This window comes from Zootoca vivipara, chromosome 7 (genome assembly GCF_963506605.1).
Source record: "Zootoca vivipara chromosome 7, rZooViv1.1, whole genome shotgun sequence".
Classification (NCBI taxonomy): domain Eukaryota; kingdom Metazoa; phylum Chordata; class Lepidosauria; order Squamata; family Lacertidae; genus Zootoca; species Zootoca vivipara.
The window spans coordinates 93,884,807-94,026,641 of record NC_083282.1 but is presented as its reverse complement, the minus strand read 5'-3'; the positions used below and the strand labels follow the sequence as shown (position 1 = coordinate 94,026,641).

Sequence of the window (141,835 nt, the reverse complement as noted above, 5' to 3'; positions counted from 1 at the left end):
CAGATGCCATCTCCACCTCTGCTCCAGCATCCAGAAACCCCCAATCCGGGACAAGTTCAGCTGTCGCCTTCTCTTTCAAGTTCCAGGTGAGCTGCAGAGACCTTGGGAGTTCTGCTCATGCGACAGGACTTCCTCTCCCTGCCCCACCCTGCCCTGCTCCCTCAAAATCTTCTCCAAGGGGTCCACTGCAGTATTGGGTGGAAAGGAGTCTTACATCAAAGGAGCCAATCTGGGAAGACGAGACGTTGAGGCTGATGCTGTGAAAGGAAAGGAAAGGAAAGCATTGGTTGGGTGCTAGCCTGCACATCTGGCATGGAGAAGCCCTCCACTATCCAGTGGCCTCTAGGCATCTTGGACTACAACTGCTTGGGACTGATGGGAACTGTAGTCCAAGACATGTAAAGGACATCATGTTGGGGGAGGCTGGTCTGCAGAGCTCCCAGAGCACGGCCGAGAAAAGATCAGGAAGAAAGTGGGTTATAAACACAGTGCAGAGTTGGGGATGCTGGGCTACACCTCTGGTCCCTCCCTGCCCCCCTTACCTCTTAGCAACCCCTAGGTAATCCCACTGCCCTCCAGGGGGCAGCATCACCCACTTTGGGAACCACTGGTTTAAAGGGAGACTTTCTCCAAATCAGGGGCGGATTTTGGTAATGTGGCCCCGAGCTGGGACAAAATTTGATGAGCTCCCTTAACATTTCTTTAATGCTGTATTGTTTTAATATTCGACTGGGAGCCGCCCAGAGTGGCTGGGGAGACTCAGCCAGATGAGCGGGGTACAAATAATAAATTACAGTGGTGCCTCGCTAGACGAATCTAGCGAATCCCATAGGAATGCATTGAATTTTTTTCTTTGCCCATAGGAACGCATTAATTGAATTTCAATGCATTCCTATGGGAAACCGCGATTCGCTAGACAAATTTTTCATAAAATGAATTCGTCTAGCGAGGCAAGCTCCGCTCGAAAAATCCTTTCGTTAAGCGGAAATTTCGTTAAGCAGGGCATTTGTTAAGCGAGGCACCACTGTATTATTATTATTATTATTATTATTATTATTATTATTATTATTATTATTATTATTTTCGCAGCAATTCCTTTTGGTACAGTTGCTTTTTAATGGATCTTTTCAATAGGTACCCACATAAATATAGGTTTTATAATTACTACTACTACTACTATTTTGGTGCCCCCACCCCCACCCCCACCCCACCCTTGGCTCAGTGTCCCTGTGTGGAAAAACCACTGGCACCACCTTAAATCCAGTCCTGTCCAAATGTCATTTGTTATTCTGGACCTTAACCTAGGGATCTAGAGCATGGGAAGGCAAACTAAGGCCAGGCAGCTGGATCCGGCCCAATTGCCTTCTAAATCCGGCCCGCGGACGGTCCAGGAATCAGCGTGTTTTAACATGAGTAGAATGTGTGCTTTTATTTAAAATGCATCTCTGGGTTATATATATCTAGAGAGAGAGAAAGAGTCCCCCCCCACACACACACAAGGTCTGAGGGACAGTGGACTGGCCCCCTGCTGAAAAAGTTTGCTGACCCCTGATCTAGAGCATCAAGATCCACTTACTTGTCAAGAGATAAGGAGATGGCCAATTTTGCTCCTGAAATGCGGACAGATCCACTCAAGCCGATTTGCTGTAAATGCAATATCACTGGGTGAGAGACTGGCGCCTTCCCTTTCGCTTTTGCAAAACCTGCTTTGGGTTGAGATCCCTGCATTGCAGGGGGTTGGACTAGATGACTAGAGTTGGGTCCCTTCCAACTCTATGATCCTATGATTCTGCTCTGTTCTGTAGCCATCTTCTATGCCCCACTGAGAGCAGGGAGGGCTCTTTGTCGGAGGAAACAGCGTGTACCCTCCTTCCTTTTGGCTAAAAGAAACTGCCACACCTAGAAAGAGGAACCTGGGTGGTCTTCAAGGACACCTAAGTGCCATGTAAAAAAAGAAATAAATCCCAACACACTGATGATTTGGGGGTGGGGGTGGGATTACTGACACCCAAGCAAAGGTTCTTTGAAAAGAAATATTGAGACAAGAGTGCTATCGATGGCTACCACCTTTGCCACCACGATTAGAAGCAACAATGCGTCTGAATATCAGTTGCTGGGCTGGAAACCACAGGAAGGGAGAGGAGTCTTGCGTTCGAATCCCGCTTGCGGGTTACCCACATGTCAGCCCCTGTGAGAACAGGATGCTGGACTAGATGGGTCACTGGCCTGATCCAGCAGAGCTGTTCTGATGTTCTTACGAATTTTCAGCCGCCTCGGCTAGATAACCCAGGGCAGGCCGGGGGTTGGTGTTTCAAGCCATGCACCATCCATTCCATCCCATTACTTACAGCATTCAACCCAAAGAGAAGCTCAGGGCCGGAGTCAGCGAGGGCGAAAACATCAACGGCAGCAGCGAGGGCCACAGTGAGCTTCCCGTTTTGCAAAGACACTCCCGGAATGTCGCTGATCCGGATCTTGACCACCAGGGGCAGGCTTGTTGGCAGCAGCCGGGACAGCTGTACAAAGAGGGGGCGGGGAGAATGATTTGCACTCAGGGCAGAGGGGCAAATCGCTTCACACACACACACACACACACACCTCAAAAGCAAGATGCCCAGTAGGGCTTCCTTACCTGAGGTAGCACAGATTGAAGTGCGGACGTTGTCAGTGGGACGGCTCCACGGAGCTTGGGGGAAAGCAAGACGGATGCAAAGAAGTTTAAAAGGAGAATGTCTTCTAAATGCCACCCTAATCTTTTGCCCAAGACCCTCAGCCTGACGTGGTGATTTCCTTCATGTTCATCCTCTCAAAACAAAGAAAGATGGGGGGGAGGGGTTGTTCCCAATTTACAGGTACAAAACCGAGCCTGAGAATTAATAGGTGTGTATGTTTGTGTGTCTAAGAACATAATAGTGTTTAGCTTATTTTTCATTGCTATTTATTTAGTACTGTTTGATAGATGGCAAATGGTTTCTTGATTATATATTAATCATATAATATGCCTTACCCTGTAATTGTGATGTTTAGCTTGTTTTTAAGTTGCTGGTTTGAAAATAGTGTTTCATCAATTATAATTGATTTACTTATGATTTACTTATGAACCATCACATGACATGGTGTACGCTGCACTTGTGATGTTCCAGTAGGCTATTGTTATTTATTGTTTGTAAGCCGCTTTGAGATTCATTTGAATGGAAAGCAACGCAGGAAAAACGTGAATCAAATCAGAGGAAATAGGAAATATTGGCTTGGGACCACCGAGGCCACACAGTCTGGCTCACAGCTGAGCTAGGAGAGGGATCCATTATACAAATCAATGGCAATGGTGCCCAAGAAGCTTATACAATGATGGGTGGAACTGGAGAAAATATTTCTTCAGAAGAATGAAGAAATACCAACAGTGGATGAATGGCAGAAGAAGTTGATAGAATATATGGAGCTGTCTGAACTGACCAGGAGACTCCGAGATCGAAGTCAAGCAGAAGTGGAAGAAGATTGGAAGAAATTCAAAATTTACTTAAAGAATAAGCATATAACAGATTAGAATTAGTGAAAGTGAGGGAGATAAAATAGAGGTTGTAGATAATACAATGGAGTAAAATAAGTATTGTTAGAAATTGATGATGAATTAATTAAGAAGAGAGATTTGGATAGAATATAAAAGGTTAAGATGTAAAAGATATAGAACAAGGTAAAATTAAAGCAAGAACTAGAAAGTATATAAGATTTAGAGTTTACTACTGAAGATATGCAAAGAATTGCAGAAGGAGGAGGAATGAGGAAGTCATTAGATTGGTAATAAGGGTTATAAGTTCGAATATTTTTTGTATTGTTGTATTTTTTGTGTTTTGTATGTTTTTTTTTGTTTTGTATTTTTTTAAATGTTTCTTATTTGTTGGAGAAAACCTTAATAAACATATTATAAAAAAAGGAAATATTTCTTCGCCCACCTCTCTCTTAGCACTAAAACTCATGGGAATCTAATGCCGCTGAATGGCCATGCTCTGCCTCCACAATGGGAGACAGCAATGCTTCTGAATGCCTGTTACTCGACAATACAGGAGGGGAGAGCTGCTCTTGTGTTCGAATCCTGCTTGCTGGTGAGAACAGGATGCTGGCCCAGATGGGTTGCTGGCCTGATCCAGCAGGAATCATGTATGTATTATTTCAGTGGGGAAAGCTCTGGAGGAGAAGGGGGTCAAGAAACCATGTCCCCCCCACCCCCCACCCCATGCTGTTTGAGGGTTTGGCCATTTAGCTTCCAGCCTGCCTGCATCCTCTGCAGACTCTTCAAGGACTGTCATTTCCGGCAACTCACCGCTTGGTCAGTGATGTCTGCGTTGAGCTGCCCGTTCTTCACCACCAGCTGCAGCAAGGAGGAAATGAGGTCACCAGAGAGAAGCAACTGGGAGGTGTGGTCGCCAGCTGGAGGCAGAGAGGGCAGCTTGGTTGGGGGAAGCTGGATGGAGTTGCCTCCATTATCAAGCACTAAGACCTGGAAGAAACATTTTAAAAAATCAGAGGTTAAGAGACATTGGGGGGCCCACAGAACTGTACAATTCAGTATAATTCAGGCACAGGCAAACTCGGCCCTCCAGATGTTTTGGGGCTACAACTCCCATCACCCCTAGCTAACAGGACCAGTGGTCAGGGATGATGGGAGTTGTAGTCCCAAAACATATGGAGGGCTGAGTTTGCCTCTGCCTGGAATTGTTTAATTGACACTGAAATGGGGAATGACTTAATATGGAGGCTTTCACATCAGGGTTTCCCCTGGGGCTATATTAAGTTCTCTGAGCTCCTAGGTGGGTCGATAACTAGCTGTTGTTATTCTCTGCTTCTCTCTCAACCTAGCCTACCTCACAGGGTTGTTGTTCTGAGACTCAAATGGGGAGGAGGAGAAGCTGCTTGGAGGAAAAGGTGGGATATAAATGCAATCAACCAATCGATCGATCGATAAAGGTGCCTTACATTCAGATTCAGCACAATTTGTTGTTCATCGCTGAACCACGGCAGGCCAGCCAGGGTGTAATGTAGTTTTCCCAGCGTACCGAATGGGCAGATGCCTGTGTAGGAAAGAAAAAGGAAGCAGAGAGAAAGAGGGCAGATGTAAGCTGTCGCTGGGGCACCTCCTTCCAATATATTGTCCCATGCCTTTCCTCCAGCAATAATATCCAGGGTTCATGAGACATATTCTGTGTACTCAACGTCACAAGCTAGACAAAAAAAAAATCAGTTTTGAATCGGTGGTGAACTGGTGGTGTCGAGGGGGAGAGGGAGAGGAGAAAGTTTGCAGCCTGTTCAGTTTAGAGAAAAGATGGGTAAGGGGCAACAGGGTAAAGAAAAACCTAGAGAAAGTGGACAGAGAAATGTTTTTCTCCTCTCATAACACTGCAACTTGAATGTCAGAAAATTCAGGGCATGTAAAGCAAGGTGGGACTTTACACAACACATAGCTAAGCTTTGAAACTCAGGAGGAAGTGAGCTAGCTAGAGCTTAGTCCAAGGCTTCCATATTGGTATCCTCATCATCATCCCAATTAGCATTTCACTTGTGCTTTTAGACGGTTCAAACCCTTTTGCACACAAGGTCTCAGCCAACAATGCAACAATCCTGTATATCAGGCACGGCCAACAGGTAGACCATGATCTACTGGTAGATCACTGGACGTCTGTGGTAGATCACTGGCTCCCCCCATAGAAGCTCAACAACTTTGGCTCGCCTAAAAAAAGCTCAACATTTTCTCCCTGCACACCTGAACCCCCCAAAAGGGGGTAGATCACTGCCGGTTTTTAACTCTGTGAGTAGATCACAGTCACTTGGGAGTTGGCCACCCCTGCTGTATATTAATGGATCATCATCCTGTTTGGCTTTTGTGCTTCATTTCTAGGCACAGGTCCTCGCTTTAAAGCTCTGTGTCCAAGCATTTGTTTTGTTTTGCCACGGCACTTGCCCTGCGAAAACCTGCTTTATAGCGCTGAATCAGACCAGAGCAAACCCAAATTGCAGAAAACCCCAATTGCCGTTTCAAGTTGTGCAATATTATATACTCTAGTTGACGATCCAAAGGAGATGGGAAAGGGGGAGGTCATGGGAAACTTACTGTTGACCGTGCCAAGAAGGGTGTTCACAATATTCAGCACAAGATCTGCAACTGGACACAGCTGCAACAAAGGGAAAGGCGCAGGAGTGAAGCCACAGAACTGAGCGCTCCGCACATTCTTTGTTATGTTATCTGGAAAATAAATCTCCCTGTGCCGCCTGCCAGCCACCCCAGAGGCAGGCGCCGCCCGAGCTGCCCTCAGGGAAACCATCGCAAGGAAGAAATCTTCATCTGCTTATCCTGCTGGCATCCCAGAGATGCAATGGCAGACAACAAGGACAACAAGGGGTGAAGAGTCGCCATTTACTTGCAGGAGCTATTGGTCATCCTGATTCCCAGAAGGGTAAAACTCTAGCTCTAGGGTAAGGAACCTTTGGCCCTCCAGCTTCTACTGAACTGCAGCTCCCATCAGCCCTAGAAGTATGGGCAATGGTCGAGGATGATGGGAGATGTGGTTCAGCTGGAGAGCCAAAGGTTCCCCATATTGGCATTCTCCGCTTCAAGGGTGGAGCCAGTGAGAGCCAGTAGTGTGGTGTAGTGGTTAGAGTGTCGGACCAGGACCTGAGAGACCAGCGTTCGAATTCCTGCTCAACCATGAAGCTCCCTGGGTGTGATCTTGGGCCAGTCACTGCCTCTCAGCCTAGCCTACCTCACAGGGTTGTTGGGATTAAATGAAGAAGAGGAGAACCCTGTGTACCACCTTGAGCTTCTTGCAGAAGAAGGTGGGGCATAAATGCAATAAATAATAAAGAAATAAAATTCCTAGGGTATCCTTTTGCCTTGTATCAGTATTAACTATGTCTGTTGCTCCATCTCATCCTGTGCAGTCTACTCTGAATAGCAATGCCTCTTCTAAATTCAGCAAAACTATGATGCAAAGAAAGTGATCAACAATCATGCTGAGCTGGCAAATTCTCGGAAGACTCACCACTCCAGGGATGACATTGCTCAGGAGATTAGTCAAGACCCTGTCCAAGTTGAGTGGAAGGAACCTAAGGAAGAAAAGAAATGGGGACCGTGAATCTTTAAGGTGTTTCAGTGGCTAGGAGCCACAGTGGCTAAGTTCCTAAGGACCTCTGGTCACTCACCCAGACAGGATCTGAATGCCACCCAGGTTGGTCCTGCAGTTTTCCACAACTAGGATGGGAGTGCCTGACTTGTCCTGGACCAGACGTGCATTTGCTGTGATGTTCACTTCCACCAGAAGATTCAGCAGCCCACCCAAAAGCCTGGAAGAGATGAAGATGAGATCGACCACTGAACCAACTCCAGTTTCTGCAGGTTCTCAGATTGCAATGGCTTCTTTGTCAGGCATTGCTTGGGGCACAAATATCAAGGATGCCCTGCAGGTCCTACAACACCTATCCTGGGTGTGGTTTTGTTTTCCCCACCAAGTTTTGAAATCTATTATTTTGACAAAGGTGGATAATGGAAGCTATCACCCATTGCACTGCGTAACTGCGGTCTCAGTTCCCCCATGTGTTGGTCTTTAAGTACCTGGAATGGCCATGAATGCTTAGTGAACCCAAGTACACAAATGGTTTAGAGGGAGAAATTCAAATTGAAGCTGGGGGAGACCCAATTAGAAGGAATGACTGTGCTCAGTGGCCATAGAATGATGACTGACAGCTGGGGGGGGGAGGGTTGGGGAACTGAGGGAAGGGGGATGGAGTATCCTAGAAAGGGCATGGCTGGCTGGCTGGCTGGCTAGAACTGCAATATTGTGTTGCAGATCCCTCTTGTACACTATCGGTGAGTCCTGCACAGATGCTACTCTCTGCAGATTTTACTTTTCACGTGTAAAAGGTTGGGCACCCTCTTTCTCCCCCTGTGGAATTCAAGAAGCAACTTCTTGTGATTCCTGCATTGCAGGAGGCAGGACTAGATGACCCTGTGAGTCCCCCCGGACACCACATGTCTATGAGTCTATGACCCTGTGCACATGGGCACTTAAGTAGAATTGAAGTCGCATCCAGAGATATCTGTGTGCATAGACGTGCTCATGGAATCGCTCGTAAATATGGTGATCCACATTCAACGATGGGGACCCAATCCACGAACGGGCAGGTACATTGGCTTGTTCCATAGAAGTGAATGAGGGAGCTGCTTTGAGTGAAGGATCACCACCTGTACATGGAAGCCTATCCTATTCCCCCCACCCCAGAAGCTGCCACCCAAGCAACCCAACCATGTATTTGAAGCAGGAGCTTGTGTCCGCAATCAATCTTCAGGATACTTCAATGCTGTTTAAGTTTTTTTTATCATCATCATCATCATCATCATCAAAGACTCTTTCTTGAACTGGCTAGGATAGGAGATGAAATAAAAAGCCTCATACACTTTTGGAGGATGAATAAGAGGAGAAAATTCTCAGGACTTCTCAACAGGAACATGGAAGGCTGCCTTATGCAGAGTCATGGCCGTTGGTTCATTTACTCAGCTTTGTCTACACTGACTGTGGAAGAGTGCCTCTCCAGGGTTTCTCAGCTCAACCTGGAGATGCTGCTAGAGATTGAACTTGGATTCTTCTGCGTACAAAGCAGGTGTTCTGCCTCTGAGCTATCGCTCTCCCTGCTTGCTATGTCCTATGGAAGTCAACTCACGTATCTCCCTTGAGAGCAACTTTGGTATAGATGTTCAGTCCGACCCCAACGCCTTTCAAGAATTTCAGTGAGACCTTAGGAAGGACGACGTCCACCAACTTCAAGCTGGAGGGTGAAGGAGAGACAGTCAGGAGCAGAAGCTAAATCCACAAAGCATCATCTACATCTTGCCAAAGGGAAATGTTGAGTTCTACCCCCTGTGTTTTTCTCAGTAAAAGAGATAACTCACCCAAGGAGACCTTCACGTCCAAGGACACCACCAAGGAGACCTCCTTTGCCTCCCAGGGCACCGCCGACAATCCCAAGAGGTCCTCCGCCTTGGCCTCCAAGAACTCCTCCAGCCAAGCCTCCTACCAAGCCGAGAGGACCTCCTCCTTGGCCTCCAAGTGCACCTCCAGCCAAGCCTCCTACCAAGCCGAGAGGACCTCCTCCTTGGCCTCCAAGGGCACCACCAGCCAAGCCTCCTACCAAGCCGAGAGGACCTCCTCCCTGGCCTCCAAGTGCACCTCCAGCCAAACCTCCTACCAAGCCGAGAGGACCTCCTCCTTGGCCTCCAAGGGCACCACCAGCCAAGCCTCCTACCAAGCCAAGAGGACCTCCTCCTTGGCCTCCAAGGATGCCTCCTAGAAGGTCTCCACCAAGCACTTGCCCCAAAAGACCCTGGAGCAGGTTGCCTTTGGCCAGCGTCTCTGAGATGCCTGGAAGGAAGACACAGCATTTAGCACAAGGAAATAAAAGTCAGTGTTGACAAATGTCCTCATCAACGGTATACAAGGACACAAAACAAACAGCTATCTCATTAGCATGCTTTTCCACCACAGGTTGGGTGGACTGAACCTGGCTTATTAAGCATGCCTCTTTCCACGTTCCACATTCTTCCAGATGTAGAGTCAGAATCTCCTTTTATGTTGCAACTACCATTCACATACTGTATCAGGAACTGGCAATAGGGAGCCGATTTCTCATTTTAATATTTGTATGGTTTTATGCACTGGTGTTAAACCACCCTGATTTTTTGAATGAATAAAGGTAAAGGGACCCCTGACCATTAGGTCCAGTCGTGACCGACTCTGGGGTTGCGCGCTCATCTCGCATTATTGGCCGAGGGAGCCGGCGTATAGCTTCCAGGTCATGTGGCCAGCATGACAAAGCCGCTTCTGGCAAACCAGAGCAGCACATGGAAACACCATTTACCTTGCCGCTGTAGCGGTCCCTATTTATCTACTTGCATTTTTACGTGCTTTCAAACTGCTAGGTTGGCAGGAGCTGGGACCGAGCAACGGGAGCTCACCCCGTCACAGGGATTCGAACCGCTGACCTTCTGATCAGCAAGCCCTAGGCTCAGTGGTTTAACCACAGCGCCACCTGGGTCCCTCCTTTTTTAATGAATAGTGGTATATAAATATGTTAATTGATAAATAAACAAACTGCTGGGATGGGGCAATGCAATGGTCTGGCTTGAGATGGTACCCCTAATTTTAGAAATGAAGGAGGCGGTATAAACCTGAATGGCAGCCTGGGGAGGGGGAACATCACATCCATTGTGCATGCATTATCCTGTTCACTTTTGATTTCTGCAGAGCAGCGGGGTTGGACTAGATGGCCCTTGGTGTCCCTTCCAGCTCTACAATCCCATGAAACACCTGTGCAGACCTGAGGGTCTGAGGGGCTGTGCTGGCACATCAAGGGATGAAGTCCATAGCAGAGGCACACCTGGGCACACAAGCGCCAAGACCACTGTACCCACTCCTGTTTGAAGAGGAGGCGGCCAATTTTTGCTTCTCTGCAAATGCTCATTCAAGAGTTGGATGGTTCCCTTTGCCATTTCTCTGAATTTTCATATTTTAGAAAAATCAGAAAGATCCAGAGCTCACCAGTCTCCAGGACATCCTTATGCAGTCGGGCCACCGAAAGGACATTGTCAGCGAGAGCTTGGGTGGAGGGCAGGAGGCCGCAAAGGAGGAGGAGAGTCCAAGCCATTAGCATCTTGATCTGGTACCTGAGAAAATATGACTGGTTGTCAGAAGGAAGGAAGGAAGGAAGGAAGGAAGGAAGGAAGGAAGGAAGGAAGGAAGGAAGGAAGGAAGGAAGGAAGGAAGGAAGGAAGGATTGTCCGTGCATTTTTAAGAAAACCATTTTAAGCATTGACTTGCTAAGTGCAGTCGATTATATCTTGAATTTAAAACCCTGACTTGGGGACTGTCTCTGCATAAATTCTTGGTAGCTTCTAGCTGTTGTTATTGTGTACAAACCTGCTTTATGCTGAACTGGACCTTTTGGCCATCAGGGTTGCCTAATTCTGACTCGCAGCACACCTCCATCCCCACCCCCTGAGGTCTGCCCCAGTCCTGATGGCTAAAGACCCCAAGGGTTGAATCCTGCATGCAAAGCAGCCCCAGGTATTCTGCTGCTCAATTACAGCCTCTCGACTGGAGCAGGACTAATGGATCCGGTGTTTTCCCCACCGGAAAAGTTTTCCCCACAAAAGCCAAACTCTGTTTGGTTAACAATTCAACAACGTATTAAGCACAACCTTCATGAAATAAATTTGATGGACCACCTTACATAAATGTCTCCCAGAAAGCGAGTCCCATTGAGTTAAATGAGACCTATTCCATAAGCGCAAGGATTGACAAATCTATCAGTTTAGGAGTCTCTCGGTTTCTCTCTTCTTCTTTTTCAGTCTTAAGTTGGCACATTCCTACATTATTCTGCCATTTTTTTGAAGTCCTCTTGAAAATACTTTCACATTCTAGTGTGCATTCCTCCATGCCATTTTGTCCAAGAGATACATTTTTGCAAGGAATTTTCCTCCACTTAATGCATTTTGTATGTTTTTCTTCACTAATATAGGTATCCTTCTGCACCCTGTTCCCTAATTTTTGCACTGTGTCACAAAAGGTGGGGAAGTGGCCATCTCAAAGACAGCTGTGTTTCAGTACCCATATCATATTGAGATGTGAGAATGGCTTAGGTTCGCATCCAAATATGAACTGAACTGGTCACAGCCTTAGAGCACCAGCGCTCGCAAGATCCCTTCCAAGCTGCGAAATCAAACTCAGCGGTTCCTTTGGGAGACGCAAACCTTGGAGTCTCATCTCTTACCTGACTCAGCTGGAGGCGTCCTAAGATGCTCCTCACTTGTTGCCGTCCTTCAGGGAGGAAGATGCTTCAGAGCCACGGCATGTGGTCCTTATATATCTAATATCTGTGTCAGGAATGAGGAAAACTGGATTGTTTGTGGACAACTCATGATATTTGCTTGGGTGTAAAATAGCAAGTGGTTTGCGATTTATGTCCAATGCAAATATTTCCTTAGAAATCTGAAAAGCTGTGTAAATCGTTGAGCAATGTGTATTGAACATCTAAGGAGGTGTATTTGGTTCAACTTTAATCTGGGATGCCAATTCCCGAGGGGCCACGTCAATCATTCCTGCCATGATTGCGTGTTCCATGCTAGGGGTTGGTGAAGCAAGAGTTAGCATCAGACGCTGACCACAGTACTTAAGGGATTATGGCCTTGTTTGCACCAGGGCTTACGCAGGATGGGGTCAAGCATTGATTTCATGCTTTCTGCGCAACAGCCCTCGGAGATCCATAATGCACCGTGGCCTTAAGCAAAAGGAATTACCAATAGCTGCTAGGCAGGATGGCTATGCCATCTACCAGCTGTGGAGGCCGTTGTCCTTCCAAGCAAGAGTTGCTTGAAACCACAGGAGGGGAGAGCTATCTTGTGCTCAAATCCTGCTTGCAGGATTCTGACAGACATCTGGTTGACCGCTGGGAGAACAGGAGGCTGCACTCTATGGGCTATTGCCCTGATCCAATAATATGTCAAACGACCTTGCTTGTCCAGGAAAAAAGAAATTGAGTGAAGTGAAAAATGACATAGTTACAGGTAGGTAGCCGTGTTGGTCTGAGTCAAAGCAAGGGCTTTCCCCCCGCAGGACCAATTGTAGTCATCAGCAGTCATTAACAGCCATCTACAGGATTACCACTCCCATCAGCCCATCACCCATTCCCACCCCCCACCCCACCCTCTGTATATACATAAGGGTCTGACTCTTCTGTTTCCAGTGTATCTGAAGAAGTGTGCATGCACACGAAAGCTCATACCAAAATAAAAACTTAGTTGGTCTTTAAGGTGCTGCTGAAGGAATTTTTTTATTTTGAAAAATGGCATGTGAAGGAAGAAAGGGGCAACTGGGGGGCACCCTCTATAGTGTCCCCTCTATAGTACAGTGGACAGATTGAAGGAAAAAAATCACCATTTGCATTGTCATTCAAAAATGTGAAAACAAAACATGCCTCTCAATAAATCTGCTTTATTGATCACCTCTTAACTTTTTAAACAGAGCTCTGCTCCTGCACCTTTGAAAGCAACCAGCCATGCAGAAACTAAACAGAAGCTTTTCCTGGCAGGGAGATGAATCTGCAAGGCAGGGAGCAGTTTTGCCTCCTTTTTTCCTGCATTCCAGGAAAAACAGGGCCAGTAAAAGGAGCATGTGGCAATTCCAGAGACAGGTCTGCTGCCATGTGTTAGTGGAAGAAGCTCTGCTTGGCCCAGGACTGGGCTCCTTGACCTTTGAGCTACTGCATTTGTGTCTCCTTGCTTAGCCAAAGAAGGCTCTCAGAGCAACTGACAAAAATAAGTAATAAGGCGATCCCTGCCCTTGGGCAGACAACCTACATTTATGAATTTAGAAAACCAAGAAATGGAGAGAAACCAAAATGGTCATGTTGGCCAACTCCACCTCCTTCTCCTCCTGCCACACAGTTCCTTTCCCTTAGAGCTCTCGCTTTGCTTCCTCCCCTTTTGCCATGCAGCCTCATGCAGAAGGGCTGGGATTGGCTTCTCTTGGGCAGGGCAGAGCCCTCAAGACCCTGGATGGGTGCATCCTCAGACAGAAATTGGGGGGCAGGTGCGTCGGTGCCCTGCTGGAAGTTTTGCATCTGCCAAGCAAACGACACGAACTAGGGAGCTGTTCTTTTCATGCCCTGGGAAGGTTTGAAGATCTGTGGAATGATAGAATTGTAGAGTTGGAAGAGGTCCCCCTGAGGCTCATCTAGTCCAACCCCCTGCCATGCAGGAGTCTTTTGCCCAACATGGGACTCGAACTCACGACGCTGAGATTAAGAGTCTCATGCTCTTCTGACTGGACTATCCTGAGTTCTAATGGGGGGGGGTCCTTTTAAAAGAAGTTATAGATACACACATACTGGGATAGCTCAGTCAGTAGAGCATGAGACTCTTAATCTCAAGGTTGTGGGTTCGAGTTCCATGTTGGGCAAAAGATTCCTGCACCGCAAGGGGTTGGACTAGATGATCCTCATGGCCCCTTCCAACTCTGCAATTCCATGGACATAAATACATGCATAGATGTTTCATGTGTTTACTGGAATGTCAGCAACTGGCATTGCTTTGCATTTTTCATTTTAGAAATGTAATTTTTAGATTGCATTTCTCTGTGGTTCATTGCTCTGCACTCTGATGGGAGGAAGGGCAGTATAGAATCATAGAATCATAGAGTTGGAAGAGACCACCAGGGCCGTCCTGTCCAACCCCCTGCCGAGCAGGAAACACCATCAAAGCACTCTTGACATACGTCTGTCAAGCCTCTGCTTAAAGACCTCCAAAGAAGGAGACTCCACCACACTCCTTGACAGCAAATTCCACTGCCGAACAGCTCTCACTGTCAGGAAGTTCTTTCTAATGTTTAGGTGGAATCTTCTTTCTTGTAGTTTGAATCCATTGCTCCGTGTCCGCTTCTCTGGAGCAGCAGAAAACAACCTTTCACCCTCCTCTATATGACATCCTTTTATATAGGAAAACAACTACCAGACTTTTAGAAGACATCTGAAGGCAGCCCTGTTCAGGGAGGCTTTTAATGTTTAATAGATTATTGTGTTTTATTTTTCTGTTGGAAGCCGCCCAGAGTGGCTGGGGAAACCCAGCCAGATGGGCGGGGTATAAATAATAAATTGTTGTTGTTGTTGTTGTTGTTGTTGTTGTTGTTGTTGTTGTTGTTGTTGTTGTTGTTGTTGTTATATATTTGAACATGGCTAACATATCACCCCTTAACCTTCTCTTCTCCAGGCTAAACATACCCAGCTCCCTAAGCCGTTCCTCATAAGGCATCGTTTCCAGGCCTTTGACCATTTTGGTTGCCCTCCTCTGGACACGTTCCAGCTTGTCAATATCCTTCTTGAACTGTGGTGCCCAGAACTGGACACAGTACTCCAGGTGAGGTCTGACCAGAGCAGAATACAGTGGTACTATTACTTCCCTTGATCTAGATGCTATACTCCATAGAAATGGGATCAACCATTTATTCATTCACTCCTTTCTCCGGCTCCCCTTTAAAGCTACTCTTTTCCAATCCCTCTACCCTGGAGACAGGAGGGCCTTGTTCTGCTTCTGATGGGCAGCAGGGCTGATACGCAAAGTGTTGGCTTGTCCCCAACCCCTTTCAGGCTCAGAGGAACAGCTGATCTTCCGGGCAAACAAGCCTTGCCGCTGCTGCCACGAGGTTCTGCTCAGGTGACAAGGAGCTTATTACAGGCGGCCATTGTCCCAGCTGAGACTTTGCAAGCTCCGTGACTTTCGGTGCCAGAGCAGGAGAGAGAGAGAGAAAGGTGCACAATGGTTTGCTGACAAGGGCTGTATCATGTTATCAAGGCCTTTGATCCTCATTAGGATTGAAGCCAGATCCACGTAACAAGGAGGATGCCACTGCTGCGATAAAGGTCACTGGGTTGCTTACAAGCCGTGGCATGGCGTGTGTGATGATGGAGGTGGTGAAGCTTCGTTGCAAAAGTGGCATGTCGTCCTGTCCCTCCCCGGTGGTGACCTTTCCAGGGTCTTCCTGGGAAGCAGCTCCTGTTTGGAAAAAGCCACTTTGAAGAGCCAGAGGCCTGGGCAAAGGCTTCACAAAGGGGAAACTGTGCAAAGGACCTGGGCTGGAAAAGATCCACAGCACCACGACCATATAACACGGGTCCTAAAGAGACACGGGTGGTGCTGTGATCTAAACCCAGAGCCTAGGGCTTGCCTATCAGAAGGTCGGCAGTTCGAATCCCTGTGACGGGGTGAGCTCCCGTTGCTCGGTTCCAGCTCCTGCCAACCTAGCAGTTCGAAAGCACGTCAAAGTGCCCTGTTTAGGGAAGCTTTTAATCTTTAAGAAATTAGTGTATTTTAATATTTCTGTTGGAAGCCGCCCAGAGTGGCTGGGGAGGCCCAGCCAGATGGGCGGGGTATAAGTTTATTATTATTATTATTATTATTATTATTATTATTATTATTATTATTATTATTATTATGTGCAAGTAGATAAATAGGTACCGCTCCGGCAGGAAGATAAATGGTATTTCCGTGCGTTGCTCTGGTTCACCAGAAGTGGCAGTCATGTTGGCCACATGACCTGGAAGCTGTCTGCGGACAAACGCCGGCTCCCTCGGCCTACAGAGCGAGATGAGCGTGCAACGCCAGGGTCGTCCGTGACTGGACCTAACGGTCAGAGGTCCCTTTACCTTTAAAGGATCTGCATTGGCTCCCAGTACGTTTCCAAGCACAATTCAAAGGGTTGGTGTTGACTTTTAAAACCCTAAATGACCTTGACCCTGTATACCTAAAGGAGCATCTCCACCCCCATCGTTCAGCCCGGACACTCAAGCTCAGCTCCCAGGGTCTTCTGCTGGTTCCCTCACTGCGAGAAGCGATGTTACAGGGAGCCAGGCAGAGGGCCTTCTCGGTGGTGGCACCCACCCTGTGGAATGCCCTCCCGTCAGATATTAAGGAAATTAAGAACTACGCAACTTTAAAAGACACCTGAAGGAAGTTTTTAATGTTTGATGTTTTCTTATGTTTTTATACATGTTGGAAACTGCCCAGAGAGGCTGGGGCAACCCAGCCAGATGGGTGAGGTAGAAATAATAATAAAAATATTGAAACAAAATAAAAAAATTCCTTCCAGCAGCACCTTAAAGACCAACTAAGTTTTTTATTTTGGTATGAGCTTTCGTGTGCATGCACACTTCTTCAGATATCTGGAGGGGGGGTGGATGTAAGGGGGAGGGATTACAGAGGAAACCCCCCCCCATCAGAAGCAGCCCGTCTCCAAGCAGTCATGAGAGCGAGGGGTCTGAAGAGGTGAGTCAGGAAGCGGAGAAGGAGTGCCAGGGCTCTGGCAGCACTGGAGAGCCCCTGCTCCATAGGCAGGAAGAGCGAGAGGTGGAAAGAGTGGACAGGAATAGGGCAGACAGAAGACCCGTACCTCCGACGCCGGAACTGAGAAAGAGAAGGAAAGGGAGGCGCTTCTCAGTTCCGAGGCTTTTATGCTGGTCGAAAACGCGGAAGAGTTTAGTGCAGGAGTCTGACTCGAGCGGGTAGACATGAAATGAGCAATCCGTTACACTGTAAATAATGTGCACCAATAAAAACGTCTGAAAGACAAGCATGTGGATGGTCGTTACTCAAGAGTAGTCACAACAAACCCTGACAGTCACCAACCTGGATGGCTTTAATGATGTTGAGACAAAATTATGGAGGATGAGAGGACTATGGATGGCTCCTAGCCAGGATGGCTCTGCTCTGCCTCCACAGTCAGAGGCAGAAATGCTTTTGAATCCCAGTTGCTGGAAACCACAGGAGGGGAGAGTTGCTCTTGTGTTTGAATCCCATTTACAGGTTCCCCCCACACATCTGGTTCACCGCTGTGAGAAGAGGATGCTGAACTAGATGGACCATTGACCTGATCCAGCAGATGTTATGCTCTTGTTTTTTATGTTCTTCTTTTCAAGACTACCTGATCCCTTATATCCCATCCCAATAACTGAGACATTTGGGGCTGTCTCCGTTTGTGGCACCCATGGCCCAAATGCATGTGTCGTCATGCTGCCATACACCCAGATTGTCCTGGACATTACTGGGATTTCAAAGGTGGAATTGACATCCGGGTGGATTTCCGAAAGGTGGCACTTTATGCTGAATCTTAGGCAAGTCAATCAATTGTGTGTATTTTGGGTGTATCCTAAAAAAAAAAGCTGCAGATGGTGACAGCAGTCACGAAATTAAAAGACGCCTGCTTCTTGGGAGAAAAGCAATGACAAACCTAGACAGCATCTTAAAAAGCAGAGACATCACCTTGCCGACAAAGGTCCGTATAGTTAAGGTATGGTTTTCCCAGTAGTGATGTATGGAAGTGAGAGCTGGAATATAAAGATGGCTGATCGAGAATTGATGCTTTTGAATTATGGTGCTGGAGGAGACTCTTGAGAGTCCCATGGACTGCAAGAAGATCAAACCTATCCATTCTGAAGGAAATCAGCCCTGAGTGCTCACTGGAAGGACAGATCGTGAAGCTGAGGCTCCAATACTTTGGCCACCTCATGAGAAGAGAAGAATCCTTGGAAAAGACCCTGATGTTGGGAAAGATGGAGGGCACAAGGAGAAGGGGATGACAGAGGACGAGGTGGTTGGACAGTGTTCTTGAATCTACGAACATGAGTCTGACCAAACTGCGGGAGGCAGTGCAAGACAGGAGTACCTGGCGTGCTATGGTCCATGGGGTCACGAAGAGTCGGACACGACTAAACAACTAAACAACAACATCTTGTAACTGCTAGAGGCCATCTGTTCAGTGTTGTGGGCCCAAGCCTGTGGATCTGTCTCCCAACTGCGGTTAGACACCCTCCTTGCTGAACTTTGGGCGCATGACTTAAATCTTCTTGTTCCATCAGGCATTTTAAGGTAGTGTTTCAGTATTTGTTGTTGTTTAGTTGTTTTTGTCGTTGTTTAGTCGTGTCAAACTTCATGGACAAAGACAACAGTGTTTTAGTTTATGATATACCGTAGTTTTTTTCATTTCATTTCATGTATGATTTGTTTTTGTGTCCACAGCTTATAAGTGTGAGCGATTAAGCAGTATATGAATGTCTTTTAAAAAATAAATAATGGAGCAGAATCTCACAGGAAGCAGCCGATAGTGAACCGCTGGAAAAGACTGCCTGCTTCTGCTTGCAGAATTGCGTGGACACTGAACCCAACTCACTGAAATGACCTTCATGTTTCTGAACATCCACAGATTTCTGGCAGGCTTTTCGCCCAAGGAAAGAAAAAGGAATGCAGAAGAGGTGGGGTTTTTTTTATTGAAGGAACCCGCAAAATATCATTCCAAGCCTCTGGACAGAGAGTAACAGCCTAGAGGACTGGCAAATGGGGGTGAGGTTTCATCAGGCAGGCGAGGAAGAAGAATTCTCCAATCACTGAACACTCCAGATCAAATTGTAGAGTTGGAAGGGACCCACATCTAGGTGGATGTGCTGCTTTCGTTTTGGATCACGTGGCTGGGATGCTGGTGCACAGAGGAGCCTCTGGCCTCTTTTTTAAACAGCCATTTTTAAGTTTTTAAACTTCTCCAAGTCTATCATGGAATCGTCCTCGACATTGCTGTGGTCCACCTCAAGGATCACATGACCCTGCCAAGGTGGAGGGGGAAAGCCATTAGTTTAAAATTTAATTGCCACATTTAAAAAAACAAGGGCTCTATGTGTCCTTTCTACCAGGGCTGTGCACAACTCTCCACCACCCAATCTGCCCCATGGCCTCAATCTGCCCCTCACCCAAAAAATCAGGCCATCCTAAACATTAGGAAGAACTTCCTGACAGTAAGAGCTGTTCGACAGTGGAATTTGCTGCCAATGAGTGTGGTGGAGTCTCCTTCTTTGGAGGTCTTTAAGCAGAGGCTTGACAGGCATATGTCAAGAATGGTTTGATGGTGTTTCCTGCTTGGCAGGGGCTTGGACAGGATGGCCCTTGTGGTCTCTTCCAAGTCGATGATGATTCTATGATTCTATTCTATGATTCCTCTCTGGATCTTGTTCTCAATCCATTTGGGGGCACGGCTAATATCATACCCTCCAATATTCCTCAAATGGAAATAGGGACATCTCTCACACACCAACTGACCCTCCTTGACCCCCCTTTTTTTTGTGCCCCTCACCTCTGCAGAGTATTTGTATCAGAAAGGGAGCACATGCCACCACCACCACACCAACGGGACACAGCACACGAAGTTCAGGCTGTTTCTATGTGGTTGGAGTACAGGGGTCATGGACTCGTAGGACTGCAGAGTTGGAAGGGCCCCTGAGGGTCATCTAGTCCAACCCCCTGCAATGCCAGGGGTCTCAGCTAAAACTAGAGCTAAAACCAGCCTGCTTGTTCATCAGACAACCACGCAGAAATGAAAAGCCAATGCAAGGTTAGCAAGCGCATTGCCCCACACTGACCTCCATCATCTTGAATTCAGGGTGACCATAGTCAGCCCCCATCAGGTTGGGCATTTTCATCTGGTTCTTTTCCAGGGCATCTGGAAAGGGCAAAGAAGAAAGTCTCGTTGGCTTTAGAGCGAGTGGAAGGAACTGTGCAGGAGGCGTCTCCCTTACGACTGAAGGGTGAAGTCATCCCACTGCCAAGACCCTTCTCCGGAAAACCCAAATTGCTATTTGTTCTGATTCAGAGTTAAAGAGCAGGTTTTTCTAGGGAAAGGGGAGGGGCGAAGAGAACTCAGGCAGGGGAAACGTGGACCTGGGCCTAGAAAGCATGAAGCAAAATGTAGGTACATATGAATGAGCCCTCCCGGGCAGATCGAGAATACTGCTATCGGAAGCAGTGTCTGGGTGGAAATCACAAAAAAAATGTCTGGGGAAATCCCTACATATGGCAACCCATGTCAGCAGTGTAGTTTTGGGTGATTTTCCTTAAAAACAGCAGTTTTGCCCAAACAGCTCAACAACTTTGTGCAACAGTAAAAAACAACAACAAGGTCAACAACTTTTCTGTCCAGATTTTCACTGTTTGAAATATGGCAACCCTGAGCAAATATCCCAAAGGTTCTTACCATTTATCCCTGGGATGCAAGTGGTGATTATGGCATTCTGCAGATATTCCTTTAGTTGGTCTTCCTAAAACAAGAGGAAGAGGAAGTCTTCATTATGGTTGATACAGAAACTGCACATGAAATCAGTGTTGGTCCCCTACACTCAAGTAAGGGAATGACGATGACGACAACAACAACAACAACAACAACAACAACAACAACTCCTCTATCTATCCTGCCCTTTTCTCAAACCAGGAATCAAGATGGCTCAGAGAAATTAAAACAACATGGATAAAATATGAAAGCATAAAAAGGCTCATTGCTGAAAAGTAATTAAACTCTAATAGAATTAAAACAATATTTAAGAAGCCTACTCCATTGAAATACTGTTCTGAGTTTGGGGGGCTTCCATTGCTGACGGAGCCAGGCAAGTTTCTTGGTGAGTTGGTGCCTCCTAAGTATGGATCATTAGTATAAGAGAGGAAGTTGCTTTGTGCCAGAAGACAAATGGATGGGATGCCTCCAGGGCCGGCTCTAGGTAGACCCCCGGTGGTGCAGGGCACCATGGTGCCGGCCCGCCAGGAGGGCGCCACGAGCTGCGCCCGCCCGGTCCGCCGGTTCGACAACCGCGCTGCGCCCGCCCGCCCGCCCACCACGATGGGAAACGGGGCAGGGGGGCGCGGGAGGGATCCGTCGCTCCACGGCGCCAGGGGCGCTTAAGACGGCCCTGGATGCCTCACTCCCGTGGCTGAGATCCACAGCCTGAGATCATTTCTACAGCGGGGATCAAACCTGAGACCTTACACACAGGCAAGGCAGGTGTTTGGATCACTGATCAGACTGGAGCAAAAGTTAGAAGGGGGAAAGTTCCCGGAGCACAATGTGGGAATTCTCTAGAAAGCCTGTTGAGATGATGAGGCACAACCTCCTGGGACCCGCCATCTTGAAGAATTCCTGTTCAGGCTGCATGTGATTGTATACCAGGGAATCTCTCACAGGGCTAAACCCACTACAGTGGTAAATCTACTTACAAATAACTCTACTTATGAATTTTTCTACTTACAAATGGAGCTCCGTCCGCCATCTTGGATGCGGTTTAGATAGGATTTTTTCTAGGGTTTTTAGATAGGGTTGCCTCGACTTACAAATTTTTTCGACTTACAAATGTGTGTTCGGAACGCATTAAATTCGTAAGTAGAGGTACCACTGTATTTCCTGAATAATTTTCATCTCCAGATTCTCAAGGGTGGGGAGAAGAGCAGAGGCAGGGGTGGTCTAGGCGATGTTTCTGAAAGGTCATATTTGGTCCCAGGACCTGAAGTTCCCCACCCTGCCTTAAATCCTTCGAGAGATAAGTCAGCAATTCCGTGTGTGCTCTTGAGGAGCCCAAGACAACCTCACACTTACATTAATGTCGCCGCCTGAGGGAGAAGTCATAGATATTGCTGTGGTCCTGCAAAACAAAAGAAAGGCCGCATGATAGGACATGCCAGTGTCTCCATTGCTTCCTCCATGGCTGCTTTCTTGTGCTTAGTGATATTTCATTATTTGTCATATTGAAGATTTCCACTGCTGCTTTCCTCCTCTCACCTCCCTTCAAATCCTTCCTCAACGCCCCGTACTTCTTCCACAAAAGGGCTGTAGATTCAAGACAGACAAAAGGAAGTCCCTCTCCCCTTCACACGATGCAGAGGAAGGTGTGGAGAGCTTGAGGGAGGAAGGAATTCATTTCATTCCATTTTCGGAGAGGACCAACCTGATCCAACGTTCCCAAACTTGCTTTTGGATTGGACTAGAACCCCCAGTCGGACAGCACAAATTTTGCTAGGGGTTTTTGGTGTACAAGAAGTACATGTGAAAATACATGTACTTCATAAAAGATTCACCCATAAATCGTGTCTTCCTAGTGAACGCATCAAACGGAACTGAAAAGTGTCTATTTGGTGTAAAGAGTATGTACCGTATCTTGTATACAGAAAATGCAAACGACAGGATGCAATGTAACAGATCGCTGATTGGATGCCAGCAAAACTGAAACGGGGTAGAAATACCTGCTCAGCTGATTCTGAGCCTAAATATGGATTGGGAAGGAACACCTTATGGGGGGGGGGAGCCCAGCCTCATGTATGCCACCAAAATGGGGGGGGGGGTGGTGGTCTTCATGGGTGTGGGAGGAAAATGCCATGAACTGTGCCCTCTCTGCTACTGAAGGGAAGCAGGAATTGTGATGCTAATTAGCAGATTGACTAATCAAGGTTTTAAGTCCACAATGATCAGAACTGCCACTGAAATTGGAAGCTGCCCAGAGTGGCTGGGGAAACCCAGCCAGATGGGCAGGGTATATATAATAAATTATTATTATTATTATTATTATTATTATTATTATTATTATTATTATATTTCACATAACAAGGAATGTGATAAAAGAAATGGAATAAAAGAATGTTTAAGGAGAATGTTTAAGGGGTTTGAATGGAGTGTCTCCAAGGGCCGAGAAAAAAAACCCTAGAAAAAAACCAAAGTTTTAAACCTCATGTATAAAAACAGCCATAGACTTGGAGAAGGCCCCTGACCATCTTCTTCAACTGAGGATTTGTTGAAGGACAGGAAGAGTGCTCAGCTCAGTACCTGCCCGTTTCTGGTTGCAAGAAAACTTTCATTGTGTCCTCGACCTGCTCATAGCCAACATCCCATTCGTGCACCTGCAATGGAACAACAGAAGGAAGCCCAAGTGAGCACATTGCCTTCCAAAGTGACACAAGTCTGCAGCGGAGGGAGAAAAAAATGTGGAACTTTTAATTTTGATTTGTAAATTTGAGTTTAAAAGGGGTGTGGGTGCGTGCGAGAGAGAGGGGGCGGAGAGAGGAAGGAAGAAGTGTTCAGCTGTTGGTGTGCGAACTAGCAAGGGACTTGTTTTTAACTTTCTAAAACATGGCACCAGGCATCTGGAAAACCTGGGGTGGAAATACCTGCTCAGTTCATTCAAATCCTGAATATGTTTTGGGGAGGGGCAGGGGGGGGCCTTGTGGGGGGGGAAGCCCAGCAGGGGCGACAGCACAAGTAAAACATGTCAGGAGGGAGACCTAAATTCTGCCTACCATGTCGATGGTGCAGATGGGTTCGTTGTCTGGATCTGTTTTGGCGTCTATGGTCGAATGGACTGCCATGATACTTTTGCCATCTTCGATGCGAACCTTGGGCGTTTCTACAGATCTGATTTCCAACTTTGCATTCTTTGAGGGGTCCATATCTGGAAGCTGCAGGAAGTCAGAATGCAATGAAAACCAGCAGTTGTAAGGAAGCAGAGAACCAAAAGCTCTTGCAGGTACAATATTCTGATTCCAAGTTTAGTCCTCCACCTCCTCCTCCTCCTCTGTTGACTCAGGTATCGTCACCCGTTCAATATTTGCCAAAGGCCTTTTTTTTTTAATAGTGGGGGATATGAAATGTTATTAAAGACCAAAGAAAAACACTTTGGAGAAAAATAAAAAAAATTCCTTCAGTAGCACCTTAAAGACCAACTAAGTTTTTATTTTGGTATGAGCTTTCGTGTGCATGCACACTTCTTAATAAAAACTTAGTTGGTCTTTAAGGTGCTACTGAAGATTTTTTTTTTTTTTGCTTCAACTCAGACCAACACGGCTACCTACCTGTAACTAGAACTTTGGAGAAAATACAGCGTGTTGTGCTGTCAGCCCCGAACAACTTTCAACTGCCCCATTACATTTATATTTAAGATGCTGATCATTCTTCTGTTCTGGCACTTTCTGTTTGGGGGTGGGGGGAAATACTGAGTGCATTCTGAGAACCTGCACCATGTTCGTTTTTGGAAACCTATCATTAAGCTTGCGTTGTCTGAAGATGAAAATGCTTCTCTAAGGCTCTGTGGTACTTTGCTTGGATGCTGTCCCTGACCCCGGTTTCTGCAGAAAAGCCGATTGACGTTATGTTACGACTCCAGGGAGTAGCGGTGGGGCAAGTGGAAGCGTTTTCAGGTTTTCCATGATGGGCATCTGGCCGGCCCCTGTGAGAACAGGATGCTGGACTAGATGGGCCATTGGCCTGATCCAGAAGGTGCTCTTCTTATACCGAGTTCTTCGGATCATTTGTCAATTGGTTGAGAAGATGTGAGGCTTTCACAATGAATCGGCAGCAGAACGTCCCTCAGACCTTGTGGGGGGGGGGCGAACTATATTTGGGGGGGGGTGAACGAATGAACAAATTCCTATGCCCCACAAATAACCCAGAGGTGCATTTTAAATAAAAACACACATTCTACTCATGTAAAAACACACTGATTCCTGGACCATCCGCAGGCTGGATTTAGAAGGCAGTTGGGCCGGATTTAGAGGGCAGTGTTGTGATAAGCAGTGAGGACTCACCCCTGGTATCATTTCTTTCATCTTGCCCACTGTTAGATCAGAAACCTGCCAAAAGAGTGAGGGAAAACCACATTAAATGGGCAGGAGGAGATGAGTGCTTTAAACGCAGCCGTGGCTCCATCCAAAAGTAGCTTGTTTCAAAGGCAGAGCCAAGGGGAGCAACATGAAGAGATGCCACAAAAGCAGGAGATTCTGCTTTCAGAAGTGGTGGAGCCTAGGCTTGGTCAATGGAAACCATTACAGCGGTACCTCTACTTACGAATAACTCTACTTACGAATGTTTCTACTTACGAACGGAGCTCCGTCCGCCATCTTGGATGCAGTTTAGATAGGATTTTTTTCTCCTTACGAATTTTTAGATAGGGTTGCTTCGACTTACGAATTTTTTCTCCCAATGTATTCCTATGGGATTCGACTTACAATTTTTTTCGACTTACGAATGTGCATTCGGAACGCATTAAATTCGTAAGTAGAGGTACCACTGTATTAGCAAATGTAAGTGGGAAAGGTACAAACCCATCATCAAATGGCAAATTCGGGAAAGCTTGCAAGCAGCTAGATGGCTCCAGTAACAAAAAAAGAACCTAAAACCAGCAGTTCTCGTTGTGAACGCTTTCAGATTATCCACTCTTGCTTGCCTCAAAGTGCCACTCAGCAAAATTCCATCCACTTCCTACCTCTTGATATCCCTGATCTCTGGCTGCGTCTGAAGACTGAAGACCAGAAATATGAGAACCTACAAGAAACTGAAATTTACTCCCATCCCTAGGCGGGGCAGTTGCAAAGTCAGAGCCAACAGAGCCAATTCCACTGGTTCATCCATATAGCCTTGACCTCACCACTGGTCTTCTTTGCCCCAGGAGGGCAGGAGGACCTCTGCTCTGACCCACCACAGCAGCCACCGCTCACTTTCTCCAGTCAGAATTAATGGTGCGTCGCCGTTAAAGGAAATTCTGTTACAGACACAGAAGTTGACATGCCAGCAGATTCAAGGAATCCAAATCTGCTCACTCACCGAGTCTCTAGTAGCGTCACAGTCCATGTCTTTCTTGAATAGTTCCAACACAGTGTTCAGGATAGCCGTCGGTATGACGACTTGAGTGATGCCATCACCTCTTGAGTAAGAAACTTCAGAGCCTGGTGCTTCACAGACGTTTGCAATTTCATTTCCATCTCTGTCTCGGACTACGGGCTGAAGGAGAAAGTAAGAATAATGGTTGCATCATTTGAAAAGAACCCAAAAACGTAATCCACATATACATTCGATGGGATGCAAGACCTTGGTCATCTTTTTTTCTTTTGGTCATTTACAAGTATGTGGGCGAATTACATCCTCCTCAACGGGGCCTTCTCTGTGGCAGCCCGAGGTTGTGGCATTCCCTCCCCAAAGAGATGCACCTGGCTCCTTCATTATCTAGTTTCCCTTGTATGCTGAACATGCACCTCTTTGCCCTGGCCTTTGACACTTCAGATACATATTTTCAGGACCCAATCTATTCTTATGACCAGTGCTCTTTTTCTTAAAAAAAATGTTTAGGGGTACTCTCATTTTGACTCAAGAAAACCACCATTTTATAGTTCAAATCAGGGAAAATACAGTAAATGAACAAAAGTACAAAGATTCACAAAATGTTTAGGGGTATGTGTACGCCTGTGTATCCCCAGAAAAAAGCACTGCTTATGACTGCAAATTGCTTTTAATATTGTGTTTTTTAATTGTTATAACCTGCGCTAGAATCTTACGGTGAAGGCTGGGTAAGAAATTTTGGCATCGCATGGGGCACCACTGAAATATTAAAGCCCAAAGTCCACCACTGAGTTATGGTTCTGTTTATCTGTTTTGTTTTGGTTTTGGGTGCTCTTTTTTAATTGCATTTATATTTTATCATGATAAGCCACCCTGGGGGCACTTTTTGGGGCTAAAAGGCGGTATAGAAATGTGTTTGTTTCTTCATTAAGGGAAGTCATAGTCCCACTCTATTCCACCTTCGTCAGACCCCACCTGCAGTCCCGTCTCCTGTTCTGAACGCCACCATTTAAGAAGGATATTGACAAGCTAGAAGGGGGGCAGAGAAGGGCAACCAAGATCATAGGGGTCTGTAAAGTAAGCATGATCAGGAATGGTGGAGAGAGTTAAGAATGTTTAGCCTGGAAAAGGAAAGGAAATCAGCCCTGAGTGCTCACTGGAAGGACAGATCCTGAAGCTGAAACTCCAATACTTTGGCCACCTCATGAGAAGAGAAGACTCCCTGGAAAAGACCTCGATGTTGGGAAAGATTGAGGGCACTAGGAGAAGGGGACGACAGAGGACGAGATGGTTGGACAGTGTTCTTGAAGCTACGAACATGAGTTTGACCAAACTGCGGGAGGCAGTGCAAGACAGGCGTGCCTGGCGTGCTGTGGTCCATGGGGTCACGAAGGGTCAGACACGACTAAACGACTAAACAACAACAACAACAACAAGCCTGGAAAAGAGGAGACCGAGAGGTGATATGAGAGCCATCTTCCAGTATCTCAAGGGTTGTCATATGGAAGATGGAGCAAGCTTGTTTTCTCCTTCTCCGGAGGGTAGGACTCAAACCAATGGTTATAAGTTACAAGAAAGGAGATTCTGACTGAAGTCAGGAAGAACTTTCTGATGCTAAGAGCTGTTTGACAGTGGAACAGTCTCCCACGAGAGGTGGTGGACTCTCCTTCCTTGGAGGCTTTTCAGCGGCGGTTGCATGGCCATCTGTCATGCATTCTTTAGCTGTTATTCCTGCATTGCAGGCGGTTGGACTAGATGACCCTCAGGGTCCCTTCCAATTCTACAATTCTATGACTCCACGATTCCAAATAAAACTGGCTAACGAGATGTTGGACTAGACACGCCTTTGGTGTGATCCAGCAGGGCTTGCCGCATGTTCCTATAACCTTCTGCCTTTGTCAAAGTCATGGGGTGCAGGCTGCAGAATGGGAACACCTATTGGTTAGCTCCTTTAAGAGCCTTCGTTTCATAGAAAGGGGGAAGGCTCTGAAAGATCACGAAAAGTTGTACTAAGTACAAGAAGATATAACTGGCACACAGCAGAGCCATCCACACTTACCTTGAACTTCATGTCCAAGGCGCCTTCATGTACTTTTGGCAGCCCGTTCATTGTATACTGTATTGTTCCCCGATCACCAATAGGGCATTCCTCTGGGGAAATGACATGGGAAATGATTTGCAGCATCTGACAGGGCAAATAACCATGGGTGAAGCAACTACTGCCTTCGCCTGAGGCTTCCTGGAAGCCTGTCCACTCCAGCAAGGCAATTCCTAAGTCCTTAAGCTACTGCCCTGGCAGAATAATGTCTTCCTCCATGAAAAGATCTGACTCAGGGCTTATCTGCACTCACCTTTTGCCCTGCCCTTTCCAGGCACACGTCCGTGCTTGAAAGCTCCAGGTCCAAATCTTTTTTAACATTATTTTTGCCCTGAGCTTTCCCTGCAAAAACCCGCTCTTTAGCGCTCAGTTGGAGCAAACGTCTTTGGGTTTCCCTCAGATTGCTGTTTGCTCCGATTGAGTTTTAAAGAGCAGGTTTTCGTGGGGAAAGCCCAGAGCAAAAACAAGGGTATGTGGATACTGAGCTTTAAACCGCAGGCCGTGCCTGGAAAGAACGGAGGAAAGGTAAGTGTGGTCTCCCTGGGGAGGTGGTGGGCTCTCCTTCCTTGGAGGTTTTTAGGCAGATGTTGGAAGACCACCTGCCATGGATGCTTTAGTTGAGATTCCTTCGTTGCAGGGGGTTGACTGGATGGCTCTTGGGGTCCCTTCCAACTATGATTCCAGCTCTGTCATAGATTCTATGATAAGCCAGAAGAGGTTGCTAAGAAAGAAGGATGTCAGAGGCCAGGCTTTGGTGCCTGAGCTCTGTTCCAAAGCTACGGCTCAGTCACTCTGAGTTTAGTCTGAGAAAAATGAGTGTGTACATTCTCTGCTGAATGCTCAGTTGCAAGATTCCCATTGCAATGCTCAGCATTTCCATGGCAAGTAAGTCAAAGTGGAAAGAACTGTGGACAGGTTGAGGACCACTGGAGGAGCTGTTTGTTTAAATACATATTCAGATAACCACCTGGGTTATATAGCAGAATGAACAGGGTCCTTAATTCATAAAGCTTGTGATCACTGTGGGTCATCTTAGTCCTAGTTGGCCACATACCTGGGGCACTGACCTGAACTGAGCCATCAGTTTTTAAGGGTTAAAAGGAGCAGTGTAGAACAAACAGCCTTGGTCAACCTGGTGCCCCCAGGCCTCTTGGACTTCACTGGCTGGGAGCTGAAGACCAACACTTCCAGAGGGCACACAGGTTGACCAAGGCTGGCGTAGAAGATGCCAGCTAAGCTTACCAAATGCTTTCTTCATTTTCTCCTCCATGTGCAAGAGCACTTTGTCTGTTGCCGGGCACATCTAGAAGAGAGAGAAAAAGCCGAAGGGCATTGAAGCAAACTCAGCTGCTATTAACATGTTTTCATGTGATCTGTGCACCAAGCATATTTCTGCACAACCTCAACAGACAACCCCCCCCCCTGGTAAGTTCTCTTTCAGGTCCATCAGACTCACCATGCCGGGGAGGACTTTCTGGAGGGTAGAATTAAGGAATTTGTTCACAATCTTCGGAAGCATGCTGTGGGGAGGGAAAGGGACTTTGTGAACGCGAGGTGTTGGGAGATCTATCTAAGCTGAGAACAAGAGCAATCACTTCTTTCCTGGTATCAAAACCTATGTATGGGGCTGTTTTTAATAAGAGTTGCCATTTATAAACAGCCATCCTCATAGGTTTTGAAACCAGCCCAGGAATCTTCTGTTCACCAATGAATTGAGGTGTTGTTTTTTTTGGGGGGGGGTGTTAAATGTCCTTTTCCTCCAGAGGGTATTTAACAGCTTGTCCTCACTTCCACTTGTCCTGTGCCAACACCCCGACCCTAGTCTCCAGGGAAGCTGCTTTTATCCTGGCTGGGAAGCAAATACAGTGGTACCTCTACTTACGAATAACTCTACTTACGAATGTTTCTACTTACGAACGGAGTTCCGTCCGCCATCTTGGATGCGGTTTAGATGGGATTTTTTCTACTTACGAATTTTTAGATAGGGTTTCTTCTACTTACGAATTTTTTCTCCCAATGCATTCCTATGGGATTCGACTTACAAATTTTTTTGACTTACAAATGTGCGTTCGGAACGCATTAAATTCGTAAGTAGAGGTACCACTGTACAGATATCTCCTGCAAATCATGACTTGTTCTCTAACCTCTGATTGAAAGCATACTGTCAAAGGCCGTTGCGGCTACTCTAGAGTAACGACTCGGCACCTGCTTGTCTTTAAACAATCTTTATTGGTGCGCTCTATGTACAGTGTAACGGGATGTCAGGAAACAGGTCTCCTCAGTCCGATGCAGAATCCGGGACTGCCCCCCTGCTCCCCCTTTTCCAACATAAAAGGTGCGGCGCGGACAGTCTCCTCCCTTTCCGTCTTTTCCTTAATTCCGGAACCGGGGGCAAAGGTCTGCGCTCCATGTTTTCCCTTTCCCCCCTGCTCTCCTCCCTCCGTCCCTGGCTGTGGGGCTCATGCTCTCCCAGACTCCCTCTTCCCATTCCCTGCCTAGCCTCTGCCGAGTCTGCGCTCTCATGACTACTAGTCGATGAGCTGCTCCTGATTAGAGGAGGGGGTTCCCTGTACTCCCTTCCTCTTACACATACTAAGGAGGTTCACATGGTGTCTTCACTGCACGTCTTTAAACACCCAGCAAAAACATTCCTCTTCTCCCAGGCCTTTAGCTAATGAAACAATCTATGGCAGGGGTCGGCAACCTAAGGCCCATGGGCCACAAGCGGCCCATGGGGGTCGTTTAACCAGCCCATGGACTCCCACCCCCCGCTCGGTCAGCTCCCGTGCGCTGCGCTAAACTGGTGCGGAGCAGAGCAGGGACCTCCTTCCACGACGCTGGCCGGCTTCCCATTGGCTGCAGGAAGCTCCTGCAGCCAGTGGGAAGCGGCGCACGCCTCCTCCATGCTGGAAGGAGCACCGAAAATAGTGTTTGCGCATGCGTGTGTGCACACACACACTCCGGCCCACCGCGGCGTCTGCGGGACCGTGTACCAGCCCAAGCCACAAAAACTTTGCCGACCCCTGATCTATGGCCTTTTACACTGGGGGTGGGGCGTATTGGTTTTTGTTGTTACTACATTTTGTGTTCTATTATTGCAAACTGCCCTGTGATCATTGGATGAAGGGCACCATAGAAATTTAATTCATGATGATGATGATGATGACGACAAACACAATTTTCTTCTCTGCTGTCCCTGTCCTCTCTGCCAGGGGCAGTCTGGGTCCTAAGACATGGCACCGGCAACACAGAGCAGCTTTGCCTGCTTAGGGAATACTGTACCTTGCAGATCAATAGCGACAGGAAACCTTTCGACTGGATGCTGCCTGCTGTCTAAATACGCAGGAAGACAACACCCCTATTCTGCATACTCAGGACTGGACTGCTGGCCAGAGCAGAATTCAAAACTCTTCATTTGAATCAGTTCTTTCTTGCTGGTACTCACCTGCTAGGGAGGTTGGTTTTGCAGCTTATCAGCTCCACAGTGCATTGTTTTACTTTCATCTTGAGTTCTTTATTGGCATCGTATTCAATGCAGCTGATGGTTCTCATTCGTGATTTCACCGTGATCTCCATGGTGCCACCTATGAAGCTGCACAAAATGAAATCTGGTTTCTTAGGGAGAGCAGTTTCTGACATGCCTGGCCCTTCCTCACACTTCACAGTGACCAAGCCGTTGTCTAAATTCCGAATCTACTGCCAGAGGAAAAAGAGACAGAATGCGTCTCCGGGCCTGAATTCGCATGAAAACAAATGGCGCATATCTGATGTTAATCTCACTGGTCTTATCTGTATAGTCAGTGCTTATTTTTTTCTGAGGGGACGCAGGGGTACGCATACCCCTAAACGTTTTGTGAATCTAAGTTTGACGCCTCATTGAGGGGCAGTATTTCAATATGAGTAGGAAAATGAGAGTACCCCTAAACATTTTTGGAAAAAAGAAAGAACGCGCTGTTGATAATTATTTCAAATTGTACTCTGTAAACTGCTTAGGGATTATTGGACAAAAAGTGGTTTGCAAATTGTAAATTGAAAAAGGGGGAAAAGGCACAGGGACATGCAGCCTTCCTACGCGTGCAGAGTCAGACTCCTCTCAGGCTTTTGTGTATTGAGCACCATAGTCTGAAGGGGATCCTGAACTGAATATTCTTAGATACCTCCTCGCAATCAGGAATGCTTCCCAGGTGCATAGAGGCATCTAAACATTTTCGGTGGAAGATTTAAGAACGGCCTCTGCACAGAGAAAGCCACTTGAGTTTAGGAAGCGAACTGTGAGCTTATCTGCTGTTGTTTGGAGAAAAAGAGAAAACGAGACCACCATTCCAATGCAGCCATCCTAGATTGGCGGTCCCTTAATTAGGGATGTCCCAACGTGGGTGGCGCTGTGGGTTAAATCATAGAGCCTAGGGCTTGCCAATCAGAAGGTCGGCGGTTCGAATCCCCGCGACGGGGTGAGTTCCCGTTGCTCGGTCCCAGCTCCTGCCAACCTAGCAGTTCGAAAGCACGTCAAAGTGCAAGTAGATAAATAGGTACCGCTACAGTGGGAAGGTAAACGGCGTTTCCATGTGCTGCTCTGGTTCGCCAGAAGCGGCTTAGTCATGCTGGCCACATGACCCAGAAGCTGTACGCTGGCTCCCTCGGCCAGTAAAACGAGATGAGTGCCGCAACCCCAGAGTTGTCTGTGACTGGACCTAATGGTCAGGGGTCCCTTTACCTTTCTAAGGAACATCATGGGATCAAATCAGAAACTGGGATGGCTTCTGGAAATCTGGGGCTGTCCCTGAAAAATAGGAACACTTTGAGGGTCTGGCTGTGGTCGCCTCCAGATCTCCTGTCAACTTGCCAACTGGAGCTGATGAGAAGTGAGCCCATCAAGATTTGGGGGGCACCATGTTGTCCACCCCTGACCCTAGTGCACCCTTGGGATCGCCTAAAAGAGCTCTCTGGACTGTTGCCCTGTCTTTCTCCGAACCCCCCCCCCCGAGATCTTGCCCTGTCTTTGGACGCAAGGTCTTGCTCACCTTTTCCCAGCAATTGTTATCTGAGATCCCAAGTCCATTTCCATGTCCGCAGGTTCGTGCAATTTCATTTCAAGCTCGGGGGGCTGGATATCTGTAACTTTCAGCCTAGGGGACAAAAGACATGATGCATTGAAGTACAGTAGAGAGAAATGCGCTCTGACAATGGAGAGAGCAGGCATGGAGTCTGAACGGCCATCAGCGTAAAGCTCTGATTCAATGGTAAAAGGCGGGTTTTCCGGGGGGGAAACACTGGGACACAAAAACAAAAACTGGGTGGTGGTGGGGGGGAGGTAATCATTTTGTTTGTTACTACATTATGCATTTTTGTGTTTTTATATTGTTCATCGAATCATAGACTCATAGAGTTGGAAGAGACCACAAGGGCCATCCAGTCCAACCCCCTGCCAAGCAGGAAACACCATCAAAGCATTCTTGACATATGGCTGTCAAGCCTCTGCTTAAAGACCTCCAAAGAAGGAGACTCCACCACACTCCTTGGCAGCAAATTCCACTGCCGAACAGCTCTTACTGTCAGGAAGTTCTTCCTAATGTTTAGGTGGAATCTTGTTAACCACCCTGGGATCCTCGGGCGGACAGTGTTATAGAAATTTAATAAATAAAATAAAATAAAAATGCAACACATTTGGGAATAAATTAGGAGAAATATATCAGCTTCTCTTTATTTCTAGTCTATATTTTCCACATCACTTGTTTGTTCTGTAAAAAGTCCTCACAAAATATCATCAGCACCGTGGGGAAAATTTATCCTAATCTGCACAGGCTTCTATGCACTTTTGCCAAATTGACATATTTTTGGCAAAGCAGTTTTTCCTAATATAATGCATTGTTATATTTACCCATCCCCAATAAAGTATGCATTTTTATAGACCCTGTTACCCCAGTCGATACATTTTTAAATCAAATTCCTTCCCCATACCTCCCCAAATGTTTGTGTGACAGGACAGCGCTTTCCAAATGAGCCCCCCCTGCCCCTTCAGGTCATTGGAAAAGGCTGTCACTTATAGTTTTTGCATACAGGGACAGCATTCCCTGGGCCAAGTTAAAATATGTGTTAGTCTTCTCAACGTCTTCCAGTACACTGGCATTAGTTCGCCTGTCTTCCCAAGTGATATGTATAATTTTTCGGAGACACCGTTGATAGAATACTTTGAAGAATTGGAGATGGCGTTTATAAGTGGTCCGTGTTTCACAAGTATACAGTAAGGTTGGTAGTACAATAGCTTTGTAAACGAGTATTTTGGTTTCCCTGCACTTCAATCGGGAGAAAGCTGCACTTGTAAATATGTATTTTTACATATTTTACATATTTTTTCATATCACTTGGGAAGACAGGCAAACTAATGCCAGTGTACTGGAATAAGCAAAGATCACCAATGCGAAGCGATGATTCTTCAACGTCAACTTCATTGGACTGGTCATATTGTGCGGATGTCTGATGATCGTCTTCCAAAGCAAGTACTCTATTTGAAGGTTACCAGACCTCCCCGTTTCTCTGAGACAGTCCCCGCACAAAATCTATTGAAGTTGAAAAGTGTCCCCGGATTCATTGAAAAAAATCTGGTAACCTTACTCTATTCTGAACTTAAAAATGGAAAGCGTAATGCTGGTGGTCAACAAAAGAGGTTTAAAGACTGTCTCAAGACAAATCTTTAAAATGTAGTATGAACACCGACAACTGGGAAACATTGGCCTGCGAGCGCTCCAGTTGGAAAACAGCCTTTACCAAAGGTGTCATGGGCTTTGAAGACGCTCAAACTCAGGATGCAAGGGAGATATGTGCTAAGAGGAAGGTATGTTTGGCAAACCCACACCGTGATCAACTCCCGCCTGGAAACCAATGTCCCCACTGTGGAGGGACGTGTGGATCCAGAACTGGCCTCCATGGTCACCTACGGACACACCGTTAAAACCATATTCATGGAAGACAATCTTACTCGGCTGCGAGGGATCGCCAGAGAAGAAGGTCTTCTCGACACATTTGTACTAGAGCACTGGCATGCCAGGTCCGCTTCCTGTTGGTACAGGCTGACATAGCCCCCCTCCCCAAAATGCCTCACCCTTTGATGCCTTTGATAGCTTTCGCGCCACCCTGGTTTTTGGTCGCAGACTCTGCCATTTCCTCCAGAATGTGGCTTTCAGTCATGGATTTTTTGGCAGCTGAAAGAGATTTGGCAGCTCGTGAATTAGACCTGCAGAGCCAGGTTGCCATAGCTCACCATGAAACAGCCCACAGGTAAGGCCATTCCTCCATTACTATTAGAATTGTAGAACTGTGCAGTTGGAAGGGACACCAAGGGGCATCTAGTCCAACCCCCTGCAATTCAGGAATCTCAGCTAAAGAATCCTTGGAAGGTCACCATCCAGCCTCCGTTTAGCTTATTAGCAGGACATCCTCTCTCTAAATTCCCCCCCCATTAAACAGTTAAGTCTAATCAGGGTTCTTGTTTAACCAAGATTTTAAACCAGGCTTTGTAAAGCTCGCTTTTAGGGTTTGGGTACATGATGACTTCACCATTTCCCCCCCCCCTAGACATCCCAGTGAGAGTGGTGCTACACCGTGATGGCTCAGTGACAGATTTGCTCTTTTCGGAGGGGAGCCTGATTTCTATGCAGCAGAGGCCGCGTCTGACTGTTATGTTTCCCACCTCAATTCCCTCTGCCGAGGGGGAGAGTTGGTCCCCTTCTGTATCAGCACACAGAGAATCTTGGATTCAAGGAGGAGTCTTTAGACTCATAGGCTAAGCAAATACATTACTTTCACTAAGTGAAACTTAATCAAGCATTACAGAAGAGGAGATCGATGTTAGCAAGGGCATTATGAAATAGCTTATATACATTTTGAAATATAACCTAACACTATAAATCTAGAATACTGATGCAGAACTGAGAAGCCCTTATTAAATCACCAAGGCTGGAACACACACAAAAGGTGATACGAGTCCTCTCGAAAGAAAAAAGGGGCAGATGCTCAAAGGAAAGGATATTTATACTAATTTTTTGCCCCTGAAGGAGCTATATTTCATTGTATATTAATTTCATTTTACACAGGTTGTACAGTGAAAATAAAGGTATTATTATTATTATTATTATTATTATTATTATTATTCTATTCTTCTAAACTTTCTCAATAAAAACAACAATAAAGAAACCAAGGGTTCATTCTGCAAAATATCCATCTACACAAAAGAATCCAATAAATCTTATGTGTTGCAACTTCCGCCATAATACACAGTCTGCTATCATCAAGAAAAATAATTTTAGCAACAATTGCTATAAATAAAAACAATTGCTATTTTAAAAAAGCATATCTGGAGAGGTTACACAGACATATTAACAACACCTAAATTATATGAATATGAGAATGTGTCTGGTTCACATTTGAGGATACTAAATGTTTCGGTGTTAATAAAGGCATTTATTCCCACGTCGGGGCCCCAGTGAAGCCTCCTCCGTCCCACAATGCCGCCACACGCAAAGGGGTGAGTGGGCTTGTCTAACTAACCTGTAACTGTGGATTGATTAATTCAGCTCATTGCAAGCTTTTCCTTTTATAACAGGAGACATGGGGGAATTGTTCGGGATAGGGAATAGAGAGTGCTAATGTGCCTGTCTCGTATGAAAATCTGATCTGTCTCGAAAGGACCACAAAAACAGAAAGATGTGCTTTATTCCCATTTAAATCATTTTAATTGAGTTGAATTGGAGCTGATTTTGGGGAGGTATGTTTCCCGTTCTCTTGAAGCGTGGGGCTAGCAGAGGAAGCGGAAGCCAGAATCTGGTCAAGCCGGTCTAGTCTAGCCAGGCAAGAAGGCTGGCCGAGTCAAGTGCAGGCAAAGGTGAAGGCAGATCTCCCGGAGCAGCTCAGAAGCGCTGAGCTTCAGAAGATGTTGTCTCAGCAAAGAGCTGAGTCTGTTTATCCAGTGGTCGTTGGCCTGCCTCCCTAGGGAGCTAGGTTTTTGCTGAGTTTATGGTGTGCTTCTCTGAGTCTGAGCAAGCTACATCCTCAGTTCCGGAGGAGCCTGGCAAAGGGAATAAGGGTCTTTCTCCCCCACCAAAAGTATAATAATAATAATAATAATAATAATAATAATAATAATAATAATAATAATAAATTTATTATCTATACCCCGCCCATCTGGCTGGGTTTCCGCAGCCACTCTGGGCAGCTTCCAACAGAAAAATGAAATAAAATAATCTATTAAACATTAAAAGCCTCCCTAAACAGGGCTGCCTTCAGATGTCTTCTAAAAATCTGGTAGCTGTTTTTCTCTTTGAAATCTGATGGGAGCGCGTTCCACAGGGTGGGTGCCACTACCGAGAAGGCCCTCTGCCTGGTTCCCTGCAACTTGGCTTCTCGCAATGAGGGTTCCGCCAGAAGGCCCTCGGTAATGGACCTCAGTGTTCGGGCTGAACAATGGGGGTGGAGACGCTCCTTCAGGTATACTGGACCGAGGCCATTTAGGGCTTTAAAGGTTCAACACTTTGAACTGTGCTCGGAAACGTACTGGGAGCCAATGTAGGTCTTTCAAGACCAGTGTTATGTGGTCTCGGCGGCCGCTCCCAGTCACCAGTCTAGCTGCCGCATTCTGGATTATCCCTGTATCCCTTCCTCATCTGCTTCTTTCTCAGGGTAGGGAAAGCGACTGGTTTGGGAGTCATGGCAGATCGACTGCTTCCCAGGAGAGACATACCTGTCCATCCAACAAGTTTAAGTTTATGTCACTTACCGACTAATATTGTTTTTTTATCAATCCTCACCATGGGCTCAATGCATTCGGAGGTTCCGTCAGAAAGGGCTGCCCAGCTGCAGAACAGCAGCAGCAGGCAGACCTGCGTTGCCTTGAGACAGAGACCCATGATGCGTCACCACCACGTACGGAAGAAAAAGGAGAAGACGTGACCCAAGGACCTGCGGTGGAAGGAGTAAAAGTGCCAAAAAAAAGTTATTTGTTTGGGTTATGAATGAATTACGGTGGCTGAGATTTAGAACCCAAAATGAGGGGCTTTGAGGGTGTACAAAAAGCGAGTTCCACGGAAGGAATCATCATTTCTCGAAAGGTGTTGCCAGAATTTATTCATTAAATGCCTTAAGTCACAAGAACATTGAGTCACCATTCCTGTATTTTGAACTTGTCTGCGGGGAGAAGCAAATGGGCTCCTACACAGCTGTAATTACTTTTAAGAAGATCTATGAATCAATTGGCTCCACTCCCCCCCCCCCCATGGAAATTATTTATTTATTTAGAATATGTCTTAACTGCTTTATATTCATAACAATCCTTGAAGTGATTTGCAAAATAAAAATAAAAATCAGATGCAATGGGACAGAATTCTCAAAACGCTATACAGAGTAGAGGTCCAGTCCCTGAAAAAGATAGGAGTGGAATGCTTCAATGCAGTCCTAGATTCCATATCAAGAAGAGCAGCCCTCTCCGTTTGGACTGAAAGACTTATCTACTACTGTTTTCTATTTTCTGCCGTATTTCATTTATTTATTTAGCAAGGTCTATAAATCACTTGATTGTTTTCTGAGTGGTTTTCAAAAATGTAAAATGAAACACTTAAATCTTTCTAACTTAAAGAAAGTTAGAACTAAGTATTTAAAACATTTAAAGAATGGTTATTGCAATGTGGTTTTGATTCATTTTCATCTCTAAACTGTTTGACATGTTTGCATTGAGATACAACTTTGTTTGCCTTAGAGCATATGACATGCAACAGTTTCATAAAAATAAAAAACCAACAGTCAAAAAGAAATTAAAATCAACCATCAGCTAAAAGCACATTAAAGCATCTCCATGCCTCCGTGCCTAGATAGGCTTGCCTCAACAAAAATATTTTAAACAGGGGTAGGAAAGAGTGGAGAAGGCAGTTGCCGGGTGTCAAAAGGCACAAAGTTCTGAAGTGCAATTGCTGCCACACTAAATGAAATCATCAAAGTAAATTCTAATTTATGCAACATTTTAGGGTTTGTCCAAATGACCTGTTTACCATGCATTTGCCATGTTTTGTTTGCCTAAGGCTTACGTGGAGTTTAGACACAGTCCTGTCTTTACTGAGAATTCATTCTGATTCATATGGGGGCCAGTTATGTGAGAATGAGCCTTCTTGATTCGCTTGCACAAAGCTTCTGCTGAGCTCAGACTATGTCTATTCTTTATTGAGCATCTGTTCCGATTTGCTTGTGGCGCGTTTCTCTGCCTTCCTGCAAATGGTTCGCTATTTTCACACTTTTGTGCACATTTCCCACATCACTTTCCTAGCCTCGAAAGGGAGGGTGGGTGCAACAAGCGGGATTTCCAAGCGGGATTCAGTCACATCCTGGCAAATTCAGGGCAACTCAAGCTGATCCGGAGTTCTCGCAAAACAAACCTGCTTCCCCAAAAGATTGGACTCTTTTGCGAGAAGGAAAGTTACAGGGAAACCCACTGCTTGATGCAGCACCATCTAATCTCCCTACAAGCAAATCAGAACGGATGTTCATTTTAAAAAAAGTTGTCTGAAAGTGACTGGTAGCAGAGTGCTTCATACCACGTTAATCTTGCAAACCTAAATTTCTGATATGTGCTTATTTCCCTCCTGCCAATTAACGGCAGTTTGGAGGCTCTCTGAATTAGCTGCAAGCAAATGGTGACAAACGAGCCATTTTGGACTTAGTAGTAATTACAGGCTTGTTTCATAATCACACTTGGTGAAAAGGACTTTTTGTGTAGAGAGAATGCAAAATAAGCAAAGTCTCCAGTCTCAAAGGTCGTCTCCAGAACCTTTCTCTTTCTTGTCGATCTCCTACCATCAGAGGTGTCTTTGGGCAACTGCATCGCTCACTTACCTGTCCAGCTGGACTGGAGATTCCTCAGGAGCAGACAGAGCTTCACCTGCTAATCTCCTCTTTGATAGGGAAGAGCCAGATATTATATACTCACACCAGGAATGAAAGAACCAATTCAGAGCTCCGATAAGCACTGGGATGTGTGAAGTGAGCGCGCAGTGGCATCTTCCAAAGTAAATATTTTTACTGACATGTTGGAAAATTTTGGAGAAGTCACCGAATGCTAGGGATCATATGACTCTCTGGGAGGTGCACAGAGGCAAGGCGCTGGATCAGACCACAGCAGAGCCCAGCAGGTGACGCTAAAAAGAGCAGGGGGAAATGGGCGAAAAATGGGGCTGGCCAGGGAGCAGGAAGACACACACATGCACCGTGCGACATGTGGCTCGCACTTTCACACAAGGGGTTCACCAGCCCTGGCTCCTCTCCCCTGCTGTGGTTTTATTGGCTTACTTATTATGATGGAGGAAGCAGCCAACACTTTCCCCCTTCTCCAGCCTGGTCCTATAAACTGTTCCCCATTAAATCATAGCTGCCAAGTTTTTCCTTTTCTCGCGAGGAAGCCTATTCAGCATGAGGGAAAATCCCTGTAAAAAAGGGATAACTTGGCAGCTATGCATTAAATAGACGCCACCTCCTTAACATTTAACACTGCTGTTTCTCCAAGATCAGAGGCAGTCACGCTTCTGACCCCCGGTTGCTGAAAACAGGAGAAATGGAAAGTGATCTTGTGCGCGGCTTCTACTTGTAGCTTTCCCTTTGGGGTACCTAGTTGCTCACCATGACATAGCTGCCAAGTCTCCCGTATTCCCCGGGAAACCCCCATTTTTCCAGCTGTTCCCAGCCGAAAAAACGGGGTTTTTTTTGTTTTCCCCCGGTTTATTCTGCCGCGGTGGCCATTTTGGAACTGGACGGAGCATGCTCAGAAGTGACTTTTGATGCTGCTCTGCCCAGTTCCAAAATGGCTGCAGCGCGACTTCTGGTGCGGTGGCCATTTTGGAACTGGGCACAGCAGCATCAAAAGTCACTTCTGAGCATGCTCCGCCCAGTTCCAAAATGTGGGCAGCGCTACTTCCGGTCTGCTACTTCCGGTCCGGTCCCTTATTTCTCGGGCTGGAACTTGGCAGGCATGCACCATGAGAGAACACAAAGCTGGACGATTACAGGCCGTTGGCCTGATCCAGCAGACTCTCCTTATGTTCTCAAGGAGTACTATTTCATTGTTTCAACCCTACCAGTGGCAGAGCTTCATGCTCCAGCACCGGGGGGGGGGGGCAGAGAGCAGGTGGGGGCAGGGCTGGTGCATGTTCTGGGGCCATGGCGCTCTGCCCACAGGGGCGTGGCATGCGTCCTGGGGGTGTGGCACCCAGTGTGGGCGGGGGAGCAGCCGCGATGGCACCCCACCGGGAACGCACTGCCGGGGGCGGTGCACTCCCCCCGCACTCCTCTTCCTCAGCCAGTGAACCCTACCTGTCCTTTCTCCAAGGAACCTGGAGCAACTGATGTTATGTTTCCAGTCCCAGGGTCTCCAAGCCAGTTCTGGGCTGGGCAGTTTAACGTTCGTAACAGAACCGCATTGTGTACCTCTAGAAACTGTATTCTCAACATGGATGGTTCTGCGGCCCAGATAAAGGTTACACATTTGTATATATGCCAGCAATTAGGGTGGAATCTACATGCATGTTAAAAACATTGTGAGGGTGGGGGGAATCGTTTTGAAAAATGCATGGAATTTTCTGTAGCTCAGAGCTTCCACCTAGTGTCACAATTGTATATTGCACTTGACAACACAGTCAAAACGTTTTATTTGCAGCTGTATAGCTGCACTCCTGTTCATAGAGTCATAGAAGGGACACCCAGAGGCTCATCTGGTCCAACCCCCTGCAATGCAGGAATCTCAACACACAGCCCCTCATTCAATCTGAAACCATGCCAGCCTCTTTATCTTTGCAAGTGTGCTTGCAGTTTTATTGCTGCACAACTTTATCCTTTGCTCTCCTCTTACTAGCTTGGTTTATTCTTCACTGCACTCCCAACTCATCTTTCTTTCTTTCTTTCTCTTTCTTTCTTTCTTTCTTTCTTTCTTTCTTTCTTTCTTTCTTTCTTTCTTTCTTTCTTTCTTTCTTTCTTTCTTTTCTTTTCTTTTCTTTTCTTTTCTTTTCTCTCTCCCTCTTCCCACTGGTGGAGGAAGAGGGGGTCAGGGGGAGCATTCCACCCCCGGCACCACGATCCCAGTGGGGTGCCATTGCAGCTTCCCCCCCTGCTGGGCGCCACACCCCCGCAGGCGGTGCATTATGCCCCAGGATGCATGCCAGCCATGCCCACGTCTGCTCTCCGCCTCCGGTGCCAGAGCATGAAGCTCCACCACTGCTTCTTCCACCTTCCTTCTGCCTGTCCGTCTGATAAAACAGACACTTTCCTACAAGCTCCCAACACATGATGTACCTGCTAGCCCCAAAGTCACCGCAGCAACTTTTTGCATTCTGCCTCCTCTAAGCATGACATGTGGCTTAAATTGCACCTTAGAAGATTTCTACCTTTATCTGATAGGGCTTTAAGATTTCACAATTAGCAGGGGTTTAAGAGATGATTTTGTGCCATGTAATACAATCACTCCATATCCTTCTGTGAAGACAGGAAGTCCCTGGGCACCTACACTCTGTACAGTAAGGACGTCAAAAATATTTCAGCATGATTTGGTGCCATTGTGAGATCCGCTTTCATCTCTTCCGGTCTCAGCAGATTTTAAAACAACAATGTCACAACAACCTCATTTGAGCTGTAAGTGTAAAAAGCTCTCTTTTTGCCTAATGCGAAGATTACGGAATAACTCCCTTCCCCACCTTCTTGACCAAAAGAGGAGGAAGTGTTATTGGCTATATTTTATTATCCCGCCACCATTGTTCCCCTGGATTTATTCTACGGATGCATTAGATAGGACAGAGAGTGACCGCTTAAATCTGTCAATTAATTCACAGCTTAAAATTAACACTCATGAAAATAGGGCCTTAAATTTTGTTCTGTTGAGCTGTCTCCAGTGGGCCAGTGGGCCAGTGCTAGCCAGAAAAGGATAATAGGGACTGTAATGGTGCTGATTGTTTCATCGCGAGTAAGGCGCTCCACTCTGCAGCTGGTTTTTACAGAGTTTTATTATATACATATAATAATATAATAATATACATATAATATTATTATATGTATATTATATGTATATTATTATATACATATAATATATATATTAGGAACCCAGGTGGCGCTGTGGGCTAAACCACTGAGCCTAGGGCTTGCTGATCAGAAGGTCGGCGGTTCGAATCCCTGTGACGGGGTGAGCTCCCGTTGCTCGGTCCCAGCTCCTGCCAACCTAGCAGTTCGAAAGCACATCAAAATGCAAGTAGATAAATAGGAACCGCTATAGCGGGAAGGTAAACGGTGTTTCCATGTGCTGCTCTGGTTTGCCAGAAGCAGCTTTGTCAGGCTGGCCACATGACCTGGAAGCTATACGCCGGCTCCCTCGGCCAATAATGCGAGATGAGCGCGCAACCCCAGAGTCGGTCACGACTGGACCTAATGGTCAGGGGTCCCTTTACCTTTACCTTTATTATATACATATGTACAATGCAGAGGATCACAAAGCATGACTGCTCTATTCCGAATCAGAATCCGGAAGCTCCGTCTGTCATGACTTTCGCCAACAGAACACCCTTGGCGTCCTGAATCGCCTCCTCTCCTCACGACACTTCCCCCCCTGTGCTGTTGGGGGGCTGGGGCTGGTGGAGCGCTTTCTCCCCTAGAACTGCTGAGCTTGGGAGCCAGTGTTGTCTCCTCTGGAGCCTCCCCTTCTTGAGGGCTCTGGTCTGACCCTTCAAACCTTCCCTCTGGGAACCTCCCCCTCTCAGCATCCCCAAGGCTCTGCCCCGCTTCCTGAGCGTCAGCACCACCTTCCACGGACTGACGGTTCCGCAGTGCTAGCATCCCGGGCTCCGTCTGCATCAAAGAGCCCTGGTCCCAACTTCCTGGATTCTCTGCTGACCCCTGACAGGGACCGTGAGGGTCATCTAGTCCAACCCCCTGCAATACAAGAATCTTTCATCCAGCGTGGGACTCCAATTCCTGACCCTGAGATTAAGAGTCAATTCAGTCCAATTTTCACTTGAAAGGGCAGGTTTTTGCTCCAGGAGAGAGAGGGGGGGAGTGCTCAGAGATGGAATTTTAAATCACAGCCCAGGAAAAGAAAAGTGTGCGTAAGAAGACCTAATCTGTGGAAAACAAGGCTATCAATGCCATTAGCTCTTGAGTACAATGTGTCAAGGTGGTCATCAGGGGTCAGGTAAAAAATGCATTGCGGTTGACTTTAGAAGTTGGCTGCCTTAAATCAACTACTGAGACCTGCAGGTATAGGGCAATGCACAAATTTAGACAATATCAATAATATCCTGCTTTAAATCATTCCGTTTACCACTTGCAATATTTTACAGGTCTCCTGCAAAACCCCTTCCCAGCTCTTCTTGGAACCTGAGACTTTGCATATGCAAACCAGATGTTCTACCAAGAAGCTCCTGAGCTCCTGTGTGTGTCTCCCAACATGAAGCCGAATTATCATAGCCCCTTGCTATGGCCAACACTTTAAGAATCCTTTCAGAACCACTCAGGTGCACATTCCTGCCTTCTTCCCTCACCCCCACAATGCTTCGCTTTACTCCATGGCAGAGGCAGGTCCATGGTCCCGCCAGCATCAAGCAACAGCCACAATCCACAACACGCAATGGCCACAGCCAATCCACAAACGGAGTCACACAGCCCAAGGGCACAGATTCTGCAGCGTCCATCTTTTGCACCCATCACACGCCAGAGGTCTGCGTCTCGTGCTGCCAAGTGCACACGAAGCTTCCACATCTGTGCATGGAAGTGCGTTGCAGTTCCTGTGGCTCATCATCTCCGCGGCCCATGAGTGCAGAGCCCATTGTTTCCGAGGTGCTTTTGAACTTGTGCAATATTGATGATAACATCACAGGCAGCGCATGGTGCAACAGAGGCGATAGCGATCTCTGGTTCTCGGCGTGCTTTGCTTGTGTCATGGAAACTTGGCTGCAGCTGTTGGCTTTGTCTGTGTACTCAGAGAGTAAGAACAGGCAGTATGGTGAGGAAAAAGGATTTGCTCTGTGTAATCTGCAAGAAGCAGGAATATGTAGGCCAGTACTGATGGGAGTTTACCACTGTAGTTCAAAGCAGGAGGGACGTAAAGCAGGAGGTTGTTGGGGGGGGTTCATGGGGGAACAAATTGGAGAAGATTATGTCTAGCACACCTCCAGTCTTGAGAAAGCCAGGAGAGGGAGGCCATGATCTGGTGCAATTCCCCTACATTTTGTTGTTCTGAGAAAAAATGAGAAACTGATCTCTCACCAAGCCACATCTCCCTTTTCTTTTCTTTTCTTTCTTTTCTTTTTTCTTTTGCATTGGTGCAGCAACAATGAGCCAGTTTTGAAAGTGGTTTAAATTTCCTGACATATTCTGTGAGTGGGTCTTTGCCTCTGCTTTGTCAATATCTCGTGCGAGAAGAAAGGGGAGAAGAGAGAAAGGGCAGCAGAAGAAAATGGGAAGGAACTGGAAGAGTAGGGTAGCAAAGTCCAGTTAAGGCCTTGATTGTCTCTAACACATCCAGAAAATCTTGCCTAATGGAGGTCTCAGGAGCGTCCCTCCTGCTTTGAACTACAGTGGTACCTTGGTTTTTGAACGTAATCCATTCCGGAAGACCGGTCGACTTCTGCAACGTTCGAAAACCAAAGCATTCACTTCCGGAAGCATTTACTTATGGAAAACTCAATACGGAAGCCGCGTGGCATGTTCGACTTCTGAAAAGCATTCAAAAACCAAAACGTTTGACTTCCGAGACGTTTGAAAACCAAGGTACCACTGTACAGTGGAACCTTGGTTTATGAACACCTCGGTTTACAAATTTTCGGTTTACAAACGCCGCGGACCCATCTGGAATGGATTAATTCACATTCCATTACTTTCGATGGGAAAGTTCGCTTCAGTTTATGAACGTTTCAGTTTATGAACAGACTTCCGGAACCAATTACACCCATGCTTCGGGTTAAGTACGCTTCAGGTTGAGTACTCCGCGGACCCGTCTGGGACGGATTAATCCACTTTCCATTACTTTCAATGGGCAAGTTCACTTCAGTTTTTGAACGCTTCAGTTTATGAACAGACTTCCAGAACCAATTGTGTTCATAAACCGAGGTACCACTGTATATTAATAAGCCGCCTCAAATGATTAGAGAACCAGAGTAGAAACATCCTAATAAACAAGATTTTGGATGTTGTCCTTGTCAAACTGAAAACCATCCTTATAATTCCAAAACAGTATTGCTGGAAGTCCACCAGCCAAAGGAATACAGTGGTACCTCTACTTACGAATTTAATGCGTTCCGAACGCACATTTGTAAGTCGGAAAAAATTGTAAGTCGAATCCCATAGGAATGCATTGGGAGAAAAAATCGTAAGTCGAAGCAACCCTATCTAAAAATTCGTAAGTAGAAAAAATCCTATCTAAACCGCATCCAAGATGGCGGACAGAGCTCCATTCGTAAGTAGAAACATTCGTAAGTAGAGTTATTCGTAAGTAGAGGTACCACTGTACGACTGAAGCAAATGCTCTGATTAGGTAATGAAGCTCAGTCCAGATAAGACTGAGACACTGTTAGTAGGAGGTTTCCTTGATGGAATGGATGGGAGGCTGCCTGCTCTTGAGGGCGTTACATGCCCTTGGAAGGAGCAGGTATCAGCTTGGACCCATTGCTAGGGCTTGAGGTTGGGGGGGGGCCTCAGTGGTCCTGAGTGCCTTCCATCAGTTTGGGCCGGTGGCCCAGCTATGCCCCTATCCGGATAGTCCAAGTGTCCCGATTTTCCAGGGAAGCCGTCCCAGTTTCTGATTTGATCCTGGCATGTCCCAGTTTTCCTTTTTCCTCCCCTCCATGTCTCGGAGAACAATGAAAAGTCAGGGGTGCAAGAACAGAGTCCTGTTAATACAGAAAATAAAATCCCTGCACCAAATGAAGGACACGGTGAAACTAGCATACAAAGCCCTTCCTCTAATTTTGAAGGAAAAGGTCACCAATCCACGTTAAATTCTTTAATTGCAATGCTTCAGCAGCCAGCCATTTCTGAGGAAACGCAGGGAATGTCGATTCCTTTATTGTAAAGGGAGCCTCGCACTGTCTACTTGGAAGTCAGTCCCACTGTATTCCATGGAGCTTACTCCCAGGTAACTGAGTAAAGATTGGGCAGCCTTACACTGCCATCCTAAGCGTCTGAAGAAGTGTGCATGCACACGAAAGCTTATACCAATGACAAACTTAGTTGATCTCTAAGGTGCTATTGGAAAGAATTCTTTTATTTTGTTTCGACTACGGCAGACCAACGCGGCTACCTACCTGTAACTAATCCTAAGCATGTTTACTCAGAAGTAAGTCCCACTGAGTTCAATAGGATTTACTCTCTGTTCCTGATCATTCTCAAAGATTCCGTTGTTGTGGTTGTTAAGGATAAGAATAAGCGCTGAAATCTTATTTCTTTCCAGAAGTTGTTGCCTACGATCCGAGGTAGGTGAGGTGGCGACAGGTGCAGGTGTGGATATTAGGTCTATGTGTGCAGCAAGATTGAATGTGGGAGAATGTCCCCTTTTTTATCGGAGAAATGTTGGCGGGGATGAGATAGAGATAGCCAAACTTCTGTTGCCTATGCTCTTATACCTCTGAAGGTATAAGATTGCCTCTGGAAGTTCCAGCTAGTGCAGAATTCAGCGGCCAGATTGCTCAGCAGGGCAAGACAGGGTTTTGATCATATTATACTGATCCTGGCCTGATCCTGGTTTTGACCTTTTTTTGAGGGAAGGGCAAAGTTGTTGAACGTTTTTTTTTTTTTTTTGCTAAATCACATAGAATTTTGAGCTATTTTTATGGAAAGTCGGCAAACAACACTGGGTTACTTTGCATCCGGATTTCCCCAGAAATTTTACCAGAAATGGATCTACCAACGGCCTTTTAAACTGGGGGGGGGGAGATTGCTTTCTTTTTTACTTCGCTAGGCATTTTTGTGTTGTATACAGTGGTACCTTGCAAGACGAATGCCCTGCAAGACTAATTTTTCATGTCTTGCAATCTGATGGTGACTCGCAAGATGAATTCGTTTTGTGAAAAATCCGTCTTGCGAATCGCGCTTTCCCATAGGAATGCATTGAAATTTAATTAATGCGTTCCTATGGACAAAAAAAAGAACTTTCAATGCATTCCTATGGGAAAGCGCGATTCGCAAGATGAATTTTTCGCAAAATGAATTGACTCACGGAACGAATTAAATTCATCTTGCGAGGCACCACTGTATTGCAAACCGTCCTGTGATCCTCAAATGAAGGGCAGGACAGAAATTTAATACATAATAATAAACATAGGTACACATTTAGTAGACCCGGCTTCAAAGATTATTGCTGGCATTTGAAGTCCATTCAAAATGAAGTGCATTTTCCATGGCACCAGCTTAATATTTGACTTGAACCTTCAGCCCACTAAGCGACACAATTGAAGGCATTGGAGAACAATGTAAATCACATCACGTTACATATGGCCTGCATCAAGGGACATTTAGATCCCCTGCAAAAGTCTTTACAATGGAGCCAGGAGGAGGTTCCCGGCTGATGTTTATCACTGCATCAGTCCAGTTGTGGCCGCTATATAAAGCTCTCAGAGCAAATTGCTTTCTCCAGCCTGGAAAGGTTGGGAAGTTCAGGTGTGACCAGTAAGGACGAAGGTAAGGAAAGTTGCAGGTGGTAGAGGGTTGAATTGGCCGATGAGTGGGGGAATGGGGCAAAGGGTTGGTTGGAAAGCTACGTGGGCAGGTAAACCACTACTCTAGACATCAGCATTAATTGCAAGATGCTGCGACTACTGTGCGAAGGCTTTGAAGGGGAGTGGGGTGAGAGTGTCGCAGAATAGAACAAAAAGAATCATTTGAGTCCCATGCATGCATTAAACTGCACTGTGTGGTTTAGGCCACTTGTTGGCACATTTCCCCCCAGCTATTCAATGGGACCACAAGCCTGGAGACCCAGAGAGATTTGAGAGGTCTTTTCACTTAAGGTTTTGCTTGCAATGAAGGCTGTCAGTTTTTGGAAGGATCAAACCATTGACATGAATACATGCAGAGAACTTTGCATGCTAATAACCAGGGCGATAGCAATAGAGAAGCAGGCAGGGCCCTTTCCTTGTAGAGTTGTTTCACAGCGGAGTGTGGCCCTCGTATTTCCCCAGAAATGTGCAATTCAAGGTGAATGTGGAAATGGCAGCCTAAACAAAGGATTTGAGGAATGTTGGGGGAAGCTATTCGATCAAGCAGCTGTCAAAAATGACTTTGTGGGACTTTTCTTGCACATGCACACAAAGGAAAGAAATAGAGAGTGCAAAAGAAAATGAGGCTTGTGCAGGAGATCTTCCTGATGAATGATGTTCTTGAACTCCATAAGACATTATGACCTTTACCGTGGACATGTAAAAGGGTAAAAGAGTATTGGGAAATAATCTATAATAAATAAAGAACCAGAGTCCTTTCTGTTGGGGATATTTCAGACCAAAATTCCCAGGTGTCAAAAAAGGTTATTTATGTATGCTACAACTGTGGCCCGTGTTTCGTTAGCCCCAAAATAATAATAATAATAATAAATTTTTATTTATACCCCGCCCTCCCCAGTCAAAAACCGGGCTCAGGGCGGCTGACACCAACAGAATTACAATAAAACATAAAAACAATTAATTAAAATACAGATTAAAATGGAAAACGAGCGAGGTCCCAACTAAAGAAGAATGGCAACTTAAACTGATGGAATATGCACAACTCGCAGACTTAACATATAGAATAAGAGAACAAGAAGAGCATGCATTTAAAGAAGATTGGAAGACATTTATTGAATATTGGCTCCCAGTACGTTTCCGAGCACAATTCAAAGTGTTGGTGTTGACCTTTAAAGCCCTAAACGGCCTCGGTCCGGTATACCTGAAGGAGCGTCTCCACCTCCATCGTTCTGCCCGGACACTGAGGTCCAGCTCCGAGGGCCTTTTGGCGGTTCCCTCACTGTGAGAAGCCAAGTTACAGGGAACCAGGCAGAGGGCCTTCTCGGTAGTGGCACCTACCCTGTGGAATGCCCTCCCACTAGAGGTCAAAGAGAACAACAACTACCAGACCTTTAGAAGGCATCTCAAGGCAGCCCTGTTTAGGGAAGCTTTTAATGTTTAATGGATTTCTGTATTTTAATGTTTGATGGATTTCTGTATTTTAGAATTTCTGTTTTGTTGGAAGCCGCCCAGAGTGGCTGGGGGAACCCGGCCAGATGGGCGGGGTATAAATAATAAATTATTATTATTATTATTATTATTATTATTATTATTATTATTATTATTATTATTATATATGGGAAATAATTGTGTGCAGCTGACAATGCTGGCAGCATTATGATAAATTCAACAGTGTAAATAAGTTTGATGGATGCAATAATGGAGTACTGATCAGTATAGCTTTTGTAAAATATGCAGGGATTTGTGATATGTAAAGTGAACCATGGAAAGAGAAGAAGGGAAATCACTGATATCTTAAGGATGTAAAATGAGAATTTTAAATTGTAAAACAGAAAATTTAATAAAAATTATATATATCTATATATAAAAAAAGATTATGACCTTTACCGACATTTGATCTCTTTCCCCGCTTGAGTAAGTGGCAGGAGGTGTCCTTTTCAGATATTTAAAAGCGCTAAAAAGGATGTAAATGAGAAAAGCATTTTCCAACTTTAACCTACTCATTAGAATATGTATAGAGAATCATCTCTCCGTTGTATCAGGAATTCTGCAAAATCCTGGGGATCTCCCCGCTTACAAATCTGTGTGGCCGATGAGCCCAGTCTTTGCACAAATCAAGTCTCCAGTGACTAGGAGAACGGGATTTGGCCCATTTATCAGCCCCAGTGATCTCTCTCAGGAGCTTTTTTCCGGATTTCTGCTTCCTTGCACAGTAGGGATGATGACCTGACCCAACTTTCCCAGCAGGTCTCCAGTTTCGAAGATGTGGATTTTCTTGGGACTGCTTGTCCTCTGCAGCCTGGTCGGCCCCTTGCAAGGAGGCCCCAAAGGACCTTCACATGGGATCGTGTCCATCATCAGTTCGGGCATGGCTCACAAATGTAAGAATGCTTCGTGACTCTTGTTTGCACTGGTTAGTAAGGAGACAGGCGCGAGTAGCTCCCCTTTCTGCTTGCTCCGAATCACATCCGTTGAAAACTGTACCACCTAAGCTTGTGAAAGAAACTTTTTATTGATTTCCATGGATGTTTTCAGGAAGGGGGTGATTTCCTGCCTGTTGCCGACACCTGCTTATTTCTTTCCTTGGCAAAGAGTTTGACAGAGCGGCAGTCAGAAAGACTTAGGGGTTAAAGCCAAGAGCTCTGTGGGAGCTAGGAAAAGGGGCTTGGGAGAAGAAAAAGAGGCAGGCATGTTCTGGGAAGTTTCATTCAGGGATAAGCGTCAACCACAAGGGTGAATTCACGCAGCAGAGACCTTCAAGGCAGCTAAAGGATGCTTCAGGGAGCTGAGTTTGGTTGAACTGGAGAAAGAAGGGTCCCGGGGGGGGGGAGGATAGCTTGAGTTACAAGAACAGAGGGGTTGGCATGGCAACGTTTTGAAGGTCAAGGTGGAGAAATTTGTGCTGGGTGTGGCAGTGGGCAGGAAAGCAATCTAGGGATGTAAGGAAGACCATCACAGTTGTTTCGAAGAGCAGGTTTGTGAACAGAGAAGACTGAGCTGAGCTGTGATGTTCAGGTGGGGGAGCCCTGAGTTGACCTTGGCTTACAGCCCCGCTTGCATCTTGCTCTCACTACTATTCTTGACTGCTGCCAAAAGAGGCATCTACATGCTTTACGAGTGCAAAAGCCAATTTCGCAAACATTGCAATATAAAGCTCCCTAATTCAAGTACAGTGGTACCTCTACTTATGAATTTAATGTGTTCCGAACTCACATTCGTAAGTTGAAAAAAATTGTAAGTCGAATCCCATAGGAATGCATTGGGAGAAAAAATTCGTAAGTAGAAAAAATCCTATCTAAACAGCATCCAAGATGGCGGACGGAGCTCCATTCGTAAGTAGAAACGTTCGTAAGTCGAGTCATTCGTAAGTAGAGGTACCACTGTAGTATGCAATGAAACAAAACCACTAAAATGTTAAGCGGCAATCATCCCTAATTAAAAAATATGCCCCCAAAAAACCCATCTTTTGAAAAATAACATAGCAAGTAAAAAAAAAAAAGTCAAGAGAGGTGTGTCACCACCTGCCTTTGGGAACCCCAGAATCTTTGGGGTGAAATTAAGCCATGTTAGAATTTCTACATTTTTTTTGCAGCTGCCTTAGCATGTCATCTGCCTAACCAGCTAAGGTTGCAATCCTAGATACATTTATTGTTGAGCAGACATGGAAAGGAATGGGCTGAGAGACTGTGCCCGGTGGACGTGCCCTTCACGTATCTTCTCCTCTGCTCCAAAGTTCACCACCCCAATCCTTCCATCACGTCATCTGCAGAGCCCTGAGCAAGATTTCTTGGACCAGTTTCCAGCATAACATTTCCTGAAAGTCATTGCAATAAGGCTGAATGGCTCGTTGAACATTTACTTTGATTCACCTGAGAGCCCTGCCTTTGTGAGAGAAAACTGGTAGAGAAATATAATATGATATATAATATAATAATATAATATAATATAATATAATATAATAATATAAATGATGTTGTTGTTGTTTAGTCGTTTAGTCATGTCCAACTCTTTGTGACCCCATGGACCATAGCACGCCAGGCACTCCTGTCTTGCACTGCCTCCCGCAGTTTGGTCAAATTCATGTTCGTAGCTTCGAGAACACTGTCCAACCATCTCGTCCTCTGTCGTCCCCTTCTCCTTGTGCCCTCCATCTTTCCCAACATCAGGGTCTTTTCCAGGGAGTCTTCTCTTCTCATGAGGTGGCCAAAGTATTGGAGCCTCAGCTTCACGATCTTTTCCTTCCAGTGAGCACCCAGGGCTGATTTCCTTCAGAATGGATAGGTTTGATCTTCTTGCAGTCCATGGGACTCTCAAGAGTCTCCTCCAGCACCATAATTCAAAAGCATCAATTATTCGGTGATCAGCCTTCTTTATGGTCCAGCTCTCACTTCCATACATCACTACTGGGAAAACCATAGCTTTAACTATATGGACCTTTGTCGGCAAGGTGATGTCTCTGCTTTTTAAGATGCTGTCTAGGTTTGTCATTGCTTTTCTCCCAAGAAGCAGGCGTCTTTTAATTTTGTGGCTGCTGTCACCATCTGCAGTGATAATGGAACCCAAGAAAGTAAAATCTCTCACTGCCTCCATTTCTTCCCCTTCTATTTGCCAGGAGGTGATGGGACCAGTGGCCATGATCTTAGTGGGTTTTTTTATGTTGAGCTATATAATAATATTATATTGTTTTATAATATAATTTAATAATATAATAATAATCAGTGTTCAGTAAACACTGAAAATGTTGTTTTTTAAAGAAAAATAGTTAATGGGGGGGTGAAGCTGCATGGTATGTAATAACAGACAACCCATGCCAAGCAAATCATTTCCCACCCGCAAGATCCTGTGCCGTGAGTCGTTTCCTGTGTGTTTCAGATGTCTCCTCCGTCTTCCTTCGGGAGGAGCTTCTCCAGATCCACCTCTTGGGCATTCAATTCCCAGATGTCTCTCACAAAGATCAGCACCCGGAAAACTGGATTAAGGAGTAAGTAAATGACGAGGCATTTGCAACACCATATTTCATTTTTAAAAAAAAAATATTTTTTTTTAATTTTACAGATTACAAAAAAGATATATATAAGAAAAACGCTTACATAGACAGATTTCCCACTTTCTTTCCACCCCCCTCCCATGGGCCCTCCCCTGCCACAGGAGAATCCCATGCAGGCGGGCAGTTGAAGATGGTCCATTTTATAGTTGAGTTTATGTCCCCCCCCTCCCCCAGAGTCCCCTCCTGCCACCAGAGAGCTCCAGGGGCAGAGAGCAGGGAGACAACCACCCAGCTATCCAGAAAGAAAAAATCTATACTAAAAAAAAGAAAAAAATTCAGAAAAAATAAAAAAAAAGAAAAAAGACAAAAGACAATAATAAAAACAATCTTTTTGAAATTTACATTAATATGCAACGCCATATTTCAGAGTGGAAAGGGAATCAAGGAAAAGAGCCGGACCCAAAGGAGGCCTTGTGCTGGTTCCAAGGGGGCCTTTATCTCATTTTCTGGCACAGCAGGGAACATGCTGTGATTTTTGATATCATTCAATGTAGCTCTTGGCTGGCTTTGCTCTGGGCTCACCAGGAATGCACCTGGATTTCTTTCTTTCTTTTACCAACTGACTGCTTTATCTTCTTGGGCCTTTGTTAGCCCAAACCCAAAGCTAGAAGAGGTGCAAAGAGAACATGTCAGGCAAATAAAAACAAACTTTGATGCCCAAAGGAGCCAAGTCCCCCCCTTCCCCCCCTCCAAAAAAAACCAAGATCAAGGTTGTCAGGGGTCACTTGGCACAATGCAATTGATAGGATAGAATTTATCCCCAAGAGACCTCTCGGCTAAGGGGGCAAAGTTCACACGTCCCTCTTTAAGTTGCATGAATCTTTTGAGAAATGTGAATATTGCAGGTGCTGGGACAACCTGCGCCCACTTGGGACCATGCAGGGCATGGAGAGGGACTTTAAAACTCCCCGCCACTCACTGCTGCCTTGGTTCTTCATTTTCTTCTCTGAAGGATACCAGCGTAATTTTACATTATAGTAAATCCTGTAAGAAAGGTTTAAACGACAAGCATGGAAATTGCAGGCTGATGCGGAAATGTGGTGAAATTAACTTAAGATTCGGGGGGGGGGGGATTTGGGTGAATATAAAGTTGACCAATTCAGGCATCCCTACCCCCTAGTTTTGATGCTATAGGAGATGGATTTTATCATTTTCTGTCTGAAATTTATAAATTTCCCCTTTCCTTTAATCACATGAGTTCAGTATAGTTGCGCCCAAGTGCTGCAAGGCTTGCATGCTCAATGTCAAACCTTTATTGCCATATCAACAAAATCCCAGCCCATGCCACTCAGCGTTTTCAGCTGTTATGTTCACCCTGGACCACTCAGAAGAACGTCATCTGCATCTGGCCAAAGGGGGCCATCCAACCAGATGCCCATTGTGGGGAAACCTACAAGCAGGACCTGAGCACAAGAACAACTCTCCCTTCCTGCGGTTTCCAGCAAGTGGTACTCAGAATCAGTGCTGCCTCCGACTGTGGAAGTCCAATACAATGCAAGCAGCACGCAAGGGCACAAGATTCAATCAAGTTTCAATTGAGTATTATTAGTACAAAAAGAAAACAATAAGAGAACCATATACAAACGCTGACACAGAAGCCAAAACCAAACGTCAAGCAGATTGTTGTTGTTGTTGTTTAGTCGTTTAGTCGTGTCCGACTCTTCGTGACCCCATGGACCAAAGCACGCCAGGCACTCCTGTCTTGCACTGCCTCCCGCAGTTTGGTCAAACTCATGTTCGTAGCTTCGAGAACACGTCAAGCAGATAGCATATACAAATAAATACCGAAAGGCTAACCAGTCTTTATGGTCTTTGAGGCTATGTAGCGGTCAGCAAAGTGGCAGCAGGTCGAACGAAGTGTCAACGATAAACAGGCTGCCGGCGTTTTTCGCCTGTTTTGCCCATACGACGGGCTTCTTCAGTAGTTTCTCCTTCTGCTTTCAGTTATGTTTAATGCATTCAAATTCGTATGAAACCACTTATCTTGGCTTAGGCCACAATGCTCAAGTTCTTATTTCAAAAGGTTCTCTCATGCGGCTTTGATACATTTACATATTCAATTTCTTATATTCAGAGTTTTCTTAGTTTGAGCATGTATTGACTAAGCCAATACATGCTCAAACTAAGAGCAATACATGCTCAAACTGAAAGCAGAAGGAGAAACTACTGAAGAAGCCCGTCATCTGGGCGAAACAGGCGAAAAACGCCAGCAGCCTGTTTATCATTGACACTTCGTTCGAACCTGCTGCCACTTTGCTGACTGCTACATAGCCTCAAAGACCATAAAGACTGGTTTGCCTTTCGGTATTTATTTGTATATGCTATCTGCTTGATGTTTGGTTTTGGCTTCTGTGTCAGCGTTTGTATATGGTTCTCTTTTTGTTTTCTTTTTGTACTAATAATACTTGATTGAATCTTGATTGAATCTTGTGCCCTTGCGTGCTGCTTGTATTTTATTGGCCTCCGACTGTGGAGGCAGAGCTGAGTCATCCTGGTTAGAAGCCATCCCTTGCAGGGGTACAACTACTGCCAGTGCCCTCCGTCAAGAGTTTGGGTGTAATCTTCGACGCCTCCCTTTCTATGGAGGCGCAGGGTGCAGCTATAACAAAGGCGCCATTTTTCCATCTCCGCCAAGCTAAGCAATTGGTCCCTTAACTCTCTCGCCCCAACCTCGCCACTGTGATCCATGTGACAGTCACCTCCAGGCTTGATTGTTGTAACTCACTCTACATGGGGCTGCCCTTGAAACAGACCCAGAAACCTCAGCAGGTGCAGAATGCCGCAGCGAGACTCCTTATGGGGTCTTCGCCGCGGGATCACATTCACCCAGTACTATACCAGCTGCACTGGCTCCCGGTGGAGTACAGGATCAGGTTTAAGGTGCTGGTTTTAACCTTTAAAGCCATAGAAGGCCTAGGACCCTTGTACCTACGGGACCGCCTCTCCTGGTATGCCCCGCGGAGGACCCTACGGTCTGCTAATAACAACACCCTGAAGATCCCAGGCCCCAGGGAGGTGAGACTGGCCTCAACCAGAGCCAGGGCCTTTTCGGCCATGGCCCCTGGCCTGGTGGAACGCTCTCTCACAAGACACCAGGGCCCTGCGAGATTTGACATCTTTCCGCAGGGCCTGCAAGACGGAGCTGTTCCACCAGGCCTTTGGTCTGGGTTCAGTCTGACTCATTTTCTCTTTGTATAAGAACAAGCACAAAGGAGGTTTCCCAGCCCGCTCAAAGGTCCTTATAATGTCAGTGGAAACAGTTGGTCCTGGCCAGTATTAACCGCTTTCCATTTAACCCCTTCATGGATCAATGCCTTGTCGTGGCGAAGGGGCTTGAATAACTCGGAGAAGCTATGAGCTATGCCATGCAGGGCCACCCAAGATGGACAGGTCATAGTGGAGAGTTTTGACTAAACGTGATCCACCTGGAGAAGGAACTGGCAAGCCACTCCAGTATCCCTGCCAAGAAAACTCCATGGACAAAGACAACAGGCATATAAAAGTTATGACGCTGGAAGATGAGCCCCTCAGGTCGGAAGGCGTCCAACATGCTACTGAGGAAGAGCGGAGGACAAGTACAAGTAGATTCAGAGCTGATGAAGCGGCTGGGCCAAAGCTGAAAGGACGCTCAGTTGCGGATATGCCTGGAAGCGAAAGGAAAGTCCGATGCTGTAAAGAAAAATATTGCATAGGAACCTGGAATGTAAGAACCATGGATGGAGGTAAGCTGGATGTGGTCAAAAATGAGATGACAAGAATAAATATCGACATCCTGGGCATCAGTGAACTAAAATGGAAGGGAATGGGCGAATTCCGTTCGGGTGACTATCATATCTACTACTGTGGGCAAGAATCCTGTAGAAGAAATGGAGTGGCCCTCATAGTCAACAAAAGAGTGGCAAAAGCTGTAATGGGATGCAATCTCAAAAATGACAGAATGATCTCGATACGAATCCAAGGCAGACCTTTTAACATCACAGTAATCCAAGTTTATGCACCAACTACCGGTGCTGAAGAAAGTGAAATTGACCAATTCTATGAAGACCTACAACACCTTCTAGAAATGACACCAAAGAAGGATGTTCTTCTCATTACAGGGGATTGGAATGCTAAAGTAGGGAATCAAGAGATAAAAGGAATAACTGGCAAGTTTGGCCTTGGAGTTCAAAATGAAGCAGGGCAAAGGCTAATAGAGTTCTGTCAAGAGAACAAGCTGGTCATCACAAACACTCTCTTCCAACAACACAAGAGACGACTCTACACATGGATATCACCAAATGGGCAGCATCAAAATCAGATTGATTATATTCTCTGCAGCCAAAGATGGAGAAGCTCTATACAGTCAGCAAAAACAAGACCTGGAGCTGACTGTAACTCAGATCATCAGCTTCTTATAGCAAAATTCCAGCTTAAACTGAAGAAAGTAGGAAAAACCACTGGGCCAGTAAGATACAATCTGAATCAAATCCCTTATGAATACACAGTGGAAGTGAGGAACAGGTTTAAGGATTTAGATTTGGTGGACAGAGTGCCTGAAGAACTATGGATGGAGGCTCGTAACATTATACAGGAGGCAGCAACGAAAACCATCCCAAGGAAAAGGAAATGCAAGAAAGCAAAATGGCTGTCCAACGAGGCCTTACAAATAGCGGAGGAGAGGAGGCAAGCAAAATGCAAGGGAGATAGGGAAAGATACAGGAAACTGAATGCAGATTTCCAAAAAGGAGCAAGGAGAGACAAGAGGGTCTTCTTAAATGAGCAATGCAAAGAAAAAGAGGAAAACAATAGAATGGGGAAAACCAGAGATCTGTTCAAGAAAATTGGAGATATGAAAGGAACATTTCGTACAAAGATTACCATAATCAAGGACAAAAGTGGTAAGGACCTAACAGAAGCAGAAGACATCAAGAAGAGGTGGCAAGAATACACAGAGGAATTATACCAGAAAGATATGGAGGTCTCATACACCCCAGGTAGTGTGGTTGCTGACCTTGAGCCAGACATCTTGGAGAGTGAAGTCAAATGGGCCTTAGAAAGCACTGCTAATAACAAGGCCAGTGGAAATGATGATATTCCAGCTGAACTATTTAAAATTTTAAAAGATGATGCTGTTAAGGTGCTACACCCAATATGCCAGCAAGTTTGGAAAACTCAGCAATGGCCAGAGGATTGGAGAAGATCAGTCTACATCCCAATTCCAAAGAAGGGCAGTGCCAAAGAATGCTCCAACTACCGCACAATTGCGCTCATTTCACACGCTAGCAAGGTTATGCTCAAAATTCTACAAGGCAGGCTTAGGCAGTATGTGGACCGAGAACTCCCAGAAGTGCAAGCTGGATTTCGAAAGGGCAGAGGAACCAGAGACCAAATAGCAAACATGCGCTGGATTATGGAGAAAGCTAGAGAGTTCCAGAAAAACGTCTACTTCTGCTTCATTGACTATGCAAAAGCCTTTGACTGTGTCGACCACAGCAAACTATGGCAAGTTCTTAAAGAAATGGGAGTGCCTGATCACCTCATCTGTCTCCTGAGAAATCTCTATGTGGGACAAGAAGCTACAGTTAGAACTGGATATGGAACAACTGATTGGTTCAAAATTGGGAAAGGAGTACAACAAGGTTGTATATTGTCTCCCTGCTTATTTAACTTATATGCAGAATTCATCATGCGAAAGGCTGGACTAGATGAATCCCAAGCCGGAATTAAGATTGCCGGAAGAAATATCAACAACCTCAGATATGCAGATGACACAACCTTGATGGCAGAAAGCGAGGAGGAATTAAAGAACCTTTTAATGAGGGTGAAAGAGGAGAGCGCAAAATATGGTCTGAAGCTCAACATCAAAAAAACCAAGATCATGGCCAATAGAAAGAAGAAATGGCAAATAGAAGGGGAAGAAATGGAGGCAGTGAGAGATTTTACTTTCTTGGGCTCCTTGATCACTGCAGATGGTGACAGCAGTCACGAAATTAAAAGACGCCTGCTTCTTGGGAGAAAAGCAATGACAAACCTAGACAGCATCTTAAAAAGCAGAGACATCACCTTGCCGACAAAGGTCCGTATAGTTAAAGCTATGGTTTTCCCAGTAGTGATGTATGGAAGTGAGAGCTGGACCATAAAGAAGGCTGATCGCCGAAGAATTGATGCTTTTGAATTATGGTGCTGGAGGAGACTCTTGAGAGTCCCATGGACTGCTAGAAGATCAAACCTATCCATTCTTAAGGAAATCAGCCCTGAGTGCTCCCTGGAAGGACAGATCGTGAAGCTGAGGCTCCAATACTTTGGCCACCTCATGAGAAGAGAAGAATCCTTGGAAAAGACCCTGATGTTGGGAAAGATTGAGGGCACTAGGAGAAGGGGACGACAGAGGACAAGATGGTTGGACAGTGTTCTCGAAGCTACGAACATGAGTTTGACCAAGCTGCGGGAGGCAGTGGAAGACAGGAGTGCCTGGCGTGCTATGGTCCATGGGGTCACGAAGAGTCGGACACGACTAAACGACTAAACAACAACAACATTTAACCTGAGGACTGCCATTTGTTCAGTTTAATTTTAATTTATTCGAATTAATTTTGGGGTGCATTTTAATTGATTGATTGATTGTTTTTTAATCTATATTGTGTTATTAATATGGTGTTAGCTGCTCTGAGCCCAGCTCTGGCAAGGGAGGGCAGGATACAAATAAAATATTATCATCATCATCATCATCATAGCTCTCTCCTCCATGACTTTGTCTAACCCTCTTTTTAGTTTTAGTTAAACAAAAACCATCAAAGGACCACCTTCAGTGGGTTGTGGGTTGCCATTAAAAGGCCACTCGTTGTTCCCCCGTGACAAGACATGGACAGACTGCCACGATCTCTGAAGGAGGACTAATCTGACCTCAGAGCTTGGCACTGAGCCTACCCGAAATAAAGGATCTCTTTTACATCTTGTGTACACAGACGCCTCTCCCAATTCCAGGCTCTTGTTGATCTCAGATATCTTAAAGGGCAAGCGAGAGGTTGAAGTGAGCGTGAAAAGAATCCTCTGGAGCTCTCCCCCCTGTTTCTGCCCTTGGGTGTCATGGAGCAATATTGCAATCCATGCCACAGAGAGGGCGTTCGCTCAGATTCGGTTTGCCCTTATGCTTGGTGGTTTCTCAAAGGCGACTGGTTGGTCACAGGGAGAGCACGATGATGGACGGGATGAGCCATGGCCCTGATCCAGCCGATGTTCTTCTTGCGTTCTTAAGTTCAGTTTGTGGGAGGGGGTGAATGGCAAAGCTATCACCATCACTGAATAATAATGATGATAATAATAATAATAATAATAATGGGCTACATTGGCCGAGCCTTTTATGGGAGCTGGATCCTAACACCTGAAGGGCTCCAGGTTCCCCACCTCTGCTCGACCACGAGCCCCCAGCTGTAAAGTGGATTATCTCATGCTCTTGAATTTGAGAGAGCCCCCCCCCCCACATCACCACCACCCCAGCATTAGTACACTCCCCCCCCCCCCGGATATATAACCAGCCATGGCCAACTGAACGCCTGATTTTCAATCTTCAGGTTGCATGTCGTGAGGGTCCTCACTCCGTCTGTCACTCTGGAGCTGCACGAAAAGGGAGATTCCTTGCTGTGCATCAAGGCCAGATTTCATCTCAGTGGTAAATTGTGAGTTGCACCCGCTTTTCCCCTGCCCCCCGTGTGCTTTTCTCCTATTTCATTGCTACTGGGCGCCTTTGTTGGGGGGGGGGAGGTTGCTTCCCAAGTTAAGGCTTGGGAATATCTGTGGATATTCTAGGGAAGGGTCTGGAAGGAAATACTAGCGCAATTGATCACTTGCAGGGTTAAACATTTAGTTCCGTTGTTATTGTTGTTGTTGTTTGTTTGTTTGTTGTTTTAAAGTGTTCTGTCCAAGTGGCACTGCCAGTTCAGGTGGGGGCCCACAAGACTGTGACCCGGTAGCAAGCAGGCACATTATCAGCCATTGAGAAATGTGCCGTCCAGTGGGTACAGAAAGCCAGGCGAGAAGCCCCACTGGTCAGACCAAAGGCCCCTCGACCTTGACACCCTGGTTCCAACAGAGGCCCTTCAGGATGCTCACAAACAGGGCAGGAAAGTGTCAGTGTCACTGTCACAGAGGCCGGATGGGGCTACTTCAGAGTAACGACTCTACACCGCTCTGCATTTTATCTTTTTATTGGTGCTGCGTATTTACAGTGCTAAAGGCAGTGCTATTTACAGAGACACATCTTATCCGCTAGAATCAGAACCTCCGAGTGGCGTTTGGCGCGTTTTTCTCCAACATAATAACTTGGGGAGACCCATCCTCTTCCCCCTACGTTTTCGGCGCAATTCCGGAGTTGGGGGAACAGGTCTGCCCCCCTTGCTTTCCCCTTCCTGTCTCACATGGGGCGCTGGCTCCGCTACCCTGTCTGAGCCTCGGACCCCACTTCCTGCTTCCCCACTTGAGACGGAGCTCTCCCTGCTTTCCCCTGCGCTCGGGGATGGGCTGGAACTCAGGAGGGGAGGGACTTCGCGATATCCCCTGTCCCTCACAGTCACGGTCCGGTTGGCGGGCTGTTGAAGCCCTGGCTGAGGACGTCAGGACCAGAGGCAAGATGGTGGCGTAGAAGCAGGAGCAGGTGCAGGGTCAAGGAGCAAGGCAGAGGCGAAGGTCTGGGAGTCAAGGAGCAAGGCGTCGGCAAGGCAAGGGTCCAAGGGTCGAGGGTCAAGGCGTCGGCAAGGCAAGGGTCCAGGGAGCAAGGAGCAAGAGGCCAGAGGCAACCAGGCAGGGATAGTGTTGCTGTGGCCAAGAGCTGAAGGGAAATGCTGAGCTTTTATCCCTCCCAGCTCCTGCCACCAGGTGCAGTGAGGTATCAAGTGGCCTCACCTGGGTGGCCACTCCTTGCTTCTCCAGCACAAGCTGAGGCAGGTCCCAGTCCTGCAAAGCACTACAGGCCCCAGAGCCTGACTCCTGCCCATACTCCTGACAGTCAGCTCCTTCCTGGTGTTTGTTCGCAGCCACTACTGGCCTCCAGAGATCTGCTACTGCTACTGAACCCATAAGTCTGAGCAAAACTGGTTAACACCACTGGGTGGCAATGACTTGCCGGAGCTTAGCCCTTGGACTACATATGCTGAGGTTCAGCATAAGGCAGCTGCCATCTGATCATTTACAGTAGGAGCATAGGAAAGTGCCTTGTACCGAGTCAGGCCACAGGTCTACAGTATATAGGGCAGCATTGTCCACCATCACCTCTGCCAGCCACTGTGGACAATGCTCTACCTGTGAGCCTTGACCCGTCCCTCAAGCTTTGGACATAAGCCATAGAACCCCAAATACTGATGCTCTCTGCTGGAATAAAAACATAATGCTTTGCCCAGAAACACAGTGGTCTGGGTGGTGGTTAAGGAATGCAGTAGGGGAGGAATCTCACTGGGGTTCTGTTCAATGTCTTTTCGTCTCCTAGCTTTTTCGGCAAACACTTTGAGCGGGTTGACATCATCGTAGACGTGGACTTAAAAGCGGAAGTCAGGCTTGAGGACTATTTTGCGGGCGTCTTCCACATCAGAATGCAAGTGTGCAAAAGTGAATTCATAATCGCAAGGATCACCTGTCCTTCGCAGTAAGTGCTGACGCAATTCGCTCAACGGGCTCATTCCTACAGTTTCGTGTGCATGCCTTTGGCTGAGAGAGCTGCCAAAGTTGGCCCCAGAATCCTTTCAGGAAACCAGGTCCCCTCCCAGCCGCAGCACACACTCGGCTTCACTGCCAAAAGGTGGTGTTGTGGGACCATCGAAGGATGACCCTTTGAAGAAGTTTTGAGACATCCTTTATTTTGTTTCATTGCTTGCTGCTTGTCATCCTGGGCTTCTTTAGGAGGAAGAGTAGGAGAGAAATGTAAAATATAACAACACAACACAACACAACACAATACAATGCAATACAATACTACAATATCAACAACAATACTGAAAGCAAGTTTCCATTCCAAGCAATGCAAAAATCTCATTAGTGGCAAAAGAAGGACATTTGCTTCTCCTGGCAGCATGACTAGAGATTAGGGCTGGGCAATATATTGATATATCATCCCAAATCAGTTTGAAATCCATATTGTGATATCGGTTTCAAAAATTTTGACCTGGCAATATATCATGAATCATGATGTTTGTGTGCTATGCAAAAATCGCAATTGGGGGGGGGGGACCGTGAACCAGCCAATGCTTCTCTCAATTCCTTCAGCCCTTGGTAACTCAACTTGTTCAGGGTTAATTCTGCCTCATGCAGGGAGGCAATAAATCACAAGAGCAGGTGCCAGCAAAAAACACGATGGGGGGGGAAACTGAGAAGACAGCAGTATATCACGGAATTCTTAGAAAAGGAACAGAAACAGCTCATCTGTTGGGATGGAGCTGCTATCCTAGCTTCTTGCTTACCAGTAGAGGAAAGGTGCCCACAAGCATCTGGTTGGCCATTGAGAGAGCCACTAACAGGATCCTGCACTAGGACTTTGGCTAGTGCAACAGGGCTTCCTCTCCCTCTCTTCACCCCCATCCCTACCCCCCTGCTGGAAATTGACGGGGTTGTTGGGAGAACCCCCAGAACTCACATGGGAGCAGGAGAGGGGAGGTGGTTCCATCAGGTGAGCAGAAATGCTTGCACTGAGCAGAGCCCTCTCCTTAGCTCTCCCATATGGCGCCACCAGCATGGTCCATGCTTAGGCATGGCTGGGAGATGCAACCCAACTTCTCCAGTTCTTGGGAGTGTCTTGCGCATCTGTAAGATAAGCTTTGCACTCAGAATGAGCTGATAACAAGCTGCTTCCATCCCGGACTCTTTCCTTCCCTCTTTTCTTACTTGCTTCTTCCTGCAGCTTGTTGGTGAAAAAAGTGAGGCCCATTGTAACAACCATCCTTACAGCATCATTCCACAAGACGGTGAGTTGCAGCTCCGTGGACTCGGCGTGTGTCGGCCATGAAAGAGGGTTAAATAAGTCTTGGGGATACCATAATACATATATCCGCAGATTACCAAGGTAGACATGTTGTTGTTGTTGTTGTTGTTTAGTCGTTTAGTCGTGTCCGACTCTTCGTGACCCCATGGACCATAGCACGCCAGGCACTCCTGTCTTGCACTGCCTCCCGCAGTTTGGTCAAACTCATGTTCGTAGCTTCGAGAACACTGTCCAACCATCTTGTCCTCTGTCGTCCCCTTCTCCTAGTGCCCTCAATCTTTCCCAACATCAGGGTCTTTTCCAAGGATTCTTCTCTTCTCATGAGGTGGCCAAAGTCTTGGAGCCTCAGCTTCAGGATCTGTCCTTCCAGGGAGCACTCAGGGCTGATTTCCTTAAGAATGGATAGGTTTGATCTTCTAGCAGTCCATGGGACTCTCAAGAGTCTCCTCCAGCACCATAATTCAAAAGCATCAATTCTTCGGCGATCAGCCTTCTTTATGGTCCAGCTCTCACTTCCATGCATCACTACTGGGAAAACCATAGCTTTAACTATACGGACCTTTGTCGGCAAGGTGATGTCTCTGCTTTTTAAGATGCTGTCTAGGTTTGTCATTGCTTTTCTCCCAAGAAGCAGGCGTCTTTTAATTTCGTGACTGCTGTCACCATCTGCAGTGATCAAGGAGCCCAAGAAAGTAAAATCTCTCACTGCCTCCATTTCTTCCCCTTCTATTTGCCAGGAGGTGATGGGACCAGTGGCCATGATCTTGGTTTTTTTGATGTTGAGCTTCAGACCATATTTTGCGCTCTCCTCTTTCACCCTCATTAAAAGGTTCTTTAATTCCTCCTCACTTTCTGCCATCAAGGTTGTGTCATCTGCATATCTGAGGTTGTTGATATTTCTTCCGGCAATCTTAATTCCGGCTTGGGATTCATCTAGTCCAGCCTTTCGCATGATGAATTCTGCATATAAGTTAAATAAGCAGGGAGACAATATACAACCTTGTCGTACTCCTTTCCCAATTTTGAACCAATCAGTTGTTCCATATCCAGTTCTAACTGTAGCTTCTTGTCCCACATAGAGATTTCTCAGGAGACAGATGAGGTGATCAGGCACTCCCATTTCTTTAAGAACTTGCCATAGTTTGCTGTGGTCGACACAGTCAAAGGCTTTTGCATAGTCAATGAAGCAGAAGTAGACGTTTTTCTGGAACTCTCTAGCTTTCTCCATAATCCAGCGCATGTTTGCTATTTGGTCTCTGGTTCCTCTGCCCTTTCGAAATCCAGCTTGCACTTCTGGGAGTTCTCGGTCCACATACTGCCTAAGCCTGCCTTGTAGAATTTTAAGCATAACCTTGCTAGCGTGTGAAATGAGCGCAATTGTGCGGTAGTTGGAGCATTCTTTGGCACTGCCCTTCTTTGGAATTGGGATGTAGACTGATCTTCTCCAATCCTCTGGCCATTGCTGAGTTTTCCAAACTTGCTGGCATATTGGGTGTAGCACCTTAACAGCATCATCTTTTAAAATTTTAAACAGTTCAGCTGGAATATCATCACTTCCACTGGCCTTGTTATTAGCAATGCTTTCTAAGGCCCATTTGACTTCACTCTCCAAGATGTCTGGCTCAAGGTCAGCAACCACACTACCTGAGGTGTACGAGACCTCCATATCTTTCTGGTATAATTCCTCTGTGTATTCTTGCCACCTCTTCTTGATGTCTTCTGCTTCTGTTAGGTCCTTACCACTTTTGTCCTTAATTATGGTAATCTTTGTACGAAATGTTCCTTTCATATCTCGAATTTTCTTGAACAGATCTCTGGTTTTCCCCATTCTATTGTTTTCCTCTTTTTCTTTGCATTGCTCATTTAAGAAGACCCTCTTGTCTCTCCTTGCTGTTTTTTGGAAATCTGCATTCAGTTTCCTGTATCTTTCCCTATCTCCCTTGCATTTTGCTTGCCTCCTCTCCTCCGCTATTTGTAAGGCCTCGTTGGACAGCCATTTTGCTTTCTTGCATTTCCTTTTCCTTGGGATGGTTTTCGTTGCTGCCTCCTGTATAATGTTACGAGCCTCCATCCATAGTTCTTCAGGCACTCTGTCCACCAAATCTAAATCCTTAAACCTGTTCCTCACTTCCACTGTGTATTCATAAGGGATTTGATTCAGATTGTATCTTACTGGCCCAGTGGTTTTTCCTACTTTCTTCAGTTTAAGCTGGAATTTTGCTATAAGAAGCTGATGATCTGAGTTACAGTCAGCTCCAGGTCTTGTTTTTGCTGACTGTATGGAGCTTCTCCATCTTTGGCTGCAGAGAATATAATCAATCTGATTTCGATGCTGCCCATTTGGTGATATCCATGTGTAGAGTCGTCTCTTGTGTTGTTGGAATAGAGTGTTTGTGATGACCAGCTTGTTCTCTTGACAGAACTCTATTAGCCTTTGCCCTGCTTCATTTTGAACTCCAAGGCCAAACTTGCCAGTTGTTCCTTTTATCTCTTGATTCCCTACTTTAGCATTCCAGTCCCCTGTAATGAGAAGAACATCCTTCTTTGGTGTCATTTCTAGAAGGTGTTGTAGGTCTTCATAGAATTGGTCAATTTCACTTTCTTCAGCACCGGTAGTTGGTGCATAAACTTGGATTACTGTGATGTTAAAAGGTCTGCCTTGGATTCGTATCGAGATCATTCTGTCATTTTTGAGATTGCATCCCATTACAGCTTTTGCCACTCTTTTGTTGACTATGAGGGCCACTCCATTTCTGCTACAGGATTCTTGCCCACAGTAGTAGATATGATAGTCATCCGAACTGAATTCGCCCATTCCCTTCCATTTTAGTTCACTGATGCCCAGGATGTCGATATTTATTCTTGTCATCTCATTTTTGACCACATGCAGCTTACCTCCACTCATGGTTCTTACATTCCAGGTTCCTATGCAATATTTTTCTTTACAGCATCGGACTTTCCTTTCGCTTCCAGGCATATCCGCAACTGAGCGTCCTTTCGGCTTTGGCCCAGCCGCTTCATCAGCTCTGAATCTACTTGTACTTGTCCTCCGCTCTTCCTCAGTAGCATGTTGGACGCCTTCCGACCTGAGGGGCTCATCTTCCAGCGTCATAACTTTTATATGCCTGTTGTCTTTGTCCATGGAGTTTTCTTGGCAGGGATACTGGAGTGGCTTGCCAGTTCCTTCTCCAGGTGGATCACGTTTAGTCAAAACTCTCCACTATGACCTGTCCATCTTGGGTGGCCCTGCATGGCATAGCTCATAGCTTCTCTGAGTTATTCAAGCCCCTTCGCCACGACAAGGCATTGATCCATGAAGGGGAAGGTAGACATGATGCCCCTATAATCCTGTGAACTGTAGCACAGGTCCAAACTCACCATAAGGCATAAGCGTCAAGCCTAAATTCCAAGTTAAAATGGCCAGAGAGGGAGGACAGAACCATGGACAAAGCAATAGTGGGGTCCAGTGATCAATGCAAAGTGCATAAATTCTTACTCCTGGAGACATTTTGAATATAACCCAGAAGCAAACAAGCTCAAAGGTGAGAGACCAAGGCCTCTCCTTTGTATTAAATCCCTTGCCTTGCATTTCAGCTGTGCAGAGTGGTGGAAATGGTCATCGGCGTGGGAAGGGTCGATTTTCTACACACTGCCAACGGTGAGTTACTTTGACTAGCTGCCAAAACGTCTCTCTCCTTCATTCTCCTTGCCTCCTTCTAGAAGAAAGAGTTTGTGTCTCTTTCTTCTAGAAAAGGAGCCACAAAAGGCTCCTGGGCCCTCTGAGCTTATGGGCAGCATAAACTTTCATTGCCAGCAGCAGCAGTAGCAGTGCTTTATAAATGCATTGGTTAAATGCATACATTCAGCTACAAGGACATGGTAGATAAACAGGCATAGAGGAAACACATATAATTTCACAAACTGCTCCCAGTGGCTCAGTGCCAAGAGGCAACACCAGTTCCTGCCCTGCCCACATATACTGTATTCTTTGCATGAGAGCAGAGAGGTCATTCTTTCACCTTGGTTTATTAATAGGGTGAAAAAGTTTCCCAAGAGCATAAAAACACAGGCTCCTGTTGTTAGTCTTAACCACTGAATATTGGTCCAATAAACAAAATGTTAAGTAGAGTAATATGCAGATCTTGCGGGACCCTGGTTCTTATACTTTGTAAACCACTTAGAAGCCTATTTTGGAATTAAGCAATAAATCATTATTGCCGTTGCTGTGAGTTTAGTTTGTTAAATTTCTCCATCTATTCCCACTAAAGAATCCCCAAAGCATTTTCTTATTGTTAATAATAACCTGTTACAGCCAGCTGGGTCGTCCTGGCTAAACGTGGGCACACAAGGACCTAACAGAGTTTCTCTGTTTTCACTGTTTGTTACGTCCAGTGATTCTTCATTCAACCCTACGGCTCTAACTGGAGGTCAACGAAAAGAGATGTTTTGCTACTCCTTTGGAGTGGTCCAGGTGTCCCCAGATAGAACGCACTGATCCTTTCCTTATCTTCACTCCCTGTGCCATGCACTAAATGCATCCCTTGTGCCAGGCAACCGAAGCGTGGTCTGTATGTGATGCCCGCACTTAGCAGGAAATGGCTCCTCGTGAACAAGATGTAGAGCCAGGTCCCCATTCTTCAGCCTGGCTATCAGCAGCTACTGGTAGGATGCTGTAGACAGCATAGGGTATTGCTGGCTGCAATGTGTGTTTGTGAGACTGTAACGCCATCGCTGTGCTTGATTCCTTGCAGTGTTTTTCTCAGTGGGCACAGTGGCTACCATGCAATATCAGCTCGCCTGCATGCCATTGATAACTTCAAGCTACGCCGTGCTGGAATTCAACGTAAGGGTCTCTCTCTTCCGGCAAGGAAGTAGATCTCCATACAGAACGTAGACAGAGCAGATCTGCCTTCCACTCAGAATTAACCTAGGGAATATTCACGGCCACCGGATGTTGCGCTGGCTGCTTGCAAAAAAAAAAAAAAAGGCTCTTCTTAAAGGATTCACGGTGCCGGTTTGGTTGGTGGCCATTAGCCGTGGCAGCCAACAATGGCCAGTTTCAACCCACTAGCCAGTTTCAATCCCACTAGCCTGCCCTAGGACTTCTGCTAGCCCAAGAGGGCTTCCTCTCCTCACCTGCACCCTTCCCCCACCCCCAATTGATGTGCAGTGTTGGGAGAACCCCCAGAACCCCCAGCGCTTTTAGATTCTTAGACATGTCGAGATATTGCTGGGATCCAACTCCCAGAGACCAAGATTGTGGGCTGGAGAGTGATAAAGGCTACCATTATTTTGAGTAACCGTGCTGTGCTTTTTGCTCTTTCTCCAACTGCTTTCCAGATGATCATCCGAACCGGGGGACGAGTCATTACCCTCCCTGTCGGCACAGGGCCTGTCACCCTCCCTGCCTTGCATCACCATGGTTTCTGCCTAGGGATGTCTCAGGCCAGCTTGGACGCCATTCTCATGGTTCTGCTCCAGATCCGGGTGCAAGAGTTCATTTCCACCCCGGAAGTGGTGAGTGGTGGCGCATCAGGTAGAAGGGAACCGTTGCATGTCGCAAATGTCTCCGCTTGGCTCATCAAAATTTGCAGGTGGAGGCAGAACCGGGCAGCTGCCTCGGGCGGCAGCTGCTGAACAGCAGGGCCTGGACAGAGCTGTGTGGGTCATGTGACCGCAGCGCCCAGCTAGCCTTTTGCCCTTGGGTGCAGAAGAGGGTGCTTTCCTTTCCTTTCTTTTTAAAATCATTTTTATTTGATTTTACAAATACAAAATTATAACAGTCCATAGAGATTACTCTGAATCTCGCAACACCCCCCTCTCTTCCATGGGTCTTATTATCAACATTTACAACTGCATATTATTCCATAATCTATATTCTATGTCAATCCATATTATCCATGGTATTTGTTACATTACAAGTGAGATTAAAATTCTGCTAATGTTCCCATCTGCTTGCAGTGGTCTCTTAAATAACTTATAAATTTTCGCCATTCTTTTTAAAAGTTTTTGTCCTCTTGGTTCCTGAGTTTTCCAGTCAGCTTTGCCATTTCGGCATAGTCCATCAGCTTAACTTGCCATTCCTCTCTGGTAGGGAATTTGCCTTCTTTCCATCTCTAGGCTAGTAGCATCCGAGCGGCTGTTGTCCCATACATAAAAATTGTTTTCTGATCTTTTGGTATGTCGGTACCTAAAATTCCTAATGCTTCTGGTTTTTTTAAACAAAGGTTATTTAAAACATTTTTAGTAGCGGACGCTTATCTATCCTGTTGCCAATGTTTATGCACATTTCAGCTGACAGTGTACCGGTAGTAGCTTTTTTTATAAAGATTTCATTTTTTTATTCACTAAATTCATATCCCTCCCTTCCACCAAAGGAGCCCAGGGATGCAAACAGGCCGATGCTACAACATTATAGTTAAAACATCTCAACACAGTTAAACACTTTCCGCCATCGGGTGGCTGGGTATAAAAGAAAAAGGAGAGGCCTCGTGTCACCCTTCATTGCAGAAAGCAAAATGGATTCAGCGCCGCTGCCTTCTGCTATGTCCTTAGGGAAGGGCATTCTGACACATCAGAACACCCCATGAACTACCTTGCATGCTGGAGGGTCAAACTGAGGGGGTCTTTGCAGTGCAATAATGGCCCACTTAATTTAAATTAAGCTTTTAAAAAGATCTGCCATTTTCAACGCAACGCCATTTTGTGCCAACAGTTCTCCGGTGCCAGCGAGCTGACGACGGTCGTTGCATCTCTTCTATCACATCAAAAGGTGAGCGGATGTTTGCTTTTAAGACGTGCATGCCTTGTTTTATCTTCAAAAGCCACACCTCGGATAAGGATAGCGATAAAAACCACCGAAGGAAAAACAAAAAAAACCTGTATTGGAGCGCAGCAAAGCAAGGCGGCGTCAAATCACCCTTAGCAGGCAAAATTCCAACAAAAAGATTGATTTAGAAAACTGCAGAGGAGTTCATAAAGGGCACGGCCCTGTCGCAAGCAGTAGGGACGGGGGTAGAAAATGTGCAGAAAGCCCCCAGCAAAAAATATCAAAGGCTTGTTGAAGCAGACAAGTCTTTGGCCGGGCATCTAAAAACAAAAGGGAAAGCATTGCTGCAGGCAGCTGTGGTTGGTGCAACTTGGGACTGGCAGGCAGGAGGCCAGGAGGCCAACAGTAGGGGGAGCCAGAGCCAAAGACAAGCAGAGCCAATGCCCCCATCTTCCTTTTCCCAGCTGAGTTCTGCTGAGGCTAAGGAAGAGCAGGAACCTGACCAACAGTTGCATCCCCAAACGCGGGTCTCCAGCTGTTGTTGGACTACAACTCCCATCATCCCTAGCTAGCAGGACCAGTGGTCAGGGATGATGGGAATTGTAGTCCAAAGCTGCTGGAAACCCAAGTTTGGGAAACCCTGCCTTGGAGTGCTTGTAAGTTAAGGAGGCAGGCAAGTGGGGACAGGCTGAGGTTTGTGGGGCCTCCATGAACCAGCCTCCACCGGCTGCAGGTCTGTGGGACCTTGGGGAAAGATCCTTTGATGGGATGCCCCAGTGACTCACCACAAGCCCATGTCCACGTGCAGGCATATTTTATTTTTGTTTGTTTGTCCAATTTGCCCATTGCTTTTTCTTGCCCAGGGCAACGTAAAGCAGCTTACAGCCTAACAAACAGATAATAAGCCCCGCACAGATACATTAAAAGCAGGAGAGAGAAATGCATCGAAAATATCCTTTGTGCCCCACCCGCTTCACAGTGCCCCAAGTGTCCTCTGAAGGCGCCACTGAAAATCACCATCTCTTTGGTCGGAATCCGGAGGATTATCCTGGAGCCCAAGAGAGCCGTCCTTCAGCTTTCCGTCGAGATTGCCTTGTTGGCGAAAGGTCCGTCCGGGTCCCTGGTTGGGCTCTTCGTCCTGAGGGCTGTAAGTGCTGGAATAAAGGGTTTTCTGCATGGCTTGGCTTTCAAGTCCAGTGAATGGCAGGGAGGGAGGACTTTTCCAGTCTCCACACCCCCGCCATCTGAGATGTGTCCCCCCCCCTTGTCTGATTGCAGAACTTAAAACTGAGTGTCCATGCCTCTGTTGTCGGCGGCAGACTGTTCTTCACTACGAAACTGACCAGGTACCTTTGCCTCACTGTTGCATGACCGCTTAGTCTCGGGGAGTCTAAGCAGAGCAGAGGTCGACTTCCTTGCAACTTGGGGGATGTTATTGAGCAGCCTCCCCCAACCTGGTGCCCTCCAGATCTTTTGTGCTATAGCTCCCGTTGGCTGCAGTCGGACCCTGCTGCTGTGCAGTTGAGCTTGGAGTGAAGGAAGCCCAACAGTCTTGTCCAGACTTGGCCTGGAACCAAGAAGCCTTTATAAGGTGCAAGGGCAGAGGCGAAGCAACCTGCTCTGGTACCCTACCTGCCTGCAGACTGTCTCGCCAGAGTGGTGCATGCTCTAGTTATCTCTCGCTTGGACTACTGCAATGCGCTCTACATGGGGCTACCTTTGAAGGTGACTCGGAAACTACAACTAATCCAGAATGCGGCAGCTAGACTGGTGACTGGGAGCGGCCGCCCAGACCATATAACACCGGTCTTGAAAGATCTACATTGGCTCCCAGTACGTTTCCGAGCACAATTCAAAGTGTTGGTGCTGACCTTTAAAGCCCTAAATGGCCTCGGTCCAGTATACCTGAAGGAGTGTCTCCACCTCCATCATTCTGCCCAGACACTGAGGTCCAGCACCGAGGGCCTTCTGGCGGTTCCCTCGTTGCGAGAAGCCAAGTTGCAGGGAACCAGGCAGAGGGCCTTCTCAGTGGTGGCGCCTGCCCTGTGGAACGCCCTCCCAACAGATGTCAAAAAGGAAAACAACTACCAGACTTTTAGAAGACATCTGAAGGCAGCCCTGTTCAGGGAGGCTTTTAATGTTTAATAGATTGTTGTATTTTATTCTTCGGTTGGAAGCCGCCCAGAGTGGCTGGGGAGACCCGGCCAGATGGGCGGGGTATAAATAATAAATTGTTGTTGTTGTTGTTGTTGTTGTTGTTGTTGTTGTTCTTGTTCTTGTTCTTGTTACCCGGAGCAGCGCTTGTCCCAGGGGGCATGGTGTGCACCCCAGGGGGTGTGGCGCGTGTTCCGGGGCGTGGTGCTCGCTCAGGGTGCACCACCGATAGGGGGTCGGCATTTTGTCACACACACACACCCCCTTTGGAATGGCACCCAGGGCGGACCGCCCCCCCCCTCGGAATGCCCCTGCTTAAGGGATGTCACCTGATTCACTCTGGCCTATTGGGATAAAGAGCCTTCCTTGCCTGTGTGGTTCGGCATCCAGCAGTTCCCTTTTTTGCCAGTCTTGGGAGGCAGCATGATGTGAATTGTCAGGTCAGTCCTTTCTTTTAGGATGTAACTGGCTCACTTGGGTCTTACGTGATGTCTCTCTTGACCCTTATGTACAATTGCTTCTTTCCACAGTCTTGAGCTGCTCCTGGTTTCCTCCCAAGTTGGACCTGTTGACGTAAGCTCATTTTCATTTAGTGATTGACTGAATTGATTTGACACCTTGATTGCACCTTCCACAGGGACAAGAAGAGGTTACAGTATTAAAGTAGCAGAAATAGAGACACAGCTAGCTAGACAGAGAGACAGAACGATCTGAGATACTGACAAGCTGGAACGTGTCCAGAAGAGGGCAACCAAAATGGTCAAAGGCCTGGAAACAATGCTTTATGAGGAACGGCTTAGGGAGCTGGGTATGTTTAGCCTGGAGAAGAGAAGGATGTCATATAGAAGAGAGTGAAAGGTTGTTTTCTGCTGCTCCAGAGAAGCGGACACGGAGCAATGGATTCAAACTTCAAGAAAGAAGATTTCACCTAAACATTAGGAAGAACTTCCTGACAGTAAGAGCTGTTCGGCAGTGGAATTTGCTGCCAAGGAGTGTGGTGGAGTCTCCTTCTTTGGAGGTCTTTAAGCAGAGGCTTGACAGGCATATGTCAAGAATGCTTTGATGGTGTTTCCTGCTTGGCAGGGGGTTGGACTGGATGACCCTTGTGGTCTCTTCCAACTCGATGATTCTATGATTCTATTCTATGATTCTATGAGACATGAACATATGCTTAAATAGGGGACCCCCTAGAACAGGGGTCAGCAAACTTTTTCAGCAGGGGGCCAGTCCACTGTCCCTCAGACCTTGTGGGGGGGCGGGCTATATTTTGAAGAGAAAAAAATGAACGAATTCCTATGCCCCACAAATAACCCAGAGATGCATTTTAAATAAAAGGACACATTCTACTCATGTAAAAACATGCTGATTCCCGGACCGTCCGCGGGCCAGATTTAGAAGGCAATTGGGCTGGATCCGGCCCCCGGGCCTTAGTTTGCCTACCCATGCCCTAGAAGCTTCATCTTGGCTATGGGAAGCCAGGCAAAACAGAGAGCTGGAGCAGTCAGTGTTTATGGATGGGGGGGGGGAAATGGGGGCAGGAGTCTGACTCAGGAGAGGGGGCCAGTGATTTGTAGGGAAGTGTACCAGCCAGGAGACAAGAGTCTGAGGCAGGGGAAGCTTCAGAGCCAGAAGGTGGAGCACAGACTGGGTCAGAAGAGGAGGAGGAAGCAAATCAGGCAAGCAAAGGGCCAGGTGCTTCCCCTCCCTCTCCTACACCACAGTATCCCAGAACCAGGAGGGGACTGAAGAGGGAAGAGCAAAGGAAGTTTCCACACAGGCGTAGTCTCTGGCTGGGTGCACACAGCCTGTTGGGGGGAGGTACATAAACTGCTGCAGGGGGAGCGGTCCACTGTTGCTGCAAATGCTCCAGAGAGTGCAAACCTGGGACTAGCTGCCTAAATGCTAAAGTGGTGTGGGTGGGTGGGTGTTCGGAGCCATAGAAGCGACTGCTAAGCGTTTATCTTTGGCAGTAAAGTGTTAACTATCTGCCGTGTGCATGGAGTTCCCTTGACAGTGTCCTTCAACAGCCTGACCTATAGATGCAAATGGAAAGGATCCTGAATGAATTCCAGTGGAGACCCTTTTTTGCTGCCAGGCAATGGACACAATCTTCTCTAGATCATATTTCCTGGAGAGGTGTTGATTTTGGAGGCGTTGCGAACCATCCAAGACTTAAACCCTCCATGGGGATCAATCAACTCATCTCACAAGATGCAGTTGTTGAGGGGGACATTTGCACTGATAGAAAGCAAACTGCCCCAGCTCTCGCACCTCGGTTAAAATGCCCCTCTTGAGCCGGATCCAGTCTGAATCCCCCTTGTGATGGCGCATACATCCTCTGCCAGTTGGATTCCTGGATCACTGCCTCCACTCACTGTTCTGTCTTACAGGTCTCTGTCCTCGTGGAGTTGATCAAGTTGCTTGTACAAGAGACGTTTGTGCCACAAGTCAATGGTAAGGCAGCTCAAGTCCCATCTCTGACACACCCTCTATATATGAAAAGCCCTCTCACACTTCCACTCGTGCTGTGCCTAGAAAGAACGGGTCCAAGTGGCTTTCCCTGTCCTGCTCCTTTTACAGGGAAACCCCACTCCTTAGCTCTAAATCAGAGCAAATGGCAATCTGGAGAAAATTCAAATAGCTGTTTGCTCTGATGGAGCACTAAAGAGCAGTTTTCCTTGGAGAAAGCAGCAGGACAAGACGAAGTACGGATAAGCTCTAATACCGATCTCAACCTTCCCATGTTCATGGAGCCACAACTGCAACACCGAGGCATAAGAGCGTTTAGATTCTCCACTTTTGTTGGTGCGTTTCTTTGTACATGGAGTTAGACGGCGCCTTGTACGCCTCCTTCCGGAAACTCCTGCAGCCCAGCTGGTGCCAAATGCCTTTAGACCACATCTGTGGGGCTGAGAGGGGGGTCTTGTTGCGTGAGCAGCCCAGGACCTCCGGAGACACTGCCCAGGCTTGTGCCCCGGGGAGACCACTTCGGTGTTGCTAATGCAGCGGTTTGACTTGTCTAGGCCAATGAAAGGTTTTGGGAATGCTGGTCTAGACTATGGCTCAGACATGACCAAAAGAAAATGCTCCACTCTGCTCTTCTTTGCTGTTGTGCTTATTCTGGTTGCTTTTTGCAGAGTGCCTGGATGTCGGGATCCCACTGCCTCCAGTGGTACACATTCACTGGAATTATCCGGTGATTCATTGTACGCAGGTAAGTCCGCCGTGGTACCTTCCTTCCAGCCACGCATCCAAACTTGTCTGGGCTCTCTGCTCCATGTTCTCCCCATTAGCAAATCCCACACATAAGATGCTTTTCCATGAATTTCCACATGCTAGGACTCCTGGACCAGCCAGATCATCTGTTTTCCAGGAGCAATAGTCCTTATATGTAACTTTCCCTAATGGACCCTATTCTCTACAGTGTAGCCCTGATTCAGCTCTAGCTGTGGTAAACTATGAGTAAGAACTAGTAGCTCCGGATGGTGATGCATATCCCATAATGACATAAGATTGAGGTTAACAGATTGAGGTTGAATTCTGACAAGACAGAAGTACTGTTTTGGGGGAAAGAGGGGTGGGTGGGGGACTCACTGGTTCCGAATAGGGTAACTGTGCCCCTGAAGGACCAGGTGCGCAGCCTGGGGGTCATTTTGGACTCACAGCTGTCCATGGAGGCACAGGTCAATTCTGTATCCAGGGCAGCTGTCTATCAGCTCCATCTGGTACGCAGGCTGAGACCCTACCTGCTTGCGGACTGTCTTACCAGAGTAGTGCATGCTCTAGTTATCTCCTGCTTGGACTACTGCAATGTGCTCTACGTGGGGCTACATTCGAAGGTGACCCGGAAACTACAACTAATCCAGAATACGGCAGCCAGACTGGTGACTGGAAGTGGCTGCCGAGACCATATAACATTGAAAGACCAACATTGGCTCCCAGTACATTTCCAAGCATAATTCAAGGTGTTGGTGCTGACCTCTAAAGCCCTAAACAGCCTCGGTCCAGTATACCTGAAGGAACATCTCCACCCTCATCGTTCAGCCCAGACGCTGAGGTCCAGCTCTGAGGGCCTTCTGGCGGTTCCCTCACTGTGAGAAGCGAGGTTACAAGGAACCAGGCAGAGGGCTTTCTTGGTGGTGGCGCCCGCCCTGTGGAACACCTTCCCTTCAGATGTCAAGGAAATAAAAAACTGTATGACTTTTAGAAGACATCTGAAGGCGATCCTGTTTAGGGAAGTTTTTAATGTTTGATGTTTTGTCAATTTTTTTTTAAATTATTATTATCACTAATTCTGTTGAGAGCCACCCAGAGTGGCTGGGAAAACCCAGCCAGATGGGCAGGATATAAATAAATTAGTAGTACCGTAGTAGTAGTAGTAGTAGTAGTAGTAGTAGTAGTAGTAGTAGTAGTAAAGGCTGCTGGATCAGGCCAGTGGCCTATCTAGTCCAGCAGCCTGTTCTCACAGCGGCCAACACACCAGCCAGCAGGATCCAAGCACAAGAGCACTCTCCCCTGCTGTGATTCCCAGAAATTCCCAGCAGGAGTACTTTAAATAAAATTACAAACGGATGTGGATAGCTGATTGGAAAAAAAGAAAAATGGAGAGAAATTGAAATGGACAGATTCTTCCATCCCTAGTTTCAATGGGCTGGAATGCAGAGGCAGGAAGACTCCTAGATCTTCTACTCTTCGCTGCTTAGAGCTTCCTCCAGCACTCAGCTTCTTCCTAAATTATGTTGTTGTTGTTTAGTCATTTAGTCATGTCCAACTCTTCGTGACCCCATGGACCAGAGCACGCCAGGCACTCCTGTCTTCCACTGCCTCCTGCAGTTTGGTCAAACTCATGTTCGTAGCTTCGAGAACACTGTCCAACCATCTCGTCCTCTGTCGTCCCCTTCTCCTTGTGCCCTCAATCTTTCCCAACATCAGGGTCTTTTCCAGGGAGTCTTCTCTTCTCTTCTCATGAGGTGGCCAAAGTATTGGAGCCTCAGCTTCAGGATCTGTCCTTCCAGTGAGCACACAGGGTTGATTTCCTTCAGAATGGATAGGTTTGATCTTTTTGCAGTCCATGGGACTCTCAAGAGTCTCCTCCAGCACCATAATTCAAAAGCATCAATTCTTCGGCGATCAGCCTTCTTTATGGTCCAGCTCTCACTTCCATACATCACTACTGGGAAAACCATAGCTTTAACTATACGGACCTTTGTCGGCAAGGGTATGTAGGCCTGTCCTAATACAAGCCTCACCATTTATTTCTGGGGGACTATGAGCTAAACTCTTTGCTTTTCCAATGTCTGCAGGGGATGCTGGTATTGTGTGTGTGAGATGGCCAAGGGGACCTCGCCTCCGAAGACATTCCACCTGGTTTCGGCTGCAGCAGGAAGGCAAGAGGGATGTCTTAGCGAGAAAGAAGAACCTATACCTATCTTATCCTTTATTTTCCTAACTGTGAACCGCCCTGAGACCCCTGGGTATAGGGCAGTATATAAATTCTAATAATAATAATAATAATAATAATAATAATAATAATAATAATAATAATAATTACATTTTGCACTTTGTTTCAAGCCTGGGGTCAAGTTGAGGGTGATTTGCACAAATGCTAGATGCTAGTAGCAGGACACTCTCAAATAGGAGGCAGGATCCTTTCCATACTCTGCAAGTGGTTAGGCCTTGGGTGTTTTCCATTAACGGAAAAGATGGATACAGAAAATAATATGAGAAAGGTAAGAGTGGCCTTGCAAACCCATGCTGAATTTTAGCACGAGTCCGGGTCTGAATGTGCTTCTCTGTGTTAGGCTGCAAAAGGAGCAGAAGCGTAAAACACAGAAGACCAGGTAGCTCAATTACTCCAGACTGCAGGTGAAAGATCTCACATCTTAGAGCTCTCCTATGGAAACAGAGCATCTCCCTAGACATAGAAAGCTAGCAGATTGAAATGAAGAGTTCAGTATAGGCTTCTTCTTGGCATGCTGCATTTCTGTGTGCAGGGTGGGAGGCAAAAAAAAAATGGGGGGGGGCATTCAAACATGCAAGCCTCCACCTGCAGCCTGATGTATGACCTTCACCACTCAACTCTGTGAATCAGAGAAATCTCCCCAGAGGGAGAAAACAATAGTTTGATACGCAGTTTTCAAATGACCTTATTCAAAAGCACCTGTTCAGCTTCATGCCCAAAGGCACACTTCTCCATTGTCTCCTGAGATAGACAGGTGCCAACTAAGGTTTCCTGTCCCACAATGACTGGTACAATTTAGGTGCTTGTTAAGCTTTGAGTGCTGGATTGTGGGTGATATTCTACGCTCATGGTGTCTCTCTCTCTCTCTTCACAATAAAACTTCTTCGCTTTTCTCAACGGCCAGAGAGCGTTTCTGTTTTGTGACACTGCCCATGATCCCTCGTGATTGCTTTGGCTCCTTTGGCAGCGAGCAGAAACAGCAAGCTCCATTCAGTATTTCAGGGCGGAAATCCATAAAATGTCAATGCAACGACCGCTCTGGGCCCCTGCAGAGAGTCGCTCTCCCGGCTATGGGCTCCAGGGGGGTATTAAACCATAAACGCCTTTCACTATTATGTGACTAATATTGTCATTTATACAGCAACTCTTTGCATCACTGTCTGGCACAAGGGCTGCTGTAAGCAAAGATGCTGGGATTAGCGTGGAAGGAGACCCAGGGGAGGAGGCGGTTGTGAGCCCCCTAAAACACCTGGAAAATAAAAATGCCACCATGTGCTTTTTAAAAGTAAGGAGGGAGGAGCATGTGGAGGGAGCTAGCTGCAAAACGGAGTGTGGGGTTCTATAATCCAACTTGTGGATCAGGCATGGCCTAGATCCACTCAAGGGTTCCTCATAAGCACCCCCTGCAAAATTGCAAAGGAGCTAGACGTGGTCCTCTCATATTTTAACTCTGTGCCATAGAATGTCTTGTACATCTCCCCCTGTAGGCCTGTGGGGTAAACTAGGGACTGGGGGAACCCCTAAAATAGATATGGCGGTGCATGGGGAGAAGAGGAGATAGTCCCACTGTGCAGGCGAAAGCTCTTGTGCTGTAACTGGAGAACTTCATTGGCTAAAACCCTACAGAGTATGATGGTGGGCTATTTCGTTCTGAAAATGGCTGGGACACCCCAAGCAATTGAGATCAGAAAGAGTATTTTAATGAGGCAAAATGACACACGATAGACATGATCCAGTTGCATTTCAGCACTTGCAAATCTTACAGGGAAAGTTAAGAATCCATTGTAATCAACACATTTCGCTGTGGCTCGATTGCTGCCCGTAGTATTTATTTTACTCAACATTTACAGGACAAGAATTGAGAAAGCAGAAGACCTAAGGAATGCATGAACCTCTGCATTACTGGGAAGTCAATTTCCTTTAAATTGGCAGGCCATATTTCTGAGTAAATGAGTTCCAGATCACACCCTTGTTCGTCACCTGCCGCCAAACCACCATGTGTTGTTTCCTCCATTTCATGCAGCAAAGAAAGGTAGACTCTCCTTCATTCTTAAGCGAAAGGATTTGCAGGTGCAAAGAGCAGAGATAAATGTGCCTTGCGGAGGAGGACGGACGGGGCGGCCTCTGTGCTCTTCTTTTCAGCTCAGGGCTGGTAGTCAAGGTCGCAGTTGACCTGAGCATAACCCTGTAAGTTAAAAGGCAAGGGACGAGTCAATACATGCTGCCAGAGGGATTTTGGGTAGAGGAATGATATGGAAAGGTGTTCAAATTATCCTACACAGAAGCAGTGTATTTCTGGGGCTCAGGAGAATGGGTGCGAAATGACACTCAGTAAGCCAACGCAGTGCCCCTTCAGGTGGTGGTGCACTCCAAATCCCATCGGCCCAACCAGCATGGCCAAGGGTCAGCATTGCAATCATGGGAGTCATTTGTGGTCCAACAACATTGGGGGGGGCACCAGTTTGGCTGCCCGTACACCTGAGCTGCAGCTTCCAGCCCAAGGGTGAGCTCACCACTAGAAAAACAGAGGAAGCCCAGAGCTTTATTGCTCCCACAGATAAAAGATACCTACGAATAAGGAAGCTGGGTATGTTTGGCCTGGAGAAGATAAGGTTAAGGGGTGATATGATAGCCACCTAAACATTAGAAAGAACTTCCTGACAGTAAGAGCTGTTCGGCAGTGGAATTTGCTACCAAGGAGTGTGGTGGAGTCTCCTTCTTTGGAGGTCTTTAAGCAGAGGCTTGACAGGCATATGTCAAGAATGCTTTGATGGTGTTTCCTGCTCGGCAGGGGGTTGGACTGGGTGGCCCTTGTGGTCTCTTCCAACTCTATGATTCTATGAAAGAAGCACTCTTTGCTAGTCCAGCATCTTCTTCTCACAGTGCCCCCCTTTGCCCCAGTGGGAAGCCCACAAGGAGGGTCTGAGAGCAAGACTAGCCCTCTTCCATGGGTGGTGGGTTGCCATCAAAAGACCACTCAGAGAAGATGTTGTTGCCCCGTGACAAGACTATGGACAGGCTGCCATGTTTTCCAAAGGAGGGTCAATCTGACCTCCATTACGCTCAGAGTTTAAGGAGAAGGCCTTGAGCATTTTCAGCTGGACCACTCAGAAGAGCATCGCTGCACCAGACCAAAGGGCCCAGCATCTAGTCCAGACTCCTGTCCTCACTGTGGCCAACCAGATGCCCATTGTGGGGAAACCTGCAAGCAGGATCCGAGCACAAGAGCAACTCCCCACCCCCACCCCCCCTGCTGTTTCCAGCAAGTGGCACTCAGCAAGGGCGTACCCACCATGCGGCAAGTTAGGGCAGCTGCCCTACTCTAGAAGCAGGGCTGGTGGGCAGAGGCGGAGCACAGCCCGGCGGAGCGCGAGTTCGCCATTCCCGCCGCACCGCGCCGCACCCTCCCTCCAGCTCCCCGGCGCGCCCTCAGGCAAGGCCAAGCGCGGCGGGGAACCAGAGAGCGCGGCGCGGCGGGCAGGAACGCTGAACTCGCGCTCCGCTGCGCTGGGCTCCGCCTCCGCCCACCAGCCCTGCTGCTAGGGAGGGGCACAGCCCGGCGGAGCGCGAGTTCGCTGTTCCCGCCCACTTTGTGGCCCCTCCCCTTCCGTGCCTTGGCCCCTCCCCTTGCCCTCCCCCCTAGTTTTGATCCTGGGTACGCCCATGGCACTCAGAAGCATCGCTGCCTCCGACTGTGGAGAGAGAGCGTCGCCCTCATGGCTGGTGGTGGCAGAGGAGGAACAGAAGCAGCAGGGGATTTGGGAATGTCTTGGCTAAATAAGTGGGCATTGAGGGGGCTGAAGGAAAGGACGGAGGCAGCAGAGCCTAAGGAGTCTCACCTCATGAATCTCGATCTCGGGTTCGATGTACTGGACGTTGTTGAGCTTGGGAAGAGAGATCCCCACTTTCAGAGCAGCTGCAAAGGGGAAATGACAACACGGTCAACACCCCCAACTTGATGGGGCAATGGTGGGGCATGGGTTCATGTTCTTCACAAAGCCCCCTCCCTCTTGTCACCCCGAGAGCCTCCCCACTCCTAGGTGCTGAGCTCCTAGGACCTCAGTGGAGTTGCGGTTGAAGCGATTTGCCTCCATTACCGTTCACGTGAGCCAAGAAAGCTTCCTGGAATTCGGAGAGAACCACACTTCTCAAATGGGAGATCTGCCAGGGGAGAAAAGGCAATGGGTTGGTCCCAGATCTTGACATGAGCAAGCACAAAGAAGCAGAGTCAGACCACTGCTCTTTCTAGCACAGTTTCATCTGCACTGACTGGCAGCAACTAGGGATGGGGGAGAAATCTGATGGACGAAGCACTGAAAGCTGATTCTATCCAATTCACACTTTCCGAAACAAAACACGGGACTAGCCTTTGAAATTCACACTCATCTGAATTTTGCGATGCAGTTCTCCAAGCAACCAATGTTTGCAAAAATGCATGTAGTGAAGTGTGCACAAAAATGAGGATATCAGTGAAAATAAGCGGCAAAAATGCATTGCATATGGGGAAATTGCTTGCAAAAAATGTCTGCTAGTCAAAACTGCATATAAAAATGTGTTTATTAGGCAAGATTTGCACTAAGATGCTAGAGAAGGGCGCTTTATTAAATACCACAAGTTGCTGCAAAATGTGGAGAACTGAATTTAAGAATGGAAGAAAGAGAAACCGTAGCAGCCAAAATGGACAGATTTTTCCATGTCTTGCAGCGACTCCCCAGGGTTGTAGTCTTGGGGCTCCTTCACAGCCCTACTAGCAGATGCTGCCATTCAGTCCGGACACTGAGGTCCAGCTCCGAGGGCCTTCTGGCAGTTCGCTTCCTGCGAGAAGCAAGGTTACAGGGAAGCAGGCAGAGGGTCTTCTCGGTGGAACACCCTCCCTTCAGATGTCAAGGAGATAAACAACTATCTTACTTTTAAAAGACATCTGAAGGCAGCCCTGTTTAGGGAAGTTTTTAATGTTTAATGCTGTATTGCGTTTTTAAAATTTGGTTGGGAGCCGCCCAGAGTGGTTGGGGAAGCCCAGTCAGATGGGCGGGGTATAAATAACAAATTATTGTTATTATCAGTATGATGTTGTAAATAAATGGACTATGAATCTTTCTGGTGTTCATTAATTCTTATCTGTGAACTATCAGAAGGGAGAGGGGAACTTCCGTGTCTAGGTCCTTGATAGGTTCCGAGGACTCGCGAAGCCTCAGAGATGCTGTCCGAGGCCTTGTAGGACCTCAGAGTTTGCGCCAGGGACCCTGCAGTGTGGGTGCTGAGCACCAGCAACAATTTTTTTGTGGGTGTTCAGTTCAGGCCCCCAGAGCCCCCTATAGTCGGCGCCCCTGCATGGGATCGTTCTCTTAGGATACTGCAGAAGACGTTGCCTAAACAGGCTCAAAACAGCTATTGCACCCAACTGGGAGCACAGCATGGATGTAAAATACACAGCCACCCCACCCCACCCCCAAAAGCAAAAATCCTGGCTACACCCATGGAGCACAGTAAGGAAGGCAAACAGCGGACGGCATACCTCTGTTATCTCCACACTGGAAGACTCCACCTCCAGACCAACATCTCTGCAAGACAAAGCAGAAGGACATGAGCTATGACGGCATCAGCGGCACCAGGGAACTGGACACTCGAGTCCAACAGGTCCCTGAGAAAAGGACAGGGCCTGGAGTGTCCCTTTCCTCCTTCACCACCATGAAAGCAGAAAACAGTTGGCCCTCGTCAGGCGGGGGGTGGGGGGGTGAGGAAGGAAGTGAAATGGTAAGGAAACTAAAATGTCTGAGTGAACTCACCCATGGACGGCAACTGTCAGATGGAGACTTGTAATTGTGACATCCAGCTTGACAGCTAAGATCAGGTCCTGCAAACAGAAGACCGGGAGGGGGTCGTTTTCATGGGAGAAAGCTACGAAGGCTCTATCATTTGTTTGTTTGTTTGTTTCCTTGTTTGTTTATAATCCTTTTATGTTATTTGTTTGTTTGTTTCCTTGTTTGTTTATAATCCTTTTATGTTGTGAACCTTCAAATGAAAGGTGGCATTCAAATTTTAATAGTAATAGTAATATACAGTCGTACCTTGGTTTTTGAACAGAATGCGTTCCGGAAGTCTGTTCGACTTCTGAAATCAAGGCACGGCTTCCGATTGGCTTCCAATTGCGCAGGCGCACCGGAAACAAATAGTGGAAGGCACATCGGATGTTCGGCATCCAAAAAAAGTTCAAAAACCGGAACACTCACTTCCGGGTTTTGAAAGTTCAGGAGCGAAAACGCACAAGTACCAAGGCGTTTGACCACCAAGGCACAACCGCAGTAATAATAGGAGCTGCCACTTGTGATGGTGTTGCTTGCCACCACCCCCTACCCTGCTGAACCCACCCCACCCCACTGCCAACTCCCTTTCTTTTACACCTCACCCAACCTGCCCCCCCCCCACCTGTGCAGCTTGCTTCAGCTCTCTGACCCACCCACAGCTCGCCCAACCCATTGCCCATGGAGAGCAGAAATCCTGTATTTTAAAATCCTACATGGGCAGGCACACTCAGTCTCCTGAGTGTCCATGGACAAGTGCAAATATTTATAAACCACTTTACAACTGAAAGCTGCCAAAGAGGCAGATAGTAAGATAAAATACAGATTGCAGGCTGTAAATAAAAATTGCAGACTTGGTAAAGTAAAAGAAATAGCCCCGTTTCTACAAGAGTACAATTAATTTTCCTAAAATGACCAGGTCAGACTTCAAGAGAAGACTTCTTAGATGCATTGCTTGCTTGATTTTCAAGAAGACAATGCATAAAATATCAAGATGCTGCACACTTGTCTTATTTGAGCTGGCGATACATTCCAGAGGGCTGGAGCTGCAACACTAAAAGCCCAGGTTCTAGTACACACTAAGCACATATCTAGGTCGCATGGTGCTCTCAGCAGTGCCCTCATCTGAGGAGCATAGTTGTAGCGCAGGGATATATGAGGTGAGATTATCCCTTAGGAGATCCATATGGATAAACAACCATTGCGGTTCACACACACACAGGTGTGCATTTGCGCTGTGAGGCTCGTCCCAGCTGCATTCAGATGGAGCCCAGCACAACGGCTGGTGCCCAGCAAGAGCTTCGACATCCAGCCTTCGTGCTGAGCGAGACATCATCTCCCTGAGAGCTGCAAGTCGCCAAGACAGGAGAACAAAGAAACAAATGCTTGGTGCTTTTACTCACCACGCCCAGGGTGAAGAGTGTCTGCGACTGTTGGTAAGCTCCGGATTCAGCCACGCCCACCTGGATGGCGGGACTGAGGCGCAGGATCGCTGCGCCCTCATGGAAGCTGATGATGGGGAGCTTGCTGACTACCACGTTGAGCATCAAGGCAACAGCCTGGGGGTAACGCTTTGAGATCTATAGTGGGAATGGAACGGGGGGGAGGTGAGCTGTTATTTGCATTGTTGTGGCCCATCGCACACCTGAAGCTGCTGTATGCAGAATTAGGCCCCTTTACCCCTGGCAGATATGCTCTACCCAATGATGTAGTGGGGGGGGAACACCACAAGGGCCGTTGCTCCAGGTGCAAAATTGTTAGGGGCGCAAAATGTCAACACCTGGTGCTGGGCTCCGTTGAAAATGGCTTCTCCATGCGAACCAGGAAGTGACCTTTCCAGGCCATGGAACAACTCTTCTTTTCTTATCTCTACAGCTACAATCTCCTGGGTGACGCGGATGCCATTAAGCAGTTGCATGCACTTGCGTACCCCGTCCCTGGGCACTGGCAACCCATGGTACACCACTGCCTCTACCTTCTCTCTCAGACTCCCTTAAGAACTTATTCCCTCTTACCATTTGGGCTGCTCTTAAAAACTTCAAAACTCCGCATCTGAGCACTCCCCCCCCCTTTCCTTTGGCAGAGCTTTTCTTGCAAAAAACCTGCTCTTTAAAGCTGAAGCGCAAAAAAAAAAACCCAGCAATTCAGGCTCTCTACAGAAAAGGAGGAAAGGCAAGTGTGGATAAGCCCTAACTGGAGGTGCCGAGGGCACATGTGGTGGGGCTGACTTAGGACTTACGCATAAAAGCAGGGAGAAGGCCAGCCAGGTGTGTGATGGAGAGAGATGGAGAGAGAGAGAGAGAGATGGAGAGAGAGAGAGAGATGGAGAGAGAGAGAGAGAGATGGAGAGAGAGAGAGAGAGAGAGAGAGAGAGAGAGAGAGAGAGAGAGATGGAGAGAGATGGAGAGAGAGAAAGAGAGAGAGAGAGATAGAGAGAGAGAAAGAGAAAGAGAGAAAGTGTTATTGCGTGTGGGTTTGGTCCCACCCACTACTGGAATGTGGCCCCTGACATCTTTCCACCCAGCTAAAATACCTCTCAGATCCAATAAAGGGTTCGCCAGCCCTGCGTGAGTTCCTGGGTATCACTTACCGAGGGGATGGCCGGCTCCAGCATGGCGGTGGTGAGGTGACTCTGAAAAGAAGCAAAGAATTCTCAGTCTCAGGCCCTAGGGACACCTGGGGACTCTCCTGCTCTGAGACTCCATGGCATTCCAGGTGTCATTTCGGGGGAAACAAATACATGTCTGTTTCCAGAAGTCTGCCCCATTTCTGCATTATCTGCAAACACTTTTTTTCTTTTAGATTCTACATGTAATCTTGCATGTATGCATGCATGCATGCATGCATGTATGTATGTATGTATGTATGTATATGTTTAATTCCTTCTTAAATATTGTTTTCCTATGTGTTTCTATTTTATCTGTCCTTGACAGGGGAAAAGGAGGGATATAAATAAACATCATCAACAACAACAACAAAAACAACTGCTTTGATAGATTTTTTTAATCACACAGCAGTAGGCAAATATTTTTTATGAATAAAGGATATTTAAATAATTAAATCATTATTGTGTCTTCTTCTCATTGGAAATTCCATTGTTTTATATTTTCCATAAACCACTTTGAGTGTGTGTGAGTGAGTGTGTGTATTGCAACCAAGCAGGGTGTAAATGTTGGGAAATAATAAACAGTTTTGGGCTCAGCTCAGCTTAGATGGCATTCACTACGCACAAATAACAGGCCCGGAAAGAAGAGTGGTTAGCAGAGCTCCCTCCCTCCCTCTACTGACCGACTGGCCTCCAATTTGGAGGTTCAGGGCTCCCGATTGTTCCAGGCTGGCGAAAAGGCTGGCAAAGAGATGCTCCGAGAGGCCCATGTTCACCATGGAGTCGTCGGAAACCGTCTCCGGGGGCGGCAGAGAGAAAGGGAGCAGAGGGCCGGCAGGTTCGAAGTCGAGGGGCTTGCCCATCAGCGCAATGACAGCCTGCGGAAAGAGACAGAGAGAATTAAGTGCCACCTCCCTTCCTGCGTTTTCCAGCAACTGGTACGCAGAAGCATTTCCCGCCTCCATTTGTATGGCATCGCCACCCCAGCTAATGTAGTGCCTGGCGTGCTGTGGTCCATGGGGTCACGAAGAGTCGGACACGACTAAACGACTAAACAACAACAGCCTTATTCTCCCTCCGGTAGCCTTTTCCGGTCCTCTTTTGAAGCCATCTAGGTGGTTCTACAATGCCCATTAGCAGGAGACTTCCTCACTCCTACCTAGAGATGCTGATTCAGGTTGAACCTGGGACCTTCTGCATGCAGAGCAGCTGTCCTGCCCCTGAGCTACAGTATATGGCACATCAGTGTTCATGCGAGGTCTGGTTCCCAGGCTAAGTGGGAGCCCCGCAAGGCTTGGGGTGGGTGGGGTGCAGGGAACCTACGTTTAAATCCAAATCGATGTAATCTTCGGTGATCTCAGGATCTTCCATCATGGCGTACTGGAGGCTTGACATGGGGTTGATGGAATTCAGGCCTGCAGGGGGCGAAATGGTGGCCCAAAGAGGACATTGGGTTACTCCGAGGGCTCTGCACACAGTTTTAACTGTGCAGTTTCATCATCATTCATAAATCAATCAATCGTCGTAATGAAGTACCTTCCAATTCAAGTACTGTACAAGATGCCCTGCCCTCCTGGTCTGGATCCTGTCCACTACCTGTGCTCCTGGGTCTGATTTGGAGGGTGCTTCAAGAGAAGGCTTAGGGATCCAGCATTGCAGCAGGCTGGACTAGATGACCCTCATGGTCCCCCCAACTCCACAGTCCTATGATTCTGTGAAGACACTAAGAACTGCCACAGGCATCAGCTGCAACTCTTGAGACCACCTGGGTGAATTTGCTTTTTCCTCCTCTCTCACCTTCCTCTTTCCTTGTGTGTTGTGCCTTTTTAGACCGAGAGCTTGATGTCAGGGACCGAGGACTTAGTACTGGTTTTTATAGCCTCGGCCCAGTATACCTGAAGGAGCGTCTCCACCCCCATTGTTCTGCGCCGGACACTGAGGTTCAGCACCAAGGGCCTTCTGGCAGTTCCCTCACTGCGAGAAGCAAAGCTACAGGGAACCAGGCAGAGGGCCTTCTCGGTAGTGGCACCCGCCCTGTGGAATGCCCTCCCACCAGAGGTCAAAGAGAAAAACAACTGCTGTACCTGACATTTAGAAAACATCTGAAGGCAGCCCTGTTTAGGGAAGTTTTTAATGTGTGATATTTTAATGTATTTTAATCTTTGTTGGAAGCCGCCCAGAGTGGCTGGGGAAACCCAGCCGGATGGGCGGGGTATAAATAATAAATTATTATTATTATTATTATTATTATTATTATTAGCCACTCTGAGGGCCTTTTTCTTTTACTGCAGAGCAGGGTATAAATGTTGTGAATAAGCAGAGTAAGATTTAAAAGTACACCACTATGGAGAAATGACGCTTTAGACTGAAGTCTATCCTGTGGGTGTGAGCTTAATCTGTTATAGAAAAGATTTCCAAGTTTGTTTTGATGCCGTATGGATGGCTACATACAAGACGTAACATCTGTACATTCATTTGTCTTGGGAGACAACATTTTGTGTTTGGCAATTGTTTTTACAATTTTCAATAAAGTTTGTTTTTTTTAAAAAAAATGGTGTGTGTGGGGGGGGGAGGGAATCCCTGCCTACAGGCTTCCAATCCCTAATTAGGGAAATAAGAAAAGGTGCAAAATAATTTGTTATTGAACTATAATCATACAATCAGTTATTCCATATCCAGTTCTAACTGTAGCTTCTTGTCCCACATAGAAATTTCTATGGGAAAGGAGTATGACAAGGTTGTATATTGTCTCCCTGCTTATTTAACTTATATGCAGAATTCATCATGCGAAAGGCTGGACTAGATGAATCCCAAACTGGAATTAAGATTGCCGGAAGAAATATCAACAACCTCAGATATGCAGATGACACAACCTTGATGGCAGAAAGTGAGGAGGAATTAAAGAACCTTTTAATGAGGGTGAAAGAGGAGAGCGCAAAATATGGCCTGAAGCTCAACATCAAAAAAACCAAGATCATGGCCACTGGTCCCATCACCTCCTGGCAAATAGAAGGGGAAGAAATGGAGGCAGTGAAAGATTTTACTTTCTTGGGCTCCTTGATCACTGCAGATGGTGACAGCAGTCACGAAATTAAAAGACGCCTGCTTCTTGGGACAAAAGCAATGACAAACCTAGACAGCATCTTAAAAAGCAGAGACATCACCTTGCCTACAAAGGTCCGTATAGTTAAAGCTATGGTTTTCCCAGTAGTGATTTATGGAAGTGAGAGCTGGACCATAAAGAAGGCTGATCGCCAAAGAATTGATGCTTTTGAATTATGGTGCTGGAGGAGACTCTTGAGAGTCCCATGGACTGCAAGAAGATCAAACCTATCCATTCTGAAGGAAATCAGCCCTGAGTGCTCACTGGAAGGACAGATACTGAAGCTGAGGCTCCAATACTTTGGCCACCTCATGAAAAGAGAAGGCTCCGTGGAAAAGACCCTGATGTTGGGAAAGATGTAGGGCACAAGGAGAAGGGGACGACAGAGGACGAGATGGTTGGACAGTGTTCTCGAAGCTACGAACATGAGTTTGACCAAACTGTGGGAGGCAGTGGAAGACAGGAGTGCCTGGCGTGCTCTGGTCCATGGGGTCACGAAGAGTCGGACATGACTAAATGACTAAACAACAACAAATCATACAGCCACCAGATGGATCAATTGGCTGACTCTGCACACTGAAGCATCATATTTTTTGTGTTGATAACAAATTAGGTTCTACTCTTCCTTACAGTGGCTCATTGCGGTCTTTGCTATATCAGCAGCCTCAGATGCGAGGACTGAACCTTCTGTAGGGGATGCATGAGATTTACTCAGTGGGGCTATGTGGGTATCCTGAACATGGAGAAGCTCTGCCCCTTAACCAGATCTGTTGGCTTGCTGTTGAAACTGCCTCTGAGAACCCACGCAAAACCACACAGCCCCGAGATCTCATAAGAGAACCAGTATGAACCTGCTCAAAGCCAGTAGGCCAACAGAGAGCCAATCTGGGAATGAACCTTGCAGCTGTTTTCTCAGCAAAATATATCTGATACACTCATAAGAAAAGGAACCCTCAAGGCTCCCTAACATTTGAAAACAGTCACCAGGAACACACATAAACGCACACGCCACTGCAATTCTCCGAAATATATTCCCAGCTGGCTCAGCTCCAGGACCTTGTTGCAGGAAGGTGGCTGTTGTAATCTTCTGTTGACTGAGCAGATGCTGGTCAATATTGACCTCCCTCCTTACACGGCCCTTAAAGCATATTTAATTTTCCCATTAAGAGGGATCAAAAAAGGACAGAGGGATGCAGGAGAAACTGACACTGGGCTCTGGAGTGGAGCAAAGAGGAAGTTCCTCCTCCGACAAGAAAACTGAGCCGTACCTTGCATCAACAAGGTCCCCACACCTATTGGGTGGGTTGGTTTTCTGCCCAATCCCTTTGCAAGCAAGTTATGTAAAAGACTCAAGCTATTCCCCCTTTCTTCACCTTTCCTCTCATCATCCTGCCTAGTAGCTATTGATAGCCCTCTCCTCCTCCTCCATGCATTTGCCCAATCCTCATTTAAAGCCATCTAGGCTGGTGGCCCTTACTGCCTCCTGTGGAAGGGAGTTCCATAGTTTAACTATGTGCTGCAGGAAGAAGTCCTTTCTCTAGTGCATTTTGTAATGGGCCTTGCATTCACACCTGTCAATTTAAATGCATTGCATGGCTGTTTCACCATCAGGAGGTGGCGCACTTCTTCATTTATTATGATTATTATTATTATTATTATTATTGATGCTGCTGTTGTTATTGATAATAATAGAATTTTTTTTCCTCTGCATTTCCACAATGTGCAGTGCACAGACAGCCCTCGGTTCTGCTATGAGTTATGGGATGGGCGGGCAGAGGAACCCAGAGGCTCCTGCCTTCCCCACCCTTCGTGCGGCAACTTACCAACCATAGTGCCCAGCCTGGCATTCAATCCCAGGACCACGCTGGAGAGGCTCAGGCACATCTGTGTGAAAGGGAAAGTGAGGGGTGGGGAAGGAGGGTCAGTGAGTCAGCTGCAAGGGCTTTCCTCTTTGTCGTGTCATGTGAGAGTTTCATCAACAGACCGCTGTGCGGCTATCAGGTGGGCAGCCCTACCTTGTGGCAACGTGTTTGAAGGTGGTTCTAATATCTCCTCTCAGTCTCCTCTTTTCCAGGCTAAACATACCCAACTCCCTCCGCCATTTCTCATCAGGCTTGGTTTCCAGATTCTTGCTCACCTTTTCTGCACACCCTCCGGCTTGGCTTGTCAAAATCCAGGGCCGTCTTAAGCCCATCCAGCGCCCTGGTGCTAGGTCCCTCCAGCGCCCCCCCCTCCAGAGCCTCTCCAAGGGCCCAGGAGTGCCAAGCGGACCACAGCAGCAGGGCCGGCTGTAGGTAGAGTCCCGGTGGCGTGGGGTGGCAGGGCGCCGGGCTGGTAGGCGAGGCGCCGCGCGGCAAAGCCATGCTGCGCCCTGCGAGGGCGGGGGCGCCGGAGCGATCTCCGCCCCTCAGCGCCAGGGCGCGCGACCTGCTTGAGACTGCCCTGAGCGGGAGGCCACCTCCGAGGACTCTGCGCTGCGCCTCCTTCTCGTTTCCCCAGCGCTGGGTTCCGCTCAGTCAAGCTTCGCCACCAGCGTGCGCACCGCGGGACCAGCAAGAGCTGCTTGGGCGCTGTGCGCACGCTGGTGGCGAAGCTCGACTGAGTGGAACCCAGCGCTGGGGAAATGAGAAGGAGGCGCAGCGCGGAGTCCTCGGAGAAGGAGCGCAGTCCTGGCCAGATCGCCGGAACCCTGCGCTCACTTGGCGCCCTTCCAGCGCCCTCCAGCTCCCGGCGCCGTGGTTCTCCGTGCCACTAGCCTCTATGGCTAGGACGGGCCTGTCAAAATCCTTCTTATATTGTGGGAGCTAGAGGGGGGTCATAGAGCCACTGACTAGCTTTCCCCCAACCCTTCTACATCTCTGATTGCTTTACCCTTCCATCCATGTCTTATTGCCTTAGGGAGAGGGAGGGGAGGGGAGGGAGGAGAAGAGGCAAGTCAAAGGCACCCTGCCTCTCACATCCCAACACACATTGTCGACAGCAACCCTGCAGAACCCAAGACACTCAGTTGCCTGAGATGACTGCCTCACATTGCCTCGTGGTCAGGTCTGGAGCAAAGACCTTTCTCGTGTGTGTGCTAAAATGGACAGGCATGAGCAAAACATTTTACCTTGTCAACCAAGACAGCACGGATGTGGTTCTGAAGGGGTTTCATGAAGCCCAGCAAACTGGAAAGCGGGACACAGAGAAGAAGCATCAGAAAGAGCAGGTGTTCAAACACTTTCAGTTTTTCTCTTGCATACAACTTTCATATGCATATTTATTCCATTAGAAGAGACCTATGGGCTGATCATCCACAATCCACAATAGAGGGGGACAAAATACCATCCCCACAAATGACCTTTAAGGAGACAGAATCCTAGGCAGGGGGGTCACCTTTTCACCACCCCACCCTTTCCTAGGGACCTAGAGGTCTTTTTTCCCCACCACCCTCACCCCCTCTGCAAATCTATGGGCAGAGATTTCTCCCCCAGGGAGAAGAGTTTGTATCCCCAAAAATGGTGGGGTGGGGTGGAGGGAGACTGCATAGGACCCATCTGCTTGCCACCTTGAGTTCCATGATGGAAGACAAGTAGGACATAGCGGGGTGTGTGTGTGTGGAATAGATAAAAATGTTCTTCAGATGTTTGCATACATAGGTGATGAGAGTTCGCTAGCAGATGAATCTAGCAATGTTCTTCAGGCTGCTCAACAAAACTCTCTTTTTCAAGGTAGGAATATGAAATCCAGCTGAGGTGAAACATCATCCACCTTGCAAGAAAGCGCAAGTCAAGCCCAACCTGCGCACAGATATCTGCTACTCACTTGCTACCTCCCAGGATGATGTCCACGTCTCCCAGAAGGGACTTGCAGGCCGTGACGCTCAGGATGGGGAATCCATGAGGGCTTCTCGTGACACGGACATCGAGCAGGATGGAGGATCCCACCCTCAGCTCCACCGGAGCAATCAAGCTGCACCAAGGGGCAAGAGGGAAAGGCAGTTGAGGGTGCTGGGTGCCCGGGGAGCTCACACCTCTCATTTCGCCCCAAGACTAAGGAGCGTATACCTTGCTGCCCTCATTGGAGCTGACTTGAATTTGCTCCTTCGAAACCTCCTACACAATTTAAATTTTCAGCCTCTTATTAAATGTCAAGTTGGCGTACATGGAGCTTTCGTACATAGATTCTATCAGCAAAGTTTACTCTTGCACCTAAAACTCGGAGGAGGAGGAGGAGGAGGAGGAGGAGGAGGAGGAGGAGGAGGAGGAGGAGGAGAAAAATCAAGAAAGTAATAGGAGAGAGAAGGAGAGAGAGAGAACCCCCATCGTTCGGCACGGACACTGAAGGCCAGCTCCGAGGACCTTCTGGCGGTTCCCTCCCTGAGAGAAGTGAAGCTACAGGGAACCAGGCAGAGGGCCTTCTCAGTAGTGGCACCTGCCCTGTGGAACGCCCTCCCATCAGATGTCAAGGAAATAAACAACTATCTGACTTTTAGAAGACATCTGAAGGCAGCCCTGTTCAGGGAAGTTTTTAATGTTTGATCTTTTATCCTGTTTTTACAATTCTGTTGGGAGCCGCCCAGAGCAGCTGGGGAAACCCAGCCAGATGGGTGGGGTATAAACAATATAGTATTAGTATTAGTATTATTAGTATTAAATAGTGGGAGAGAGCAGATCTCCCAGAGAATGTCTATGCTATAATTTGCAGCCATATTCTGATGGGCTGAAGCTTACAAACTGCATGCGGTCTTCTTAATACTGTACTTTTAAAAAAGTATTTAAAGGCCCCCTCACCCACCTGGAGATTCAGGCCTTCCCAATTACCTTGCTCATGGCCCTGTGGTACCTGCCCTGACCCCTGCGTCTGATAGCAACTGCTAGTATCCTAAGTTAACCACCCCGTAGAACTCCGAACCGGAAGCAGGTCACTCACATGCTGCCCCGGATGTGGAGCTGGGCACTGAGGGACAGCTGGACGCCAGTCCTTGGGATCAGCTTCACGGAGAGATGAGGGAGTTGAGCGTTCAAAACTCGGATTCTGCAAAAGTAGTGGGAGGGGAGGGGGGGGAATAACAATCAAACCTCGAATGCAGTGGTTCCCAAACTTTTTCAGGCCACCACCTCCTTGGGTTCCAGAAACTCCTCCCTAGGAAACGGTCCGCTCACCCAACCCCTGCGAGAGACATCACTCACCCCACAACTTTCAGAAGTGATCCGATAATGGTTCGTGGGCTCATGAAATTCGGAATCTGTATGACCATGAGACCTCGCAGCAAGGATGGCTTCCCTTGCTGGCAGACTGTGGAGATATTCAGAGAAGGGGCAGTTTTTTATATAATTCTTATTAGATTTTCTGTTTTGCAATTTTAAATACTCATCTAAACATCCTTACAATATCAATAACTTCTTCTCTTTCCATGGTTCCTTTTTCATATCCTAAATCCCTGCATATTTTACATGAACTAAACCATTCAGTATTCCATTATTACCTCCATCGAAACTTATTTACACTGTTGAGTTTATCTTAATGCTGCCAATGTTTTCAAGTGTACACAATTCCCCCCCATCTATTCAATAAACATTTTCCAATCTTCTTTAAACGCATGTTCTTCTTGTTCTCGTATTCTATATATTAGGTCTGCAAGCTGCGCATATTCCATCAGTCTAAGTTGCCATTCTTCTTTGGTTGGGACCTCGCTCGTTTTCCATTTGGGGGCTAACAAAACATGGGCCGCAGCAGTGGCATACATAAATAACATAGCTGCCAAGTTTTCCCTTTTGTCGCGAGGAAGCCTATTCAGCATAATGGAAAATCCCTGGAAAAAAGGGATAACTTGGCAGCTATGATAAATAACCTTTTTTGATACCTGGGAATTTCGGTCTGAATTATCCCCAACAAAAAGGACTCTGGTTTTTTGGAGGGAAGGTACGTTTAAACTTTTTTTTTCAATTCATTATGGATCATTTCCCAATACTCTTTTACCCTTTTACATGTCCGCCACATATGAAGGAAAGTTCCCTCCACCTCTTTGCATCTGCAGGACTTATCTGATTCTGTCTTGCACATCTTAGCAAGCCTCCTGTGAAACATTTCCAGTTGGTTCTCCTTCAAAGAATAACAAGCTGTGAACTTCAAATCGCTTTTCCAAAGTTCCCCCCGGAGGTTAAAGGGATGGGGCATTCTTTTCCTGCGCCATCATGAACCAGCCACAGTCTCAGCAAAGGGTTATGTTGTGTAATCCGGGAGCTACAAATCAGGAAACGACTCCACCCAAATCTTGCTTTTGCCAGGAAACTCATCGGGTGGCATTAAGAACGTAAGGAGAGCACCTGCTGGATTAGGCCAGTGGCCCATCTAGTCCAGCATCCTGTTTTCACAATGGCCAACCAGATGCTCTTAAAATGTATCTTGAAAGCTGGACCGTGGACTTCAAAGCAGGATAAAAGCTGCTGTGGGGAAAAACATGCACAATGCATTGATCTGCATTTCCTTGGAAGGAATGGCTTTGACTGAAGCTGGCAAAGCTTCATCTGAATGATTCGGGGTCCCCTTCTCGCCCACATCGCCCATCTCCCTCTTCACTTGCTCCCACCATGGAGATGGGAAGGGACCTTCCACCAGTGCTAGACACCTATATATTTTTATTTTTAAATGTGGGTTTCCACCATCCGATTGAATGGCCCTGAAGGCACGGGCGTAGCAAGGGAGGGGCCTAGGGGGCGCTCCGCCCCGGGCAGCGCGCGATCCCGAGGGTGCCACGGTGGCTCCCCCCCCATGCTGGGCGCCCCGCCCCCAGAACACGCGCTAGCCCTGCCCCCGCCTGCTCTCCGCCCCTGGTGCCGGAGAATGAAGCTACGCCAGTGCCTGAAGGCGAGTGAAGGCATGGGCAGTGAGGGCAAATAAAAAATATATATGGCGCCAAAGAGCAGCAGTTGCTGCCAAGGAAATGAAGGTCCATCTCCAATGTTTCCTCTACTCAGAGTAGACCAAGTGAAATTAGGGCTGCCATACCTCCGGAATTTCCCAGACATATCCGGGATTCGTCCGCCCAAAAATGTGTCCTGTCACAATTTTTCAAAACCGGTTGAAAAATGTCTGGGGAAATCCAGGTATACAGCATTTGGAAGTGGCAGAATTTCTCAAAAAAAAGAGAGCTCAACAACTTTTGTGTCCGGATTTTCACTTTTTTAAATACGGCAACCCTAATTAATGGGCACACGCAACTTAGGTCCAAAATGATGGTGATTATTGCATTTCTATCTCACCTTTTCCTCCAGGGAGCTCAAAGTGGCAGACCTGGTTCTCTTCCCCCTCCTCATTTAATCCTCACAACAACCTTGTGATGTAGGCTAGGCTGAGAGGCAGGGCCAAGTGGGGATTTGAAGCCTGGTCCCTCCCAGGCAGGTGTGCCAACTCCTTGGGTGTGGAGAAGTCTTTGCCCCCCTCCATATCTGCTGGCAGGGGGTGGAAGAGGCCGAGTGCAGAGCAGTTCATTGGCTGGCGCCTCCTGAGCATGAGAGAGGAAGCTGTGCCACAATGGGCTCTGGGCTTGGCCTCCTCCCACCAATGTGATGTGATGTGCGTTGTGCGCATGATATCCCACATGTGATGCATCTTGCACACATGACATCACATGTGCCCCATGCTCCAACCCCCCCCTCCCCAATCTTGGGTGCAAGACAGCGCCTCTGCTCCCAGGACCTAGTCCAACCACTGCACTACACGGGCTTTCACACAATGCTTTCAACAGGTCTACTCTGAATAGATTCTGAATAGACTGCACAGCATAGCACCACAGAGCACTGAGAGACCTACAAACGTCTAGGAGCGTGACTCGGCTGGGCTGTGTCATTCATGCTAATTCTTGTATGAACACAAAAATTCACTAATGTTGAGTCCAGGTCTTCAAGAGATGCAAGGTCTCGTGGAGAGGGCACTCACCATACTCGAGGGCTTCTTGGTTGACCCTCACTACAGTCCCTGGGGTGGACCCTTGCGAGGAGACAAGGAGGCAAAGGAGGGTGCTCAGCACACAAAGCTTGAACATCTTCTGTGTTGTGGTGCAGCCGTTGCGCAACCTAGGGGGAAAGGAAGGGGCACGAGAGAAAGGGCATTGGTCAAAATCCACAGGATCATGCAGCTTCTGTACACCAGCAACAGAAGTTCCACAGGAAGTTCCAAGTGCCTTCAACCTGCTACAACCTGAAATTCCTACTCACCCACAAGGTAAAAAGGTAAAGGACCCCTGGACAGTTAAGTCCAGTCAAAGGTGACTTTGGGGTTGCAGAGCTCATCTCGCTTTCAGGCCGAGGGAGCCAGCGTTTGTCCACAGACAGCTTTCCAGGTCAAGTGACCAGCATGACTAAACCGCTTCTGGCGCAACGGGACACCGTGGCAGAAACCAGAGCGCATGGAAGCACCATTTACCTTCCCGCCACAGCAATACCTACTTATCTACTTGCACTGGTGTGCTTTCGAACTGCTAGGCTGGCAGGAGTGTGGAGGATTCGAACTGCCGTCCTTCCAATCGGCAAGCCCAAGAGGCCCTGTGGTTTAGACCACAGCAGGACTAGTAACATTCTGTGCATGCCCACCTGTCATGGATGCTTTAGTTGAGATTCTTGCATTGCAGGGGGTTGGGCTAGAGGACCCTTGGGGGTCCCTCCCAACTCTATGATTCTACCCAATACCAACTCCCACCCTACACAGCAGAGGGTGTGTAGAGCAGAGGCTAGAGAGCCATCGGTCATGGATGCTGTAGTTACAACCTGCATTGAACCACAAGATTCCCTTCCAGTTCTCTGATGCTGTGACTTTTTTGCTTTTAAGGTGCAATGGAAAAGGTGGTGCAGCTTTGGCTGCAGGTGGCAGACTCTCCTTCCTTGCAGGTTTCTAAAGAGAGGTTGGGTGGTCCTCTTTCAGGGGTACTTGAGCTCACCAGCCCACCCAGAGACTCAGAAAGCACAAATCTTACCTTACTGGTTTGGGGAGGTGGTCGATCCCAGAGACGCTGGCTGGACACCTTCTGCTGCCACCCTTGCTTCTGTGGGCGAAGGAGACTTGGCTTTTATTTGGCTACCAGGTGTGGGCAAAAAGCTGAAGGTCAGGAGACATGTCGAGTTTAGGTTTGTCCAGGGCGTGAAATGTTTACTTGTGGCTCTGAATGCAGTGGGAAAATGGGGATCCTGCTTTCTGCACACAGCCCACAATGTATATTTGGGATGCAACCAATCCATCCATCCATCCATCACTCTCAAAGAAGCACCGTGCCTGGTCAAACGGGGAGAGGATTAGCAGGTCTCATCTCAGAGCTTCTGAGATGACAAGACATCTGGGATTCAGGCCCCACCAAGTCAAACTTTAGGATCCAGCAGGAACTGCTGGCCATTTATGACACAATTCTTTTCATTTGCAAAGGGCTAAAGCCATTTCGTTTGTATTGTTTGTCTGAGGGGGTCTATCTGGACAAATTCTTGGGGTCCTGTACCCGGTGTGAGTTAAAATCTAATGGAGGATTCTACTGCTGAACAAGTTCCTTTGTAAGGCAATGACTCCGCTGTCCACTCAAGGGTCCTGAATCATAGAGTTGGAAGAGACCACAAGGGCCATCCAGTCCAACCCCCTGCCGAGCAGGAAACACCATCAAAGCATTCTTGACATATGCCTGTCAAGCCTCTGCTTAAAGACCTCCAAAGAAGGAGCCTCCACCACACTCCTTGGGAGCAAATTCCACTGCCGAACAGCTCTTACTGTCAGGAAGTTCTGATCCAAAGTCCTGATCCAAAGAAGCTCTGTTGCAGGAGCTGCAAGGAAGGGATGGGGCCCTCCGGGCTCATGGGTGGGCCTTTCCTCCTCCCCCCCTCCCACCTCACCTGGCTGCTAGGTAGGAGAAGGACAGCCACAGTTTTGGGCTGTGAGTTGATCTGGAGAAACAGAGATCGGCTTGCTCTGTGCTGGAACCAAAGGTGTGACCAATGGAGAAGAAAGATCTCCTGGGGTGTTGATGCTGTGAGCCCCCCCACCCCGCCCCCGCCCATCCAATGCTCAAGTTATATAAATGTGCAAATTAAACCATAAATGCTAAAAATGTGGTCTCCACTGACCTTCATCCCCAGGAAACCAAACTCTGGGTAAGGACCTGACATTCCTTAGGTAGCCGTGTTGGTCTGAGTCGAAGCAAAATAAAAAATAAAAAATAAAAATACACTTTCAAGTGTATCTGAAGAAGTGTGCATGCACACGAAAGCTCATACCAAAATAAAAACTTAGTTGGTCTTTAAGGTGCTACTGAAGGAATTCTTTTATTTTGTATTATCTCAGTAATCCTCACAACATTTTATTGACTCCTGTCCTAGCCTGGCTTTCCTCCAAGGAGCTCAAGGGGGCATGCATAGTCCTCCCCCACCACCCCAATTTTATTCTAGCAACAGCCTTTGGAGGTAGGTTAGTCTGTGGATTTGAACCTGGGCCTCTCCAGTCCAGCACTCTAACCACTACGCAACCTAGTCTCTCCCTCCCTTGTGAGGTAGGCCAGTGTTAGCAAAGCCGTCGTGCAAATGGAGGACTGAGGCAGAAATATAAGGGTTTGCACTGAGGGAGTCCAAGAAAGGCACTTCTGGGTTCATAACTCAGTCTCTCAACCATTCCACGGCAACCATAGGCTACAGGGTTGCCTTCTAGCTAATCTTCTAAGCTGTTTCCGAAAATTCAGTTCGTTGCCCAAAGAACTTTTGCAAAGGAGAGGAGGTCTGTCTGCATCGCTTACGACATGCCTGGATATGTGATTTAATCTCCTGGCTCTCTTGTTTGTTGAGACAGCACCAGAAGTGGGCCGGGGGGGGGGGGAATTAATGGCTCTTTTTGAAACGCCCCAGTGAAAGTTGCAAGAGGAGGGCATCTCTGAGTAAACACTCTTTCTCCCGAGTTCCTAAGCCATTTAGGCATCCCTTTGTTATGAACTAGCAGGTTTATTTGCTTTCAGAGTCCTTTCCCATCTTTCAGCATCCTGCTCCTGGACTTGCCAAAGAGATCTTGAAGTTGCAAAAGGGCTGCCTTCTCTGCCACTTATGAGCAAACCACAAGGAGACTTTTGGGTTCACCTGCCCATCACGCTGGAGAGCAGCACTCAAGTCAGGAATAACCAGCTGCACAATTATAAGATGGGAGACACCTGGCTTGCCAGTAGCAAACCACAAGTTTAACAAAAAAGTGAATGGAAGTCCAGGCTGCATAAGAAGAAGAAGAAGAAGAAGAAGAAGAAGAAGAAGAAGAAGAAGAAGAAGAAGAAGAAGAAGAAGAAGAAGAAGAAGAAGAAGAAGAAGAAGAAGAAGAGGAAGAGGAAGAGGAAGAGGAAGAAGAAGAAGAAGAAGAAGAAGAAGAAGAAGAAGAAGAAGAAGAAGAAGAAGAAGAAGAAGAAGAAGAAGAAGAAGAAGAAGTGAAGAGTTTGGATTTGATATCCCTCTTTATCACTCCCCGAAGGAGTCTCAAAGCGGATAACATTCTCCTTTCCCTTCCTCCCCCACAACAAACACTCTGTGAGGTGAGTGAGGCTGAGAGACTTCAGAGAAGTGTGACTAGCCCAAGGTCACCCAGCAGCTGCATGGGGAGGAGCGGAGATGCGAACCCGGTTCCCCAGATTACGAGTCTACCGCTCTTAACCATTACACCACGCTGGCTCTAGTGTTTCAGTCAAAGTCTAGTGTTTCAATCAAATGAAATAATAATAGTCCTACTCCATACTGCCTTGGTCAGACACCACCTGGAGTCCTGTGTCCAGTTCTGGTACCACATTTTAATAAGGATGTTGACAAGATGGAAGGTGTGCAGAGGAGGGCCACCAAGATGACCAAGGGTCTGCAAACCAAGCTTTAGGAGGACAGTTGAGGGAATTGGGTATGTTTAGCCTGGATAACAGGAGATTGAGAGGAAATATGATAGCTATCTTCATGGTTGTCATGTGGAAGGTGGAGCAAACTTCTTTTCTTCTGCTCTGGAAGGCAGGACCAGAACCAATGGCTTCAAGTTCCAAGAAAGAAGATTCCCACTAAACATCAGGAAGAACTTTCCGAAGTTTCTATGATGTTTCTGATGTTTCTGATGTTTCATATGACTTTCTATGATTCTAAGAACAGTATCTGCTGGATCAGACCAGCATCCTGTTGTCGCAGTTGCCAGCCAGATGCCTGCAGGAACCCAGCAAGCAGGACCTGAGGTTGACATACGAGCAACTGCAGTCCAACCTATCGGTCTTACCACTGACTTGCTGGTACTGGAAGTGAGTGTGGCAAAGAGGCAAGAGGTGGATCATGTCTTACACATTGCTATAATTCTGCCACACCAATTTGGCTGCGTCGATGGAACCCTCGGAAGAACCTCCCCCTTGTGTTCTCCTTCTGCAATTCAAAACTAACGTCGAGGACCTGGCGAGATGGGATGGGCAAGTCCTCCCACGCTTTATCAAGCATAAAGCTCTTAGAAAACCACAGCGACTTAGGAAGAGGGCGTGAGCATGGCAGAAAGGGCACGGGCTCCTCAAAGTTCAACAAAAAGTGTTTACCCAAAAGCTAAGCCAGGGCTTTGCTCTCTTTCCTCTCCATTGGCAATCCTTGGCTGACGTGTCCTTAGCGCTGGAGGTGAAGTTCTAAGTCAGAGGCAGCAACGCTTCTGAATGCCGGTTGCTGGAAACAGCAGGAGAGGAGAGCTGCTCTTGCACTCAAATCCTGCTTGCCGGTTTCCCATTATGGACATCTGGTTGGCCTCTGCGAGAACAGGAGGCTGGACTAGATGGCCCATTGGCCTCATCCAGCAGGTGCTGGATCTTATGAAGTGTTCTCGGCAGCAGGAGGGAAATAAAATGATGTGGTGTTGTGCTGTGGAATCTGTTGTTCCACAAAGTGGCGAGTGTGTCCCACAGACTTGAAAGGGGAAGATCCTGATCTGTTTTGACCAGACTGAAGTTCTCACACTGTGGTCTGTGAACTACATGAACTGAATTTTCCAGTGGGGGCTCCATGATAAGATTGCAGAACAATCAAGGATATCTGTACCTTATTATTATTATTATTATTATTATTATTATTATTATTATTATTATTATTGAATTTATATACCACCCTGTACCTGGAGGTCTCAAAACATCTGGAGGGCCAAGTTTGGGGGTGCCTGACATAAATCTTCAGAAGTTTTCTCTCTCTCTCTTTAAAAAAAAAACCCATAATTTTTCAACAATACATTTATTCACACGTTATTAATAACAATACATTAAACGTCGACTTCCCTTCCATGGTTTCCTCCAAATAACAATTACTGCAGCATATTATAATCCAACTATACATCATTTTTCTCATCTTATTCTCAGTACAACCTTTGCAGCTGAATTTACTCTAAACCTGCAAACGATTTCACCTGCTTGCAACAGTTCTTCATATGGTCTGCAGATATTTTTCCAGTTCTCCTTAAATGCTGTTACATCTTGATCCTCTTTTTTTTTCTCCCCTTGGCCTGGCTGACTGGCAGATTGATTTATGTCCGGTGGTTCTAAGTTGGCTATTTACTCAGCGCTCCCTCTGATCCCTTGGAAAAAACCTGCCAGACCAGATCTTGACGTCTCTCTTTTTGCTCCTCTCGTCTTCTCTCCTCCCAGCTTTTCAATTTGACAAAATGGCTTGGCTGAGGGGGTGGCTGGCTATCACTAAAGGAAATGATCTGCAAGGGAATTAAATAGGAACTGGCAGGGCGGGAGGGGGGGAGGGTTTCATGGAATGGGGATTTCAGGCACACAAAGTCAAAATGCAGGCGGGGGGTCCTACAAGAGGTTGAACTTGCTCAAACTCAAGACAAAGAAACAGACACTTAAAAGTGGCTGCAGGGTCCCACTAACTGTGCCACTGATGAGATGTATTTTCTAAGGCAATTGCATGATGAGCTGCTAACATCTTTGCATAAGGAAATATGTTCCCTCAGTGCTGCAGCTAGAACAAAAATAATAATACAGTCGTACCTCGGGTTACGAACTCGATCCGTTCTGGGTCGCAGTTCGTAACCTGAAAAGGTTGCAAACCGAGCGCCATTTTTGCGCATGCGCAAAGCGCCCTGCTTCTGCGCATGCGCCGGAAACACTTCCAGGTTTGCGGAGTTCGTAACCCGAACTGTTCTCAACCCGAGGTACGACTGTAGTTACAGGTAGGTAGCCGTGTTGGTCTGAGTCGAAGCAAAATAAAAAAATTCCTTCAGTAGCACCTTAAAGACCAACTAAGTTTTTATTTTGGTATGAGCTTTCGTGTGCATGCATACTTCTTCAGATACACTTGAAACAGAAGAGTCAGACCCTTATATATATACAGAGGGTGGTGGGGGTGGGTGGGAATGGGTGATGGGCTGATAGGAGTGGTAAACCTGTTGATGGCAGTCATCAGCAGTCGTTAACAGCCATCTGTTTTATAATAATATTATAATAATCGGTGCTTTTTTCTGGGGGTACGCATACCCCTAAACATTTTGTGAATCTGAGTTTGGCCTTATTGAGGGGCAGTATTTCAATATGAGTAGGAAAATGAGAGTACCCCTAAACATTTTTTTAAGAAAAAAAGTACTGATAATTATAATTTATTACTTATACCCCACCCATCTGGCTGGGTCTCCCCAGCCACTCTGAGCAGCTTCTGACACAATAATAAAAACACGATAAAACATCAAACATTAAAAACTTCCCTAAACAGGGCTGCCTTCAGGGATGTATTCTAAATGTTATGTAGTTCTTTATATCCTTGACATCTGAAGGGAGGGTGTTCCACAGGGCGGGCGCCACCACCGAGAAGGCCCTCTGCCTGGCTCCCTGCAACCTCGCTTCTCAAAGTGAGGGAACCGCCAGAAGGCCCTCGGAGCTGGACCTCAGTGTCCAGGCTGAACAATGGGGGTGAAGACGCTCCTTCAGGTCTGCTGGGCCAAGGCAGTTTAGGGCTTTAAAGGTCATCACCAAGACTTTGAATTGTGCTCGGAAACATCCTTTCAGGACTGGTGTTATGTGGTCGCAGTGGCCACTCCCAGTCACCGGTCTAGCTGCCGCATTCTGGATTAATTGTAGTTTCCAGGTCACCTTCAAAGGGAGCCCCATGTAGAGCGCGTTGAAGTAGTCCAAGTGGGAGATAACTAGAGCATGCTAGACAGTGGAAGAGCCTGCTGGATCAGGCCATTGGCCTATCTAGTCCAGCATCCTCTTCTCCCAGTGGCTGAAATCTGCAAGCAGGATCTCAACACAAGAGCATTTTCGCTTCCTGTGGTTTCCAGCAACTGGGATTCAGAAGCATGGCTGCCTCCAACAGTGGAGACAAGAGCAGAGCCGTCTTGGCCAGGTGCCTCCTCCTCCTCCATAATCCTCTTTTAAATCCATCTAGGTTGGTGGTAGGGTTGCCACACGTCCCATAAAAATGGGTCTGTTCCATTTTTGGCATACAGAGCCCCCTGTCTCGTTTCCCTCAAACCTGTCCATTTGACTTGGGAGCAGAAAATATCCAAAATATGCAGTGGACCCGGGATGGTGGAGAGAGACTTTCAGAAGAGATATTTGCCATTTCCTCCAATGGGCAAAGAGCGCACGCGGGTGGCCCTTTCCTTGTCATTTGCCGAAAACATAAAAAGAGCAGGTGGGCAAGAAGGAAAGAAATTGCACCGCCTCTACTTATTAAGACTATCCCCGAACCAAATCCCATTACTTTGAGGCAAAGGCTAACAAATCCGTTTGCAAAGGGAGACAGCTCCTCATGGGGACGGCTGAGCCCATCAACCACCGCCAGCGCCACCTCCGTGAGTTCAGTCCCTTAAAACTGATTGCTTCTGACAGGGAGCCACAGGTGTTGCTGGAATTGCTTTAGCGGCGGGAGCGTCAAAGCCCAAGGGGGAAGGCGACAGGCTGAAGAAGCGCTCGAGGGCGGAAATGAGACGCACTAGATTCTGTGAACCAATCTCAACTACTAAAGCAGCCCACTCTGAGCAAGGAGGCGGGGGGAGAAGAAGAAGTGGGAAGGTTTCTGTGCTTTTCGTTTGTTTAATTCCAAAAAGTTCTACTCAAAAAGTCTAAATAGTTACGAAAACTGAGGACTAGCTCACTGCTGAGTACAGCATCCGCCTTGTATCGTAATTGTTCAAATGCCCATGGACCCAACAGCCGTGCATGTGTGTGTATAATATATATGTGTGTATACCAGACCCTCCAAGTGTCCCTACTTTTCTGGGACATCTCTGATTTAGAGAAGCTGTCCTGGTTTCTGATTTGATCCCAGAATGTCCCACTTTTCCTTAGGATGTCCCAATTTTCATGGGAGAAATGTTGGAGGGTAGGGAGTTCTCAGACTCCTGAGCTTCTGAAGGCACACATCGTGCACACGGAAGGGTGGTTTTTTTAATGTTTAATGTTTTATTATGTTTTTATATGTGTTGGCTGGGGCAACCCAGTCAGATGTGTGGGGTATAAATAGTAAAATTATCATTGTGGAATGGGACGTCCCTATTTTCATCGGAGAAATGTTGGAGGGTATGCTATGCCCATTTGTGTATACCAAACAATATAAGGTGTCAGAAGAAATTTGCACTCAAATGTTGATGAATGTTTGTGAAGACTTTTAAAAACAACTGATATAGAAACATGGGGAACAGAGTTTAAGATTGTGAAAATGAGAACCTGAGAAAAAACCAAAAGGGACAGATTATTCCACTCCTATTCAGGACTCCAGGTTTCTCAAGAGAAGTGAGAAGGTGCAGAAGCTGCTTGGGAAACGGGGCGTTCACTACCAGATCTAGAAAGTAGGAGGGAGATAAATGAAATGAAACTTTACTACGGGAATCATAGAATCATAGAGTTGGAAGAGACCACAAGGGCCATCCAGTCCAACCCCCTGCCGAGCAGGAAACACCATCAAAGCATTCTTGACATATGACTGTCAAGCCTCTGCCTCCAAAGAAGGAGACTCCACCACACTCCTTGGTAGCAAATTCCACTGCCGAACAGCTCTTACTGTCAGGAAGTTCTTCCTAATGTTTAGGTGGAATCTTCTTTCTTGTAGTTTGAATCCATTGCTCTGTGTCCGCTTCTCTGGAGCAGCAGAAAACAATCTTTCTCCCTCCTCCATATGACATCCTTTCATATATTTGAACATGGCTATCATATTCAAATATATAAAAGGATGTCATATAGAGGAGGGAGAAAGGTTGTTTTCTGCTGCTCCAGAGAAGCGGATGCAATTCTATCTGCACAGATAGAAAGGGCTGAGCTGACCCAGTTCATTGAAGTCTGAAAGGAGTCCTCAGATGTCTTTCCCATGGGGGGCAGGGAAGCCCCAACACATCCAACACATTGCTTTCCTCACTTTTTCAAATGCAGTAGCCACCTGCTCAGCCTAAACTGAGCAGAAGTACAGGGATTTAAGCCAGTTAGGAAACAGGCTTGCTTTCATTGGGTTAAACTAGGTTTTATTGGGGGGGAGGGGGGACACTTTCTGAGCTAGAAACAATCTTTGCCTTGTCTTTTAGTGCCCCCCAGTGGTAGCAAGCATGAGTGCAGCTACTTTGGGACAATCTGAAGCAGCCATTTTTCTCTGGGTTTCTCCTGCTCACGAGCAGAGACATCACCTTGCCGACAAAGGTCCGTATAGTTAAAGCTATGGTTTTCCCAGTAGTGATGTATGGAAGTGAGAGCTGGACCATAAAGAAGGCTGATCGCCGAAGAATTGTTGCTTTTGAATTATGGTGCTGGAGGAGACTCTTGAGAGTCCCATGGACTGCAAGAAGATCAAACCTATCCATTCTGAAGGAAATCAGCCCTGAGTGCTCACTGGAAGGACAGATCGTGAAGCTGAGGCTCCAAGACTTTGGCCACCTCATGAGAAGAGAAGAATCCTTGGAAAAGACCCTGATGTTGGGAAAGATGGAGGGCACTAGGAGAAGGGGACGTCAGAGGACAAGGTGGTTGGACAGTGTTCTCGAAGCTACGAACATGAGTTTGACCAAACTGTGGGAGGCAGTGCAAGACAGGAGTGCTTGGCATGCTATGGTCCATGGGGTCACAAAGAGTCGGACATGACTAAACGACTAAACAACAACTCCTGCTCACGGTCACAGCTCAACGAAGACACTTATTCTGGGATGCAGGAGATGCGGGTCTCCTGGGTGGAGGAACCCAAGTGCAGAATCGCTATCAATAGAATGTTTAACTACAGGGCATAGGACTCATGGCATGCGACAGGAGCGAGCCAGCCGTAAATTGCACTGAGCGACTTACAGTTAAATCTTTATTAGCGAAAGCAGGTTCTGCACAGGGGCGTCAGGCCTAATGAGCACAGCAACTCATCTCCGGCAGGTCTTGCCCCCAAGAAGCAGTTGCTGAGACTGAAGTTCCCTGCCTCCCCACAGCTGCCTAAGTCCCCTCCTCTCCAGGGTTTCCCCCCAAGCAATCTGAGACTGCGCCTGCATGAAGCTAACTTCTCCCCCGCCCTCTTCATGCCTCTCCTGGTTCTGGGAGACCAGCGCAAAGGGGAGCTCATCACAGCAGAAAGAAAAGACACCCGTGCTTCTTCACCAGCATGAACCATCTCTGTCTCTTGGCCTCCCTCCCGCTTCAGCTTCTGCCTCTGGTTCTGGACTTCTCTCTGCCACAGAATCTCCCTGCTCACCAAGCCCTGTTAGCTCTTCAGCTTCCGACACCTCTTTCCTCCCATTCTCCCCCCTCTGACCACTCATTGTTGTCCCAAAACCAATCCCTGGACTCTGAACCTTCTTCCCCTGGGGGTTTCCCAGCTGGTTCCTCCCACCATTCCTCTGCCCCCACCCAGTCAATGGCAGGATGGCACCTCATAGCAAATCAGGGAGCCCATGGCCCATCTAGCCGAGGATCGACTGCTGGTGAGCAGCAGGTCTCTGTGGTCTCCAGCGAAAAGAGAGTCTCTTTCCCAGCTCTGCCTCCTGCAGAATCTGGGACCATTGGCATGCAGAGGTCCTCCCTGCTTCTGAAAGGCCTTGCCCTATAGAAACACCAGCTCCTTCATCTCGGCATTATTGGATGTGAAATTACTGTCAGGTCCCATTATCAATGAGGCCAGTTTCATGTATGCAAGAATGCAACATTGAAGAGAAAGAGAATGTCTAGAAGATGATGTATAGATGGTATTTAACCCCAGCGAAATTAGCTAAAATGTATAGAATGAGTAATAAAATGTGCTGGAAATGTAACGATAAGGAAGCGGATTTTTATCATATGTGGTGGAAATGCGAAAAAGTTTTAAAAAATTGGGAAATGATATATATATATAATATATATAATTAACTGAAAAGGGGTTTTAAGTACACTTTTCCAAAAAAAACCAGAAGCTTTCTTGTTAGGAATTATGGGACAAGAGATTACAAAGGAGGACTATACATTATTCTTGTATGCAACAACTGCGGCTAGGACATTGTTAGCCCAAAAATGGAAAACCCAGGACTTACCGGCGATTGAAGAGTGGCAGACAAAAATGATAGACTATGCGAAACTAGCGAGACTGACTAGCAGGATCCGGAACCAGGGGGAAGCAAGGTTCCAAAGAGACTGGAGTAAATTTGTGGACTATATGGAAAAGAACTGTAGAAGTTTAAAGACACTTGCAGGACTGAAATAAATCCTACGAATTGACTTTAAATGGGAGGTATAAAGGAGCTGCGAGACAAGAACTGAATAGAAAACCAAATGAGGGGAGGGAGGGAAGTCAAGCTCGGCAGAGCATTGAGAACGAGAGATTTGGAAAGAATTGTCAAAAACATTGATGTATGTGTCGTATTTTTTTTAATGTTTCTTTGTTTTGTTTATTGTCTTATATGTGCTTTAATTGGAAAATTTAATAAAATGCTTTTTTTAAAAAAGAATGCAACCTGGCTATAAGACTGGTAAGAACCAGCTGGAGGGAAACTTACTGGCTCCATGTTAGGTACAAGGAGGGTTCCAGCATGTACAGTAAAATCATGGGTTGAGTAAGGTTGCATTTCAAGGCATGCGGTCAGATGAGAGATAGTGGGGTGAAAGCAGGTGGTCGGGTAGAGAATGAACAGCTAACATGGCATATATTTTGCCTATATATGCCTGTTTTGCCTATCCCTGCGGGATTTGTCATCTTTCCGCAGGGCCTGCAAGACAGAGCTGTTCCGCCTGGCCTTTGGGCTGGACTTAGTCTGACCCCTGTGTTTTCCTCCCTTGGCTTGGATTTATGGGCTACTTAAAATGAGGCTGCGTTTTAAATTGTAATATTGTATTTTAATCTGTATTTTAATTGCTTTTTCTGTTTTATTGTAATTTTATTGGTGTGAGCCGCCCTGAGCCCGGTTTTTACTGGGGAGGGCGGGGTATAAATAAAAATTTATTATTATTATTCTTACTATATAGTTTGTGTTCTGATGGAAATGCTGTCGCAGATTCATTCAGCTCTGTCTGGTAATGCCTTACCGGACAAAGTCTGACCAACTGTGAATCTGGGATGTGAGCCTCCGTACTTGAAGCCTCAAGTATACCTGAAGGGGCATCTCTACCCCCATCGTTCAGCCCGGACACTGAGGTCCAGCTCCGAGGGCCTTCTGGCGGTTCCCTCACTGTGAGAAGCAAAGCTACAGGGAGCCAGGCAGAGGGCCTTCTCGGTAGTGGCGCCTGCCCTCCCATCTGACTTTTAAAAGACATCTGAAGGCAGCCCTGTTTAGGGAAGCTTTAAATGTTTGATGTTTTAGCGTGTTTTTAATATTCTGTTGGGAGCTGCTCAGAGTGGCTGGGGAAACCCAGCCAGATGGGGCAGGGTATAAATAATAATGTTGTTGTTGTTGTTGTTGTTGTTGTTGTTGTTGTTGTTGTTGTTACGGGACATTTCCTCCACACATCAAAGGATGAAAGAAGCTTTAAAGGTGCCCCCCTCTGGGCTAGGCTGCTTCAAGGTGGGGGCTGGCTGAGCGAAAATTAGAAATTTGCAAGCCTGGAGGGGGGGGATCTTAAAAATGAGGTGACTCCCTCCTCACTTTTCTGTAGTTTCCCCAAATCTTCAGAAACAAATGAGGAGGACAAGGGGATGGAATTGTGGTGGTTTCTCCCCCCCCCACACACTTTTTGATCCTTCTTCCGGGCCTTACAGACCAGCCTCTGCCGTAAAGCGCTTTGGGTTTTGAGCGACAATCAAAGCGAGTGCCAGGCCCTGCATCTCTGTGGGGTCTCCTCCACATGTCAGTTCCTCACTCCTGATCTGAATATAACCAGAGTGTACTTAGCTGCCCCTTTGTTTCCTCCCCACTTGCAGAGCCAGCTGCATTGTGGCACGGGCGGGAGCTTTGATCGTAATTCCTCTGACATCAAAGCGTCCTCCACACTTTCCGTCTCTCAGCAAAAGGAGCTCTTCTCATGTGCCGTCTGCTAAGTTGGCATCAAAGGGAAGAGGAGCCCGCAGGGAACTGACACTTAACTGAGTCAGTCGGAGTGCGGAAAGAGGCAGCAAGAGAACGGCAGTTGTCTAAACCAGCCTTCGCCAACATGGCGCTCTCTGGGAACTACGAGTCCCATCAACCCACAGCCGTGCCCTGGGCCCCTCCCGACCTGTGGGGGTTTTGTTGGGTGTGTTTTGCAATGGGCCAATGGGCCATCACAAAGACGATGGGGCAAGCTTGTTTTCTCCTGCTCTGGAGGGTAGGAAGAGGTTTGAGCTGGCTGCTCCAGCTCAGACCGCATGGCTCTCACCAGCCACTCCTGAGTTATAATAATATAACAATAATAATTTATTATTTATACCCTGCCCATCTGGCCGGGTTCCCCCAGCCACTCTGGGCGGCTTCCAACAAAACATTAAAATACAGAAATCAAACATTAAAAGCTTCCCTAAACAGGGCTGCCTTGAGATGCCTTCTAAAGGTCTGGTAATTGTTCTCTTTGACCTCTGGTGGGAGGGCGTTCGACAGGGCGGGTGCCACTACTGAGAAGGCCCTCTGCCTGGTTCCCTGTAACTTGGCTTCTCGTAGTGAGGGAACCGCCAGAAGACCCTCGGCGCTGGATCTCAGTGTCCGGGCAGAACGATGGGGGTGGAGACGCTCCTTCAGGTATACTGGACCGAGGCCGTTTAGGGCTTTAAAGGTCAACACCAACACTTTGAATTGTGCTCGGAAACGTACTGGGAGTTCTTATGCCAACCATTTAGGAACTTCCCCCACTTTGTAACTAAGCGACCTTTTACTGCCTGTGCAACTTTCTGAAGGACACACATCTGACCTTTGAAGAGTTTGCAAATAAACCAATTTTTTTTTACTAGTAGTCCTTTTCCCACGCTGGGGGAAGAGGGAAACTTTGGAAATATGCTTTTGAAAGGAGATGTTTGGGAACTCACCATAGGAGCCAACACCTAGGGGCTAAGAAATACAAAGCCTCTGTTTCTTTCTCCTCACATTATACACTGTTTTTGTTCAGGCTCGTCAGTAAAGTGCTATCTGTATTTATTTTCTCTCTGGACTCCATTTCCATTATTTAAATGACTTTGCTAACACAGGTAGGCAGCTTTTCCACGTCGATAGACTGGGGGTTGCCCTGCACCATCTCGTGGTCCTGTCTCTTTTAGCTGTGGCTTCCATTTTTCGTTATGCCATACACACCCGCATGGCATTTTGTGACTGATGCCCATTGCACCTCCTTCAAATTCCAAATGGGACCGTTGTCCCCAAAAGATTGGAGGGAACCCCCCCCCCCTCCCGGCTAATATCTAAGCAATATGCCTATGTGCAAAGCACAGCCTTGGTTAGGTACGAATGTCTCAAGCAATGAGGAGCTAGCTGAGAATTTGATCGCGTCTAAACTTTGGAACTCTCTGCTTCTTGGGGCCAAGCAGATGTTTTTGCCGTACACATTTCGGTATCTGCTGAAAGCATTCTAGTTTACACAAGCCTTTCCAGAGGCTTAGAAAGTTGGTGCGAGTTTTAATCCGTCTTAGCATTTTAACTCTCTGCACGCTTTAAAGTATCGCAAATTATTCCTTATTTTGTCATTTCGCTTTGAGGTGTGTGTGTGTGTGTTTTAACAATCAAACGGTGCATAATTTTTGCAAAGCAATTAAATAAAGAAATAAATACCAGATTCCAGAACTCAGGAAGGCAGCCCAAAGATTCTTTAATGAAACAACTTTCTTTTCACCCTTTAGCACTTAAAATCACCCCTGAAAACTGCCCTTATGCAAAACACTAGGATTATAAGCACTGCTGTTTTTCTAGAAAATTAGGTGCCAGAACTCACCACAAACACCTCCCTTGTTCTCTTAGAATGGCACCCACCTGGGAGGTGCCGGAACTGAGTTCCGGCGAGTTCCAGCTGGAAAAAAGCCCTGGTTGCAAGATATAAAGATATGCGCAATTGAAGATACACCCCTATGCATGATTGAACCCATCCCACTAAAGAGAAGATAGAGAAATGAACCACCCCGGTTTTCCCCCCTCCTTTTCCCCCTTCTGAGCGAAGCAAAGGAACCGCTCTGGCTTCTGTCGAAGGGTCTTCTCCAGCCATCCGAGGTTATCACTCCAGGTAGTTCAGATTGCAGCACCACACTACAATTTTCTGTTGTTGTTTAAAAAAAAAAAGGCCAGAAGAGATTGGGTGAGGATGATGAGCCTCCCATTTCTCCATTGGATTCCACCCTCATCAACTCAGGCCCCTATAAATTCTGGCATCTGAGGCAGAGAACCCAAACAGTGGACACATGCACTCCAGGGAATGGGAATTGGGGCCACTGCATTACGTAACACCCGTATCGCCTTTGTAAGAACTCAATCATTTAGTGTGGCAGCATCCAAACTTTGGAAGTCCCTGCCTATTGACATCAAACTGGCACCTTCGCAATACTCTTTTTGGCACCTACTAATAACATTCTTGTTTAGACCAGCCCATCCAGGTGCTTAGAAAGCTGGTGGGACTTTTAATCTGTTTCAGTAATTAAACTTTCCGTATACATTTTCCTTGTACTATTATATTTCTTGCATTGTTACACATTCCTTGTATAGTTACACATTTTCTTTTCTTTTTTTTTGCAAGGCACCTCGAGGTTTTTCTTTCCCAATCAAAGGGGGTGTAGAACTTTTATGAAATAATAAATTCGGGGCACAATTCCTTTGGGAAGTTCTCCTGCACAGGCCCTTTTGGAATGAACGGGGGGGTGGGGAGTGGGGGGAGAGGTGGCGATGGAAGAAATCCTGGCGAACAGAGACACTTTCAGGACAAAGTAGGAGGAAGATAAATGAAATGAAACTTTACTATGGGAATCATAGAATCATAGAGTTGGAAGAGACCACAAGGGCCATCCAGTCCAACCCCCTGCCAAGCAGGAAACACCATCAAAGCATTCTTGACATATGCTTGTCAAGCCTCTGCTTAAAGACCTCCAAAGAAGGAGACTCCACCACACTCCTTGGCAGCAAATTCCACTGGCGAACAGCTCTTACTGTCAGGAAGTTCTTCCTAATGTTTAGGTGGAATCTTCTTTCTTGAAGTTTGAATCCATTGCTCCGTGTCCGCTTCTCTGGAGCAGCAGAAAACAATCTTTCTCCCTCCTCCATATGACATCCTTTCATATATTTGAACATGGCTATCATATCACCCCTTAACCTTCTCTTCTCCAGGCTAAACATACCCAGCTCCCTAAGCCGTGAAAAGCGGGCTGGGTTGGAGAGGGAGCCTGCCAGGGGCAGCTGAAGAGACCCTGGGGGTAGTCAAACTATAGCCAAAATGTAGACCTTCCTCACCCCAGACTCCCTTACTCTCCCCTCTGTTCTCAGGGCTACTAGACAGGCTGGCTCTGGTCTGCCTCGAGAGCTGGAGTTAAAATACCAAAACAGAATAAAATTCACATAAACGTTTCTAAGAGGCAGGGAGTTACACAGGGTGGCCTGCTGCCACACTAAACGATCGAGTTCTTACGAATACAGAAGAGGGATTATGGGACACAGTGCGCGCGTGCGCACACACACACACACACACACACACACACACACCGCATTTCCCAATTCCCCCGTTTCCCAATTCTCCCCAAACGGAGAATTGGGCACTCCCACCCAACACTGGCATACAATTTAAAGCCTCTCTTCTCACCGGGACAATGATGACGTCACGGCAGGTGGAACAGGCGCACTTTGTGGGGAAAGGCCAGGGGAAACCAATTTTCATTTTCTCTGCAGGAGAAGGCGGGGAATAAAAAAATTACGCAGTAATGGCTGTGCCCACATCGCAAGGGCTAAAGCCTGATACCCCTGGCATTTTCGTCTCAGAGCACTTACCAAAGGGATGAGGAAGGCGGGTGAAGGAAATTAAAGAAATCAAGGCATCAAAAATAATAGAAGGGCAAAAAAAGCAACATGGTATATCTGGGAAAGACTTATTGTTAGGTTGGTAGAGAGCTTAAGATCATCAGGAAAGCCAAACTCCGCTATATACTGCAGAGAGGGAGTCCTTCCTGCATTTGATGCAGATAAGGTCACACCAAGCAGCATAGGTTTTTTTTAGAGTCCTCCAAGCCTTTGGCAACACTTAATAGTTGAGTTATTTTTTTCCTGCCACACTTTTTATTTATTTTTCACCAATGCAGAAGTTGCCAGTCTCGCAAGGTTTTCCATTTGGGGGCAACTGAGGATTTGGCGGCTGCCGACATGCATGTCAAGTGTCCCCAAATGCTGAAGCATTTAAGCCGACCACCCCCTTAGATTTCGCCAACAAAGCTGCGGCGAAGTCGGAAGGAGACGCCTGAGCCGGTGCAAAGCTCACCCGCCGTCTCAGCAAAACGGGACCCTGAGCAACACTCACCGTTGAATAAGTCCCGGCAATGTGCCCTTAGCGAAAACAGTTCCTCTAACAGGGAGCCCTGCGAAAAGAAAATCCTCCACATGTCAAGAGAGAGGCAGATGGGAATCATGGAATTGTGGACTTCGAAGGGGTCTCCAAGGGTCATGTAGTCCAACCCACTGCAGTGCAGGAATCACGTCTAAAGAATCCATGACGCATGGCCGTGCAGCCTCGGTTAACGCCTCCAAATGAAGGAGAATTGGCCACCCTTTTCTGCATTTGCACTTGCTTTCCGTATAGGGAAGGAGGGGAGTGGGGCAGGAGGGTGAGTTGGAGACCACCAGCCTTTGGGCCAAAGGGGTGGACAAGATGCTTTTGGGGGTCCCTTTCAAAACAACTGGAAGGAGATTGGGGGAAAGGCAGGGGAAGGTAAGTCGCACTTCTACCCGGGTGTGTTGGACCAAGAGCCCTGAATGGCACAGGTGGAGAGTTGGGGGCTTTGGCAAATGCTAGTAATTTTAGAGGTGTGGAGACCCCAAGGAAGACCAGCTAGCAGGGGGAGAACCATCGAGCCCAGAAATGCAAGATGCAAGGCGGGCGAGGGAGCATATTCTCTGCATTGCAACTAGCATCACTTCAGCACCACTTCCACACTAGGAATCATGGGAATTGTAGTTGGGTGTCAAGGCTGGGGGGGTCTCTGCTAAAGGTCCCTGCCGCCCTCAAAACCACAGGGCCCACGATTCCCTAGAGCAGGGGTTCCCAACAAAATTTTCTCGAGGACCCCTCATCGAGCCGCTATTGTGACAAGGACCCCCATTAATTCCTAATCCTAAATCTAATTCCTAATCTAATTTTTCCAGTAAGCTTAACACTGATCTTGGAAAGGTTAGGTTCAAGGGACGCCGACGATTTAGGTTCAATGGACACTGACAAGATCGGTTCAAGAGTCACTGACTTACTTGCTTGAACATCAAATGCATTATCTTCCTCTTCATCTGTAGGCCTTTGTCGTTTTAATGAACCACTTTTTAACCAACGGTCCATTTTTAACTACGCGAACTGTAGCTTCCGCGAAAAACAACGCTTTGTTTACAAACACTACTGTTTTGCAAAGAGGCAGCGCGCGCCAGGGAGGAGGGAGGGGAATGGAGAAGACAGGGTACCTGCGCAGTAGCGCACAAATGAAGCCGACGCGCGCAAAGCATCTTGGGGAGGTGAGCATTAGTAGAATGTGTGCGCTGCCTCTTTGCAAAACAGTAGTGTTTGTAAAGCGCCACCTAACGGCATACAGCAGAACTACTGCCTCTATCTAATTCTAGTTTTGCGCTAGACTCTGCTCATGCAGGAAGCGGCCAAAACAAAAAATCTGTTATCATACGAAATATATTTAATATATTTTTTATTCTAATAGCATCTTGCGGAACCCTCTGGTTGGGAACCACTGCCCTAGAGAGAGGGAAGAGATGTGTCAATCGGTTTAAAATCTGTGCGGTCGGTATGCCCTACAATGGCCTGGGCGAAAATTCATGAGATGGTGATTTTGCCCGACTAAAAGCTGGAGGGGGTTGAGAGAGGTCAGCTCCCTCCATGAGCCCCCCTGCCCCCATTAAATCGCCCAATACTTACATCAACCGTGCAAGGACTCCCACTGCAAGTACCTGTAACACGGATTTCGCTGGGAAGAGAGGAACGAGCCGCTGTGATCCGAGGCAGAGCCACCATCCGCTCCCCACCCATTCCCCAACTTTCAATCCCAAGCCTGCCCCAGGTCTCTTTGCAGGCGATCTATAGGGCCTCTTTCCTTTCTTGCATCCACAGCCTGAGCCCTGCATCCCTGCTTTTTGGGGCAGGACAGGCCTCTTCAACACCAACTAATCTGGGGACCTTTCCAGAGGCGGGGGAAGTCAGGTGGCAAGAGTGTGAGTTGTGTGCAGGGAGGAAGGAGCGCCCGGGAGCCGTCGCGGGTGCCCAAAAAACAACGCACTCTGCCCCAAGCCCATCACAGCTGCCCACCATCCACAGTCCCAAGGGACCTAATCCAAACCAGGGGACGGGTCCTTGCATACATTACCTTATCGCACCCACGGAAAACACCAGCCGTCCTTTTTGGCAGTCAATGGTCGAAATGACAATTATTTTCATTGTCTGAAATTGGAATGCAAAGGGCATGAAAGTCGAGCCGAGGGCCAGGGGAGATTTAGAGCAATCTGTTTTTTAAGAGATTTAGACAGCTCCAACTCCGTCCAGCTTTGCTCACATCGGATGGAGTCTTGTATCAAACGGTCACTTGCGCTCAGACGCTGCTTGCTTCTTTTAAACCGAAATAAGTATGTGCAAAATTAAAAGCCAAGCTCAGGTTGCACAGAGGAGTGACTCGTCTTTCACCAATTTATTGCATTTCATTTATAGCTCTGTACTGGTTGCTTTGGGGACGCAGGTGGCGCTGTAGGTTAAACCACAGAGCCTAGGGCTTGCTGATCAGAAGGTCGGCGGTTCGAATCCCTACACCGGGGTGAGCTCCCGTTGCTCGGTCCCAGCTCCTGCCCACCTAGCAGTTCGAAAGCACGTCAAAGTGCAAGTAGATAAATAGGGACCGCTACAGCGGGAAGGTAAACGGCGTTTCCGTGTGCTGCTCTGGTTCGCCAGAAGCGGCTTTGTCATGCTGGCCACATGACCTGGAAGCTATACGCCGGCTCCCTCGGCCAATAATGCGAGATGAGCACCGCAACCCCAGAGTCAGTCACGACTGGACCTAATGGTCAGGGGTCCCTTTACCTTTACCTTACTGGTTGCTTTTAGGAACCTAGAGAGCATGTGTGCCTAATAGTTCATCTTTTTAGTACAGCAGGGTGGGGAGATGGGGGGAGACGCACTGCTTGTTGAGACCAAGAAGCAAAACAAGAATTGGGGGCGGGGGCAGGGAGGGAAATATGTGTAGATAAATTCTTCATTGGGATTTTCAGGAAATCCCATCCCTGATTTGGGGCTCCTGGAGAGTCACTTGCCCGGTGTTTTTACTTACCACTGTGACACGAAGGAGGCTAACATACACAGACTGGAAATAGCCGATATCCACTGCAAAGCGTATATCAAAAATGACACCTCTAGTAGTAATGGAGATGGCGATGTGTGCGCACGAGATCCTCAGCATAATAGGAAGATCCTTTGGACAGACAATCTGTGGGAGAAGAGGGTAAATGTGATCTCTCAGGATCATCTATCCTGGCTCCGGCGCACGTCACCAGTGGGGTGGAAGTTATCTTTTAGAGGGAAGACCAATTTGGTATTTAAGGAGCTGTCAAAGAAAGGAGATTCCGGCTAAACGCCAGGAAGCGCTTTCTGACAGGAAGAGCTGTTGGACAGTGGAACAGACTCTCTCGGCAGGTGGTGGAGTTTCCTTCCTTGGAGGTTTTTCAGCAGAAGGTGGATGGCCATCTGGCAGGGATGCTTTAAGCAGAGATTCCTGCATTGCAGGGGGTTGGACTAGATGACCCTGGGTGTCCCTTCCAACTCTACCGTTCTATGATTCTATGAAATCAACAATTATCTCACCAGGAGATGCTGGCTTTTTTGTTTAGAAATTGCTAAGCATTGGCTTTCCTGCAACAGGCCTGTCAATAGATTCGTGGCACGCTCAGGTGTGGCCCTGTTGCTCTGGTCGAGAAACTCACCTGCCAGGTCAGGGAGGCCAGAGGCAATACCTAGCATCCATTCATCTCCCATATGAGATGTGACAATCAACCAAGGCAACCTCCCAAGACCCACAGAAACATCTGGAGAGACTTATTGGAGAGATTTCAATACGCATCATAAACTTGTTCTAAGCAAAAAAAAAATTTTTTTTTAAATCCTTCCAGCATCACCTTAGAGACCAACTAAGTATCTGACACATGAAAGCTCATACCAATGACGAATTTAGTTGGTCTCTAAGGTGCTGCTGGAAGGAATTCTTTTTATTTTTTATTATTATTACGTCAGACCAACACGGCTACCTACCTGTAACTTGTTCTAAGCAGTGATTCCAGCTGTAAGCTGCTGCTGTTTATTATATTTTAAATTGTGTTTCTCTTATGTGGGGGGGAAAAATAAAATGCTTTCGAAAAAGCTGGCCCAGAAGATTCTTCACTTTGAATTGGAGCTGGCTTCACAGTTTGTGTGACAGACCAGCAAATCCTGATTCAGCTGGCAGTCCTTTTTGTCCCCATTGAAGCCCCTGCAAAAACTGCTCCATAGACAGAGCGGAGAGATGTGCTGGCGACAACACAGGCACTAGCCAATTGGCTCCCACCGCGCAGCTTCAGCTGAACCAAGCTGCAAACTTGCAATGCTGGTTCCCAGAGCTTCTCTTGGGGAGAGGAAAAGGGTATGGAAACTTGTTGAGGGGTGTTTCCAAAGTAGTCGTTATCGCTCCCAAAATGTTGTGTCCGTCGCTGGCACGCAGGGGGTGCCAAGAAGCCATTTCGCCACCCTGCCGGCCCACGAACAAATCGCTGAAAATCTCCCCATCTCCTGACACACCCAAGGAACATCTCGCAGCCAAGGAGGATCACGTACCCCAGAGATGCGGGCAATTATTAAAGTGGTGGTCACAGTCAGCTGTGGAAAGAAAATGCATCTTGATAATAATGTTCTGTCATGGTCCCTCCCCTCCCCCCTCCCCCCTCCCCCCCTCCCCCATGCTGGGCTCTGTTCAAAGAGTCAACCAGGAGACACGCTGTCCGAAAGGGTGGCTCCCTGGATACGTAAACTGAGGCTTGAGCTTGTGTGAAGCCGCAGAGAGGAGAAGAGGAATAGTACTGGAAATAATAATAATAATAATAATAATAATAATAATAATAATAATACCCCACCCATCTGGCTGGGTTTCCGCAGCCACTCTGGGCAGCTTCCAACAGAAAAATGAAATAAAATAACCTAGTAAACATTAAAAGCCTCCCTAAACAGGGCTGCCTTCAGATGTCTTCTAAAAATCTGGTAGCTGTTTTTCTCTTTGACATCTGATGGGAGGACGTTCCACAGGGCGAGCGCCACCACCAAGAAGGCCCTCTGCCTGGTTCCCTGCAACTTGGCTTCTCACAACGAGGGAACCGCCAGAAGGCCCTCGGCACTGGACCTCAGTGTCCAGGCAGAACGGTGGGGGTGGAGACGCTCCTTCAGGTATACTGGACCGAGGCCATTTAGGGCTTTGAATTGTACTCGGAAACGTACTGGGAGCCAATGCAGATCTTTCAAGATTGGTGTTATGTGGTCTCGGCGGCTGCTCCCAGTCACCAGTCTAGCTGCCGCATTCTGGATTAGTTGTAGTTTCCGGGTCACCTTCAAAGGTAGCCCCATGTAGAGTGCATTGCAGTAGTCCAAGCGGGAGATAACTAGAGCATAACTCTCAGCCTGCGTACTAGATGGAGCTGGTAGACAGCTGCCCTGGACACAGAATTGACCTGCGCCTCCATGGACAGCTGTGAGTCCAAAATGACTCCCAGGCTGCGAACCTGGTCCTTCAGGGGCACAGTGACCCCATTCAGGACCAGGGAGTCCTCCACACCTGCCCGCCTACTACCTTAATATTTATGACAGGGGCTAGATCTACATTGATCTTACAGAATGTTATATTTCATAACGTTAAAGAAATTGGATTGTGGATAAATGTGCAATTAATTGTTACTGGTTTGAATTTTATTGTGTTGTTCTCTTCCTTGGCAGGTTGTGCAAACTGCTACTCTGAATGATGTTTTTTAAATAGGGTACAGTTAGGGGGCACTGGGTGAGCTTATGGAATCAAGGGGGCAGTGCCCCCCAAAATAATTGGCGACCACTGCCTCCAGCTTGTTGTCAATTGTCCAGGGAAAGGGACCTCATTGTGCAGAACTCACGTGGGTGAACTCATGGTTGAATAATCCTCTTCCCAGCAAAGCTAAAAGGATGTTGGCCAAGTCATCTTCACTAATATAATAACACGTGTGTTCATCAGGGACGAGGGAGGCTGGCAGGTAGTAGCTGGGATACGGGGGCCACGGAACCACAGCTCCTCCACAGGTCACTTGAGGCTGCAAGGAGGACAAGGGGGGGTGGAATTCAGTAGGACCCAACTGCAGTCGCCACAAGTCAGCCTGCACTTGGACATAAGATCTGGAGGCAACAGGAAAGTCACTGGCTGGAAGATGACCCAAGGCAGGTCCAGCGGCCTTTCAGAAAGCAGGTGGGAAGGTGAGAGCGCCAACTGCTAAAGGAACTGCCAGCCCAGACAGCAAAGCTGTGATTCCTTCACTGCAGCCGGTTGAACTAGATGACCCATGGGGCAGGGGCATAGCGTGGCTTGCTGGCACCCGGAATGGGGCAGATGTTGCAGCCCCCTGGTGGACTGGTCAGTCCCTTCACCGGCCAGCGTCTAATCAAGGGAGTCTCTCCTTGCAAACTAGCCCCCCCCCTGGGAGATGGGGGCAACTGGATCCTGCAGTGGTTTCCCACCTTCCTCTTCCTCCACCCCTCCTTCCTCGGTGTGTGGCAGTGGCGGCACCCTCCCTCTCCCTCCCTCTCAGCCGGCCCAGGGGCGGGGCGTGCGTGGCCAGCCACGAGGAGGAGGCCGAGGCGCCGCTCCAGCCACGAAGGTCCGGCCTGGGCACAGCTTGCTGCCCCGCAACTCTGGCCTCAATGAGGAATCCTGCCATGGGGTTGCCTGTTTGCAGCACCCCCTCAGAAATTTGTACCTGGGGCCATGGTCCCCCTAGCCCCCCAAGCTATGCCCTGGGGTCCCTTCCCACCACAATTCTATGAGCAAGACAGTTCCAGCCTCTGCAGCAACAAGGAGGTGACCCTATTATATTGCTACGCGCCACCCCAATCTCCTAGTGGGAAGAGACTCCAGGGGGTTCCAGGCGCTTCATAGAATCATAGAATTCTGGCATTGGAAGGGAACCCAAGGGTCATCAAGTCCGGCCCCCTGCAATGCTTGCCCAGGTTCAGTTTCCTTGGAGCAAAGTTCAGTGCCTTTATGGCTTTGTTTTCTCTTAAATGCAATCCGAGTCTAAGATGGAGAAGCTCACAGTATTAGTTATGACTCTCCCAACCTGGCTTATTCTTTCAGAATGTTTTGGGGGTGCTTGATTGGCAGCAAGGGTCCTTGTCCTACAAAGACTAGTTCAGCAATAGAATCCTCTGATTCTAACTAGGGCTGGGCGATATATCAATATTTAATCCAAAACTGGTTTGAAGTTCATATTGTGATGTCGATTCCATAATTTTTGGCCTGGCAATTTATCGTGAATCATTATCTGTTTGTGCTATGCAAAAACCACGATGCGGGGGAAACTGTGAAGCCAGCCAATGCCTCTACGTAGCTCGATCCTTATTTCAGGCATAGTGATTTATCAGTATATTGCCATGTTTGGCTGGTGATATATCACAATCTTGAAATCCAGATATCGCCCGGCCCTAATTCTAGCCCTCCCTCCCTGGCATGGGCGTTCCCAGCAAGGGGCAGGGGGGCAGCTGCCCCCCCCAAGCAAAAAAAAATTTAAATGGTTATAAAGTGATGAAACGAAATGAGATTAGGTAGGGCGATAGGTAGAGGAATCTATGTCAGCCAGCCATTGGGATTGAAGGGAAGGAGAAGTCTCTAGCGGGCTCTAGCAGAGAGAAGAGGGAATCTTCTAGAGGGGTCTAGGGAGTTCCGCGTCACTAAACTGAGCCGCCCGCCGCTAAGCTGAGCCGCCCGCTATTAGTTTACCTTCTTATTCACATTTAGAAGACATCAAGGCTGCCTAAATGGATATAAGAAACTGGTTCCAAAAAGGTAAGTTAAGTAATTTCTGTAGAAAATTAAATTATAAAGGGTAAAGACCTGGCTCAGAAGTACAATAAGAGAAGATAGACTGACTGGGTTGTGTTTGATGAGTGTCCATCGGAAATTCTTCAAGGAAAATCAGGACCGTATTGAAATGAAAGTTTTGAACAAGTTTTCTTCAAACCCAAGAAAAATGATATTAGTATAAGATATGTAACTAGAATAAAAATTAATTTTTCCAAGCAAATAATTGTAATAACTACCGTAATAAAGCACTGCTATAATTATATATAATTTTCTTTAGATTTTTGTTTCATTCGCCTTTTCCGTGCTGAAATGTCACAACCTGAACGACCATGGCTTGCACACACCCCCTTAGTTTTGATCCTTGGTACACCCCTGCTCCCTGGGTCCGTCAACCAGACTGACCCCCTCTGAGCCTGTAACTAGCCTCTTAGAAGATGAAGCCACTCACCACAAAAAATAAATCCACGTAGTTGGCGTAGAGTTGAGGTGGGTGGCCCCTTGTGCAGGTGTACTGGCAGCCTGTAAAGAACGACGCTGGCACTGGGGGAGAAAGATCAGGAGTTTTCCAAAGCTGAACCACAAAGCACAGCAGAACAGTAGCCCAAGCAGGGATGGCTGGCAGCCCTTGGGACTGATGGGGCAGGAGGCAGGGAGGCAGGCAGTAGGTGGCGCCAGAGAGCCAATGTCAGGCAGAGGCAACACAATCTGGTCTCCATCTTGCCCCCTGCTGAGTTCTGCAAGGGAGAGCACTGAGACTAAGGAGAGGGGAGCCGACCTCTGGGCTGGGAGTAGATGAGAAAAATGCTTTTTGAACCAAATGGCCACACCTTTAGCATTCGTCAAAGTATCTGTGAGGTATACCTGTGTCCCCCCCCCATCTTTCATTCATAAAGATTTATCCTGTTCCATTAAATGAGCCTCCTTTAAATAGGCAAGGTCCGCCCTAACAATTTTAAATACGTTAAATTACATTTTGCTTCCCAGATTCTCACAACCCTTTTACATTTAAGACCAACTACATCCATTGATGGGGTCACGAAGAGTCAGACACGACTAAACGACTAAATAACAACAACAACAACAACACCAAGCAAGGCAGGGAGTTCTGAAGAATAGGGACTTTCACCCCACCCCAAAAAATCCAAATGAAACCTTTTCCTCCCGAAACCTCTACTTCAAAAACAAAAAAAGGAGAATCCCAGGGCTGGGAACCAAAGACCTATTTAACACTAGACCTACTTTTTGACCCTCAGTTTTCGCAAAGCAGCAGCTGTGGAGGCTCCTCTCTGTGGTGACCTCATCCCAAATGCCGTTTTGTGTTCTCTACGTTCATTTTCAGAGCAGAGTTCATCTATATTATTGGTTAGTGCAGTGGCCAAGTTTGGCCATCCCTGGGTTACTGTGAAGGCATAGAGTTTTATCTTACGCTGGCTAAATGTCATCTTGTCGTGCCTGTTGTAGACATTCTATTCTTTTGTGTACCACTTTGGGATTTTTTGAAAATATCAAAGCAACTCATGAGTCTTTTTAAGTAAACCAGCCATGCAGCCCCTTAGCGCTTACCAAGTTGCAAGTCACGCATGAGGTTCAGTTTCGTGGCTATCTCTATGGCTTTGGGACAAACCTGCAGAAAAAGAGAAGGTCCGGTGGGTCAGAAACCGGGAACTCCCTGCCTCTTGAGACCAAGCAGGTGGATGTCCTCTTTGGGGGACCTCCTGGATGCGGGATGTGATCCACTGAGAGCAGTCAAGTACAACATTACCTGTATTGCTAGAGTGGACATGCAGGGGGTGATTGTCCAGCCAGTCGAACTTCCTGTTACACCTGGCTGGAGGATTGCAAGTGACTAGTGGGTGGCCATGATCTTTCCAGACCTGGTCAAAGGCCAAGGCACGTAGCCACCTCCTTCCTTCTTTTTCGTCCTGCCTGCTTCCAGCTTCACCTGCACACGGTTATCTCCCATATGGGGTAAACCTATTTCTATATATTTGTCACTTTAAGCCTAGAGCCTGCCTTCAGGGATCACACTGTGCTCTGCCTGATCGTGAGCAAACTTCTTTTTCTTACTTATGAATAAGACTGTGGTGTCTTTATTCTTTTAGGAGGGAGCAAAGGCGTCTTACAAGGAAAAATAGAACATATTCCAGTCTGGGCAAGCCAGATTGAATTGCTTATTATCTTAAAACAGGGGTTCCCAACAAAATTTTCTCGAGGACCCCTCATCGAGCCGCTATTGTGACAAGGACCCCCGTTAATTCCTAATCCTAAAATTAAAAAGTGAGAGCCAAATTAAGAGTCTTTTTATATTTTATATTTATACTTTTTTACAGTTACAACAGCTTCCGCGAAAAACAACGCTTTGTTTACAAACACTACTGTTTTGCAAAGAGGCAGCGCGCGCCAGGGAGGAGGGAGGGGAATGGAGAAGACAGGGTACCTGCGCAGTAGCGCACAAATGAAGCCGACGCGCGCAAAGCATCTTGGGGAGGTGAGCGTTAGTAGAATGCGCGCGCTGCCTCTTTGCAAAACAGTAGTGTTTGTAAAGCGCCACCTAACGGCATACAGCAGAACTACTGCCTCTATCTAATTCTAGTTTTGCGCTAGACTCTGCTCATGCAGGAAGCGGCCCAAACAAAAAATCTGTTATCATACGAAATATATTTAATATATTTTTTATTCTAATAGCATCTTGCGGACCCCTCTGGCATAGGTCCGCGGACCCCCGGACCACCTGTTGGGAACCACTGTCTTAAAAAAAAACCCGAAGGAGTCTGCAACCAGCTTCCTGATGTGTAAAGGGGGAATGTACTCTGCTATATGAAGAAACTTGCTACCGGTAGCGTGAGTTAGGAAGGAAAATATTATTCAATATATCCTCCCCTTTTACCCACAACATTCCCACACTAGAAACATTCTTGTTTAGACAAGCCTATCCAGATGCTTAGAAAGTTGAGGTGAATTCGTATCTGCTTTAGTATTTTAACTTTCTCTGTGTTTTTAAGTTTGGTTGCGATTTCCCCCTGAAATTTATTGTTTCATCTTTCTTCCAATTCAGCGGTAAACTCTGGGTTCCCCCACAGTGGAACTAAAGGAAAAACCCTCAGGCACATCACCAGAAATCGCGGGACTTGCTCATTTGTTCAGACCTTCACCCTACGCCACTGCCCAAAAATAGCATTGGCATCTTGGGAATGCAAAGGTAAGTTTTAAAAGCGACTGATTTCTGCATTTTATTTTATTCTTCTTAAGTATCTGTTTCCCCCATAGTTCCTTTTCCAAAAGCAGAAGAGGGGGGAATCAAAAAGGCGTCAATGAATAGCAGGAGAAAAAGAACCCCAAGATATTGCAGAAATAAGGACCAGGTGTGGGGCTGCTAGCAAAGGAAAGATAAAAGGCTCTGGGAGACCTACCACAGGATCCAGCACGGGGCCCAGAATTTCCGCCACTTCTGCCAGCTCCAGCTTCACACTATAAAAAAAGCAGGAATTAAGTTAGCAAAGAGGTTCTTTGGAATCCTGCTGCTCTTTCCTTTCTTCTTATTCTGTTATTATTATTCATTTCATTTATGCACCGCTTCCCATAATTGCAATTGCAATCCAATGCAGATGCGGGGGGAGGGGGAGGGGGAGAGAAATCGCCACTTAAAAAGCTTTTTGGAAGAGGGGGGCCTTTGATAGGCTCCCCAAAGATGGTAAATGCTCGCCTCTCTGATATATGTAACAGGACGGAGTTCCAGAAGGCGTTACATATGATGCAGTATTAAAATGTGACAGCAGAGGGCGCCGCAGAGCAGTGAGCCGCCAGCAACTTGCAAACTGCAGCTTAAATGTTATAGAACGATATACCTATCTAATATTGTTCTAATAACGTTTAAAGTATCAATGTAGATACTTCATAGTCTCCAGCTGCCCCCAAAATGCTGGAGCTGTCATGAAACTCCTTAAGCCATCATGGCTTCTCACTTTGCTTCCGTTCTTTCCCTTTTATTTCTTTAAAATGCAAATGCTGAAACATTTTGCTAAAATATTAGGTACACCAAGAGTTGCTTTGATTCCTGTTTGGTTCCCTCTTGGTCTGCTGTTCTCCGGGTGCCTCTGCCCACCATGGAGGGGGAAATTACCTCACACCTAGGGAAAACTTGGGGAAAGCCATACTGTACAGCAGGCATCCCCAAACTGCGGCCCTCCAGATGTTTTGGCCTACAACTCCCATGATCCCTAGCTAACAGGAACAGTGGTCGGGGAAGATGGGAATTGTAGTCCAAAACATCTGGAGGGCCAAAGTTTGGGGATGCCTGCTGTACAGCAACAACTTCTCCCTTTGGCATGCAGAGTCCTGAATTCCTAAGTTCAAGCCTTTTCTTTCTCCCCACCCCCCACCCCCCCAAAAAAGCCTAGTGATAGCTGTTAAAACCAGACAAGTCACAAGCATGGGCTCATCCACACTTACTTTTTGTCCTATACTTTGTAATAATAATAATAATAATAATAATAATAATAATAATAATAATAATAATAATTTTCTTATTTATACCTTGCCCAGCCATTCTGGGCAGTTTCCAACATATGTAACATAATAAAACATTTTTAAAAAATTAAAAAAGTTCTGTATACGGGGCAACCTTCAGGTCTCTGCAGAAAGTTGTATAATTGTTTATCTGTTTGACATCTGATGGGAAGGCGTTCCACAGGGCGGGTGCCACCACCGAGAAGGCCCTCTGCCTGGTTCCATATATCCTTGCTTCTCAAAGTGAGGGAACCGCCAGAAGGCCCTTGGTGCTGGACCTCAGAGTCTGGGCAGAACAATGGAGGTGGAGACACTCCTTCAGGTCTACTGGGCCAAGGCTGTTGAGGGCTTTAAATGTCAGCACCAACCCTTTGAATTGTGCTTGGAAACGTACTGGGTGCCAATGTAGGTCTTTAAAGACCAGGCAAAGGTATTTAAAGGACTTTTAAAGCACAGTGGGTTGATGTTTTTCTTTGCCTCTTTGCTTTCCCTGCAAAAAAACCCCCATGCTTTAGCACTCAGTAGGGGACCCAGGTGGCGCTGTGGTTAAACCACTGAGCTTAGGGCTTGCTGATCAGAAGGTCGGCGGTTCGAATCCCTGTGACGGGGTGAGCTCCCGTTGCTTGGTCCCAGCTCCTGCCAACCTAGCAGTTCGAAAGCACGTCAAAATGCAAGTAGATAAATAGGAACCGCTACAGCGGGAAGGTAAACGGCGTTTCCATGTGCTGCTCTGGTTTGCCAGAAGCGGCTTTGTCATGCTGGCCACATGACCTGGAAGCTATACGCCGGCTCCCTCGGCCAATAATGCGAGATGAGCGCGCAACCCCAGAGTCGGTCACGACTGGACCTAATGGTCAGGGGTCCCTTTACCTTTTTACCTTTTAGCACTCTTTTAACAGCAATTCAGGTTTTTCGCAGATTGGTATATCCTAAAGGCTTTTTATGGAGAAAGCGCCAGGGATGAATAATAATAATAATAATAATAATAATAATAATAATAATAATAATAATCGGCCCATCTGGCAGGGTATAAAAAGAGCAAACCTATCCCTGGATACAAAGCAGCAAAGGAAGGCTGCATGAACCCTTGCACACCCCACCTGGGAAGCATTGACATTCACTGCATGGAAGCAGTAGCCCTTTGCCTTTCCGGGTACACAGCCCCTGAACATGCTGCTTTCCTAGATCTGGTGATCAATCTCACAAACCTTTGACGGCTCAGGGCATTTCCCCTTGTTGTCGGAAAGAGAGGCGCTCGACCGACCCCCGCCTGTCCCCGTCCCCCAACCAAGGAAAGGAAGGTGTGCATCACCTACTCGATCAATGCCTGTACTTTGATTTCCACGTACGCCGCAGAGCAGCTGGCGACCCTCAGCCCCAAAGGTGCCACAATCATCGTGATGGTAAGACAATATGCGACGCGCACTTTGACCGGTACCAGCCTAGGCAGAGAGGAGGAGAAGGTCATCTGCTACCCATCCCTGATTTGAGAGGTGAGGCCTAAACGAGGGCTGGGGGGGGGGGCAAGGGCTGGTAGGTGCTGATGCAGCACTACGGCCGCTGCCGCCACCCCCACCCCAGGCGAGGAACGGCTCAGTGGCCAGGCGTTTGCTCTGAACACAAACGGTCCCAGGTTCAAATCCTAGCATCTTCAGAGAAGACTGGAGAACCACTGCCAGTAAGGGAGCAGAATCAGATTTAGCGCAGTGCCGGTGGTTCCTCTGTGCAGGGTGCCTAGCCAAGGGGGCACAGAACTGTGCAGATCTGTAATGGAGAAGATCCATTTGGGGCAACCATATTTGGGGCTTGCACAGGGTGCCATATTACAAAAGATTACCTTCCCCCCCCCCTTGAAAATTTAAGGGTTTAATTTGAGTCATGGGTGCAGAACTATCCAAGTCCATTAAACACACAAGCCAATATTTGCAGCCTATTAAAGTGGTCAAGAAATGGAATCTGTCAAATATAGCCACTAATTTTACTCTTCGGTTTAATTTGCATGCAAAAGCCAGGAAAATGTCATTAGAAATACTCATCTAGACAAAGGTGAGAAATGTCAAACATTTTTTTATTCCCTTCTGTTCTGCTCATTATTTCTTAGATGATTAGATAGATGATTGATAGATGAGATAGATAGATAGATAGATAGATAGATAGATAGATAGATAGATAGATAGATAATAGGTAGATAATAGGTAGATGATAGATAGATAGATGATAGATAGATAGATAGATAGATAGATAGATAGATAGATAGATAGATAGATAGATAGATAATAGGTAGATAATAGGTAGATGATAGATAGATAGATGATAGATAGATAGATAGATAGATATATAGATAGATAGATAGATAGATAGATAGATAGATAGATAGATAGATAGATAGATAGATAGATATATGAGATAGATGATAGATAGAGAGAGAGTGATGATAGATAGATGATAGATAGATAGATGATAGATAGATAGATAGATAGATAGAGATGATAGATAGATATAGATGATAGATAGATGATAGATAGATATAGATGATAGATAGATAGATGTTAGATAGATGATAGATAGATGATAGATAGATGATAGATAGATAGATGATAGATAGATGATAGATAGATAGATAGATAGATAGATGATAGATAGATAGATAGATAGATAGATAGATAGATAGATAGATAGAGAAAGAAAGAAAAATACAAATCCACAGCAAAGTATCTTTTTATAACATACAGAATTGAAACAGCTACTTAATCGGGGGAAAGAAAAAGGCAGAAAGAACGAAACAAAAGAGAAAGAACTATGGCAATATTATGAAGGTCCATCCAGAGTGTGGACAGCATGCAGTTAGATGACCAGGGGAAAAACAGCTCCCGATGTTTCTATGTGGCCTTAGCCATGCTGTCAGGGGGTGATGTGAAATGAAAAATCATCTGGAGAGCCACCCTCCCATCTGATTTTGGTTTAGCACTCTTCAATGCAAGACAGAGGATCTAATGAGCCAGGCCATGTATTCCTTTCGTGTCATTGCCGTGCATATTTCTTGTTGGCATGTGGAGATGTCCCTTCACTTGCCTGTGGAGCAAAGGCTGGGTTTGCCTTTGTTGATCTGCCCCTTTTCACCTCTGGGGTTGCCTTTCCCACCCAGCCAGGATAGACTGGCACCTTACGCCCAGCAGGCACCAAGGGAACAGCAAGAGCTTTTCTGGAAGGGAAGGGGGGTGCTAAGAGATCAGCACCCCCACCCCACCCCCGTCCTCAAACCACAGAGGTCACGGCGAAGGGGAGAGTCCTGCCGTGCGCAAGCAGCCAGGGAGAGCGGGCACAAAGGATTTTGCAGTTTTGATTTTACAACTTTCAACAACGAAGGGTCTCCCAAATCTGCCCAGAGACCCAGGATGCATCTTACTCACAGGAGGTAGCACTTGATCTCGAGCACGAGGCACACAATCACTTCCACCCTACCGGGCGGCCTCATAACCACCCTAATACTCTCCAAATTGAGGATAGTTAATCGGCAGCTGCAGAAATGGAAAAGGAGCTGTTAGGAGGGGGCTGGCCAGAGCGCCAGCCAAAGTCTCCGCGACCCAAGGCAAACATGCTCATTGCTACACAACCCTTTGCCAGCCATTTCCATTGCGAAGAAGGGCTCTTCCAGCTGTGGTCATCACAAGCTCCAGCGTGTCAACATTCCCTACTGTGACTGCATGTGACGATCAAAAGAAAAAAAGGAAGGAGACTGCCCCAGTCTTGGTTTTTTTACCCCCATGCAGGTATATACACTTTTGAAGCAATTCATTAAGAGATAAACTGATTATGATGCATCTGATTAATTGGCAAAGTTCTATTCAAGTGGGTGATAGCCATTGTTTTAGACCCATGGTTCCCAAAGTGGGAAGTACTTGTAGGAATGTTTATAGATGCTAGGAGACGATCTATTTATAAGATACTAGCTGGCCCTGCCTGTTGTCTTTGTCCATGGAGCTCACTGGAAGAACAGATCCTGAAGCTGAGGCTCCAATACTTTGGCCACCTCATGAGAAGAGAAGACTCCCTGGAAAAGACCCTGATGTTGGGAAAGATTGAGGGCACTAGGAGAAGGGGACGACAGAGGACGAGATGGTTGGACAGTGTTCTCGAAGCTACGAACATGAGTTTGACCAAACTGCGGGAGGCAGTGCAAGACAGGAGTGCCTGGCGTGCTATGGTCCATGGGGTCACGAAGAGTCGGACACGACTAAACGACTAAACAACAACAACTAAGCAACATTTTAAACTGCCCGTGCATCTTTTCTGATTGCTGTATGGAAAAGCACATGAACCTGACCTTTGGACAGTTTGTAAGTAAAGCACTTTATGACTTACCAGACACGTCGCCTTCCTCTGTGCTAGGGAAGTGTGATAGCTTGGGGAAAGCTTTTAAAAGGGGACATTTTTGCGACTCACCAGAAGGACACATTTGAAAGGTTTCACAGCCGGTATTTCTACACTTCTCTTTGCTGCATGTTTTGCCGTGCTAAACCTCTGCTGGGGGGTCTTCTCACCAAAGAGCGCTTGCTCCAAACTTGGGACTGGCTTCCAGGATTCCAACAGAAAAAAAGAACCCAGAGCAACTTGGAGAGGGGAGCTTGTCTCCCATAAAAGCACCTAAACTTTAGACTTCCCAGCAGGAAGATTGCTACTCACTTAATCAAACCAGGCAAGAGGGGGGGAGGGAGCCGTTGGATAGGACCTTGCAGGTCCTGCACCCAGTGATGTTGTGTGGAATGGCAATCTGTAAAGACAACACAAACAGGAGATTATTGGAGATGGCAGAGGCAAGCACTATTATGATTTTGTCCACCGAGCTGCTACAGCACGGGATAGTATGAAGTGTGTCTGACTTTACTGTGGGAAAGGAAGTGCTGTGTTATCTCCTTTCTCTCCTGTGATGTTTTGTACTGTGTTTTGTTTTTCGCTTCTGGCCCTCGACATAGCTGGAAGCACCACGCACAGCTCTGAGCTTCTGAGCTGGGTAGCAGAGAATGGACTTTGTTTACAGCCCGCAATAAAGTAGTTTGAGATCTACTTTATGAGTCTTTGTTACCTGTGTGTGTGTTGTTCTTCACGCCAGAGAACAATCGCATATTTCTGTGCCGCTGGTCTGCACTAATCGGCAGCCAGGAATGCACACAGGGCGAGGCCTCAGCTCTGGGGCAGTCTCACACTGGCCCCGGGTGGGCATTGCTAATGCCCTGGGACAAGGCAGGGTTGGAGCAAGCCAACAGTCTTCCACCTTCAGCATTGGGAAAGTCGTGGCCGTGAGGCAGAACACGGACTAGTCATTTATTTATTATAAAACATATTTATATGCTGCTGCCATTATTATTATTATTATTATTATTATTATTATTATTAGAGCAGTTTACAACAGTTATTTATATAGCTGTATAAAAAAATTTAAAATCAGATATCAGCTAACTCCTACAGAACGATGCAATGCTTGATTGCCTGCACAAGCCTGATGGAATAATCACAAAAGTTTTGAGCAGGGATCTGGAATCTGGAATGTTTGGCTGAACCTTGCCAACCTGGGAAGGGAGCCCCTCTAGGAGAAGGAAAACTCTCCTCCTAAACCTCCACTGCCTTGCAGAGTATCTCTGGGAGAAGAAAAGGCTCAAACACAATGCTCTGCTTTCCTTTGGACCACATCAGTGGCGCCAAGAGGGGGGTCTTGTCCTCTGGGCATCCCAGGACAGAGGTCTCAGTAGCAGGGGAGGCATGGCAATGAACCATGTCTGGAACCTGTTCAGATTGGGGGGGGTTGTTGCATCCCAGAAACACACACACCAAGCATTGAGCTACCTGGGGGTTTCCTGCAAAAATAAATCAATAAATGGTTGGGCTTGGGGATTTTAAGTGTGTCACATCAGCAGGGGCAGATTCCCTTACACTTTTCCAGCCCGGGTCGAGTGACTCTGCAGCCAGTGATGCCCAAGGCGCCATGGAAGGAGAGGACGACACTCAGAAGGGCGACACTCAGGAGGACGGTCTGGGCCATGGTGGCTTCTGCAGCAACCTGGAGAAAGAGAGGCAGCCAAAAGGCATCCATGGTCTTACGTTTTTTCCAAGCAGAAACTTAAAGACAGGGTGCAGAAAAGACAGGTGGTGATGGGCATGCAAGTTTTTATGGGGTGTGCCTTTGAGCTGGTCCATACTGATGCTTCAAAGTGTCTGTCCCACTTGCATTTTGATTCTTAGAAAACCCGCTGTGGCCCTCTATGACCTTATGGAATTCTTATTCAACTTGTACTCTTTTTGCTGTTTCTCACGAAGGAAGGCCATGGACTTATGAGGAACGGCTTAGGGAACTGGGTATGTTTAGCCTGGAGAAGAGAAGGTTAAGGGGTGATATGATAGCCATGTTCAAATATATGAAAGGATGTCATATGGAGGAGGGAGAAAGATTGTTTTCTGCTGCTCCAGAGAAGCGGACACGGAGCAATGGATTCAAACTTCAAGAAAGAAGATTCCACCTAAACATTAGGAAGAACTTCCTGACTGTAAGAGCTGTTCGACAGTGGAATTTGCTGCCAAGAAGTGTGGTGGAGTCTCCTTCTTTGGAGGCCTTTAAGCAGAGGCTTGACAGACATATGTCAAGAATGCTTTGGTGGTGTTTCCTGCTTGGCAGGGGGTTGGACTGGATGGCCCTTGTGGTCTCTTCCAACTCTATGATTCTATGATTCTATGACTTTCTGGGTCCAATTGATGACTATTTGTCTAGCAGGGGGAAAGCCTTTATCAGTAGTTGTTGTTATTGTTGTTCCACCACCACCACCCTCAAGGAGAAGGTCTGGTTTCACACGAACAATAAATCCTGCTTTATTCCTGACTTGCAAATCAGGATATGGCTTGCTTTCCCCAAAATGTAAGGTTCGCCCTCTTCTTGCGTAGGCATAATGGCAATTTGCAAGAAGCAATCATTAAACGGTGCATTTCAAAGGAAACTCGCTACGTCCTTTGCACAAGTTAGCAAGGAGGGAATGGGGGTCAAGGGTGGGTGCTGGAGCTAGCTGGGCTTTTGGGAGGTTTCTGTATCATGAAAAACTTTGATTTTAAAAAAGATAACATGCATAAAAGCAGGGTGGCAGTGATACTGATGTAGAAGACAATGCCCCTATTTTCACCTGAGGACTGTTGGAGGGAATGGGCGTGGGGATTAGAGTGTGAGACTGAGACCTGGGAGAGACCAAGTACGCAAAATAAAGGAAGAAAATAAGACGGACAAAAGAAGGAGAGATTTTGTTTTCGTGGGGAAAGCTCTGGAGCAAGAAAACAACCACCAGCCTCGGACACGGCGGAGCTTTTAAGCTCAGACTTGTGCCTGGAAAGAGCAGAGCAAGAGCCAGGTGTGGATGCGCCCTGTGTCTTGACAGTCTCCAAGATAAGGTTGATCTCAACAGGGTCTCCAGCTTGATTTTGCCTGTCTGTCGGGGATATTCCAGCTCTAGATTTTCTCCACTGAGCAGGAGCATAGGCTAGATCTTGGGTAGGTTCAGCCTGGAGAAGAAGAGACTCGAGAGGTGTTGTAAAAAGAAGGGCAGGTTTTGTTTACACCAGAGGGGACGAGAGAACCATCTTCAAATGCCTGAAGGACTGACACACAGAAAATGGAGCAGAAATTGTTTTCTCCTACTCCAGAGAGGAGAACCAGGACCAATAGATTCAAAAGACAAGACTCAACATCAGGAAGAACTTTCTGGTACGGTAGTAAGAGGCTGTTCAACAGTGGGATGGAATTGCTTGGAAAGGGCTGGACTCTCCCTTCACTGGAGGTTTGTAAGCAGAGGTTGGATGACCACCTGTCGGGGATTCCTTAGCTGTGATTCCTGCATTGCCGGGGGTGGGACTACATGGCCCCTGGGGGATCCTTTCCAATGCTACAATTCTATGATTGTGTGATCAAACACAAGACCCCCCCCCTTCCTAGTCTACCACCCACCACTTCATCTCGAATCACCCCGCCTCCCAGTCTCCTTACCTTCCGTTGCTGTTTGATCTGGGCTGGGTTTTAGGTGGCTGCCTTGGACAGCCCTCCCCCAGGTGGCAAAAGGTGTGCATTATATAGGCCGGTAAGGCAAAGCCAATGGAGCCGAAAATTAGGAAGGCGTGGCCAAAATAATATCTCGGATAGAGCTGCCACGCTGCAAAGAGCCAAACCACTTCGGGCTGTGAGAGAATGTTGAATGTGCTCCTTAGCAATGAACAGGCCATTCAAACCAGGAGCAGCTCTGGTTTGAACCCAATGGCTCTGAACCCAATGCTTGTTGAGTGTGCTGTCTTTGGTGAGCTTAGGGTGGGTAGGTAGGTAGGTAGGTAGGTAGGTAGGTAGGTAGGTAGGTAGAAAGAAAGAAAGAAAGAAAGAAAGAAAGAAAGAAAGAAAGAAAGAAAGAAAGAAAGAAAGAAAGAAAGAAAGAAAAGTCAGAGGTTTTTTTTAAATAAGTTTCCTCCCCCAAGTTCTTCAGGTTGTTTGGCTGCTATCTGCAAAATACATTTCTATCCATTAAGCCTGAAGATATAGAATCATAGAGTCATAGAGTTGGAAGAGACCACAAGGGCCATCCAGTCCAACCCCCTGCCGAGCAGGAAACACCACCAAAGCATTCTTGACATATGCCTGTCAAGCCTCTGCTTAAAGACCTCCAAAGAAGGTGACTCCACCACACACCTTGGCAGAAAATTCCACTGCCGAACAGCTCTTACTGTCAGGAAGTTCTCTATGATTCTATGATTCTAATGATATTAATAATCAGGGCATGGGCAGAAATGGTTGGTCCAATACCACAGCTGTGACCGTGACCGTGATCCTGTATGCTTCAGAATATTTTGGAAAATCGGGTCCTCTCTAACAAGAGGGCATGTGTTGCGGTGCGACCTGGCAACCAAACCCGTGTTGTGGGTAGGAACGTTTGGATGACCACAACACCCTTTTGGAGGTCCCTCAATGCTGGGTGCAATTAGACCAATGGGATGCCAGCTAAATTCAATCGAGGGACCTCTACTTAAGCCCATGCATGTGTCCCTGAGCTTCCTCTTTCGGGCCGGTGCATCGGAACACCCGCCCACTTCTCCCTATATTTAGGGCTTGCACGCATGACCTTGCTATGCCGTCGTGTGTCCTCTGTCGTTGGGACCGGGGCACGGCAGGAATTTTCCCCACTTGGCAGATTGGCTGTTACCATTTGGGTTTTGCCTGCCGAGTAGCAAATCGTCACAACTTGTAAGGTTGGGGATAGGCTCTGGTTCAGATGATAGGGGTGGCAGAGTGGTCTGGCCATCCCTATGCAAAGGGTATTCCATTAAAGGAATCTCTGGTTGGTCAACCCTGAGAGGGGTTGTGCCCTGAGCCTGAGTCCAGGGGGACATCTGGCTGGTGGACTGGCTTGACCCCGCTTTCCACTGTGCCCTGGGTCAGCGCTACCTGCAAAGGGGCAGGGAGCTAGTCGAACCAGACCCTGTGCAACCACTCACTTGATTGTAATCATAGAATCATAGAGTTGGAAGAGACCACAAGGGCCCTCCAGTCCAACCCCCTGCCGAGCAGGAAACACCATCAAAGCATTCTTGACATATGCCTGTCAAGCCTCTGCTTAAAGACCTCCAAAGAAGGAGACTCCACCACACTCCTTGGCAGCAAATTCCACTGTCGACTAGCTCTTACTGTCAGGAAGTTCTTCCTAATGTTTAGGTGGAATCTTCTTTCTTGTAGTTTGAATCCATTGCTCCGTGTCCACTTCTCTGGAGCAGCAGAATCAATAAAGTTGTGGCCAAATTCTGCCAAAAACCAAAACAAAAAATTGAGTCTTGTCTGAATTTATTTGGGGGTGGTTAAAAGGTCTACACACGCAAAAAGGAAGAAATGTGGGGGTTTTGGGGGGGGATTTGATTGCAGACCTTCTGCATCATACCTGCTTTGATGTGACCGGCCAAGCATGCTTCATTGTGGGGGAATGAATGGGGTTGGACTGGGGTTCTGTTTGCAGCTCCAAGCACTGACGTTGTTCCCTGCTCAAGGTTGCGCATGCTAGTTTTTCATTAGCCACAAGTGTCCCTCTATAGGCAGATTGGACTTTGATCTGTGGAGTTTAGCAATGTGCCAGAAAAGGCCACCCGACCGATAGCATCTCCAGCCGGGAGCAGTGCGTGCCACCTGCTCTGGAACTATCAGTATCGGCCAGCTCAAATGCACACTCCATAAAAACTTGCATGCCGAAATATGCAGACTTAACATATAGAATAAGAGAACAAGAGCATACATTTAGAGAAGAAGACATTTATTGAATATATATGGAAAACATTTATTGAATATATTAACACAATAGCAGGTGTTGTTTTTAAAAAAACCACTTGCAATATTAAGGAGAATGTTTAAATTTGGAAATAATTAAGGATAAGTAAATTATAATGTGTAATATAAGATGCTCCAAAAGAACCAGGGGAGGAAACGATTGGATCTGACCAGTCCCAAAATGTGGATCTAATTATTTCTAATTTTTTTATTATTATTATTTCTTTTCCCCCGTGGTTTATATTTACTGTTTAATTGTGAAAATGAATAAAAAATATTATATAAAAAAAGAGAAGATTGGGAAAAGTTTATTGAGTATATGGGAGGAAATTGTGTACACACACAAATGTTGGCAGCATTAAGATACGGTAAATTCAACGGTGTAAATAAGTTTAGATGGATGCAATGATGGAATACTGAATGGTATAGTTTTTGTAGAATATGCAGAGATATGATATGCAAATTGAACCATGGGAAGAGAAGAAGGGAAGTCATTGCTATTTTAAGGGTGTTAAAATGAGTATTCTAAATTGTAAACAAATTCTGGTTGGAAAAATTGTGAGACGGAGACATGCTTCTTTAATGAAGGAGGCCAAACAAAGCCCATGGATGCATTTTGGCTGCCTCTCTTTCTCCAGGTTGCTGCAGAAGCCACCATGGCCCAGACCGTCCTCCTGAGTGTCGCCCTTCTGAGTGCCGTCCTCTCCTTCCATGGCGCCTTGGGCATCACTGGCTGCAGAGTCACTCGACCCGGGCTGGAAAACTGTAAGGGAATCTGCCCCTGCTGATGTGACACTTAAAATCCCCAGGCCAACCATTTATTTATTTTGCAGGAAACCCCCAGGTAGCTCGATGCTTGGTGTGTGTGTTTCTGGGATACAACAACCCCCCACCTGAACAGGTTCCAGACATGGTTCATTGCCAGGCCTCCCCTCCCTCAGAGAACCATGGGAACTGTAGTTTTGTGGAGGCGCAAAGATTTATGGGGCTCAGAGCCATCTTTCCCATTGGGTTTACTGGTGCATTGCGCCCGGGTGCCAGCCTCTCAGGGGCGCCCTAGCTAGTGGGGGAGCTGCGCAGCTTGGCCGGCGGCCTCCCCTTTCGCTCCTGCACACATGCCAGCTGCGCCACGTCAACCATATGGCTGGTGGGTATGCAGCTTCCTTCCCAAGCCCCCGCAGGAGGAGAGCAATCCCCACATAGGCTTGGGAAAAGATTGACAACTCTGGGAAATGGGGGGGTGGGGCGCCGGAGGGATCTTTGCACCACGGCGCCGGATATGCTTAAGACGGCCTTGCTTGGGCCTGCACCTTTCCTAGGATTCCTAGGAAATGGATTTGCATAATTTAATTAAAACATTAATTTTAAAAATAAAAGCAGAAACGTTTTTTTAAAAAAAAAACGACACAAAGTAGACACCCCTCGGCACAGGGAAAACCTGCTCTTTACCGATGAATTGGGTTTTCACCGTCAATTGGGCTTTTTCTAGATTGACATTTGCTCCGATTCAGGAGTAAAGAGCAGGATTTCCAGGGAAAAGCAGAGTGGCAAATGCAAAACAGCTCGGACCCCCTTTTTCTAAGCATAGGATTAGTGGTAGCGTGGAGGAGCCCTAGATGGGTAGCTAACTCTGCTTCCTGGGGGGGGGGGCAAGTTCCCTAGTTTGACCATGTGCAAAATTGCTTCCTTTTGTCTTCTCCGAATCTTCCAACATTCAGCTTCTGCCGGTATGAGAGGAGAAAAACATGCTCCATCCACTATCTTTGTGCCATGCACAATCTCATAAACCTATCAGCTCGCAGAAGTGGCTGCTGACCCTTGTGGAGCCCAGGCGCCAGCTTCCGAGGTAGAATGGAGGGGACCGACACCACCCAGCGTGTGACGTCGTGGGCATGGCATCGGATGTTGGAGAAGCTGGACGCAGCGACAGCGTAGCTTCAACGGTCGGTCGGCGCTCCTCCTCTGCCGCCACCAGCCGGGCTGCCTGCCTGCCATGGCAGGAGGAGGAAGAGGAGGAGCCGGCTGCCGATGCCATGCTTTGTTCAGCTTGGCGTCCTCCACCCCTTCTGAACATTGGTGGGGGCAGCCCACCTCCTCAAAGTATCGGGGGGGGGGGAGGGCAAAAGGACTCTGCCCCTAGGAGATGGTGCCCTTGAACCAGCGGTGGAGGATATGCCCATGCTGCCCAGGGTGGGTGTGCTTCCAAGGTGGGCGGGGCACGGAGGGTGCCCTCCCAGGTGAGGGGTAACCGCTCAGGTGCACAGAACGGCATGCACACCCGACAGCTAAGGGCAGAGCGAGCCGCCCATGGTGGACATTTCGACAGCTTAGGGTTGTCTTGGGAGTCGCGGGCAACCCGCTAAATGTCACCCCCCCTTATTAAAGACACCCAGGACAGTAAGCCCCCACCGCACCCCCCCTTCCTCGAACATGCTCCACAGCCTTCTGTATCGAAGCGTATCAAATTGGGAGCGGTGGACAGGATCACACTTCAAAATGACCTTAACAGATTAGACAACTGGGCCAAAGCAAACAAGATGAATTTTAACAGGGAGAAATGTAAAGTACTACACTTGGGCAAAAAAAAAAATGAAAGGCACAAATACAGGATGGGAGACACCTGGCTTGAGAGCAGTACATGTGAAAAGGATCTAGGAGTCTTGGTAGACCACAAACTTGACATGAGTCAACAGTGTGATGCAGCAGCTAAAAAAGCCAATGCAATTCTGGGCT

General features: G+C 47.1%; 4 protein-coding genes across 5 annotated transcripts; 1 reads left to right on the top strand and 3 right to left on the bottom strand.

The window, feature by feature from the left end:
* Positions 1-19,089: 19,089 nt before the first annotated feature.
* On the bottom strand, positions 19,090-37,988 carry LOC118088395 (BPI fold-containing family B member 6-like). Its single transcript, XM_035122010.2, has 15 exons — positions 37,859-37,988; positions 35,189-35,288; positions 33,111-33,215; positions 31,535-31,681; positions 29,546-29,609; positions 29,332-29,392; positions 28,051-28,142; positions 25,980-26,156; positions 24,965-25,009; positions 23,681-23,839; positions 23,211-23,284; positions 21,990-22,035; positions 20,604-20,667; positions 19,993-20,072; positions 19,090-19,182 (listed from the first exon to the last, which is right to left on the bottom strand). Exons 1-15 carry the CDS (start codon positions 37,986-37,988, stop codon positions 19,090-19,092), a joined length of 1,437 nt encoding a protein of 478 aa, XP_034977901.2.
* Positions 37,989-48,686: 10,698 nt separating this feature from the next.
* On the top strand, positions 48,687-80,076 carry LOC118088396 (BPI fold-containing family B member 4-like). Of its 2 annotated transcripts, none has more exons than XM_060277401.1 (16): positions 48,687-48,768; positions 51,051-51,187; positions 53,679-53,787; positions 61,404-61,508; positions 63,311-63,466; positions 64,715-64,778; positions 68,390-68,453; positions 69,547-69,638; positions 70,136-70,312; positions 71,511-71,567; positions 72,544-72,711; positions 72,843-72,910; positions 74,249-74,291; positions 76,109-76,172; positions 76,856-76,932; positions 79,022-80,076. In XM_060277401.1, the coding sequence occupies exons 2-16, from the start codon at positions 51,070-51,072 to the stop codon at positions 79,043-79,045; spliced, it is 1,386 nt and encodes a 461-aa protein (XP_060133384.1). In that variant the 5' UTR covers positions 48,687-48,768; positions 51,051-51,069; the 3' UTR covers positions 79,046-80,076. The 2 variants fall into 2 exon arrangements, with proteins under 2 accessions (XP_060133384.1, XP_060133385.1); XM_060277402.1 differs by having other exon boundaries at positions 48,688-48,768; positions 51,054-51,187.
* A 6,163-nt stretch (positions 80,077-86,239) lies between these two features.
* On the bottom strand, positions 86,240-100,812 carry BPIFB2 (BPI fold containing family B member 2). Its single transcript, XM_060277501.1, has 12 exons — positions 100,771-100,812; positions 99,642-99,742; positions 98,609-98,745; positions 95,860-95,965; positions 95,600-95,704; positions 94,493-94,639; positions 93,798-93,855; positions 92,512-92,572; positions 88,909-89,000; positions 88,269-88,463; positions 87,571-87,612; positions 86,240-86,560 (listed from the first exon to the last, which is right to left on the bottom strand). The coding sequence occupies exons 1-12, from the start codon at positions 100,810-100,812 to the stop codon at positions 86,240-86,242; spliced, it is 1,407 nt and encodes a 468-aa protein (XP_060133484.1).
* A 12,978-nt stretch (positions 100,813-113,790) lies between these two features.
* Positions 113,791-136,874, bottom strand: LOC118088398 (uncharacterized). Its single transcript, XM_035122014.2, has 16 exons — positions 136,796-136,874; positions 134,707-134,833; positions 133,462-133,549; positions 132,189-132,296; positions 130,095-130,220; positions 127,683-127,740; positions 125,836-125,896; positions 124,721-124,812; positions 122,336-122,509; positions 121,020-121,061; positions 119,488-119,643; positions 118,537-118,610; positions 118,092-118,140; positions 116,484-116,541; positions 115,776-115,855; positions 113,791-114,248 (listed from the first exon to the last, which is right to left on the bottom strand). Exons 2-16 carry the CDS (start codon positions 134,813-134,815, stop codon positions 114,207-114,209), a joined length of 1,317 nt encoding a protein of 438 aa, XP_034977905.2. The 5' UTR covers positions 134,816-134,833; positions 136,796-136,874; the 3' UTR covers positions 113,791-114,206.
* Positions 136,875-141,835: the final 4,961 nt, after the last annotated feature.

What these genes read in the sequence shown, in the direction of transcription:
- LOC118088395 (XM_035122010.2), bottom strand. Translation starts at nt 37,988, where the DNA reads ATGGGTCTCTGTCTCAAGGCAACGCAGGTCTGCCTGCTGCTGCTGTTC. An exon ending in TTGCAACCAGAAACGGGCAG is followed by an intron (nt 22,036 to 23,210) that starts GTACTGAGCTGA and finishes TTTGTTTTGCAG; the next exon opens with GACCACAGCAATATCTATGA. An exon ending in CCTCAGGCGGCGACATTAAT is followed by an intron (nt 20,668 to 21,989) that starts GTAAGTGTGAGG and finishes CTCTTGTTTTAG; the next exon opens with GAAGACCAACTAAAGGAATA.
- LOC118088396 (XM_060277401.1), top strand. Translation starts at nt 51,070, where the DNA reads ATGTGGATTTTCTTGGGACTGCTTGTCCTCTGCAGCCTGGTCGGCCCC. An exon ending in CCGGAAAACTGGATTAAGGA is followed by an intron (nt 53,788 to 61,403) that starts GTAAGTAAATGA and finishes TTCAATCTTCAG; the next exon opens with GTTGCATGTCGTGAGGGTCC. An exon ending in ACGCCGTGCTGGAATTCAAC is followed by an intron (nt 69,639 to 70,135) that starts GTAAGGGTCTCT and finishes ACTGCTTTCCAG; the next exon opens with ATGATCATCCGAACCGGGGG.
- BPIFB2 (XM_060277501.1), bottom strand. Translation starts at nt 100,812, where the DNA reads ATGTCAGGTCCTTACCCAGAGTTTGGTTTCCTGGGGATGAAG. An exon ending in TTGGTTTCCTGGGGATGAAG is followed by an intron (nt 99,743 to 100,770) that starts GTCAGTGGAGAC and finishes CACACCTGGTAG; the next exon opens with CCAAATAAAAGCCAAGTCTC. An exon ending in TCCAAATTGGAGGCCAGTCG is followed by an intron (nt 87,613 to 88,268) that starts GTCAGTAGAGGG and finishes GCTTCTTTTCAG; the next exon opens with AGTCACCTCACCACCGCCAT.
- LOC118088398 (XM_035122014.2), bottom strand. Translation starts at nt 134,815, where the DNA reads ATGGCCCAGACCGTCCTCCTGAGTGTCGCCCTTCTGAGTGTCGTCCTC. An exon ending in ACGTGGATTTATTTTTTGTG is followed by an intron (nt 122,510 to 124,720) that starts GTGAGTGGCTTC and finishes TCCTCCTTGCAG; the next exon opens with CCTCAAGTGACCTGTGGAGG. An exon ending in TTTTCCGTGGGTGCGATAAG is followed by an intron (nt 118,141 to 118,536) that starts GTAATGTATGCA and finishes CTCTCTTCCCAG; the next exon opens with CGAAATCCGTGTTACAGGTA.